Source organism: Canis lupus, chromosome 34, assembly GCF_048164855.1.
Source record: "Canis lupus baileyi chromosome 34, mCanLup2.hap1, whole genome shotgun sequence".
In the NCBI taxonomy this organism is placed as follows: domain Eukaryota; kingdom Metazoa; phylum Chordata; class Mammalia; order Carnivora; family Canidae; genus Canis; species Canis lupus.
Window position 1 is genome coordinate 3,103,201 of NC_132871.1, and position 144,179 is coordinate 3,247,379.

Consider the following 144,179-nt stretch of genomic DNA (forward strand, 5'->3'; position numbering starts at 1 on the left):
AATTGAATAACATATAATTAATATTCTTATGTAGCGTTAATATCTAGTCTACAGATGGGAACATTTGATTGCCTGTCACTAAAGACATTGAGTTGCTTTCTATGAGTTATTACTGCTAATATTCAAGTTTACTTTCTTTATATGTAAGATGTTTCAATGGAGAGGAAGTTAGTTTTTCCTGAAGCTATCTGCTGCAAAAAAAAAGTGTTTTTTTTTTTTGTATAATGATACTTCATTTTCTACTAGTTTCCTTGAAAACTTTAAATAAGTTTACTAATTTTATCTGAGTGATGATTAAAGATTCTCTAATTTTATGTGAGAAGAATTACAAAATGTTGCAATTTGAATATAAGAGCAGTTTAGGTTTTTTTTCTCCCCCCCTCAACTTTATTGAGAAATATAATTGTATGAATTCAAAGTCTATAATGTGATGAGTCAATATATATATACATTGTGAAATTATTACCAAGATCAAGATAATTAAAACATCGTTCACGTCACACAGTTAACTCTTTATGTATTTTTGTGTGTGTGGTGAGAACCTTTAGGATTTACTCTCAGCAACTTTCAAGTACATGATCCCATGTTATTAGCTCTATTCATCATGCTGTACACGAGATCTGTGGGATTTATTCATCTTATAAGTGAAAGCGTGGACTCTTCGACCTACATCTCTATTCCGTCCTCCCCACCTGCCCTTGGCAGCCACCATTGATTCTTTGATAGGCACTGGCACATATACCACAATCTTGTGGGTTTTTTATCTTTTATAGTTCTCTTGTTTCTGTCTTTTCCTTCTGGGTGTGTTACTTGGTGAATTGCTGATTTTTATAGGGGCATGCTTGGATTCTTTTCTCTTTCACACTTGTGTGTGTATCGTAGGTTTTTACTTTGTGATTATCATGAAGTTTTCACAATATTCCTTCTATTTGTAAATCTATTTTAAGTTAACAACAACTGAAAAAGCAATTTAACTGTCACATATTTTACTCCATTCTTTTCATGAGGTTTATTTTAAATACTTGAACTCCTATTTGTAAATAGGTATGCATGTTGATGATGGCTCAGGGATCCTTATTTCAGGTTTTAATGTTAACTCTATTTAATGATGAGAAGTATAGATGAATATGTTTGGTAACAGTCATGGTTTTATGTATTCCCCTAAAGGAAGCAGGGTCATATGCTCTTAAAACTTATTTTTGGGGACCCCTGGGTGGCTCAGTGGTTGACCGTCTGTCTTCAGCTAAGGTCGTGACCCCGGGATCCCAGGATCAAGTCCTGCGTCAGGCTCCCTGCATGGAGCCTGCTTCTCCCTCTGCCTGTGTCTCTGCCTCTCTCTGTGTGTCTCTCATGAATAAATAAATAAAATCTTTTTTCAAAAAAATAAAACAAACTTAGCTTTAAACTAAGATTAACAAGATGTGAACAAAGGCTCTGCCATTTGCTTTGGTGTGTGGATCCTGAAAAAAAATCACTTAATTCCCCTCTGGGTCAGTTTCCTCGCATATAACAAGATGCAATACCCCAAACCCAGGATTGTTGAGATGTTAAATGAGTTAAGAAAACTGTTATGGGTTATCAATACACAACATGTTAACAGACTTTCAAAAATAAAGACAAATGTAAGTTATATATGTGCCTGGCACGGATCGAGGGGTTAAATGTCAGCTATTATCATGATTATTACTTCTAAAAATACAGATTTTTTAAGTGTCCTATTGCAGGGACCATTTCGTGGTCTCCCCACCCTGATTCTCTTCATTGAATGTTTATTCCTCCTTCAAGGCCTAGTTCAAATACTCTGGCTAACCTCAGGCTGAATTAATTACCTTTTTTTTTTTTTTTGTATCTCTTATCAACTTGTATGTTTCTAATTTACTGTATTATAAATATTTATGTATGTTTTCTCCTCCAGAAATTATACCTTGAGGACTATGCTGCACTCAGAGCTCTTAGCTCAGCATTTTGAGCTTAGAAGAATCTGTGATAAATGTTTCTAAAGTCTGCTTGAGATTTTTTTTTTTTTTCATTTCAGTGATTATAGTTGTGGTTTACCAAACTCTAAACCCCAACCTAAGCCTGTGCGTGTGTGTGTGTGTGTGTGTGTCTTCCTGTTTCTTCCACCCTCCAGGCACCATCATTTGCTTGTTAATCTCTAGATCACTTGAAAGAGACAGATGGCTATTTTATTGGAAAAAGGAAAATAAAAAATAAAAGTCTAACCTGGGGTAAGGAACCCATTTGTGCATAAATGTGGTGCTTATGGGGCAAGCTGACTACTGTAAATATTCCATATAGATCTGCTGTTTCATACAGTGACAGCCGTGCCCCAACCCTCAGGTTGCATGCCTTATTAAGAGGTTTGGGAAATTCAGTCTTTGGACCATTTTCTTATTTCCCCCATGAAGGACCCTGATCGAATCCCGTTAGCACTGGGCACACAGTCAGAGAACCAGTGTTCAAGCCCTGGCTGTTTCGTGGACCACACGGCTTCGTGAAAAGCCACATGGAAGTGGCTTTCTGTGTACACAGGGTAACGTCAGTGCTGTCAAGCACGAGGATGAACAGAAACTTAGTCCATGGACTTGGGAGGGCCTCAGGGGGGCAGAGGCTGAAACAAGGGAAAGTAGAACGTGGCATCAGAAGCTCTTTTCAACTAGAAAGTTCTATTTGTGTTTATTTGTATATTTATGCACATTCTTAGAAATCCAGAATGATAAGAAAGGGTTGCAATGAGGAGACATTTAAATGCTTTCTCTCAAGGTTTCTAGCCGCTAGAATATATCCAAGCTTTCTGATGATATTTTTGTTCTGTACCTTATAGATGGATGTTGGAGAAACGCTGTAAGGAAACATTGGGTTGTTTATTTATCCTACACCACACAACTGCAGGAAGGCATTTTAAAATCAAGTTGTCTAGATACATAGTTCAAGGCAAATTCTCTTTTATTTGTTATTTTTGAGCACTCTGTGTGCATAAATTGATTATAGCAATGGCTATGGGGCAATTATAATTATTTTCAGTGAACAGAGAGCTGACAATTCATATTTTCAACAAGTTGTGTTTTCTATCCTTACGTTTTACATAATGTATCTATTCTACACAATTAATATATAAACAGAAATGGCAAAGTGAAAGTGTGGTGTTTTCTATTACGTCCTTTGAAAATTGCACGCCTCAGTATAGGAGATACAATTTTTCACGTTTAGATTTTGTGTGCTTTTCTTCATTTGACTTAATCCTTTGCTTTAAAAACACAAACTTCCTATCACTGCTACTGCACATTCAAAACATAATGGCATTTGACAGTAAATACGTAGCCTCATCAAATCACTTATCTCCCCATGCTTCTGCAGTAATAGTGAGGGAATCTGAATAAATCACTTCTCAAAGGGTACAGCTGCTCTCAAACAGCATAACTAATGAATTGCCTTGACTGGAAGAGAGCAAGTAATGTCTTGCATTCATAATCTAAGACAGCTGACGGCCCAGTGCTTGATCTGAATCAGTCACCATAACTAATTACAACTTGAAAAATTATAGCCATTTTCTATGCTAATAATTAGTAAACATCTAGTAGCAATTCTTAGAAAATATATTGCCATAGTGTTTACAGAGTGGTTGAAATAATACAATTTGTACTGAAATAGAGACCCGTGTTTTTGTTTTATTTTTACCTTTCTCTTTTCTTTACCAAAATTACAGTGGTCTGGTTATTATTTTAAAGCATAATTGGTAATATGAGTCATTAACATTATCATTAACTAATGATAGTAATACTGTAATAAACACTAGAAATATTCTAAGAAATAGATTTCAGGTGCATTCATCATACACAAAAAATGGGACCTCAGTAGATATGTTAATTAGCTTGACTGTAATCGTCACTTCGCTATACGTATATCAAATTATCATTTTGTACATCTCCTATACACACTTAATTTTAAAATATATAAATAAAAAGAACACAATGATATAATGATATAGAGATATTAAAAGCTACAATAAAGAAAAGGTAACTAGCCGTGAAATGAGCTCTTATTTCAGTTGTGTGGTTGTTTATATTTATACAAATTGCATGATATTTTGGTGTATTCACAATACAATTGTGTAGAATTTGTGGTTAATATCTATTAAAATAAATTCCTGTTTGACACATTTGAGAACCGTTTCAAAACGAGAAACAGACTTAACAACTTGGTATTTACTTAGTTCATCTGACTGATAATTAAATTTTATAACTATACGATTTATTCTATAGCTAGATTACTAAGTTCACAAGCAATGCTTCTATCTGTAGAATATAGTCAAAGAGAAAATAACATCCCTCTATAATCACATGAATCAAATTGAAAGTACATTGAATTTCTAAAAAAAGGAGATAAGGAAGGAGAGACATTTTTTTTTTTTAATTTTTATTTATTTGTGATAGTCACAGAGAGAAAGAGAGAATGAGGCAGAGACACAGGCAGAGGGAGAAGCAGGCTCCATGCACCGGGAGCCCGACGTGGGATTCGATCCCGGGTCTCCAGGATCGCATCCTGGGCCAAAGGCAGGCGCCAAACCGCTGCGCCACCCAGGGATCCCAGGAAGGAGAGACATTATTTAACCTTCATATTAATAAAAAATGTGAAATAAAATGACAATTAGGTGAGCTGCAACAAAATTTATCCTCTTTTTAGTGCTGGCAAAATTATAAGTTGCTGATAGATACTACAGTTTCCCTTTCTTGTCCTTATTAATAGATATTTCATGGGGAATACATACTTAAATTTTATAATTAAAGTATGCATGTATAATGTAATGACTCAATATGCTTGTATACAGCCCAACTTAAAAATATGGGAGGCCAGATATCAGCTTACCTCATTTCAAATGCAAAATATAAGCTGCATCACCATTCTACGTTATGAATCAATTATATAACAGACATTTCTGGAATTACAAAATCAGCCTTGTTTTATCTTACATAGTTGGAAATTTCCAAAAGATGTGAATATCATGTTGCCAATGCTTTACAATTGTTTTTAATGTATTTTGATAAAAATGCTAAAACTTTTATCATTGAATCTAACATTTTTTTTATTAGTTGAAGCCCTCATGCTTTTTAACTCTGAGTATTCCATTTGAGAGGCTAACATTTTCTGCTATGTATAAATTACAAAGAAAGGTAACATTCCATTTTGGTGTATGATATGTACACATGTAAGAAAACCTTATTTATTTCATTTCCAGAATTTAGGTCATCACTTTTTCCTAAGAACACCTCTGATTTCCCTTATTGAGATTTTCCTGCTAATACAGTATTTATTTTTCAGACACATGAAATTGATTTCTTTGCAGAAGATAATATATGTAGACAATTTACATGATCATAGATACCATTTTCACCTCTCATGTTAAAAAAACATGCATTTTGTATTCAATATACCTGAAGGTGCCACAATAAATATTTTCAAATGATGCCCAATTTTAAGCAGTAAGATAGAATGATTATAGTAAGAAGAATCCCTCTTCCACATGCAAATCAAATATATTGAACTAATAAGTATGCAGTCTTTAAATTTAAAAGCCATAGTTGAGAAGAATTAATGGACAAACAAATAAAATCCACAACACAGAGATTGGGTTCAAGTTGGAGAAGAGCAAAATGGATGCTGACTGTAAGATCTCAAGGAGTCAGGATAGAAGCTTTAGAAATTGGTGCAGATATCAAAGCTCGTAGATCAACAAAGGCTGGCTATCAATCAAGATAGGTGTCAAAAACATAAAGGTAAAAAAAGCTTTAGTTGATAAATAATTTAAGTTACATATAAAATTGTAAGCATTGAAAATAATATAGAAATATATATAGCTATTTCTTGGGTCTAGGAAAGTTCTAATGTGTTGGTAATTGAGTTGTTATATTTAAAAATACTGAAGAAGAAGAAAATAGGATTAAATATTTGCCATTAGCATTTATTCATGTATTTGAGTTTAGTATGTTTTTCTGTACTTTTCTCTATTTTTTTTTACTTTTTTTTTTACTTTTCTCCATTTTAAAATAAAATCTGAAGGGCACCTAGTAGCTCAGTTGGTTAAGCATCAACTCTTGATTTTTGGCTCAGGTCATGTCAGGGCAGTGAGATTGGGGCCCCCATGGGGTAATGGCAGTCTGCTCAAGATTCTTTCCCTCTCCCTCTGAATATCCCCACCATGCTCTCTTTCTCTCTCTCTCTAAAAATAAATAAATATTTTTAAAAAATAAAATAAAGTTGGGAAGCCTGGGTGGCTCAGTGGTTGATGCATCTGCCTTTGGCTCAGGTCATATCCTGCATCGGGCTCCCCACAGGGAGCCTGCTTCTCCCTCTGCCTGTGTCTCTGGTTCTCTCCCTGTCTCTCATGAATAAATAAAAAAATAAAATCTTTTTAAAAAATAAAGTCTCCACTGCTTCAACAAAGTTAAAATCCGGGATCCCTGGGTGGCGCAGCGGTTTAGCGCCTGCCTTTAGCCCAGGGCGCGATCCTGGAGACCCGGGATCGAATCCCACATCAGGCTCCCGGTGCATGGGGCCTGCTTCTCCCTCTGCCTATGTCTCTGCCTCTCTGTCTCTCTCTCTGTGTGTGACTATCATAAATAAATTAAAAAAAAGATTAAAAAAAAAAACAAAGTTAAAATCCATATGTTATGCACCCTTCCTTTTTCTTTCATCAAAAGTTTCTCCCCATAATCAACATGTTCCTCAGCTCTTGATGCATTGTGATTGTTCAGTGAACTTTTCTTAAATCAATAAATATATATTAAATGAGTGCTCAGAGTGATCTGATGCCATAGAGACAAAGTACTAAGGGCCAAAATAATTACTTGCATTTCTTATGGGGAGGCATACTTAGGAAATTCGTAAAGTGATACAGGAATGGGCATAGAAAGTAGCTCTTTCATAAACTAAAAACCGCCTACTTAATTTACATTGCAGGCGTTAGAGGGAGAGATCATAGCTTCTGAATCTTGGAAAGTAATAGGGCAAAGCCACACCTCTGGCAGTGGAAAGGACGCTGACAGTAGCTACAGAAGCAAGAAAAGTATAAAGGGTAGTGATATTCAGGACCAGTCATTTCACTCATTGCCGCCTTGAAAAACTAACTTTGACTTCCTAAGAATTGAGCTACCACTTAATTTTGAATGTTAACCAGCCCTTGTTCTTGATGCTGAACACTTTTACATAGTGTATCAAACATACTCAAGAGTCGAGAAAACGAGACGATGCAACCATACAATGGCATCTATTCAAGACTTCTGTAAATACTTGATATGGATTAAATTATTAATCATTCCCACAAACCTGCAAGTAGATACTATCATTATCCTAATTTGAAAGATAAACTGAGACACAGGATATTTTTATAGGAAATTTGCTCAAGTTTGGGCAACTATTGAGCTACCTATGAAATTTGAACTCATCCACTTAGGGTTTAGAATCCACACAATTAACCACCTGATGCCTTTCTGTCAAATGGAAGGAACACGAGCATTATGACTATTAGTTTTACTAATGATGATTGTTTTTTTCCTAATATGACACCAATTTTTTTTTTAATTCCAGTATAGTTCACATACAGTGTTACATTAGTTTGAGGTTACAATATAATGGTTCAAAATTCCATACATCACCCAGTTCTCATCAGGACAAGTGCACTCCTTCATCCGCATCACATATTTCATCCATTCCCCCCAACCAACCCGCGCCCCAGTAACCGTATGCGTTCCATATGATTAAGAGTCTGAGACACACCTGAGTATCTCAGTAGGTTATGTGCCTGCCTTTGGCTCAGGTCCTGGGATTGATCCCCAGGTCAGGCTCCCTACTCAGCAGGGAGTCTGCTTTTCCCTAACCCTCTACCCCTCCCCCTCCCCCTGCTCTCTTTTTCTCTCTCTCTCAAATAAATAAATAAGTAAATAAATAAATAAATAAATAAATAAGTATTTTTAGGAGTCTGTTCCTTGGCTTTTCTATAGTTTTTTCCCTTTGCTCCTTTAATTTTGTTTCTTAAATTCCATATATGAGTGAAATCCTTTGGTATTTGTCTTTCTCTGACTTATTTCACTTAATATACTCTCTAGCTCTATTGATATTGTTACAAATAGCAAGATTTCATCTTTTATGGCTGCATAATATTCCTCTGAGTGTGTGTGTGTGTGTGCGTGTGTGTGTGTGACATCTTTTGTAGACACTTGAGCTATTGTAAATAATACTGCTTTAAACATATGAGTGTATGTAGCCCTTTATTAGTATTTTTGCGTTTTGGGATAAATTCCCAGTATTGTGATTTTAGAGTTATAGTGTAGTTCTATTTTTAACTTTTTGAGGAAATTCCATACTGTTTTTCCAGAATGGCTGCATAAGTTTCCAGTGTGTATCCCTACCAACAATACAAGAGGGTTCCTTTTTCTCCATATCCTCACCAATACTTATTTCTTATGTTTTTGATTTTAGCCATTCTGACAGGTTTGAGGTGATATTTCATTGTGTTTTTGATTCACATTTCCCTGATGGTGAATGATGCTGAGCATCGTTTCTTGTGTCTGTTGGCCATCTGGATGTCTTCTTTGAAGAAATGTCTGTTAATTTTTCCTGCCCATATATTAATTGGATTATTTGTTTTTTGGATGTTCAGTTTTATAAGTTCTTTAGATATTTTGGATACTAACTTTTTATCAGAGATATCATTTGTGATTATGTTCTCCCACTCAGTAAGTTGCCTTTTAGTTTTGGTCATTGTTTCCTTTGTTGTGAAGAAGTTTTTTATTTTGATGTAGTCCCAATAGTTTATGTTTGCTTTTGTTTCAATTGCCTAGAAAGAAGTTGCTACAGCTGATGTCAAAGAGATTACTGTCTGTTCTCCTCTAGGATTTGTTTCATGTCTCATATTTAGGTCTTTAATTCATTTTGAGTTTATTTTTGTGTATGGTGTAGTCAGTTTCTTTTCTTTCTTTCTTTTTTTTTTTTTTCATTTGCTTCCATTTTTCCCAACATCATTTGTTGAAGAGACTATCTTTTTCCCTTTGGATATTCTTTCCTGCTTTGTCAAAGATTAATTGATCATAATAGTTGGGTTCCTTTCTGCCTTTACTATTCTGTTCCATTGATTTCTGTGTCTGTTTTTGTGCCAGTACTATGCTTTTTTGATCACTATAGCTTTGTAATATAACTTGAAGTCTGGAATTGTGGTGCCTTCAGGTTTATGTTTCTTTTTCAAAATTGCTTTGGCTATTAGGGATCTTTTGTGGTTCTGTATAAATCCTAGGATTGTTAGTTCTGGTTCTTTGAAATGTGCTATTGATATTTAGAAAAGGATCGCATTAAATGTGTAGATTGCTATGGGTAGTATGGGCATTTTAACAATATTTGTTCTTTCAATCCATGAATGTGGCATGTCTTTCCATTTCTTTTTGTTCCCTTCAATTTCTTTTATCAGTGTTTTAGTTTTCAGAGTGCAGGTCTTTCACTTCTTTGGTTAGGTTCGTTCCTAGGTATCTTATTATTTTTGGTGTAATTGTAAATGGTATTATTTTCTTAATTTCTCTTTCTGCTGCTTCATAATTAGTGTATAGAAATGCAATGAATTTCTCTACATTGATTTTGTATCCTGTAACCTTACTGACTCTTTTATCAGTTCTAGTAGTGTTTTGGTGGGGTATTTAGTTGTCTATATATATTACCATATCATTTGCAAATAGGGAAAGTTTACTTTTCTTACCAATTTCTTTTATTTCTTTCAAGGTCTGATTGCTGTGGCTAGGACTTCCAGTATTATGTTGAATAAAAGGGGTGAAAGTGGACATCCTTATCTTGTACCTGACTTTAGCAGGAAAGTGCTTAGTTTTTATTCATTGAGTATGATGTTCACTGTGGGCTTTTGATATATGGCCTTTATTATGTTGAGATATGTTCCCTCTAAACCTACTTTCTTGAGGGCTTCTATCATGAATGGATGATGTACTTTGTCAAATGCTTTTCCTGCATCTGTTGAAATGACCATATGGTTTTTTATCCTTTCTCTTACTGTTGTGATGTATCACATGATTTGATTTGTGAATATTGAGCCACCTTTGTATACCCAGCATAAATCCCACTTGATCATGGTGAATTATTTTCTTACATGTGTTGCTGGATTCTGTTTGCTAATATTTTGTTGAGGATTTTTGCACCTATGTTCATCAAAGATATTGGCCTGCAGTTCTCTTTTTTTGTGGTACCTTCATCCGGTTTTGGTATCAAGGTAATGCTGGCCTCATAGAATGAATTTGGAAGTTTTTCTTCCTCTTCTATTTTTTGGAATAGTTTGAGAAGAATAGGTGTTAACTCTTCTTTAAATGTTTGATAGAATTTGTCTGTGAAGCCATCTGGTCCTAGATTTTGTTCATTGAGAGTTTTTTGATTACTGACTCATCTCCTTGTCTGTAATCAATATATTCAAATTTTCTATCTCTGTTGGCTGCTGGAAATAATTATTAAACATTTAATTAAATTTATTTCCCATCACCTCATTGATACTAAATTCCTTTATATCTCCATGTTAAATTATGATATTTAAATAATGATATTGTAATATCATATGATATTTTAATAATAATTTAAATTATTAACTTAATTAAGTATGATAATTATAAATAAATGAGTATCGTAGTATAAAATAAAATTCTCCTGGGATTGTTTATGTATAATCAAGAACAATTGAAATTTTCCAACCTATTTGAAACACTGATGATTTATTTTAAGTATGGAAACATACTAAGTAAAATAAAAAATAAATAATCTTAATTTATTACATATTTTTATATGGTATCACATTTAATCTAATAAGAGCTTTAAGTAATTTGCCATCTCTCAATTATACTTCTAAAAAGGTCAATATGATAATTGCTACTTTAATAAATTACATGAATTTCAATAAAAAACAATCTAGCAGTAGATTATGGTTAATTTGTTGACATTTTCAAAATGAAATATAAATTGATTAAAAGTTTTCAAGATCAATAAAGTGTAATCCACAGAAGATATAAAATCCCTGTATAAAACACATTTTTCTAAGACAGAATATGTGAAATAAGCAAATGTGGGTAGCTGAAATATTTCCTTATTCATTATAATTATTAAAGCATATTATGTATTTTCTGATAAATGGAGACTTGCAGTCTATTGTACACAATACCCACTAAGGACAATAGATTGGGAATTGGGTTGAAAAGTTGTATATGTAATATGAGTGGAAAGTGGGTAACCCCTCAATCTAATGTAATTATTGATATAGGTTATCGAACAATTTTTATGGTCTTTTTATCACTTTAAAAACTTTTCTTTTTAAGGTGATCTCCAATTAGATATAATTATATTAGGAAATAGAACTCTCACAACATAAACACTTCATTTTAGCTTAAAGATGTAGATAACTAAAAAGAACATTGCTCTCACTCTCACAACCAGAAAAAAAGTTGGGCAAACACATTTAATAACATTTCTTGACCCAACCAGTGACCTGATATCATAAATCCAACATCTAATTCAAAATCAGGAGAGAGATGGCTTCTTGCAAGTAGAAACACTTCCCAAACATGTGCTTACCTGAAATAGATGTCACTTATGTCATATTAATCAGTAGAAAGAACTAGTCATTTTTACCAAATTCCCAAAGGTCAGATATAAGCCAGGGTGACAGTATGAATATTGCTGGAAGCCACAGACAGAGGATGGGGAATTTGCAACATCTCTCAGGCTTTTCCCATAGATATTTTACTAACCATTCAGTCTCAGGAAGAATCAAGGGAAAGCTTCCATCATGAGGATGACTGCATGAGGGGAGCAACAACCACTGCAAAACTAACTAGACCCATCTCACCTCTCCTCGCTAATGAGTTTGTTTGTTTGTTTGTTTGTTTATTTGGAAAAGAGAGAGCACGCACATGCCTGTGCTTGTGCATGGGTGAGTGGGGGGAGAAGGGCAGAGAGACTCCTCAAGCAGACTTCCAGATGAACTCAAGCTCCACATGGGGCTCAATCCCAGGATCCTGAGCTGAAATCAAGATTAGATGCTTAATCCACTGAGCCATCCAGGTCCTCTATAAATACAATTAACCTACAGAGGAAAAGGCAACAATCTTTATGGATTTATGACAAACAGAAAAACAGTATAGCTGAGAGAGGAGAACAGGTAAATAAAATAAACAAACAAAACATACAAACATAACACACACAACCAAATAAAAACCTCTGCTTTTGGATCAAGAATAGTAACATATGATAGGCCCAATATTGCCTCCAGATGAGGGGAGGAAATTTTTATGAGCCGTACCAGTGATACTTGGTTTTAGATTGCCTAATTAGAATTGGAGTTCTCACTAGAGACCACTCTGCTCACCCCTTACCCCACCCTCCTTGCACATACACCATTTCTCAAAAGAGCACTGAGTAAAAGTAACAGTACAATACAACTGGCAGAGCTGCAAGAGACAAGTTCTCCCTGGGGACAAAATTCAAGGGAATATCTAAAGTCAAGAGTGAAAATAACTAAACAAATGATATAGCAGAAATTTCAAATAGCCCATACTCTAATCATAAGAATCCCTTAGGAATTTGAATCTTTTGGAACATTGAGAATAACAATTATAATAAAAAGATCATACCACGTCAAATTCCTGACTAGGTGAATAGAAAATCTCACACAAAAGACTAGTAGAAGGAAAGATGTGCTCATTTTCTTTTTCTTTTTTTTTTTTTTAAGGTTTTATGTGTTTATTCATGAGAATAAACACAGAGAGAGGCCAAGAGAGAGGCAGAGACACAGGTAGAGAGAGGAGAAACAGGCTCCATGCAAAGAGCCCACTGTGGGACTCTATCCCAAGACTCTGGGATCATGTCCTGGGCTGAAGGGAGACGCTCAACCACTGAGCCACCCAGGTGTCCCAAGGTGTGCTCATTTAGAAGCTTAAACTTATTCATCGGTACATCATCTATCTTTTACACCATTTCTGGTTTGAATAAAAAATGTATGAGGTACATGAGAAGGTAAGAATAAATATTTCTGAAGACAAAATAATCATCATGGCCAGAAACAGATTTGACAGAGCTATTGAAACAATCAGACTTTTAAAGGAATTTTAGATAAGTATTACAAATTAAAGGCTCTAATGCAAAAGTTAGACAACCAAACAAATATTCAGCAGTGAGATATAAATGACAAGGAATAAGAAAACAGAATGCGAAAAATCAAAGCACAATGATGGAAATGAAGAATCCTTCAACAGACCCATTAATAGACTTGAAAGAGTTGAGGAAAATGAATCAAAAAATGTAAAGGTAGGTTTATGGACATAGTCCAAACTGAAATGAAAAAAAAGAAAGAAAGAAAGAAAGAAAGAAAGAAAGAAAGAAAGAAAGAAAGAAAGAAGAAAGAAAGAAAGAAAAGAACACAGCATACAAGAGATATAGGACAATGTCATATATATATATATATATATAAAACATATATGTATAGATATATGTATAATATCAGTATTACAGAAGAAGAAAGAGAAGATGGAACACAAGAAATATTTGGAGAAATAATGGCAATTTTTTCTTCAAAATTAATGACAGATATAGAACCACATATTCAAAAAACTTGGAAAGCAAAAGGCAAGATAAATAACAAAAACAAACATATCTATCATATTTAAACTTCTCAAAAACAGAGAAGCAGAGAAAATATTGAAAGCAACCAGAGATGGGGGTAAAGTAACCAGAGAAAAAGACTCCTTAAATACAAAAGAACAAAGAGAAGAGGTCATCAAATTTCTCTGGAGAAACCACATTAGCAAGAAAATAGGAAGGAATAAAATTGTTAAAATGTTGAAAAAGAAAAATATCAATCTGAATTTTGAAGAATATTCTATAAAAATATCCTTTAAAATTCCAACAGAAATATAAACTTGCTCAGATGAATATAAACTGAGGAAATTGTCAGCAGACATACCCTTTAAGAAATGTTGAAAGAAGTTCTTCAGGTGGAAGGAAGATAATGTAGGCCACACAAAACTAGGTCAAAACAAAGAGCTAGAGAACATTTGAAATGGGATAAATGATGATGAAATCATCACGGTGCTTAATTTCTTCAAAAGATAATTGAATGATTAAAACAAAACAAGAATAATTATTGTGTCTTTACAGTGAATGTATAGGTAAAATATATGCCAAGGTATAGGAGGAAGGAATTGAAAATTATTGTTATAAGGTCTTCATACTATATGTGAAGTGGTATAATATTCTTTGAAGGGAAACTCAGATTATTTAAGCTTATATATAATAAAACTAGAGAAACTTCGAAATTTTTTAAAAGATATGAATAACTGTGGAGATAAAACCGAACAACCAAACATACTCTTAAATCCAAGGAAGGTAGAAAAAAGGATAAAAGAAGGAAAGAGCAAATGAAACACATTGAAAATCAGAATGACATATTTTAATCCAAACATATCAGCAATCACGTTAAAAAAAAGCTCTGAATCAGTTAAAATATAAGGATTGTCAGATTTAGGACTTAGATTGTGTGGATATGTAAATGAGACCTAGCTGTATCCCATCAATAAGATAAAAGATATTCTTTGGGGTGGTCTTCAGTGAATTCTTATGTCGAATTTCCTGTGTATTTCCATAGTAACACTGTGCTTCGCTTTTTGTAATATTCAGCATGTTGCAAATTACATAGAGACTCTGTTCCATTCTATATCAGAAATAATGTTTTCTTCTTTCCTAAAATAAACCCACTGCCTATCATAGAGATAAACAAGTGTCCTATTAAAAGCTCTTAGTAACTTTATACAAATCATAGTTTTACAGAAAATTCATAAAAACAATAATATAAGGAATATTTTCTAAGAGTCCTCAGAAAAAAAAAAAAGAAGAAGAAGAAAGATACTAAAGGTGCATTTAACTCTTGATTGAATTCTTTTCCAAAAATAATTATTTAAATGTAGCATAAGATGAACTATAATTTTTCATTAACGGACAAATACATGAAAAGGAAAATTATCACTATATAGAAAGTCAGAGAAAATATAATAACATTTCAGTTTTACATGAGAAAGATAATACTGGCATATCTGGAAGTTAATGTGGAGAATGCACACAATGACATTCAAAATTGTGTTCAGAATGCTGCATAATATTTGTGGAAGCAAATATGATTTCAAATAATAAGTAGAAAGAATATGTGAATGGATTTTCAGTTACTTTGGTTGATGAACTCTAAATTACATATAAAAATGGAATCAGATCAAGAACAATTACTCAAGAACTGATTTGATATTTGGCAGATACAAAGTTTATGTAATAGAACTTCATTATCCCCTCAAAATAAGCTTATTATTCTGATCTATATTTTTGTTTTATGTATTTAATTTTTAAATCATTGGCTCAGTATCATAACCCTGAAATATTTTAAATTATTAAATCTTTGTTTAATATGAATTAATATAAATTTAGCTGTTTTATATGGCATGAGGTTTAATTTTAAACACCATGGTTTTACTTTGAAGGCTTTATTATTAAAGACAATTCACTAAAATAAAATAAAATAAAATAATAAAATAAAATAAAATAAAATAAAAAATAAAGACAATTTACATACCATACAGCATTCAAATGAAATCACATAATGTCCCAAAATCATTAACAAAAAAATATAAATGACATAGGATAATGGGCTAACATAATTTAAAAGCACACTAATGAAGGCAAAATATAATTACCCCCCAAACAACCTGTAAAGTAAAGGTAAACATATCAAAGAGAAAAACTGTTGATGCTGTGAAGAACAAAGAGTGAACCTATGCACACATTTTCTCTGCAAATAGAAAACATGTATATACATTTTATCTGTAAACACATTTTTTCGGATAAGTACATTGGTTTCTGCACAAGAAAAATATCTGTAGTGACAACAGCATTCATATATAATGTGCAAATTGCATTAAAAAAAACTACCAAAACTCCAAAGCAAAAATACAATTCCATGTGTGACATATAGGACAAAAATCTAATCACAATAATTATGTGCCGTATCCGAGATTTATTTCATTACATGTTTAGCTATAGCAGATTTAATGGTTATGTTTTACTGGAACATGAAAGCAGAACAATTTATTCTTCTTTCTTAGGTCTACTTTGAATGGATATCCAGTCATGTATAATAAAAAGTATATAGATTAATATTTACATGTATCAAAAATATGCATCGTTTCATTTCAGAGCAATGTGCGATCTTTAAAGTGCCAGTGTTTATCCCATTATATTAATGTTCAAGCCAGGGAATGCCTCCAAATTATGCACATACCATCATCCCATTTTCTTAATCAACATTGATTGCAAAATTCTTGCTAATTGACTCAATTGTGTTATGCCTGTCTTGACTCATCCAAATCAAATAGGGTTCATTAAAATTCAAGTTTCCTGTAATAACATCAGATTATACATTAATATGATCCATTTGTTTAGAGACAAAATGGATTGAATTGCAATATTTTTTACATGCACATAAACAAATTTGGTCAATGGGTATAGACTTTTTTAGTGTAGAATAAGAGATATTAGAAATGACATTTTTATTTTATCCAGAGTTCTTGTTATTCTTAGAATAATGTCAAAAGGGAAAATACATGTGATCAACAAAGAGGAGTTGAAATTACACATTCAATTATTTTAGTAGTTAAAAGGAAAAGTCTTTTTTTATCAAAAAATGTAATTGATTTTTATTTTGATTGATTTAATGTGATTGATTTTTATTTTGAAATGACTCAGCAAATGGTTGATTAAAAAGCTAATGTATTTTTGATAACTAAAATGGAAGATAAGGCAACTTGAAAAGTCAATAATCACCCACATCCTCAATATGCTTTTAGAAAGGTTTTGTTTTGGGGCCTAGGGTGGCTCAGTGGGTTAGCATCTGCCCTTGGTTCAGGTCATGATCTGAGTTGGGTTCCCTGCTCTGTGGAGAGTCTGCTTCTCCCTCTGCGCTTACTCCCCCATTCATGCTCTTTCTCTCTCTCAAATAAATAGGATCTTAAAAAATAAAATAAAAAAGGTTTTGTTTTGGTTCATTGTTGAAATTATGATGCAGCAAAATGGACTTCTTTTGTTGTCAAATGTTATGAATTTTAACACATGATTTCATGCAGTCAGGAACATAATACTGATAGAGAAAATTTGGTGACCTCAAAAACCTCCCTGAGGCTCTCTCTTTATGGTTACACTACCCTCTGACTTCTGGAAACCACTAATCTGTTATTCTGACTACAGTTTTTTGTTTTGTTTTGTTTTTGTCTTTGTTTTCCAGAATGCCATTGATACATATAGTATGTAAACTCCTGAAAATGGTTTATTTCACTCATCAGAGTACCTCGGAGATGCACCCACATCATGGCACCTATCCTATATCAACCTGCATCCAAATTGTTGCATGTACCGATGACTGGTATTCTAGTATACGGTCGTTCCCTGATTTATTTGTCTATTTACCTACTAAAGATTTTTTCCCTTTACTTTTCTTCCAGGGATGGCAAATACATTCATAACTTCGTACAGTTTGTTTAGAATCAGTACATTATCACTTCAACTGGAATATAGGAACCTGTCACCATACAGTTCCATTTACGGTCCTCCTTTGGCTGCCGTAGTCCATTTTGGCTCTAAATATATTGAAACTCCCATGAGGCTCTGTTGTATTTGTTTTTGACTTTACACAAATGTTAAAAACTTGAGAGAAGTAGTATCTGTTATATTTATTGTATATTTACAGTTTATATTCTACTTTATTCCATATATTTACAGTTTATATTCTACTTTATTCCTGACTTTCCAAGATTCCTTCCAGTATCATTTTTCTACTGCCTGAAGAATTTCTTTTAACAATCATTTCAGAGCATTTTGCAGGCTATTTTTAGCTTTCCGTTATCTGAAAATATCTTTATTCCACCATTACCCTGAAGAATATTTTTACTCAATATAGAATTCTGGCTTGACAAGTCTTTTCGTTCCCAATTTAAGAAAATGCGGTGCCCCTTCTTCTGGCCACCATGCTTTGCGTTGAGAAATCTGTAGTCATTCAAAGTATTGTTCCCTTGCAGTTAATGAGCCATTTTTCTCTGGCTGCTTTCTGTATTTTTATTTGCTTTTAGTTCTCAGCAATGTTGATTATGCTATATCTGAACATACATTCCTTTGTGTTTATTCTGTTTGGGATTCACTCAGCTTCATGAATCTGTATGAATACTTTTATCAAGCGTAAGATTCTCAATCCATTACTTCTTCAAATATATTTTTAGCTTCATGTCCTTTATTATTTTCTTATGGAACTCCAAAGTTTTGACCTTTTGTTGTTGTCCCATAGGACCCTGAAGCTCTAGTCATTATTTTCTTTCATTCCCACCCCACCCCCTTTGTCTCCCAGATGTTCAAAAGGAATAAATGCCATTGATCTATCTTGAAGTTCACCAACTTTTCTCATCTCCAATCTGGTACTGAATTTGTTCAGTGAGTTTTTCAGTTCCAGAGTTACTATTTGTTTCTTCTTTATATCATATAGATTCTCTGTACTTGACATTTTAACACTTGTTTCAAAAGTGTTTGACCACAATTTTTATTGCTGCTTCTTCCAACATCTCTCGGTCATCTTTTGCTTTTTTTTTTTTTCCAAGCTAGATGAAATAAACATCATGGTTGGTTGTACCCTGGGTAATTCTGGATTGATTGTAAGGAATTTTGATTTCTGAGGAATTTTTGGAGTAATTTTGAGTAAATTTGGACAATCTTGGAGATTTTGAATGTGATGTCTGAGGGTCTTGTTTAAATTCTATGAAAAAAAAATAATAAAATAAAAAAATAAAATAAATTCTATGAGAAATGCCAAAAGTTATGTTTTAAGTATGAAACCCACCAGATTCTGTTCCAAGCTGCAAGGATTAGCCTGCATTCTCTGCACTGGGCTCCCAACACCTGTCCGGTTTTCAAATCTTTGGAGGTGCTATCCAGTTCTGGGCCATGGATGCCCCACAGGGTTTGGCAAAGGACTTGGGCAGAGGTCTGTTCTTTCCATTCTTAAAGCCTTTTACATGCTAATTAGGATTAGATGCTTCCCTGTGGAAGCCACAGGTGGTAAGTAAGACCCTACTTTATGGGGTTGATTGTCCAGCCTTTCTCTCTAAAATCTCCCCAGCATTCATCTCTTTTTCCTTTGTGTCCCTTGTCCCCACTGCCTTGTAAAAGACAGAAAGCAACTACTTTTGCTATTGAACCATCCAGGACCAAGAGGTGGTAGGATACAGAAACAGAGAGAGTAGACAGTTGGGCTTCAACCCCACCCTGTGAATCTGTAGCTCCCAAGGGAGGAGAGAGAGGAGGGAGGGGGGCAGTCTCATGGCCTAGACTCAGGCTCCTGCAGGCCACCAGCATTGCACCTGCTGCCACCACCACCCCCCTGCCTCTCCAGGGCTACCTACCATCTGTAGTGTGTGCGAGAGAGAGAGAAAAGAGGGAAAAAAGTGTTATTTCCTCTCTGTGAACTTTATAATTCACTTTTTACTTCTCAGGCTAGAACTGAACAGCTTTACCTGAACTGCTTTGTTTGTCGTTGTTGCTGGTTCTGCCTTACTGTGCCCGGTCTGGGTTCCCAGCCGAGTTCAGCTCAGGCCAGGAGGCGCCAAGGGACACAAAGATGGCCAACTGGCCCCCAGTCTTCAAGCACCTGGATTAACGGTGCTGTAGTTCAATCTGCCTGTTGCTGTCCACATTTCGGAGTTCTCAAACAGCTGGGCCGAGCATTGTCAAGGTTACCGTCGTGTTCTGTGGGAGATAAAGGAGTGTGCTTAGTTCATCTTACCCCAAACTGGAAATTCCTCAGTTATATATATATTTTTTCATATATTGTTTTTCAAATAACAAATGTATCATTTTTTATAGCTGGAAACATGGGCACAAAAAGCCTTAGTTTTTAAAGACCAGCTAAATCTGTATACTGTAATGTAATGCTGGAGGCTCTGATACATGTGCAACTGGTAAGTGTTTTAGGTAATGTTATAGGATTTTGTTTTTTTACATTAAATCTTGGCAGAAAATGCAGCATTGATTTTCTCCGTATGTTAATACTATCTATATTGAAACATTTGTATTGTATTTTCACTGACACATGTGGAATATAAATAGATAGTAAGACACACTTTTATTCCAGCCTTAAAGATAAAGATTTTAAAGGTTTATACATATAGAAAATAGCTTACATAAGCCACAGCTTTCTCTAAACAACACATACCTTAAAGAAAGAACTATATACATTTATGTAAATAATACTTTGTTATACCTCCAGGCCATGTTAATTTGCCTAATACCAGGTCGGGTTAATAGCAATTAATGCCTCCTATCCCTTTTTCAAGATATTAACTTATAATTTTACCATAACAAAACACGTAATTCCATATTAGCTTGAAATATTGAAACTGAACTAAAAGTATGACTTCAAAGTGTCACGATTGAAACCAAATCTTATCTGTGGTAGTGACAAAGCATTTAAATCTAGTGTCTGTGTGTGCTACGTATGAGCCAAAGTACTCTATCTTGATATATATGTACTTCATCAGATGATGGTTTGCTGTTTGATATCATCAAATATTCAGTGATAAAACATGTTTGTTCTTCTATGAGTATCATGTATAATATTTTTGCAGGTAGTGCAATTGTCAGTTCTTTTAGAGATTCTAAATATTCATAAACACCATTATGCAAGAATATAAAAACCCTAAGGTAAAAGAAAAATAGAAGTATTTTAGGATGACAATGAGGATCACATCTTTTATATTTTCAGGCTGTACATAATCATTTTTAAAATCATTATGAGAAGGTTTCAAGTCTATAAATGATCTTGTACTTAACTGGTGCTATTTTTTTTAGCTAAGAAAAGACTGTTTGTAGCCTAGGAACTAAAGGAGCTTTCATAACTGATACTGAGCCTGTGCGGCTTTATCATTTTTGGCAAGGATTGGTGTTTCATCATTTAGACACATCAGGTACTTACATTGCCACTATCACATAATTTAAATTGGCATTGCTTAGAATGATGAAAAAAAGACAAAGTACCAATCAGAAACTGAATTTTAGTAGCGGAAACAATTCATCCATGTATTATTGGATTAATGGAAGCTGAGACAACAATTTAGGAATGTTATGTTCATCTTTTTCTTTCTTGGTTGACTAATGTTGACAATTGAATGTTTAGGTCTTTCATATCCACAGAATGTTCCCTGTGGTCTTTTCTCAAATATTCTAGTTGACTGCGTTTTTTAAATTCTGTGGATATAAAATTATTTCAAAACTAAATATTGAATTTGGATACATATTTTTCCTTGTGCAAATACAGCGCATGAGTATATTCTTGATTTTTTAATGAGAAAATGTGATATTTTGTATTTTACTGTGTTTTATGATCTTAGTATCCAGAAACATTCCTCTACAGTCAGATCAAATGTGGATGTATCAAGCAAGTCTGTTTTCTGTAATTACACAGCTCGGGATTAGAAATTGTAGTTTTCTTGTTTGTTTAAAGATTTTATTTTTATTTATTAATGAGAGACACACAGAGAAAGAGATAGAGGCAGAGACACAGGCAGAGGGAGAAGCAGGCTCCATGCAGGGAGCCCGAGTGGAACTCGATCCCAGGTCTCTAGGATCAGGCCCTGGGCTGAAGGCGGCACTAAACTGCTGAGCCACCCGGGCTGCCCTAGAAGTTGTAGTTTTTAAAGCTCACTTATGTCACCCTACTTTAGAAAATTGTTCTCAAGGATGGACTTCCTTTTAAGGCCCTGCTTCATCAGTCAGTGGCTCATTTTTTTTTCCTTAGTATCTTCCATAAATACATCCCTTTTAAACACACACACACACACATACACATACACATACACATACACATACATACACATTTTTGTTGCATTACTCTCTATATATAGGTAAATATTATTGAATGATATAAATGAAAAACAAGAATACTGACCTGCTGCCTCCCACCAGTCCTAACCTTCAATCCTGTAGTCCCAACAGCAGGCAAACACATGTTTTCTGCAATTAGGTCTCCTACCAGTTTTAGTATACTTCACAATATTTTCTCAATTTTAGATATCACCTATTCATTTCCTTTTGTGACAAATAGGATTGAATATCTTTACACCATCGCTGTACTCCTTAGTTTTGGGGAGAAGAAACCCACTCCCTCTTCTTGGATTGGAGGATACAAAACACAGCTGCACTTCTTCCTTGATGAATAATTCCAGAATATAGAATCTACTTTCCCCTGAGCCTTATGTTTTCAAAGATGAACAGCTGTGTTGAAGTTTCTTGTTATTGGATTAATTTATTCCGACTAAATCCTGGAGGTGGTAACTGGACCTATAACAATTGTTACTTGAAACTACTCTATTCTTAGTCTCAGCCTCAGTTTGAGTCTCAATTACCAAGCCAAGGACCAGAAGTTAAAGTCTATCACAATATCTTTATCAATAGCTTTACCACAAATTTCCAATTAATAATTATATCGTTTTGACTTTGAATTTATTAGTCAATGTCATGCCAAACATTGTCCAATGGTAAAAATTCCATATTGCTATTGTTTACCATCCCCCCCTTTTATTTTTTTTAAAATTTCACCTTGTTGTTTCTAAGAACACTTAGCATGAGGTCTACCCTCTTAAAAGATTTTTAAGTGTACAATACAGTATTATCTATCAGTACAGTGTTGTACACAGATTTCTATTAAATTTTCTTACTTGCATGTGTTGTTAACCACATAGCTTTATCTTTTTTTCAAAACCCCTTTCCTGTTTTATAACTGCTTTTCTTTGAAAACATTTTTGTTCCTCCAAGTCTAGTAGCTTTTTGAGGATGTTTAGGATGGCTGCAGAATTTCCTGGTTTCTGTTCTCTTCTTCTGCACTTTGGTTGTTGTTATTGGTGATGGTGCTCATGGGGATGTTGATGTTCTTGATGCAAGAGTACCTTTTGTATGGGCTTCCCAAAGAAAACATGGGAAACATAATTTCCGTTGCCTTTTTGTCTGGAAGTGTTTTTATTCTGTTATCAAAAATAATGGATAATCCAGTTGAGTACTGAATTCTGGAATAATTCTGGACTAATGTGTTCTCAGAAATTTAAAAAGAACATTGTCTTCTAGCATTCATAATTGATTTTGAAATATCTGTTGCTACTCTGATTCTTATTCGTCTTATATGAGAGCATGCCACCCAATACCCACACACAGAATATCGTTGGACTTTTTTATTTTTGACTTGAAATTCCAGGTTGTGTCATCTTGGTGAGAGATTTTGTCCAGTCACAATGCTGAGATCTTAGTGGGCTTCTTTAAATTTTAATATCTTTCAGTTCTTCAAAGTTTCATTTTATTATTTCTTTAATATTTTCCTTTGTTTTCAGTTTTCTTATCTAATGTCTCCAGAATTGATTCTGTAATTTTCTTATACTTTGTCTAAAAATTACTTTTGTTGCCATGATTTCTACTGACCAAAACTAATGAGTGTTTCTTGAGGGTTTCCTATCTACTTTTTTAGAGCCTTTAAATTAATTCTTTAAAACACCCACTTCTTTTATTTCATGAATGCAATACAGTCTCTTACTACCCTAAGTATTTTGCTATTTTTTTTAATTTTGGAAATATGGGCTGTTATTTTCTTTTTTTTAATTTCTTCATCTTTATTTTTAAAACTACTTGACTAGAGTATTACTGACATACAAAAGCTATCCATATTTGATTGGAGAAGTTTTCCTTTACTGTTTACAGTGTTTCTGGTTTTTTAAAAAATCTTCTTATCCCACTTTTTTCTTTGTTGGTTTATTTATTGTTTTTACGTTTGTTTCTATGTGTTTTGGAGTTGAGGTTATAGTTAATGCTATATAAGCTAATATCTAATGATGATTTGAGTATAGTTTCATACTTAGTAGTGAGAAATAAGAACATGTATGAATCTGAAAATAAAACATGAATGGGTTCTATTTTTCCAGTGAAACCTCTCATCCACTTTGTTAACAAAAAGAGTCTAATTTTTTAAGGTAGTCATCTGAAAGAATATCTTTTGAATGCCTAAAAGGGCCTTGAGATATTGGCATTTGAAGAGCTCTCCTCAAATGGATAAATCTCCATCTAACCACAAAACCACATGTTCTTCCATATAAGCCCTATCCATGGTTTCAGAGCCTCTTATTAGTAAAATAATAGCAACATTCTTGGATATATCTCAAGTGTCATGGGAGTACAGGAAATAGCTGACATTTTAGCTTATTAAAACTGGGATTACTTAAGAAGGAAGAGATACTTGCTATGCCCATGAAGAATTAACATTTCAGAAACAGTTCACTGGGAAAATATTTTCAAAGTAGAATGTTGTATGTACAAGAGTAAAAAAGTTCAAGAAATATTTAGAGTACGTGGATTTTTTTTGTGTATAGATGTAATTTCATTGGGCAAATGCCTATGACTTGAATAGTTCAGTCTTATCCACATGTTTGTGTTTAACTGTATAAGAAATTCAAATTATTTTCCAAATGGTAGTATCATTTTACATTTCCATCAGCAATGTCTGAGTGTTGTGGTTATTCCACACTGTGGCCAAAACTTAGCACTGTGGTTTTTTGTTTGTTTGTTTGTTTTTTGTTTTGTTTTGTTTTGTTTTGTTTTTTGCTAGTCAAGTAAGTGTGGAGAGATATTTCATGAGATATTTTTTTTAATTTGTACTTTCTGATGCTTTATTATGTTGAGTATGTTTTTACTTAGTAATTGGTCATTCACTTATCTTCTTTTGTAAAATACCATTTCAAATATTTTGCCAAATTTGACTGAAATTTTTTCTTATTGTGAATGCTTAAGTTTACTCTACTTTTGACATACATACATATCAAAATTTTATATATTAATATAACCAATATAACATAATATTTCCCTACAGTTTGAGATTTAATTTTAATTTTGCTAAATATGTTGTTCAATGAACAGGTGCATTTATTTTGATTGAGTTTAATTTATAACACATATTTCTCAATGTTTATGTCATGCCTATTCAAGATCTCAAAATGTTCTGCTATATTTGTCTTGTAAGTTTCATTCTAGAAATTTTATAGTTCTAATTTTTATGTCCCCAAAGTGCATGGGGCTAACACTGAATATAAAGAAGTAACCAATCAAGTTCTGGGTCAGGTCAGCAGTATGGTATGGAGACATGGGAGTGTTGTTGGGCTATAGAGTAAAGAAAACTTCTAAGTGGCATGAATACCTGGCTACTGAGCTTTAATGTATAGAATGGTTAAAAATTCTAAAAGATGGGTTATAAATGCTTGAAGAGTTCTTGAGAAAATAATTAGTTAGAACAGAAAGTCTTAAAAAAAAGAACAGAAAGTCTTAATCTTCCTCAATATATTTGGAGCTAGTGGTGAAATAATTGTAAGGAACTTTTCTATACCCAGTTCTACCAAGGCTCCATCCAGCTCAACTATAATAAGACTAACTCAGTACTCCATTCAAGCATAGATGGAGTGATGAAAGGAGTGGCTATACATTCCTCTGGTAGCAGATATTACTATCTTTAGTCCTTTCTTTTCCCCACCCCACACAATTGTAGAAATATAACTTCAAAAAATTAACAGGCATATGAAAAAGCAAAACAAATAAACAACAACAACAACAAAAAACATGTGACCCACAATCAAAAGAACATGCAGGTCAGTAGAAATAAATCTACAAAGGGATCAGCCTTTACAGAGGGTTTGGAAATAGCACATAAGTTCTTTAAAATAGCTTTGATAAGTGTTAGGAGTTCTAGAGAAAAATATGGACAAAATTTAAGAACATGAGGGAATCAGCAGTGAAATAAAAGCTTCAATTGTACTCAATTTAAATAAGAGAACTGAAAAAAATACAATAACCAAAATGAATTCACCTATGGGCTTAACCAAAACTTAAGCACAGCAAAAGAATAAAATAATGTATTTGAAGAGAGGTCAATATAAACAATCCAAGTCATAACACAAAGAGAAAAAAAAATCTTAGAAAAATACTTATAGCTTGAGAAACAATGGCAACAATCCTAACATGGATATGAGTTTATTCTGAGAAGAAAAGGAGAGAAAGAATGAGACAGAGAAAATATTTGAAAGGCACAGTCCAAGGTTTTTTTCAAAAGACATAAATCCAACGATGCAGAAAACTCACTAAGCTCAGAGAATGGGTAAATAAAAGAAAGAACCTCTTACACATAATATAGTCGAATTGCTGAAAAGGAAAATAAGTAGTAAATGCTGAAGCTGCCAGACAATAAAAGACACATTCCATAAAGGGGAAAACCCATCCAAAGGCCATGTAAACTTCAAATCATAGCTATTTTTATAAACTCATCAGAGAGTTTAGGACCCAATGTTATTTAAATATACTAATGAGAGGGAGGGAGGGAGATTGAAAAAGGTCTGGGAGGCAAAGTCTCTTCAAATACTGGGAGCAGGGGAATGCAGAGCTATAAAAGTCACTCTAAATTTCCACTTACTGAAGTTTGAGGCAGGAAATTTGATATCTCACCAACAAAATGCCTTAGTAGGCAAGAAAGCTAAGAGACAACCTTTCGAGACAATCTGGAAATTATTGAGCATATTACCACATAGAGAACTAAGATAAGAGTGAAAAATAAGAGAACTTCCCAAAGATTCAATCTGCCAAACAGATGAGCTATGATGGGGGAGGGCGGGAGGGAAGCCTCTCTTACCCTTAGAACCCATGAAAAAATCCTGACTTTGCTCTAAAAAAGTTTACAGCCAGTGATAAACTGAATCAAAATAAAGTTGTAATGAAGACCTGACCCAGATGAACCAAAGATCAGGCTGACATGATTTCCACTCTAATGACCTAACAGCAAAAGGGACTTGTGTAGAAAAATAACATTGCTTCATCTTTCATTGCTCTTCTGTATGAGATACCTGGTGTGGATTTATAGATAAAGAGACATATAAAAAAGCAAGGAAACAAAAACTGTGGTCAAGAGATGCAAAATATTAATAGAAGAAGACTCTGAAGTGGTTAAGACTTATTGGACAATGATCTGAACATAACTGATAAAATGCCTAGGGCAAAAAGTAGACAACATGCTTTGGCAAGTGATATTTTAGTAGATATATGGAAACCATAGAAAAGGAAAAGTGGAAAGTCTAGAAATGAAAAACATAGTATCAGAAATAAATAATTTAATAAGTGAGATTAAGAGCAAGGGAAATCATCAGTGATAGTTTCATGACAATTGCCACATTTCAGCCTCCTTTCTTTAAAGTTTTACATGATATTTCAGGAGCACAGTGGAGTCTACTCAATCTTTATTTGATTTGAGTATTCTATAGAATTAAAAAAAAGTTATTTAAGCACATTTTGCAATTTTATGGATGATTGGCTTTTTGCAGATTGTAATAATATAAATAAATGAATCCATGTATGAGTAGAAGTGTAGAAGTGAAGGGGATTCAGGGCAGTTTCTGAATTCATCTTTATGCTTCTGTAAAAAAAGAAAAATATCAAATTAATTTCAACTTTGAATGTTTTCATGAAATAGATTCCATGAAATGGCCTGGTTCATAAAGTAAAAGGAAATAACACACACACACACACACACACATGTTTGAGAAACCCAGAAAAGCTATAAATTTGTGAAACATTTGACAAAGCAGTCTGTTGAGCCAAGGTGGCAAGTCAAAGTATGTGGAACAAACTGCAAGTGAAATGATGAGATAGAAAGGTGGAAGACTGAAGACTCTGGATCTCAACCTTTAAAACCATGTATGATCATTCTTAGCTAAGAAGGAATGAGCATTTATTACTTAAGTCCACATGATTAAGTAGAATTAAATCTACCTTTAACCGGTTATAATTTGGTTAATTGATTTTAACTAATTTCCCATTACTTATAATCAAACCATATAGACTCAGATAGTCACTCCTTTCAAAATTTCCTTTCTTTTGTTTTCCTTGCCTCAAGAGATAGACCTAGAAAGAAATTTCTGCACCCAGTGTCAAAGAGGTTTCTGCCTGGGTTCTCTAGGATTTTTATGATTTCAAGTCTCACATTTAGGTCTTTAATCTATTTTGAATTTATATTTATGTTTGATGTAAGAAATTGGTCTAGTTTTATTCTCTTGCATGTTGCTATTCATCAAGATAAAGAGTTATTGCACAATGAAGGAAACAATCAACTAAACTACTAAAAGGCAACCTACTGAATGGGAAAAGATATTTGCAAATGACATATCTGATAAAATCAAAATCAATGAAGAACTTATGAAACTCAACACCCAAAAATGAATAATCTAATTTAAAAATGGGCAGAAGACATGAATAGACATTTTACCAAAGAAGACATACAAATGGCCAACAGACACATGAAAAGATGCTCAACATCACTGATCATCAGGCAAATACAAACCGAAACTCTAATGAGATAGCACCTCACACCTATCAGAATGGCTAAAATCAAAAACAGAGGAAACAACAAGTGTTGGTGAGGATGTAGAGAAAAAGGAACCCTCGAGTACTTTTGGTGGGAATGCAAACTGGTGCAGCCAGTGTGGAAAACAATATGGGGATTTCTCGAAAAGTTAAAAATAAAGCTACCCTGGAATCCAGCAATTGAACTACTAGGTATTTACTCAAAGATACAAAAATACTAATTTAAAGGGATCCACACACCTCGAAGTTTACAGCAGCATTATCTCTAATAGCCAAATTATGGAAAGAACCCAAGTGCCCATCGACTGATAAATGGATAAAGAAAATATGATACACACACACACACACACACACACACACACACAATGGAGTATTACTCAGCCATAAAAAGAAAATATAATCTTGCCATTTGCAATGACATGGATGGAGCTAGAGAGTATTACGCTAAGTGAGTTAAGTCAATCAGAGAAAAACAAATAGCATAAGATTTCACTCCTATGTAGAATTTAGGCAATAAAACAAATGAGCAAAGAGGGGAAAGAAAACCAACAGAGAGACAAACCAAGAAATGATAGAAAACCAACTGATGGTAACTAGTGTCAAGGGAGTAGGGGATGGGTAAAATACAAGATGAAGATTAAAGGAGGGCACTTGTGATGAGCATCAGGTTATATGGAAACATTAAATAAGTATATTGTACACCTGAAACTAACGTTATAGTGTATCAACTAACTGGTATTCTTTAAAAATTAAAAAGAAATAGATGATAGAGAGACAGAGAGATAGAGAGAAAAATAGATGGAATGGGGGAATCATAGCACCTGAGCTAGAGTGCTTTCAACAAAATGAGTAGATATTAGGTTGATACCTGATTGTATCTCGTGAGTCTTGCTTCTCCAGTATATCGGTTAGACTATGACAAAAAAATCATTTAACAATTGTACAAATAGAATTTCCTTTCAAATTATGGTGATGTATTATAGGCATGCTTTTTATATGTATTTCTTAAGTTTTTAGCCATTTGTTGTAGATAACTATTTTAGAAAATTTACATATTATGCTTTTTCTCCTATAATTTAGTTAGCTGCCAAATATTAATTTACAAATAATTAAATTAACTACCAAAGTGATAATACCCAGGTCTTACATAGCCTAGGGAAAGATTTCTGACTGTGCAATCCCTACAAAGAGCTGCATAAAATGCATTGTGTCAAATAACAGGGAGTAGTATGACACACTATATTTCCCCCTCTCTATAGTACAGTTAAAGCCTCTGAAGAGTCTACAGTAAAAAAAAAAAAAAAATTAACACATTTAAACCCAATATTGCTCACACATATCTAATGAAACACTATTATTAAACTGCTCAAAAAGTACAATGATCTTAGATTCAGATTAATAAGCAAACTTCATGAGACTTGATAGACTTTTCTCAACATTAAATTTACTTAGCCCCTCAAAGGGGTATATGGTAGGCATCAAAAAATGCATCACCAAAACCAAATATCCTTGAGTCCCTCCACACCTGGGATGTGGTGATCCCAGAAGACCATGAGGACGAATTGAAGAGAATTTGGATGTGAACATACAACCTCCATTTAGGCAAGATGTCAGCTCTGTAGTTCCTTCAGATCAAGGATAGGTAAAGAGATTCCATTTCCCAAGTTGTATTGTATCATACCATTACCCGTTAATCAGGACTTAAGAAATAATTTCAACAAAACTGTTTGATCGCCTCAGCTTGGTATTTGTCTCTAATACCATACATGCCTAGAAATTCTGTATTGGTGTTTTGAGGATGATTTGATCAAGGTGTCCCTGAGACTGAACGAAATTCCATGCAATATTTTGTTAACTATTTTCTTCCACCAAGAAAAAATTGTGATTTTTTAAGTATCCACAGGGCCCAATTTTGGGAAATGTTTTCACTAGTAATTAAACTGAATTACTTAGTCTTTACATAAGTTAACTAAACTAAGATGTTATATTAGAATCTTTCTAAAAACTTACTTATGCTTGGATGGATACATATTGCATTGAAATTGTCTGTTATGATCTTGAGGATAGAATAATGGGATTTTTTTGGTCTTTTTGAGATCATATGGGCAACTCCTTATATACCACATGGGTCAAACAAAATTATGACACAAAAGTACAAGGTGCGTGTCCCCTAAAAATTAATGGATATTACTAATTTTTAAAAATGCACCAAACAAAAACTCCTTATTCTAGGCAATACATATGTATATGTGTGTTGGCATATATATGTACATGTTAATATATGTGAAAAATGTTTTAGCGACTGTGACAAAAAAAGGTAGATACGATCATATTCCTACTTCATGAGCTTATGCAACATAGGGAATGAAAGAAATACTTGAAGAAAAAACACTAGATATTAAAATATGTAAGTAAAAGTCTGACTTCAGAGGAATGTCAAATCACTCAGAGTTGATTCATCAGGGCAAAGTTCATACAGCAAGTGACATTTAATTTGGCTTCTACCAGTGGGTGACTATATCAACAGAAATACGTCATCAGATTTTGAGAGAAAAATATCAAAAAATAAATAAACAGAAGTAGGAGTTTAACCAGTCATATCTATACTGTTTGGATAATAGAGTAGTGAAAAATTGAATCAGAGAGTTATGTTCTAAATTGTAGAACTTTGGGTAAAAATAAAATCTGTACATCTTTCAGCCACCAATGAGTAGCTATGGATAAAGAGAGTGATATTGCTAGAGAGTGATTAGGACCTTTTAACACCCATCTCTGCACAAATGATAGAAACAAATATAGAGCCAAGTGCACATACTAATGAAAGCCCGCCCCCAAAAAAAGTGTGTATGAGGAGAAACTTTTCTAGAAAGTCTTCATGTTTAAGATGTGAAATAAAGATTAAAAATATGTTGTTGTCTAATGTGGTACAAGCTTATTTAATTTTACCGATGTCAGACACAGTGTTCAGTTATTCATTATGCAGTAGAAAGTGTTTATGGCTCCTACACTGAGAAGGGAAAATACCTTATTAGATACGTAAACATTGAAGAAAGGTCTATACATTGTACTTCCATCTTCAGAAATTACTAAAAATGCTGGGCAAAGTATATTTATAAGTTCACCTTAAAAATGTCAAAGAGCTGACATCATAGTATAAAGCTGATGAAATTCTCTAAGGGAAAAAAAATGAACTCTGATTGCTACCTTGGGTACCAGGTGACTGAACCCACACATGTTCTGAGTGTTTGATGATCCAAATAAATTTGGTTTGGTCTTTGGTGGATTTATGTGGTGCTAAGAAAGAAATCAAGGGCCAACAGGGTCTGAATAAGCTGGGGAACTTAAGAGGAGATGCCCTTACATTCATCTGGGACACCAAAGTGCCACAGCCCTGGCATTATTGTAAAATAATATCTTCCAGGGGATTTTAAAGAAGATTGTCTTGATACTGAGTGGATAATGGGGGCAAAGAACAAGGATAAAGCATATTTGAGACTCAGATCATCTGGGGCTGTGAGAACCTAAAGCTATGAATTTAATGGTATATGGTACCATAGTAGTGCCCCAAGTAATGTTTAAGGCAAGAGGAAATATCCTCTAATAGGGAAATTGAAGAAAAAGAAAGAAAGAAAGAAAGAAAGAAAGAAAGAAAGAAAGAAAGAAAGAAAAGAAAGAAAGAAAGAAAGAGAAAGAAAGAAAGAAAGAAAGAAAGAAAGAAAGAAAGAAAGAAAAAAGAAAAGGAAGAAAGGAAGAAAAGGAAGAAAGGAAGGAAAGAGGAAAGAGAGAGGGAGAAAGGAAGAAAAACAACTTTCATCCTAGGCCAAGATTTTCAACAATAATGAATGGTATGCAGATGATACACACCTTAGCAGACAAGGTGTAAATGATGTGTAAAAAACAAGGTGTAAAAAAAAAAAAAAAAAAAAAAAAAAAAAAAAAGTGTCTATGTAGGAACAAACAGAATCAAAAGCTTACAATGAAAGAAATAATAAAATAAAAGCCTACAAAAATTCCAGATTTGAAGCTATAAGGCATATATCATAAAGCAATTTAAATTATTAAAAAAAATAAAGATAAACTTTAAGATCTTTTCAAGCATCAGAAACAACGAAATGTAACAAAACACACTTGAAAAAAAAGCAGCGAATAAAATTCCTAAACCATAAATGATACGCCACAGGCACACCTCAGAGATACTACAGGTTCGGTGCCAGATGAAGTGAATATTATAGTACAGAGAGTCAAACCTATTATTTTGGTTTCCCAGTGCCTATATGATGGGGCCTATGGAGTGGGCTAGAGCATCGTGTCTAAAATGTATGTGGTTTAAAAATTCCTTATTGCTAAAAAATGTTAACCATCGTCTGAGCTTTCAGTGAGTCACCAACACTGAGCAAAGATCACCCAAACAAATGTAATATTAGGGCAGCCTGGGTGGCTCGGCGGTTTGGCGCCTGCCTTCAGCTCAGGTCGTGACCCCGGGGTCCCGGGATCGAGTCCCACATTGGGCTCCCCACAGGGAGCCTGTTTGTCCTCCTGCCTGTGTCCTGCCTCTCTCTCTGTCTCTCATGAATAAATAAATAAGATCTTTAAAATAAATAAATATGTATATGTTTTATAAAAAATGAATGGACTAATGAAGGAAATGTTTGAAATAATGTGAGAATTACCAAGATGTGACACAAGGACGTGAAGCGAGCAAATGCTGTTGGAAAAATGGTGCCAATAGACTTACTTTTCATGCAGGGCTGCCGCAGACCTTTAATTTCTAAAAACGGTATCTGTGAAGTGCAGTAAAGCGAAGGGCCACAGAGCGAAGTGCGTCTGTACTTGACAGCAGGAACTGACCTGGAGGTTTCAGCAGAGTATTCCTCAGCTGCGTCTTTCTGGTACCCCAGGCCTCCTTATTTGGTATCTACCATAAAATTAAATTGTTCCAGAATATGTATTAACCTTGATATATTTATTTATAGTTAGTGCTTGTGCTTGTAAACTGAAGAAATATATTTTATGTATGAAAAATAACAATTTGGCTGGTACTTTGAGGTTTAATATTTACCTGCTAGCGAGTGCATTTGATCATTTCAATGGGCCAAAGGAGCTTTCTCATGCTCACATAATGAATAGTGAAAATATTTATTTCCCCCCTTTTCCTCCCCTGCGTTTTAAAAGTATTTCTTCTTCACCCGTCAATGAAAATACTTATTCATTATTTTTTTAGATACAATATTGGGTCATATGTTCACCAGCTTCAATATGACCATCTAGTCCAAGTCATAACTGAGTACTTGCTGACATTGAAGACAGCACCAATTAATGAGTCCACATGAAGTCGATGGATATGCCCGGTCTTCCTGAGTTTGGATGAGTTGCCTTAGGAATTATTCTTTCATGTCTGGGCACATCTACTGATTTAACAAAACCATTGATCTAGAGTTGTTTCACATTAAGCCCATGATCAGATAATTGGTCCGACCCAAGACTGTTTATAAAAAGCTCCCATGTATCTACCATGATGAGTCAAAGGAAGCCCCGACACACCTGTACAGTGGGAAGCAGCAGCTGCTTTGAAACTCAGTCTGCAGACTCTATAACAGTGTCTCAAAATCTTATATTAATACTTGAATTACCTACGGAAATCTTGTTGGGATCTTTTTAGGGGAGAACGGCAAAAGCACATTTTCCTAAGAAACTATAATCCATGTTTAAACAGTTTGAAAAAAAAAAACTACAAATGCATCTATATCTATGGCATTTATTTTTATATTTTTATTTGTTCATAAATGAAAAGATTGTCTCTCTCTTTTTTTTTTTTTTTTTGAGAGAGGGAGAGAGAGAGAGTTGAGGGGTGTGGGAGGGACAGAGAGGATCTTAGAAGCAGGCTCCACACCAAGCGCGGAGCCCAACTCGGGACTCAATCTCCCAACCCTGAGATCACGACCTGAGCTGAAATCAAGGGTCAGATACTTACCTGACTGAGCCACCCAGGCTCACCCTCCTCCTTTTCATATCTGTAGTATTAGCTCTTTATGTCAATTCTAATTTCCTAGTTTGCCAATTACAGTTGTATGCAGAACATATTTAATGAAGTCTATACTAAAATGAACAGTTTAATTCATTGGTTCTATGTCATGTCCCTCCTTAAGCTTGAAATCCTTACCATTAAGCAGCATTCTTTTCTAATGGCTCTTTTTTTTCCCTCTAAAATTTCTTTCTAGTCCTAATCAAATTTCCAGTTTTTCTGCTTTCAGTTTGTAAAATTTCTGCAAAATGAATTTTTTTTTTACACAGCTTTTTATTTTTTCTTTTAGTTTTCCCTTTTCTTACTTTTTTACTTCTTTCCCCTTCACTTACAACTCAAGACATTCCTTTTTAATAGCTTTTCATTCATCAGTGGGTTCACTTCGCCACTTCTAATTATTCTATATAATACCTTAAACACTCTAGGGTAAAAATCATACATATAGATGAAGACTAAAATTATATGAAACAGATAAATTCTCTGGTCTTCTTCTAATGTATGATTGTGAGAAATATGCTGTTTTGTCATTTTTCTGATACTTGTTTAGATGACAACCTGTCTCTTTTACTCTAAGGTTAAATAAACCAAATAGAAATTTAAAAAAATTACTGTTACGCTTTGTTTTTTAGCATATTTTCAGTCCATTTTCTATTAATACAATTAACAAAGTACATAGAATTTGAAAATACTGCTTTTTAATATTGTTTTAAACCAGAAAAATGATAAAGTCCCCCACGTTTTGCTTTATATTTCTTACACCATTTCTGCTTTTTTTGTCATTTCCAGTGCTCATCTTTGAATGTACTGAAACCAGGCCCACTGCTGCTTCAAGAAAGACAGGGTTTCAACAGCCTGAAACTTACTGCTACTTTACACGATGTTCTGGCAAATTGCCTGTTCATTCTTATTTATAGATCTTAGAAAAATAACAACTGTGCCTTGAATTTGAGCATATCAAGTGCCAAACTCTTATGTTATCGTCTCAAAGTAGTTAAATTTATTAGATCTGCATAAATACTCTCTGAGGTCAATGTCACCAATTTTGACATAAATTCAAGATGTTTCATACATGGACATATTTTAAACTTAAACATCTTGTCTTATTAAAAGTATCATTTGGATAAATATAATATTTTAAATAAATTGACAAAACATTGTTTTTATCTCATTTAAATGTATAAATGTTAGAGAGTGATGCCAACACGGGGTACCTCAAATAAATTAAAATTGATGAGATTTTTCTTCAGGATACAAAGAAAATGGATATGGAAGATGAACTATGGATGTTACATATCTAAGTAACCAATCATATGATAGACTAGGATCTTCATTTTTGTTTATTATTATTATTTTTTATTTTTATGATAGTCACAGAGAGAGAGAGAGAGAGAGAGAGAGAGGGCAGAGACACAGGCAGAGGGAGAAGCAGGCTCCATGCCCTGGGAGCCCGACGTGGGATTCGATCCCGGGTCTCCAGGATCGCGCCCTGGGGCAAAGGCAGGCGCTAAACCGCTGCGCCACCCAGGGATCCCTTGTTTAGTTTTTTAACGATTTTATTTATATATTTGAGAGAGATCAAGTGGGGGGGACATAGCAGAGAGAGAGAGAGAGGGAGAAGCAGACACCCCACTGGGCAGGGAGCCAAATGCAGGGCTCCATCCCAGGACCCAGAGTCACAGCTGAGCCAAAGGCAGACACTTAACCAACTGAGCAACTCAGGTGCTTCTTCATTTGTTTTTATTTACAAAAGGTAGAAAAGGGGTGGTCCTAGGAAACAAATTCAAATACCAGGCACTCAAAGATGTTCCTTTTATTTTTGCCACAAGTACTCTCCAAATCATACTCAGTCCTACTGACATTGGGATGCTATCATAATTGTTAGACCAGCTTAATATCAATTTTATTTGTAAGTTCATCTTTTTCCAGTTTATTGTAAATATTGAAAATGACCAATTAAATCTGTTGTTTTTAAAATAAAATTCAACAGAACAAGAAAGTTTTAGGGAGGCCTGGGTGGCTCAGCGGTTGAGCATCTGCCTTCAGCTCAGGGCATGATCCTGGAGTCGCGGGATCGAGTCCCACGTCGGGCTCCCTGCATGGAGCCTGCTTCTCCCTCTGCCTGTGTCTCTGCCTCTCTCTCTCTCTCTCTATGTGTCTCTCATGAATAAATAAATAAAATCTTAAAAAAAAAGAATAAGAAAGTTTTAAAGTTCAATATCTTAATGAAATGAGGATCTAGAGTTTGGAATCAATGAATTATTCAAAGAGAGTTATATTTTACTTATTCACATATTACTTCTTCATCATATACTACATAACATAAAAGAGTGAAGGTAGAAAAAGAAAATTGTAAATTAACTTGTTGTGATGTGGAAAATTTAGGATATTGGAGACTTCGTTTTTAATGAAGGGATATGGAAAAAGAATGGTCTTCTCTAAAGAGTTAACTCTTCTAAAACTCCCACCTTTTCAAAGGCACTTTGACTCTGAACTTCATTTGCTACCTCTTGTAAATAAAGCTTATGAAAACATGATAAATGTAGGTTTTAAATGTCAATTCCTAAGGCCTAAAAAATTTAGTTCCATTCATCAGTATGTGATATGTAAATAACACACCATTATAAGAGTTAAAATGAGTATGGTTCCTGATGAGGGTTCAACATACAATTTTTCGACTTTATAGGGTGTAAAGGCAGTATGCATTCAGTAGAAACTGTACTTTGTGTTTTGAATTTTTCTTTTTCCAGGCCGCTGATTTGGTAGGCTACCCTCTAGTGATTTTGGGCAGCATTAGCTCAGGGATTCCTAGTTAGCCATATGGTCAACCTGTGTAAACAATACACTAACAACCATTTCGCTCCCCTACAACCAGTCTATTTTTCACTCTCAGTAGAGTATTCCATATATTATGTGATATTACTCAACATTTTAAAATAAAGTAGGCTTTCTGTTAGAAGATTTTGTCCAACTGTAGTCTCAGGTAAGTTTCTGAGTACTTTTAAGGTAGGTGATGTTTGGCAGGTGAGGTGTATTAAAAGTATTTTGAATTTAGGATATTTTCAACTCATAATGGATTTGTTGGAACACAATCCCATCATAAGTCAAGGCAATCTGTACTTTCAAAGGGAAATTTAATTCTTTTGAAATGGCACTTCTGAAATAGTAATGAAAGTGATAAAATATTATTTCTCTATTATTAAATATAATTACTTAGAATAAATTATAATTATATAAAAAGTAAACACTTTCAATGGATGCATGTTTTCTTGAGTACTATTTACTATATTCAAGTAATGGGGATGGTGTATACATGCCCAGAAGTGCCAGGTTACAAGGTGAGAATGGAAAAGATGGGATAAGACAGTTTCCAGGTCTGTCCTGTTCAAGAAAATTAGAATTTGCACATATTGTGCTGAAAAAAAAACTCCACATTTCCATGGAATATAACTTTGACTTAGACGCATTAAAAGAATTTTAAAGAAGCATTTTAAGGTACATTTTCCTAGGTAAGAAGCCCTATAAGGTATATTAACATAAAGCATATTACTGTTTCTCAAGCAAAAAGAAAAAAAAATCTTATTTTTTGGCCATGATGAAGAAATTTTATAGCATTTTCCTAGAGAAACTTGTACTATAAAAATGAAAGGTCTTCCTGACAGACACAACCAATTAAAAAACACTTGTTGAACAAATAAATAAAAATTATGTGACATGATAGGGGTGCTGACTATGGCTATAATGGCAATCATAATATACAAATGCATCATATCAACAGATTGTATAACTTAAACTTGCACAATGTTATATGTCGAATATATTTCAATAAAAATAGAGCAAATAAAAAAGACTTTTTGAATAAATGAAATAAACGTCATCGTGTTTTACTTTGTCATTTTCTACCTAAGGAAACATTCACATGCACTGTTTCACAAAGAAGCCAAGGCTGGTCACTGGTGAAGCCTACTCCTAACTTGATCCCCTCACGTTCCTCTAATATTTTTGCTCAATATACTTGAAATAACCAATTTGTTAGCCTATCATTGTTTTTACTGGTCATTGTTCATCACACCTACAGTGCTCTTGGTAGTTAAGGACATTTTAATAACATTAAATGATAGAAATTTGTGTCCTCCATGGATGTTTGTGCTTGGGAAAAGTCTTATTTCTGGTGATCCAGCACTGTCCAAAGTGTGATCATCTAGATTCATCAGCATTTATCAATTCCTTATTAGAATGGAGCTTAAAAGTAAAGAAAACCATGGTGTCTTAAGTGGAGATTTAAGTGCTGAAATACATCTTTTTTATTCCTTAAGAAAAATCTCACCATGATTTATTATTATTCAGAAGGATAGAGCATTCTAAAAATGGGTCACTCCATTGTCAGCATGTTCCAGATTAGCTGACAGTAGAGAAAAAAAGATAATTTGGAATTTAGCCATGTTCATTTTAACTAATGGGTCATATTTGAACAAGTTTTTGACATACAAAGAAAAATAATCTAATTCCCAAGTCAAGTCACTGTGCATTTTTACATCTTGTTTAGCTAATGAAATTATCTGACTCTGGAATATATCTTTCTGATTTTTACATCCAAATAATAGTATTAAATTTTTTTTGTCTGTGTCACAGCACACTGCCTAGACACTAACACTGAGAATAAGCAGGGAGGATGTTGAAAAAATTTAATGGCTTATATTTAATAACTAGAGACTGTATGGGGCATTCCCTTATTAAATATTTACCATCTGCTAGAAAACCAGATGGCCAAATTGTTCTTTGATAATATAGTTCACAATAATGTATTAGTTTTGCTTTGGTATAAACAAATTTTTTTAAAAGTAGAGAGAAAGAAAAAAAACATTAAATAAACGATTTTTACATCAAGATCTTAACCATTGAATTTTAATCTTTTAAAAGCTAAATTTATTATGGTCTGTTACCAGTATTTATTTTCTTCAGAAAGCTACAGAATTTTCAATAGGAATAATTGAGATGAAATGCCAGTGGTTGCAACAGTTAGGTGCATTGGAATCATCTAAGGACTTTGCTAAATATTGAATACAGAAATGTTATATATTTGTCAAGAATATAGTAGACAAGGCAGCCCCGGTGGCACAGCAGTTTAGCACCACCTGGAGCCTGGGGTGTGATCCTGGGGACCCTGGATGGAGTCCCACGTCAGGCTCCTTGCATGGAGCCTGCTTCTCCCCCTGCCTGTGCTTCTGCGCAACCCCCCCACCGTTTCTATGAATAAATAAATCAAATCTTTAAAAGAACAGAATATAGTATACATGAGTCATAAGCTTTAAATAGATTACCATTCACTTTATCTTCCTAGAAAGAATTCTTTTTTTTTTAAATTTTGGGTAATAAAATATATATTAATCAATATTATGTTTAACTAATTTTGAATTGTCTACTCAATGCTGAACTTTTGTGGGTTTATGTAAATCAAATGTAAATGCAATGAAATTTAGCCAGGTCATAGTAACAGTTGTAATTTGTCACTAGCGTGGATCAATATAAACCTAGAGGGATACAAAAAACATTTATTTACAGACATAAAATACTTTATCAGCATTGTACACCCCCCAAAATGAAAAATAAATGGTACATGAGAAATCATAATTAATTTACAGAGTCTTGGAAGAAATTTGTTACCTTATGAAATCCTTCCCTTTGTTATACTTCTATAGTCCTTACTCTGCTACTGGTAATTATATCATAGTGAAGTAGTATAAAGGAAATCTATAAAATTTGATGTAGTGCATAACTAATTCCACATATTTAGCATACAAGTACAAATAAAATCAAAGTAAAATTGGCCTCAAAAATATATTTAAAAATCATTAGGGCTATAGCTCTTTCAGTTTTATTCTGGTCATTTTTTTCTGTTTTGTGATTGCATTATTATGATACTAGTATTTTAACTATCTCTTGGTAAGATGTAAATACTGTGTTGTACAAAAAAACAAGACAGAACCAAAATAATAGTTGGAGTAATTTATATGTATCTTTTTCTAGGCCCATACAGAGGAGGAATAAGCTCCTTACCAGTGTGGCTTAAAGACAAATCTTCCCAAAATATTTTTTTTTTCCTACAGGACAAAATTTTGCCTGAAATTCCAAAGATTTATCTAAGTCACTTTAAGTTAGGGTAAATATATGCCATTAATTTTGGACAGAATTTTATGAAACTAGCTATTTCTTGCTAAGATGTAGAAATAGAGCTACATAGTCTACTAATTTTATGAAAAGAACAAGGACTAACATGTCTGGAAGAGATGGAGGCTGTGATATTTGTGTTTGATATTATGGGTGCCCCATTAGATTTGTGGATTCCTTATGTTATGACTGAATATTTGTGTGTCCCCACAATTCATAGTTGAGGCCCTAATCCCCAGTGTGGCTATAATTGGAAATGAGGCCTCAAAAAATGTAATTAAGGTTAAAACAAGTCATAATGGTGATATCATCATCTTATAGGATTAGAGTACTTATTAAAAAAATATATATATATATATATATATTCCAGAGAGGCCTGTGTCTGCAAGCATGTAAGGACCAGGTGGGCATCCACATGCCATGAAGAGAGTCCTCATCAAAAACTAAATCATGGGGCACAGGTTCGCCAAAAGATTGAGTCTTAATCTTACCACTGGAGAATGAGTCCTTCACCCCACACTTTACAACTACATAACTAAAGGCCTATTTACAATTCCTCTTATTCAGTACATTGTGTCTACTTTTCAGCAAGCATATGCCAGGGCAGATGAAAAAGCAAGAAACACAGTATAAAGAGACTAAAGTACCAAAACCAATGAAATTGAATATCATAGGGATGTTGGAATGATCAGACCAAGAATTAAAACAAAACAAAAAAAAAACAATGAATAATATGTTAAGGGCTTTAATTGAAAAAAAGCATACAACATGCAAGCAGAGAGATAAAAATCCCAAGAAAAGACTTGAAAAATACTAGAGATCAAAAACACTGAAACATAATTGAAAAATGTCCTTGATGGATCATTAGTAAACTGAATGTGGCTGAGGAAGGAAACCCTGAATTGAGCATATAACAATAGAAACTTCCAAACCTGAACAGAAAAAAGAAAGAAAAAAAAAAAAAAGACTGAAAATACAGAATATTCAAGAACTATGAGACAACAACAAAAAGTGTCTGGTGTTAACTTTGAAGATTGTATAATGGCCTAATATAAATAAAAATATAAAATTAAAAAATAACTTTTTAAAAAGTGTGACATATATGTAGTGGGGATACTGAAAGGGGGAAAGAGAGAAAGGAACAGAAACAATATTTAAAACAGTAATGACATGGCGCATCCAGGTGGCTCAGTTGGTTAAGCATCTGCCTTTGGCTCAGGTCATGATCCTGGGGTCCTGTAATGGAGCCCCTTCTCTGGCCCCCTGCTCAGAAAGGAGTCTGCTTCTCCATCTCCCTATGCTCCTCTCCTCACTTATGTTCTCTCTCTCTCACTCGCTCTCTCTGTACTCTCTCTCAAATAAATAAAATCTTAAAAAATAAATAAATAAAACAATGACAGGGAATTCCTCCAAATTAATGTCAGACACCAAACCTCAAATCCAAGAACGCTCAAAGAACACTAAGCTAGATAAATAAATGCACGTGCACACACACACACAATTATACCTAGATATGTCATATTTGCACTTCATAAAATTAAAGACAAAGAAGAAAATCTTTAACATGGAAGAAAAACATCTACCACTGATGACCAAAGATAGGAATTATTTTTGACTTCTCTTTAGAAATCATGTAAGCAAGAGAATGAAATGAAGGTTTTAAAGAACCGAGAGAGGAAAAAAAATACTCACCACCTGAAATTCTGCATCTCTGTAGATTTACCCTTCATAAGTGAGGAAAAAATGAAGACTTTCTCAGAAAATAGAAATTGAAGGAATTTGATACCAGTAATTCTGCCTTTTGTAAGGAATCCCTAGAAAGAAGACAGATGCTATAGGTCAGAAAGTTGAATCTATGTAAAGAAAGGAAGAGTATCAGAAAAGGATTACGTGAGGGTGAAAGGAAAACTTACTTTTCTTTTTTTAGCTGATCTAACAGATAAATAATGTGTTTATGATATGATAATATCAATGTATTCAAATACGTATGTACACTTAGGTAAGTAAAATGAATGACAGCAATGATCTTGGTGACAGGAAGGAAGAATTAGGAGTATTTTGTCATTATAAGATCTTGCATCACCCATATAACTGTAGGTTATAAATGCTAAGGCAAACACTAAAAAGGTTTAATAAATAAATATGAGAGATATTCTAAAAAAGGAGACAAACTAGAATCATAAAATAGTCCATTAAGACAATAAAAAGTAGAAAAAGTATGGAAGAAAAATTGGAACAATGAACAAGGGCAACAAATAAAGAGTGGTTTTATGTATATATCTTCATTTAATACAGTAAAAAATGGAGATTTAGGACCCGTTGGTGGCTCAATTGGTTAAGTCTTGGGCTCAGGTCATGACCCCAGAACCAAGGATGGAGGCCCTACAGGGAGCTTGCTTCTCTCTCTCTCTCGCTGCCCCTCCTCCTGCTCTCTCTCTCTCTTTCACTCACAATCTATCTCTGTCTCAAATAAATATATAAATAAAATCTTTTAAAAAAATAAAATTAGGGGGATCCCTGGGTGGCTCAGTGGTTTATCACCTGCCTTCGGCCCAGGGCATGATGCTGAAGTCCGGGGATTGAGTCCCACGTCAGACTCCCTACATGGAGCCTGCTTCTCCCTCTGCCTGTGTCTCTGTCTTTCTCTCTCTCTGTGTCTATCATGAATAAATAAATAAATAAAATCATAAAAAAATTAAAATTTATGTGTACATTTTATTCATAGAGTAAGTCACTCTCAGACGCTGTATTTTGTTAAAATCCATATTAGGCAGTTAGGAAGAGAGGGAGTTTTTACCTTTTATTTATCTCTATATTTTAAATTTTTATTTATTTATGTTATTATTTTAAGATTAAGATATGAGGAACAGGATGATAATATAGATAATGAAGGGCAGACCTAAGACTTCTAATTCTTTATCTGGATAAAAGGACAAAAGATAGATGTTAAATTTTATCGGAAATATTTTCAGATTTTGCATATTATTTTAGCTATTTTTAAAACAGAATTTTCTATGATTTATAGCATTTTTATTAACCTAAAATAATTTTTAAAAATTGTTATATATATATCAATTGTTTTCTTCAACATATTACTACAAATCATTGAGGAATCTATGGTGAATTTATATGTACAAAACACATGGAATGTATTATTTTGCTAAATTTAAAAATGTCTAATGGCATCATTTTATTTATTAAATATCAATTAAACATATCAACAATAAAAATGACTGAAGGAAAAAAGTATGCCTATTTTGTCTGTTGGTTTTATTATTATTTTTTTTTATTTGGCAGTGAAAACCTAAGAGAAGAAAATCACACTATTACCTAATAAACAAAAATATTAAATATTTATTTAAATATTAAAAATATATAAATTTATCAGATTTATTATTTAAAGTAAATTTATAATTCAATAACTTATTAAATTATATTAAATGCATTATACTGAATATATTTTATAAGTATATAAATACCTTGAAATATATATATTATTTTAAATGTATGCATTTAAAATAATATAAATATATATATTCATTCTCCCTATCCCCAAACTTGTATTACATATGTTTTGAAAGTCTTGCCTGTCTCACTTTTCATGTTCTAAAATCATGTTTTTTTGTGATCTACTTTGTAGCTACTGTGAGTGATTTATTTTGAATACTGGCTTCATGGAAAAGTTCCATAAACTCTTTCTGACCTATTTTCTAAGGAAATCATATCTATATATAATTTAGAGCTGTAACATATATCTTACCTCAATGCTGAATGATATTCAATGACTTTCATTCAGAATTTTTAGACCCTGTGCATAATTTTTATACCAATATACATAAAATACATTCATATCAAGCAGTGTCTACTAGAAGATGCAGCTATGTGCATAAGTAACTGTATAGAAAGATGTAATCATTTTTCATTAAAAAAAATAGTCAAAACAGTGAGTGGCTTGGCATCACAGAAGGAAAACAACTTTTAACTGAAAGTTTTGAAAATAGATTGCTGACTTTTGTGCCATTCTTACAACTTCAAGGATAAATATGATTGCAACGTTTTGGCTGCTAGGTAAGAGAAATCCAGGTCATAGTAATAGTGACGATTGTTTAGTGTTCTCTTGAATGGACCAATGTTATAATATAAACAGGGTAAACATATTTATTTTATTACCAAATATTTAACTTACATATTCATGACTTTAATATGGATTGAATTTTAAAACTATATCAATATACCTTTGCAAATAAACGTGATATTAATTAATACATAAACATGCAATATTACTAATTGTTTTTTTTTGAAGCTTAAAAAATGTGAGGAGGGTTCTATCTAATGATTTGAGAATGATTTTGGAAAAATAATAAAAATTAATACAGTAATTATTTAGGTAGGTATTGGAAAAGATAGCATATTTCAGGTTCCTACTGAAATGGGGTATAATGTAGAATGAGTAGGGAAAAGGAAGAATACTCTATTAAGGTAAAATTTAAGTATTTGGGGAAAATAGAAGATGGTTATACACTAGATAGCTATAACACCAACTGAAGTCACCAATGGATTCTTTTCATGTTTTTTTTTCTTTCCATAAAATTGAGAGTGGGAGAGAAATATACTCAGTTGTGCTTGTTTATTCAGCTTTATTTGGTAACAACTTGTATCATAAGGCCCATAATTTCTTATATGTGTGTGATTTTATTGTATTTTCTACCTTTATGAATACTTTTCCCCTAGTAAAAAATTAGACACTGGGTTAGCAAACTGTAGTAAACTTTTTTTTTTTAATTAACAATTTTGAATGAGACATACAGTGGTTTAAAAAAATATTTCCCAGATTCATTTTCCTCATCTTCTACCTAAATGACAAATATTTCATATTCTGGTGTTAAACACAGAATAAACACTACTATAACTCCATAGCTACTTATATCCTCAAGAATAGGTCTATATAAGATGGCATGACAACAGTAAACCAACATCAAGCACTTCTAAATACTTAGGAGTGGTCATGTGTTAAAAAATTAATGCAGAAAAAGAAAGTAGATAAAAGTGTTTCCTGGATCATACTGCCTGGTTTCACATCCTAGTTTCACTTCTCATTACCTCTGTGTCCTTGGCAGGTTAATTAATATCTTCCTATCTCAGTTACTTTATATACATGTGAGAGCTCAGAAGATGAAATTACAGAATATATATAAAGAAAATTCTTAGAAAAGTTCTCTTAGAACATCATAATTCATCAGTAAATGTAACCTAATGTATATGTATAATTAATAGTCTTTACTGTTCTTGTCATGGTAAAGTGTGAAAAAGGAAAAATGGGTAAAATCTGAATGTGTACTAGATGACATAAAATAAACTAGATGATGATGATAGTGTGATGATGATGATAAACAAAAAATACTTAATTTCTTATTCTATTTATCTATCATTTGTATTCTACTTTCTATGAAAGAAGATTGAGATTGGGGAAGATTAACCTCCTATGGGAGCAAGGTAGCAAAAGGAAATGTAGGTGAAATGGTAGCAGGATAAATGGAACTCCATTTTATCTTCTTTTCTAAGATTAATGGGATGGAAGAAATTTGAAGCATAGTAGAATATATTCCCCAAAAGTCTCATCTGCTTTACAGAAATTTCAATTTATAATATATGTGAAAATAACTAATATTTATTAAGAAAATTACTTATGAATCAACCCCAAACCTTCAAAAAACAAAAATTCTCACATATTCCCTGAAGGCAATTGTCCATAAATATACCTAAACCCTTTGTGACAGAAAGCAAGTGGAAGATGTGAAATCAATCTAGTCAAGGCAAATAATGTAAAAATACTACTATATTATCTAATATTGTGCTAAGCATGAAGGAAAATAAATAAAAGATTGACCATATTTTAACTTAAAATAGTATTTAAAATTATATACTAGTATCATGTACTTTCATAATTCTCTCCATAAATATCTGTTCAATTATTGTCTTTCTTTTGATGAAATATAAGCTATACAAGGAAAAAGAATATCGATTTTTTTTTATTGAATTCCTGGTATATGATACAATTTATGTACACAGGGCACCTGGGTGGCTCAGTGGTTGAGCATCTGCCTCCAGCTCAGGGTGTGACCTGGAGTCCTGGATTAAGTCCCACACTGGGCTCCCTGCGGGGAGCCTGCTTCTCCCTCTGCCTCTGTGTCTGCCTCTCTCTCTGTGTCTCTCATGAATAAATAAAATAAAATCTTAAAAAAAAACAATTTATGCACACAGTATATTCCAAAAAACATTTATTGTATGATTGAAATGTATATATTAATTAATGCATAAAATCCAAGATGTATTAAAGGCTGGAGAGAGAGTTAGCTATCACACTTTTAATAACTCAAAATTACAAATCCTTCTGCTTTACAGTCAAAAAGCCCAGGATCTAAAAAGATACTCATTTCACAGATTAAACGTATAGTTACAGCTATACTTACAACAGAAATTGGAAATGAGGAATTTCGCTTTAGTCTTGAGATATTTTAAAATTGTAATTCTCAAGGAAGTCTTTTATCTTAAAGTTATAAATGGTATTTCTCTCTTTGGGGCACAAAAAAATGTTATATATTGGAATTATCCAATTATCCTCATTATAAACAATTGAGAAGTTGACAAATTATGTAAAGCAATCATTTTTTTGAAGTTAGACAATTGGCAAAATAGAGCTGTGATCCCTGAAGAAAGATGTGCACATGAAGTAGGTTCCATATTCACGCACATGTTCTTTGTAAAGGCATTCTCCAAACTATAGCACAGAGTATTTGAACTCAAATATAAAGAAGTGGCCTTGATAGGTGGTGGGGAAGACATAACAGCCTAAAAGGAGTTTAACTCGTGAGGCAAGTCAACAGTGGGCAGGTTGCCAGGTAGAGAAGAAGCCAGAGAAATATGCAAGAAGTCAAGGAGAATCTTTGATCAAATACTAAACTGTGTATGTGCATGAAAGAATCTGCAGGGCCAGGCAGAAAAAATCTGTATGTAAACAAAGATTCTGCTGGTTTTATAAGACTGAGAGAATTTGGAGTTATAAATCACCAGAATAGAGCACTGTCATTGATACCATAGGACTTCTGCTGAGAGGCAGGTCGTGCCTTAAAAATAAAGAACATATTCTAAGGTAAAGGCTACTCTAGCCCCACAATAAAGAAGCCTAAAGGCAAGTAAGGAGTAGATCGATTGTGTGTCTCTCATAAATAAATAAATAAATAAATAAATAAATAAATAAATAAATAAAATCTTTAAAAAAAATAACAAAATGAAAGTTTGAACAGTGGAAAGATCAAGATGTCATCGAGGGGTTTCTTTCGAGGGCTTTGAGGGAAAGACATGTTGCCTCTCTTTCTCCTTTTCATAGCATCAGCTATTCCTTGGCCTAAAGATGGAATTCTCACTGTGTCTTCATGTCTTCCCTCTGTACATGTCTGTCTAGGCCCAAATATCTTCTTTTAATATGGATCCCGGTCATATTGGATTAGGATCGCTCTCAATGACCTCATCTTAACTTAATCATTTGCAGTGACACTATTGTCAAATAAGGTCACATTCACAGGTCCTAGGGGTTAGGACTCCCACATCTTTCTTTGGGGGGGGGGGCAGACACCATTCACTCCATAACAGACAACTAAGGAAAGTAATCCTGAAGGACCAGAAGCAAACACGAAAGTTATGTGAACGCTACAGTTGTTTGAGCATACAGCTTTGACGTCATTTCTAGGAAAGTACAGGAGAGGGTAACTCTGATGGAGTCCAGCGAACTCCTGAGTTAAGCTGATGAAACAGAAGGACCAAGATGAGTAGATTCACAGGACGGAGTTTCAGAGTAGAGAGAAGAGCACCAGAGCAATTTGAAGGTTCTTGGAGTTTTCAGCTGAGTTCTTATAAGCACACATATGACCGGAAATTAATTGAAGCTGGAGAATAAAGGCCCCACAGAAGAATTAGTTGTAATAGTACCAAATACTCACACAGGGCCAGAGATAGTTCCTGTCCCAACAAACCAGAGATATTCAGGATTCTTGGATCACTGGGTTGAGTATGGTAGCCAGAGGTTCTTACTGGAGGAGTGGGGAAGGATTGGCCTTAGACTTAGGCCGCACTAAGAGGAAAAGAAAGGAAGAAATACTACCCGATGTGATTAAACTATTTATAAGTAACAAGTTAACTGTGGGCAAGAACAGAGATAAAGATATTTATAGGAATACAAAAATATCTGGGCCAAATGAGGTAAACCTCACAATGTCTGGCATCCAATAAAAAAATTATCCAGCACACGAAGAAGCGGGAAAATGTGACTCATAATTAGGATAAATATCAATCAATCTTGAACCACCCCCCAAACTGACACAGATGTTAGAATTTACAGAGAAAACCATGAACGCAGTTATTATAACTCTATTCCATATGTTCAAAAAGTAAGTGGAAACATAGATGATATAGAAAAGATCTAAATCAAAGATTTAGGAAGGAAGATTGAACTGTAGGAGATGAAAAATTTACTTCATAGGATTAGTGGCAGATTTGTTATTGCAAAAGAAAGATTACTGAATTTGGAAACACGCCATAGAAACTGCCCAACATAAAAAAGAGAATAAAGAGTAAAAATGAAATAAACATGGTGTTAGTGAGATGAGTGACAATTTCAAACAGAACTTTTACAAATCAGTGAGAAAAAAAAAAGACAACCCAACCCAACAGAAAAATAGGAAAACACTTTAGCAGGTGCTAGATAAAAGAAGATATTCAAATACCATTAAGCATATGAATGATGTTTACCAAACATCAGGAAAATGCAGTTTAAAACCATAACGCAAAAGAAAGATGAGTGAGTTGGCAAGGATTTGAAGAACTCCCACTGTTGGGATATTGTTTAGGAATATTTAGGGCAGCCCGGGTGGCTCAGCGGTTTAGCGCCACCTTCAGCCAGGGCGTGATCCTGGAAACCCAGGATCGAGTCCCACGTCCGGCTCCCTGCATGGAGCCTCCTTCTCCCTCTGCCTGTGTCCCTGCCTCTCTCTGTGTCTCTCATGGATAAATAAATGAATTTTTTTTAAAAAAGGAACATTTAATAAAGCTGAACATATGCACACCTTATAACCCAGCATTACTAATGTGAGGAGGACACGCAACAGAAAAAAAACACATGCACTCATCTACACACAAACTTCCCAAAGATATGTGCAAGGATGTTCATAGGTACATTATTCTGAATTGCCCCCAATTTAAAACTAGATAAATGTCTTTCAACATTAGAATGGATTATGTGTCATATACTCACACGGTGTAATATGATAGAAGGGATAATAAGTGAACTACTACTACTTACAACACTGTCAATACAATTCACATAATAGACACAAAGTGTTCGTACTATATGATTCAATTTATATCAAGTTTATTAAAAACATGGCTTATGGGAGCATCTGGATGGCTCAGGTGGTTAAGGGTCAGACTCTTAATTTCAACTCAGGACATGACCTTAAGGTGGTGAGATTGAGCTCTGGGGCTCAATGCATAGAGCTCTATGGGCTCTATAGGCTCTATGGGCTCTATGCATGGAGCCTGCTTAAGATTCTCTCTCTCTCCCTCTCCCTCTGCCCCTCTGCATGCACTTTCTTTCAAAAGAAAACACACACACACACACACACACACACATACACATACACACACCTATGGTTTATGATGTTAGAAGTGAATCCTGCTGACACATTTTTTTCCCTTTTACTTTGAGGAAGGTTCAACTCAGTCAGTTCCCGAGATGGGAACATGGCCCCTCCTAAGTCAGTCAGTTGCTCTTGCTTTCTAGCTTTGACCAGAAATGGGCACGTGATCCTATTTGGGCCAATAAGCCTGAACCTCAGATACCTACTGGAACCTTTAGAAAGAGGGAGTAGCTCTTAGAAACCACTAAGTAGCATCATCTGAGAAAGAAGGTGAAATAGGGTAAAGCAGACGTGAGAGATGCAGGAAGATCAAGAGTTAATGTTTTTAATAGAGTCTTTGAATCCAGCTGTGCATAAAAGCTTGATCAACTCAGATTTCTTGGCTGTTGAGTTAATTAATTTGTTTTCTTTAAAAAAATACAAATAAAAATAGATGCACCCATCAACATCAAGAGGGATTTTAACATTTTAATAATATACAGTAATTGATAGAATAAAAACTAAGAACATAAAAATCGGATCAAACTTGTTGCTTTAGACTTTAGTAATCAACAAGCAAAAGAAAGGGAACTAGACTCCCTTATAGAAACATAACAAAATTAATTTCATGTAAATTAAATACCTAACTTTCACATTTTAAAAGTAAAATACTTAAATATGTAATATGGGACAATATCTTCATGAGCTAGAGATGGAAAAACATATCTTAAGAAAGAAACTGATCACAAAAGGAAAGATTTATAATTTTAATTCAATAAAATTAAGAAGTTATATTAAAAAAATCTGTGTAAGGTTTGAAAAGTCAAATCACAGATGGGAAGGAGTTATTGACAATAAGTATAAACTCTATATGACTGAAAATGGATTGCTATATGTATATATTAAAATTTTTAAACAAATACGAAAAAAGGCAAAACAAAAAAAAGAACACAGGAAGATGAACTGAGAAATACAAAGTTAATGGGGCATGAGCAGACGTGGAACCTGAAAACTCGCATGAGCTTAGAGGATACCACCGTGTGGCAACAGAAGTTACGGAACCATAGAAACCAAGAGTGAAATAATCAGCACCTATGAGAAATGAGAAGAAATAGAAGAGGAGAGAATAAATTACCTGCTTGGAAGATCAAAAGAGAAGGACACCGGTAGAGCAAATAAATCATGGACACAAGGGATGGAAAACTAACACTTAGATCTGTGGCCTCATTCTGCCAAAACCTCTAAAATGCTTTATGCTCAGGTCACCTCTTCTGTTCTTGACGCTCTGAGGTCCATCGACCTTTCCCGGCTTCTTGTACCTTGGTGGGTTTTTTTGTTTTGTTTTTGTTTTGTTTTGTTTTGTCTTTGTTTTTGTTTTTAATATACATTGCTTTTCCTGTGTTAATGTTCATTAAGTCCAGCAGTGCTGGGGGCTTATGGTAAAACCACTGAGAATCGTGTTTGTGACATTTCTACCCAAACCCTTACCTCAACTGTGAAGCCAAAGGTGTCCCTCATGTAAATATGTGTGGATGTGCACGCGTGTATGTATGCGCACGCAGGCACCCTCGTACATACACACGTGCATCCATAAAACCCACTTTAATCTGAAATGTGCATATTAAGTACCTTCCCCTACTATTTGGCCTTGTTGCCAAATCAATTAAAAGATACCTGCAATGTGATATACGCCGATGATGGTACCTACCCATATCTGGACTTTTTTTTTTGAAATTTTTTTAATAAATTTATTTTTTATGCACCGTAATGCAAAGGGTAGTTCATTTTACACTATTCATCAAAGAGCTGTTGTCTAGAATGTAAGCCCTGACCCCCCTCTTCCTTCAACGAAAAATCTACCTGCGCCAAGTCTCGCATTAAGAATATGAATTATGTGACAGCAGCTGTAGTTATGTTCAAGAGGATGCTTATTCGGGCAAGCGCTTTACATCAACCTGGATCTGGCTGACATATGAGTAGGCATATTTATATTATCTTTGCTGAATACTGATAATGTAATATTTATAGTGTGAGAGGCAAGGCTTTATTCTGGCGCACGTTACATTTATTAATTACATTTGCATGCATGCAAGGGTGGAAAGATTGATGAACATGGTGGGTCCCTGTCTGAACACACTGCTCCACATACTTGTCTTATTGCTTTATACAGTAAAGACTCATCTGCATTTACTAACGTCCTAAATCCTATCCAAGGCGTCTTGAATTATTGAAGAAAAAACCCTCATCTTCACCCTGTTTATAATAAATTCTTCCCAGATTTAACCTTTATAATACTAATACAAGGTGTATGTATCTTCTCTATTCTTTTGGGGTTTTTTAGGGTTTATTTATTTATTTGGGAGAGAGAGAGAGCGAGCACAAGTGGGAAGGGCAGAGGGAGAGAGAAAGGGAATCTCAAGCAGACTCCATGCTGAGATGGAGCCCAACTCAGGGCTGGACCTCAAGACCCTAAGATCATGACCGAGCCCAAACCAAGAGTCCAGTGCTTAGTTGACTGTTCCACCCAGGTGCCCCTCTCTATTTTTACCACTATTTTTACCTTTTTTTGGGGTGACTTTACCATTTTACCATTTTTTTCTTTCCTTTCCTTTTTATTCTAGTTTTTATTTAAATTCCAAATAATGAACATACAGTGTAACACTAGTTCCAGGTGTACAATACAGTGACGCAACACTTCCATACAGTGCCCAGTGCTCATCACAAGGGCCCTCCTTAATCCCCATCACCTGTTGCATCGCCTCACACACCTCCCCTCTGGTAACCATCCATTTGTTCTCTACATTTGAGTCTGATTCTTGGTTTGCCTCTCTCTCTCTCTTTTCCCCTTGCTCGTTTTGCTTTGCTTCTTAAATTCCATGTGGGAGTGAGATCACATGATATTAAACCAAAAAACTGAGGAGTAGAAGAGCCGCTACTTTAAATTAGGCTTTAAGAAAATATGTTCTCCAGGCTCTACTTGTTCAGTGTGTGGACTTACTCAAAGAACTCTTGGATGTTTTGAGATTCTCATTTTGTAAAGAGGGTTCTGAAGAGTGTATGGCCCTTTTCAAATCATCACTTCAATAACATATTCTCATTTACAGGCTGCGTGTGTGATCCATGGTGAGGTGCATGAACCCTGCGATGCATACAAAAGACATTTGTGGTTCAGCATTTCTAGAGCTGTAGTTCACAGTGGTTAGTTCTCGGGGTATTTGTTTCTAGGTAAAATCAAAAACTGTGGTCAAAGGTTATGAGGAATGCTGAGATATAAATAAAATTAAACATGAAAAAGGACACATTTCCTTCTTGGATTTTTTTTTGTCATGATATATCATAAATCATATTTTTTCCATAGGAAAAAATAACAGGTTTTTTTTTTGCCTTTATATTCTCAAGTACATTTTACCCTATTATGTAATTTTGACACAAAATGCAATAGGTATAAACAGGCTGTGAATCAAAATGGATCGTGATTTTTGGTAAACATACATTTCAATTTGTAGATGTGCTTGCTGCTGTTGCTGCTGCTGCTGCTGCTGCCGCCGCCAATGGTATCTATCCATTTCCGGACCTTTAAATGATGCACCATAATGCAAAGGGTAGTTCATTTTTTTCTATTCATCCAAAGCTGTTGTCTAGAATGTGAGCCCTGACCACCCCCCCCCCCACTCTTTCTTCAACGAAAAATCTACCTGCACCAAGTCCTGCATTAAGAATACGAATTATAGACACGGTCTACAATGAGAATTTCCCTAACTTTCTATTCTCACCTGGTTTTAAATAGATCGTTTCGACTGTACTTCTCCACGTCTTTTAACATTCAGTAACGATAAAGCAAACTGAGGACCACACTTAGGTGAAGCAGCAGAATCAGAAGGTGAAGTGGTTGCCTAGCAACATCACCTGTGAGTAATTAAGCATCTCTCGAGAATTGCTGAAGTTGGCTTTGAATTCTTGGCCTTGTTACAAATAGCTACTTAGGCTAGTTGGACCCTGCCTAACGGTTGCGTTGCACATTATAATGCCCAACATGGGCCGGGAAGTAAGAAGGCGTTATCACCAACATGTGTTTTTCAACAAGGCTCGCAGTCACCTGTGGCACAGGCAGGTTAACTGCAGGTGACTGTGACCGTCACAGATGGAAACTGAGCATCCCCTCCACGTCATCCACAGTACAGCACTGTTTTCTGATTCACAGCCCCTCTTGTCTTATTCTGCCTTAGGTCACCGCTAAAAATATGTGGACGTATCCAGTTCAGGGGCTCTGACACCAAGGCAAGGCATTTACACGCGAATGAGGTATGTTGGAACACCTGAAGAATATTGGAAGCTAAATCAGTTTTCATCCAAATCTGAAGACTTACAAATCACTTCAAGCCTTTGATATGGAAGGCCAACACATCTTAGGACCCTTGAATCTACATGGTCTTGGGTAACTTCTTCAGAACACCCCCAAAAAGAATACTTTTATTAAAGGGCATCTGCTGAAACACATAATGAGAACAAAGGCTTTAGAATGCTCTCGATTTTAATCAAGATACCCAAAATATCTTTACAAAATTATATATGACTTGTGAGACTTCATACATGTTAAAACACTCAGGACTGTGATATTTAAATGAGGTCAATGTAAAAAGTGATAATAATAACAAACTATGGTTCATTTATAATGTCAGTGACTTTAGAGTTAATAATGACAGAAAGGTTAAAGTGATCCAACAGCTTAATGAAGTAAAAAGCAAGAAAAGATAAGGTAATGGTTGAGCTGCAAATCTAATAAAAGTAGCCTGTAAGGTAGGAGGTTTAAATGTCTTTATTTTTTAATAGAAAAAAAGATACCGTAGCATCAATGATAAGGACGTATCAAGCTACAAGGAACAACTGCTCCATTATTAGCATTTTAGAAAAGATAAACAAAATGCTTTAAAAAGAAACTTCCAATTTTAATGTTTGAAACTACACTCGTTTATAAAGAGAAGCATAGAGATCTCCTAAAGGGAAAAAGACGGATAGGTTGGAGTGTATATTTTAGAAAGACGCAATAGGATGGATGTCAGGATCTAGCAGCTCTCGGTAAGCTTTGGCACCAAGGGAGCCGAAACAGTTCCGAAAGCAATGAAATACATCATTTTTAGAAGCCTGTCCTTAGGTTGGCAGTGTCAGCGATAGGTGTGTACCTGTGGCCATCAACATAGCTTGATGATAACTTGATTATTTACAGGAGATTCTGGGTGGTTTGGTGACACGCATCTTTTGGCAGATCCAGAGAACTCACACATTTTAAATTTTGAACACAGTTAAGAAGCCAGTGCCTCAACATAGAATCAAGCGCCGACAATATTGTGAGATACTATTTTGGATATGGATGCTCAATTTTCTACTAATTTTGGCATAAATACAGCCCCATGCATTTCCTTGAAAAGGAAAGAATTTAGGTTTTAGAGGATAACAGAAAGAGGAGAGAAAAGATACAGGATTCAGAGTTCTTGGTTTCAATCTATACCTAACCCTTTTTAATTTCATGATTTGGGGGTCATTTTCAAGAGGTTAATCTGAATTTTACAATCTTACAGATGCCGCCAAAACATATAATTCATAGAATTGTGATCTGTATCTATATCCATCTGGATATTAGACTGATGGTGTATTTCTTATTAGGTAGTCAGGAAATTAAGATTATTAGCAATGTGTTATTTAATACTCCTTGAACACATCTTTATCGAGCATTTACTCAATGATGATTACCATGTTAGGTGCTGGGATAAAATGGGTAAGGAAAACAGATCCATCCTCGAGACGCATATATTTTAGTGTAGAGTTACTGGGCTGAACTAAGCATGGAGTCACCAGATTTTTTTTTTTTTTTAATCAGTGAAAGACTAAACTAATGTCAATGATTTATGAATTTTATTACCACGGAGGCTGGATGCTCGTCATTTGCAGCGCTTTCATATCCACCTGTCTATCTATATCCTGAGGGAAGAAATTGAGAGGTGGATTCAAGTGCAGTTATCAACTAGGAAGCGAATACAGCGTTTTTGGAGCTAAGTCATTTCATCAGCTGCACATTTCAGTAAGTGGCTGGGTTAACTGTGTCTTAAAGGTATAGGTCCATGCTCTAGCCTTTCATGCTACTTTCTATGTGTCTGGAATATGCTTGATTGTACTTCCTCCTGCGACAGACACTTGCAAGACCTGCCACACTCTGAGGAAGGTTCAGACAGCCTATCACTCTCTCCTAGCAACTCTAAGTGAGAATTTGTGGTTTCTTCAAGTCACAGCCTGTTCTACAGAGTTGGCCAATTTAATCGCAAACCTCTGGTTCCGGTTATGCATTTTGGACTGAGCTATGAATTCCATCAAAATCTATTAGAGGGCTACCCAGCCATTAATAAAGCAGCACTTCTTTCCTTTTTTTGTGTGTGTGTCCCCTATGTTTACACTGTATTTCTAAACTTCAGAAGTGAAGAGAGCAGAGCAGTAAGATATTAGTACCCAATCCACCCTCAAACCCAACTTTCATGATTGCAAATTATTTATGAGGGAACATGTTTCCTCTTTAGACTCAAGAAATTTTCACTAATACTATAATAAAAAAGGGAATAGAATAAAATCACTTCTATGCTTAAAAAAAGAAAATAAGTATGAAGTGTTTTCATCTTCAACAAATTAAGCCAGGGGTGCATTGCAATCATCATCATCATCATCATCATCACCATCATCATCATCATCAACTTATCATGAAATAAATAACTGAGAAGTAATTCTAAGGGATAAGAAATGATTTTGAGAGAGTTTTCCTATGATAACAACATCAGAATACACATTAAATATTTCAAATTTTAATATACCATGTATGAGTTACAACAGAAAGAAAAAATTTAAACAAAAATATTTCAAATGTGTTTGTTTTAATAAAAATCTTTTTTTTAAGTATGTGTTTTATGACCTTCCATAAGTCTATTTGCCTAGGGTTGCTAATAGAATAACTTCAGTTTTAGGTGTTTTGGAGATTGTGTTTCTTTTTATAGTGGGTGGTAATTGGTTAGCAGTTACACATTTTTTTAAGATTTTTAAATTTATGTATTTTAGAGAAAGAGAGGAAGAAAGAGAGAGAGAGAGAGAGCACACTTGATGGGGGAGGGACAGAGGGGAAGAGATAGAAGGGGAGGGAGAGGGATAAGCACACTCCACGTGGAGCCTGATACAGGGCTCTCTGGGGAGTTTATTGAGGGTTTTGACCCCAGGACCCTGAGATCATGACTTGAGCAGAAACCGAGTGGGTGCCTAACTGACTGAGCCACCCAGGTGCCCAATAGCTGTACCTGCTAACAGATTTTCCTATTGCTGGAAAACTCAGCAGTCCATATAGATGACTCTCACACATCTAAAAAGGTTTTTTTATATGTTTATATTTAAGGGGTAAATCTAAGGATTTTCTGTGTTCATTACCATAAATATTCTTCTTTCAAATGGAATAGCATGTGCATGTATTTTTATTCTGTTATGGAAATTTTCAAAAATACACCAAAGTAAAAAGAATGGCACAATGAATGCCCAGATATCTATTACCCAACCTCAAAATATCAGTATTTTTGTCAATTTTCTTTCATGTATCTTTTCCCTATATATTTGTTTTTGTGCTTGCCATTCACTGGAGTATTGCAAAGCAACACCCCAAAACAACCATTTGACCATAAATACTTCAGAATGCATCTCTAACACATAAAGCTTTATTTAAAATAAAATAATCAACATACCATCATCATACTTTACACCATTCATGAAATGTTTACATCTGTGCTAAAATTTGCCCAATGTCCCCCAAAGTTTTTCTTAAGGAGGATTTATTTAATTTGAATTCAAGTATTTTATTGTGTGATCCCACATGGGAACCACAGCACAGAGGACGACACTAGATTTTCAAGTACTAACTCCAATCTTTAAAAATTAATGAGACTCGCATCTCGCTTCTTGGGGAAGAAGTAAGATTATCTTCTTCTTATATCTTCTTCATTATCAGGTACAGCATCCCTGAGACTCTACTAGAGATTTGTTTAGGTATCGCTCCACATTTCACGCCCAAGTCTGCGATGACTTGACCTGCTTCCTGGCCTGTAGCTTCATCAAGAGTCCACACGGTTCTGATGGTTCCAAAACTGGGTTGTTCCAACTGCCACCATCTTCTCTACAAATCTAGAAGCCCCTCTAGAAGCCGAAGAGGCTCCAGCCTGTCAGGATCTCCCTAAAAGCATTGGTACAAAATGCAGAAAAGCAAAGGAGGAAATATCCAAAGGAACATTTTAAAATAAACTTGGAGGATATATGCTACCAGATATAAAGATGAACTGAAAGTGCTTTGCTATAAACCTGTGTAGATTCGTTCAAAGATAGACAAGGAAATCCATAAAACATAACGGAAATCTGGAAATAGTTCTACACATATAAGGTCACTTAATGTGCCAGAAAAATGACAGTGAAACATAATAGGGACAAAAGCTTTGGTCAAACTATTGGTTATCTACAACTGTCCCTAACCTTGTGGCATACACAAAATTAAGTAAAATAAATGAATGATGATGGTGAATTGAAAAGATAAAATAGTAAAGCTTTCAGGAGAAAAAAAATAAGAATATGTCTCCATAACCTCAGGGTAGGAACATATTTTTTCTTTTTGCAAGCAAGGCACAAAACTCACAAACAAGAAAGGAAAAGATTGTTGGATTAAATTATACCAAGATTAGGAAATATTGCATACCATTTAGAGAGTGAAAAATAAAGTCATAAATTGGGGGAAGATATTTAACAAAGTACTGATAAAAAACTTACATCTAGAATTTATTAAGAACTTCTGAACATTAATAGTAAAAAATGCAGCATATGAAAGACAAATGTGTAAACCGATTTTAATAGGCACATCAAAAAAGAGTGTATCATAATGTCCAGAAATAAGGAAATATGTTCAAACACTATTCACCATAGAGTTGCAAATTAAAACCACAATATGATCCTTTTATTTCCACATAAATGGGTAAATGTTTTAAAATCAATAATACAAAGTGTTAGCAAAGATTCGAAGTAGCTCAAATTCTCAGCCACTGCAAGTGGAATATAAATTAGTATATCCATTTTGGAAAACATTTTGGTGGTATCTATTAAAAGGAAATATATATAACCTATGATCCAGAGATTTCAGTCTTAGGCATGTATCCAAAATATTCCTAAATCTCTACCTCTATCATCTATCTATCATCTATCTATCTATCTATCTATCTATCTATCTATCTATCTATCATCTATCTACCTACCTACCTATTACATACCTACCTAATAGCAAAAAAAAAAAAAAAAATGAAACTTACAAGCAACCAAAATTTTCAAGAAAACTAGATCCACCAACAGTAGAATGATGTGGGTTATTTCCACAATGGAACTTTACAGTATAATTAAAAAAAAAAAAAAAAAAAAAAAAAAAGGACTGCTACCTAGTGGATAAAAACTCAAAATGTTGATTGTGGAATGATAGGCACAAAATTATACGTAGTTCTTCAATCTATATATAGAAAGCTTTAAAGCAGGCAAAACTAAGCATTGATTTTATAAGTAGGAATATCAGTTGCCTTTGGGAAGGAAGGTTGGGATAGAGGAATAAAGTGGTTTTCTGATATTATTCTATTTATGAAGTCTATTAGTGATATACTGTTGTGTTTACTTTGTGGTCGTAAAGAAAATTTATGCTGAAACCGTTTCAACCGTTTTATGTTTATGTTATAAAGCAATTAAAAGTCTATAAAATATTTTAAATAAGTTACTGGTTAGATTGTTTTAAATCATGCTTACATAATAATCTTGGAGTTGAATTGGCAGTGCAGGAAAACGAGTGGTCTTTCTCCTTTGGCTTCACCGTCATCCCAAGTCATAGGCATGTATTCTTTGGGAAGTGAGAACTTCTGAAAATATTTTTAAATGACTGAAGAATTTTGAAAGATAGCCTTTAAAGAAAAGACTACAGATATTCCCAGAAGCATTCCTTTGAAATAAATGCAGGTGACTTGAAAATTCATAAATATGTTTTGTTTCTAGCCAGAGACTTAGTTTGGTCAGGTATAAACAGGCTTCTCGGCCTATGTCTGCCATTTTGGTCATCTCCTTCGATGCCGTCCCCACCTTGTCGTGCCCTCTATGGTTAGCACAGTAACACTATTCCTTTCCTCTGGACCCATAACTGCCTCATCCCGTGACAAACCTGTGAGTGACACTGGGAACTATGTATATCTTTTTCACAGAATTTGGCCTGATACATTTCCTTCCCCAGGACTTTTTTAAGACAAATCTACTTAGGAAAATTCTCTTTTGTTTCAACATGTGTCTATCAACTCAATTATTCCCACTCAGGTAAAGAAACCAATGACAGCTCCAGTTCCTCAAGTTAAGTGTCCACTCGGTAACTATTAGATGATAGAACTGAGTGGGGAAATTGATTGGTAATTCCGAACCAGATTGACATACTTAAAAGCAAAGTTTGCATAAAAATCTAATTTATAGTTGTCTAAGGAGGTTTAAGGCAAAAGATGCCTATGAAAAACAGATGCATATTGTCAATTAAATAGGTAACTCAAGTGCTTATAGTGTCTTTACTAGGTTTTTGGAAAAGGATTCTTAAATGATTTCTCAAATTTATCTCTCCCATATTTTAAAACTTCAAATTTAGATTTAACGTGATAAATTCTATCCTCATTTAAAATATTATTCTTTAAATGTGAAAAACATGTAATAAATGTAAGATAGCAAACTCCTAAATCTATTACCCATTTCTCTAACATGAAAGGTACTGCTAAAAAAAACGACTTTGTGTTAAGTGTCAAATATGCTAGGCATGCTAACTGAAGCGTATAACATGTTTTAAATTACATTAAATATGCTACGTCCAAAAATATATATTCAAAGTATATAAAAATATATGAGCTCAAATAAATAGTAGTCACTGAAACCAGAACATTTTTGGTTGTGAATATAAAGACTGCGTATCTTTAAGATGCTAAATCTCCCCAAAGTACACTTTTTAGCAGGATTCCAATTAAAAGGCATAATTCCAATTAAATGAGTGGCTTGGCCCACATAGTTTGATTTACGATGACTCTGGAGATAAGCGATCCCTATTCTCTTGGGTTAGCTCTAGATTCTTTAGGATTCATTGGGGAGCTCCTTGGGAATTATTGATTGCAACATAAACCACCATCATAGGGTTATTTTTTATCATTTCTTTCTCTAACAATGTAGCATTTGCTCTATCAACCAAATTATAGATGAATGGCTTGTGAAGAGAAGTTAAAACCTGTAACAGAGACCCGTGGCATTACAATCATTAGTAGTTCAAGTCTCTGTCCTTAGTATTTTAGAATATCCTATTTAGTTTGGCCTTTTTAAACAAAATCAGTTTGGTTATATATAATTCATAGGCCACAACTCTCTGGCCTTTGTCTTATTTATGTTTTTTCTTTTTTCTTTCCCTTCCTCCAATATCATTCCTGAATTATATTTGATGACATTTCCTGATTCTTACTTATGGTATAAGGTCTTTATAGAATGCTTGGAAATGCACTCAACCAAATTCACACCCAAATTCCCCTTTATAGTAAAGCTCAGATTTGTGGAACTAATATAGTTTCAAGAAGAGTACAGAAGTTTCTAAAAGGTGCCTATTGATATCAATCTATATCATATCTATATCTATAAAATCAATGACAGCAATAACTGTCCTCACATTTAGGTAAACTTGACTTCATGGAAGTTACCGGGCAAGGCACTTAGAGCAGCAGAGTGGAGAAAAGACATGCATTTGCTTGTATTTATCTTAGAGTCTCACTGATGCCTTGAGAATGAAGCAAAGCAGTTTCTCTTAGTTGTGAGAGAAACTCATTTTACCCACCATATGTTTTTTTTTTTTAACATATATTTTGCGTAATTTTAACTTGAAATACATGAGAGAAGAATTTATAATTTGGAGCACTTTTTTTTTTCCCCAGAAACAACTTGGAAGGCTTTCAAGGTATCTTGTGAAAATCTTATATATACTTTCCATGTTGAAAATATGGCAATCTTTGCAAATGAGGCCTTCTGGGTCATATATATAAATATGGAAATGGAATAGTTCAAGAAACTATCGTGACCACAGTTTTATAGATGCACTTTTTCCATTGCACATTAGAAAAAATGCTATTTTGAGTCTCTGCTGACAGCTGCCTGTAGGCAAACTATTAGTGCGATCAGTTAAGCCGAAACAGTAATCGTGACTGCTTCTTAAGATAATCATTTTGGAGCTTTTACAAATAGATTATGGTGATCTACTATTTAGGGATTCTCTAACTTTATTGGGCCCCAATTCCATATTCAGTGATAGAAAACCAATGTTGTTCATCTTTAGGAACTAGATATGGTGAATGCTTCTCACAAACTTTATCTCCTATGCATACCCTGGGAATGAGTATTCCACTAACTTGAAGTTCTCTGTCTTTAGCCCAAACATGTATGTAAAATATACAGCCTCTACAACGTCCACCATCACCCATCACAGCCAAAAGAAAATCAAATCAAATCTAGGAACGCTCGGGTGAACTCAGGCTCCCATGTAAAAATGTATTTTCTATTGAGCATTTCTGCTGCTTCCCTCTAACTCCAATGCACTACTGAGGGCTTCTGCTCTTTCGTTGTGTCCCACCCAGCACGTGGCTCTCCCCATAGGTGCTGTTCCACAGGACAGGTGCAACATCCCCTTTATAATAACACCACTAGTCTTTTTATTTATTAATTAATTTATTTTATTAAATTCAATTTGCCAACATATTATAAGACCCAGGGCTACTCTTTTCTAGAAGATTATGCTTGCCTTCCTCCTCTCTCTCTTCTTCCTCCCTTCCTCCACCCTCTTCCTCTTTTCCCTCTCTCTTGCCCTCTTGTTATTATATTCTTCCCTCAGGAATAGAAACTCCACTGCTATCTCTTGATAAATAATTAAGGCTCCCATTGGTCTGTCTCTATAGCACTATCACTGCTCATTGATGACAGTAGCATCGTGGCATCCAGCTTGTGCAGTGTCAGGGAAATAAGAGAAGGCATCTTTCCTTTTCGTTCTTCATCTTTGGCAGTCCCAATATGATGTTCTTTGTGGCTAAGGGTTTATAATTTTGTGTTCTTTAAAAATATTTTTAAAAGATTTACATGCTCTTTCCACAACTGTATTGCTAAATGACTGATTTACTCATAGGACCTAAGTCCTTATTTTCTGGCATGAGTCCTCTCCTGGGAGATATCACATTTGCAGTCACATCAATTTTCTTGGACCAATAAATCAGTTTGGCAATCAAAACTGTACTGTTGGATATACTGACTCAACTTTTATTCTCTATCTACATATATATTTGAAGGGGAAAATATTAGAGTATGTCAACGTCAAATAGAGCCGAAGCATAGATAGATTTCTTTATCAATGAGTTGTAATGCACCAAACTGGTAATTATTGTTTCTGAATAGTTTTCAATGCTTGTGTTATTTACTGCAGCTTTTCTTGATAGCGTTATAAAACATCATCGGTTTATAATACAATCGGCATCAAATTTGTTTTAACAACCTCATTATCATCATGATATAATATTCTGCTCAAATTTGAATTATAACTAGTGAAAAGGGAGGTTAGTGATATTTACAAAAAAGGAGGTTTTGCTATTGTCTCAGTTATAAGAATTCTGGTAGAAATAGCATAGCATGTAATTCACCAGAAAATGATAAAGAAGATTCTGAAGGTAAAGAAAAAAACTTCAAATTCCTTAAACATAAATCATAAAAATTGCTGGCGATGGTGTATGTGAAATACATTAGTTTGAACAATGACATTTCAATATTTATTTTCCACACTTAACATTTGTTAGCCTGCTTACATCTCAGTACGGAAAGAACTCATTCTAAGCTGCTTATTTTTCTCCACGATGGGATACCATATTACAAAGTGCTTTATTTTTTTTTCAAAGTATTTCAGTTTTTTAATTGAACACCATACCACTGAGTTTTATAAAGCAATCCTTTTATTTGAAGTTTTCTTACTGGTGAATATTGTAGCTATCTCAAATGCTTTCTTCAGTCTCTCCTTGAATCTTTAACAGCAAAAGAAACCAAAAAAGGCAAATGCAACAACAAGGAAAAATTTCAGTTAGAACAGTGTAATTCTCACAAACTCGCAAGGAAAATAGTAATAAAAACTCTACACTATAAAAATCATTGGTTTTGTAAATGCTTATGGTACTTGTTACTGAAGAGTCTGTAAATAACAGCCATGGGCCTCAATATAAAAGAATATGGTTGTTTATGTTGATGTTTTTATCATTTCTCTCTTTTTAGTTGTTTTAAATTGATTGTCATATACAGAATGGCCCAGGGCAACAGCTAGAAACAAATGTAAATCAAAAGAAAAATATAAATGTAAAAAAACCTAGATATATAAGTGCAGGGATAAAGGGAACATTTATCGTCAGTAGAGAAGCCACAGCTTTGCACATTTATGCTTTGCTACACTGAATGGGAAGTTTTGTGTTGAAAAGGCTTTTGGAAAAAAAAAGTCTTACATCAACTTGGAATTAATATTTATATTCTTATTTTTCACAGGATACTTGGAAAATGAATTTTTCACTAGCATTAATCCAGACTGTTTAGAATAGTGGCTAACTTGACCGGTACTATATTTTGTCTTTTAAGAAGTCTTTTCTAGAACACTTATTTTGTTTAGTGCATTTACACTATCCTATTCTTTCTATTTGCCATTCACCGACCTGATTTAATAAACTTAGTTTGTCTTAATCCTAGTTGTGTTTGAATGTTTCAAGACTATGTAACTTTCCTTTAAAGTTTTTTTTTTATTTATTTGACAGAGAGAGAGTGCAAGCAGGGGGAGCAGCAGAGGGAAAGGGAGAAGCCGACTCCCCACTGAGCAGGGACTCGACCCCAGGACCTTGGGACCATGACCTGGGCTGAAGGCAGACGCTTAACCCACTGAGCCACCCAGGCCTCCCTATCACTGTCCTTTAAAACAGCATACGCTTATACCAAGGAACTCTTGCCGTTTAGGTTCCAAAGACAAAAACCATTTACTGTACCAGACCTTGGTGTAAGAATGAATACTTGTCAAATTGTTTGGGTGTAAAACGTGAGTTTTTAAGATCTTTTTTTTAAAAATAATGAATATTAAATGTCTCAATTCCATAATAGGTAGGTGGTTGTTCTTGAGTTTTCTCTTTATAGTCGCTTAAAAGAGCAGTTGAGCAAAGATCTAGATACAATCAGTCTAAATGTGATTGCTTGAAATTATTTCATTCTTTCTTCACATCTCTGGTTACACAGATGAGGCTGATCCTGCTGTGTCATTGTGAAGATATGGCTTGATACTTTAAGAAATACAATGTGGTAAAAATTTTTAAAAAAGAATCATTTAAATAATATGCTTCCATCAAGGCAAGCATGCTTTGTGTGTGTGTGCACATGCATATGAGTTTATAATGTATTAATAAATGATCATTTAAATTAATTTGTGCAAATAAATAAATAAATAAAAATAAAATAAATAATAAATTAATTTGTGCATGTCCTCCTTGCACAGGGGCCAGGCTAATCTCCTCTACACCGTTCCAATTCTAGTATATGTGTTGCCGAAGCTATTCAAATCAATTTTTAAATTATGAAGGATACTTAGATAAAAGTCGGAAAAATAAATGAATGTAAAATTCACTGAAAACATCATAGAAATAGAACAGAAACCTAAGACCTGAATTAACATCTATCTGTCAGTTATTTAAAGCTCAGTAACTTCACTGCAGAGCTTTCTTCTGAGTTCCAACAATGTATCTCCCCTGCCACTGGATATACCATGTAAGGCTCAAAATAAATTTGTAAGAAGCTACCGTATGCAGTGACATCTTTCATATTTTATCACACTTAGCCCCTGCTTACTCTTCATAATAATCTTTAAGAACTTTAACTAGTTCTCGAGGGAACGTCTGTCTCATTATCTTGCACACCTCAAGTCATAGACCTAGTCAGTCATTGCTCAGACCGTGGTAATTAGTCCTGGAGACAGACACCTGGCCCAAAGAGACCCAATAACATCCTTTTCGATAGGCTTTTTTTTTTTTTTTTTTTTTTTAATTTGGCTTTTCTTCCTCTGTGATCACTGCCTCCAAATTATAGGCAGCCGTATTGTCACCCGTTATGGGAAGTGTTTGGGAATTAAGCTATGCAAATAAATCAGATCCAAGATATGTAGAAGGAGAAACAGCGACAGAGATACTGGTTCTGGCAGTGACTGTCATCTGATTAAGTCTTTGAAAATATCAGAGACACGGATCAATTGATTATGTTTATGGTGAGGTCTGCCTCTCACAACTGAGAAATTCCTATCTTCATCACTCATAGTGATCCACAAACTTCTTCCTCCTTCCCCATTAATAATGGAGCATGAGGTTACCATCCTGGTTTCCCTACTAACCTCTGATCTGATCTGGGACAGACTTTGAGGGTATAAGTTACTTTATCTGTCAAAGGGAAAACAAGGGTCACTTGCTAGCATTGGTTTTGAGGATAAAAGGAGCCCAATGCCTGCATTTTGATAGTGACCAGTTATCCACTCAGGAAAATCACCTTTGATTTTTCTTGGCCATTCCTTACTTTCATCATCCTGCTCATGAGTCTACCCTTTCTTCACTCTTACCTATTCGGTTCTAAGTATAACTTAGTATACTATGGACCTAACAAGAAACTCAAAATCCCCGTGGCCTTCAGCAGGAAACATTCCCTTTCCTCTCATGGTAGAGGACAGCCATTGCTGGTAGCCCGCCACAGGTCAGCGCATGCATGCTCACCATCTGCCCCCCGGGCTGAAGGAGCACCCCTTCTCTGGGACATGCTGTAATTACTGCAGAAGGAAATGAGTCAGTGAAATGAAGACATGACTGTGGACTCTTAGAGCATTTCCCTGGACCTGTCATTCTGGTTCTTCACTCACAGCTCTTGGGTGCGAATCACTTGGCCAGGCCAGCCAGCGGGCCAGGGAACTAGAGCTTACCTCCAGGGAGTCACTGAAAGTCACAGGAGGACTAGGGCTGGAGCACAGAATAAGACGACCTACCACGGTCGGGCTCCATTCAGGTCTCAGCGGGTTTATGGTACAAATGATGAGCTTTTTCAGGCCTTCATTCTATTCTGACAAAATATACTTATGTATATATAATGTCATAATATATATGTTATATATATACATTTATATTATATATAGATTTATATTATATATAACATATATATAATACATTACATTTATATATTATATATATAATGACGTTATATATATTTTGTTAAAATATATATCTATATATTATATGTATTATATATATTATATATATTATGACATTATATATATTTTTTTGTTAAAATATATATATCTATATACTTCTAAAGAACGTATCCTTTCATACTACTCCCTTACTCCCTTATTTAACATTTTTTGGCTGGTTTCCATCATCTTAAAAATAAGATTCAAACTTTCTGTGGACAATAAATCCCCAGCTTGTTTGCTTATTTTTACCTGTTGACACAGCCACATAGGTTAGATTCTATTTCCTAAATACTTTTCACTTATCTCCATATCTTTGCATGATTTTCCCCTTGCCTGAAATACTATCTTCTCATCTCAACTTCTGTTTTTTGTTTTGTTTTGTTTTGATTTTTTTTTTTTTTTTAAGAGATGTAGGAGTAGAAGACAGACCTCAAAACCAAAACAATTTCACTTCATGTAGGTTTGGTGATCACCCTCTCACGATCCAAGGCATTATCGTAATTAAATCTTTATCCCTTAGCAAACAAATCAATAATGTCTATCAATAATACTGTTGGATGAATGTTTACATTGGTGAATATTTAGCACTAAACTTAAAAAAGTGACACAATAGAATCGAATTTGGATTCCAGCAGACAATCTTGTCGTTTTCATGGTATCAAGTTGTCAATTTGGATTGAACATCTACTTACAGTCCTTCCCCGTTTAACTTGTCACTTTCCCAGTAAATGGCTTGGGAAATGAAGTAGACAATAGCTTTTGATTTTCAACATACCATTTCAAGAATTTTCTCTCAGTTGACCTAAGAATCCCATATACTAATGGAGATTTTCTAAATATGTACTCTCTTCCTCTTTCTAAATATACTCCTTTCTTCTTTTTCCAATCATTTCCTGATTTCCTGTGCTATTGTTTGTCTACCCTTGATCTTTGGTTTCACTCAGTTAACTACTATTATTGATATAGACATATTGAAACAAAGAGTTCACATTGTAAAGCATGACTAACCTGCAAGCATACTTTTAATCATTATCGTAAATGTTCAAAACTACCCCACGAGATCAGCTCTCTTATTATCCATATTTAATTGATGTGGAAATTGATTTAAAGATATATTAATTATGTGCCCAATTTTACACAACCAGTAATCTCTAGGAAGATAGCAGTAGTCTCTAATGAGACCAGTTAAATACCTCCTTTGTTCCTTGCTTTTGTTCTAGACCAAGTGACCAAAAGACAAGGGGGTCATAGATAGAAAATACATTATCATTTTTGTTAACGAAGAAGTCTAAATTGAAAGACATGGCTTACTTATGTTTATAGGTAAGTAGATCTACTCATAATAAACTCCACTGTAGAGAAGCAATGGACCAGGTCAGATCTCAGCTTTGAACATTTCACCCAAATACATTAATGTCATGGCAAGGAGGAGCAAAGGCATTTGTTCACCTCAAAGAGGTTACTGCCAGGAGGAAACTTCAATGAGACCACACTATACATTTTCAGTGTTATTATTTCAAGATCTATCAATAACATATGGTTTTCTACTTATTTGGGGCAGAATGAGTAAAGTACCAAGAAAGGCCAAGGTCACCTAATAAGATCCTTTATACATGGGGCGGGGGGATATTAGTAGCTAACACTCATACTTACTCGGGACCAGACACTATTCTACGAGCTTTAATATATTAAGTCTTTTAATGAAATGGAAGCCATCATGTAGACACTCCCTCTGTTACATCAGGCCAAATCAACAAAACTTCTTCCCTACTTACTAGTATAATCTTTCTCTGATGCCACCGTGGATGAACTTTTCTGCTTCTATAATGGGCCAAACATACAACTCCAAACCCACACTCATGCTTTGGCTCAAATCTGCCCTTACTTCCTCAAGAACTTCACTCTTGAAATTATTTTATTTTTATGACTGAATCTTTAATAATTTCCTTCTCCTGCAAGTACAACTATCACTTCTCCATTTATAAAAATAATTTTCCACAAGTTACATGTTTTGAAGGGCTGATGAAACTCCTGTTGCCTATTCCTCAACTCTTCTTTGGTATTAATCTGGCCTCAATAGACTTCCCCATCAACCGCTTCAATGGCACTGACCTTATCAGATTCAACAGCTTCCATAATGTGAAATCCTGTATTTTTCTCTTGGCATAGTTCCTATTCTTAGCATCATTTTCCTTTTTTTTTTTTTTTTTAGAACTTTATCTTTCTAAAAATACATTTCTTTTTTGACATAATATGCTGACATGAGAGTATTTTTTTCTTTTTTAATTTTTTACTCACTTCATCCATCCTGTATTTTTCTCTTGGCATAGTTCTTATTCTTAGCATCATTTTCCTTTTTTTAGAACTTTATCTTTCTAAAAATACATTTCTTTTTTGACATAATATGCTGACATGAGAGTATTTTTTTCTTTTTTAATTTTTTACTCACTTCATCCTTTTTGCTGGACCCTCTATCTTCTAACTAAATCTAAATGTTGGGATTTCCCAAAACATATTTTGAGCCCTGCCTTCCCCTAAAGTTTTTAGATTCATCTAGATTCGTGTGTCCTCAAGATATGTACCTGCATATAGGCCTTTCACTATATGTCACAAAATAGCTTTTCTAACCACTTTCTTAAGATCTCCTATGGTATTTTTTTTTTATATTAACATGCATTGTATCTAAAACTTGATTGCCTTCCCTCAGACCTGCTTCTCCCAAATTCTTTTTATCTCAACAAATGACTCTACCATTGATACAGATGCTGAAGCAAAAACTTATGAGGTCTTGATTCCTCTCTTTCACTACACTGTCACATCCACTCCAAACACAAATCCTTTCAGTTCTATCGAAAAATAAAACCTATCTTTTTTTCCATTCCCACTGCCACTTTCTTGGTCCTTGTCACATGGATTACTGCAATAGCCACCTAACTGGATTCTCTGCTGTTCTTTTTTTTTTTTTTTTTCTGCTGTTCTTTCTGTACTTCTGCAATTAGATCTTCACATGGTTTTAAGAATGACTATATAAAAATTTATTTTGTTACTTCTCTGGGGAAAAAAAAAGGTAGCAAGTAGAGAAAAATATGAACAACTTTTTATGAGCTGCACGATTTCAATTAGTTAGCCACTGAGTAAGTTTGAGCTTTCTTATGACCTTGTATTTTTGGGCTTACATATAATATATTTGGAGAGGCCTTCTCTGGCCACATTCCATAGAATTTCACCCACCAAGTCACTCTGTTACATTATTAAATTCCTTCATAGCACTTATTTACTCTGAAGTTAGTGTGTTGATGTATTTGATTTTATTTACATATTTTGTTGAATCCTTCTGCTAGAAGATAAGATCTAAAATGGCAAGGACATTATCTGCTTTCTACATTACCATATCTCCAGTGATAAAATAGAGCTTGGCATATGGTAGGCAATAAATAATATTTGATTAGGCAAATGGCTGAATATGCATGTATAGTAATTGGAAGAGCACATGCAGAAATTGCTTCACTTTTGCTAGCGTCATAGGAAAAGAATTATTCATCTTTTGGCAATGCCTTAATGTTATTAGAATGAAGATGTTACCATTGTAGTCATGTGCAGTCAGAAGACATATATGGGTTTGTAACATTAGTTTCAAAGAGTCTTTAACTAAGATGAGAGATTGTGTAAAAGAATATATTAAAAATAATTTAAAAATCCAAACAAGATCAATAAAGATTATTATGTGCTTGAAGGAAATACTTAAAACACTGAATCAGGGGCACCTGGGTGGTTCAATGGTTGAACATCTGCCTTCAGCTCAGGTCGTGATCCCAGGGTCCTGGCATCAAGTCCCTCATCTGGCTCCCTGTGAGGAGCCTGCTTCTCCCTCTGCCTGTGACTTTGCCTCTCTCTCTCTCTGTGTCTCATGAATAAATAAATAAAATCTTTAAAAAAACTCACTGAATCATAAACTATTAACCTATTGGATATATGTTTTGAGACTTCTGAGAAGATTTTATGAGTTATTCATTATAAATGTAACAATGGCAATAAGTAATGTGAGGATTACATCCACAAATTATTGGTGTTCTTAGTGCTGACGATTCTTAAAGACAATGTAAACAATAACTAATATATTTATATTTATAATATACAATCTGATTTCTAATTGAAATTACATATACAAGCCAATATGTGATTCTTTGAAACATATTTCAACAAAACTGAACATAACTAATATTTTAAGAATAAAAATTCAAATTTGAAATTTTTCCATTAATTCTCTCCACTTTGATTTCTTACACATATAAGGAAACAATGATTGCATCATTAGATCTTATTTATACACATTTCTGTGGTACACCTCTAAGTGTCTATCAACTATTATCATCTATCTATCATCTATCTACCTATCATCTATCTATCTATCTATCTATCTATCTATCTATCTATCTATTATCTATCTTATTTCTCATCCACATTCCTGTTTTTTTTTTTTATGAAATGTAATGTTATATTAACAAATAATATTGCCAAAGGGAAAAACTAGTGATTTATGATTGATAGTATTTCTCAATTTTTATTTATTCTCTTTCTTAAGAAACAAATTGGCAATTTCTCCTGGGGAACTACCTCCCCCATGCACACTCATGCCATGTACTTTTAAGTGGAGACAACTCTGAAATAGAATCAATTGGCTTATTTCATCAGTACTTCCTAACATCAAAGTAAAATGATTAGGGAAAAATTAAAATCTGATCAGAAGCAAATGGATCCTCTATTAAGAAAAAAAAGTCTTTCCTTGGAAAGGGGGCATAAAAATAGGAAATATATGAAAGTTTCAGTTCCTTTTTTTCCAGGACTTCAGGGGAAAAAAAAAAAAAAGTCGAAGAGAGCAGAGCTTCCAAGGAGTCTGAAGATAAATCATCAAGGAGATAATGGATAGAAACTTGCTGTAAAAATAATTCTCACTGACAAACTAAAAAAAAAAAAAAAGAAAGAAAGAAAACTTGAGGAAGTAACAGTAATACAAGCATATAGAAAATGAAATAAAATTCCCCTATAGAATCATCTTTAAGGTTCCATATTGTAATGAAGTGCAATACAGCATGTATCTATCTGCTGCATACTCTATAACATTTTCACTAATATTTCCTCTACTCAATTAATAGTGCAAAAATAAGTGGGATTAGGCAAATCCAACCCACTGCTGTGTGATGTGAAGTTCCATCCCAATGACATTGGATCTATCCATGCCTGAGAGCAGATATAACATAGACCACCTCTGAAGAGATGTTTGAGGAGTCATTGTGTGTTTCCACCAGTTCTCTTACTATTTTTATTTATTTATTTATTTATTTATTTATTTATTTATTTATTTTAAATTAATTAATTAATTTATTTTTTTTACTATTTTTCTTCAGGACTAAAAATAAAACATGGAAATTAGGAGTTCCTAGATTTTAGATAAAAGACACAAGAAGACCCACAGTTGATCCATGGTAACCTTTAGTTGATATGTGACATTGGTCAGTCTATGTTGCTGGTATTTTAATGTTATGTGTCATGATAGTAGAGTTTACTAAGTCTAGACTATTTTTGAGAATTTGATATGTGTTTTTGGATTTTGCCATTGTTTTGCAGGATAGTAGCTGAGGTAGATGATGATGATGATAGATAGATAGATAGATAGATAGATAGATAGATGGATAGATAGATAGACAGGTAGATGGGCAGGGATAATAATGCTAAATATATTTGTGAGTGAAATGAATTTTAACACATGTCAATTTAAGTTTTTTTTTTTCATCAGAAATGCTTAATTTATTCTAGATGACCATCACCTATATTTTCATAAATACCCCAATGAGTTTCTTACATTTGTCTTCTTGAAAATTAAATTAAATGCAAGTTGTCTTCCTGCTCTTAGGGGGAAAGTTCTCAATTTTTCCCCATTGAGAAGGGTATTCAGTGTGGCCTCTTCATATATGGCTTTTAATGATATTAAGGTATGTTCCCTCTATCCCTACACTGAGGAAACTTTTAACCAAGAAAGAATGATGTGTTTTGTCAATCGCTTTTTCTGCATCAGTTGAGAAGATCATATGGTTCTTGTCCTTTCTTTTATTAATGTCGTTTATCACATTGATTGATTTGCATTGATTGATGTTGAACCAGCCTTGCAGCCCAAGAATAAGTTCTTCTTAGTAATGGAGAATAATCCTTTTAATGTACTGTTGGATCCTGTTGGCTAGTATGTTGGTGAGAATTTTGGCATCCATGTTCATCACGGATATTGGTCTCTAATTCTTCCTTTTGGTGTGGTCTTTGTTTGTTTTGGGGACAAAGGTATGCTGGCCTCATTGAATGAGTTTGGAAGTTTTCCTTCCATTTCTATTTTTTGAAAAACCTTCAGAGGAATTGGATATTAACTCTTTTACTGTTTTGTTAGAATTCCCCTGGGAAGCCATCTAGTCTTGGATTCTTGTTTGTTGGGAGATTTTTGATTACTACTTCAATTTCTTTTCTGGTTATGGGTCTGTTCAGGTTTTCTATTTCTTCCTATTTCAGTTTTGGTAGTTTACACGTGTCTAGGAATGCATCCATTTCTTCTAGATTGCCTAATTTGTTGGCATATAATTGCTTGTAATACAGTTTTAAAATCGTTTGTATTTCCTTGGTATTGGTTGTGATTTCTCCTCTTTTGTTCATGATTTTATTTATTTGGGTCCTTTCTCTTCCTTTTTGATAAATCTCACTCTTTGTAGATGACATGATACTCTACATGGAAAACCCAAAGGACTCCACCCCAAATTGCTAGAACTCATAAAGGAATTTAGCAAAGTGGCAGAACATAAAATCAATGCACAGAAAACAGTTGCATTTCTATACATTGACAATGAGACAGAAGAAAGAGAAATATAGGAATCAATCTCATTTACAATTGCACCAAAAATTGTAAGAGGCCTAGGAATAAACCCAAGCAAAGAAATAAAGGATATGTGCCCTGAAAACTACAGAACACTTGTGAAAGCAATTATGACAGAGAAATGGAAAACGTCCCATGCTCATGGATTGGAAGAACACATGTTCACTGACAGATGAATGGATGAAGTGTGGTAGATATATATAAAATGGAATATTACTCCACCATCAAAAAAAATGAAATTTTACCATTTGAAATGATGTGGATTGAACTGCAAGGTATTATGTTTAGAGAAATAAGTCAATTAGAGAAAGATCATTATCATATGATCTCATGCATATGTGGAATTTAAGAAACAAAACAGAGGGTCGTAGGGAAAGGGAAGGAAAAATAAAATAAGACCAAATCAGAGAGGGAGGCAAACCATAAGAGACTCGTAACTATAGGAAACAAACTGAGGGTTGCAAAGGGGAAGTGGATGAGGGTAAGGGGTAACTGGATGACGGTCATTAAGGAGGACACCAGATATAATAAGCAATGGGTGTTTATATGCAACTGATGAATCCCTGACCTCTACCTCTGAAACTAATAATATTATACTACATGTTAATTACTTGAGTTTAAATAAAATAAGATTTTTTAAAGGGAAAAAATTAAATGCAAGTCGTAATTTAGCTCTGTGGATGGATCCTATTTTGTACATACCTGTATTATAGTGAGCCAGTATATTTAAAGTAAGGAGACTTTAGATTAATACATTGGGCTTAAAACCTATCTCTGATTTTTTGCTTTACAATGTTATTAACCTGCTCTGGGGCAATCTTCTCATTTCAGAAATGAGAATAATGTTTGCACAGCATAGTCCTGTAACACTTCAAGGCTGTAGGGGGAACACTGCTCTAGAATTTAGGGATCTAGGAGTTCCTCCTGGATGAAGTGAGGATTAGATTAAGGGCAGAGAGTAAGTACAAGTTGGCCAAATGAATTTGGAGTAGGGAAAAGAGAGGCATATTTCAGGGAACAAGAAATAGATGGACGAATGCTTGGGATAAGTAAGAGTGATTAAAGTCCTGTCATGGACTATAGAATGAAGTTCAGAGGCAGTGGGAAGAAGTCAACAGAAGAGGCAGCAGGAGTAGAGACTTGTAAACTAAGTTCAAGAGTTTAGATACTAATCTAAGTAAATGTTACTAAAAGATTTTAAGCTTCTGATAAGGTCAAAATTTTGCAAAATGTTTTCTCTATTCACACACACACACACACACACACACACACACACACACACACATTCCAGGGAAGAAAGACTAGAGGCTGTTAAGCTAATTAGAAGCTGCTGCAATGTAAAATTTCCCCCAGTGGCTTCACTGTAGCACCAATGTCAGTGTAGGAGAGAGGTAGGTGAATTTGAAAAATATTTAAAAGGTAAACACTGTGGGGCTTGACGATGGATTAGATTTGTGGGACCACCCATGAAGGAGAAGAGGACTGTGTGCACAGCACCCTGGTTTCTGGCTGGTGCAGTGGATTATCTCATTGATACTATACACTAGGAGAATGATCAAGATTGGAAGGGAAGTTAAAAGTCAATCGTTTTCCATTTAAATATGAGGTTCCAAAAAAATAAAATAAAATAAATTTGAGGTTCCTGTGAAACACGCTGGTGGAATTGACTGTGTAGAGAGTCAGGACGGAAGTTCAGAAGAGAAACCTGGTGAGGACATCATTGAAGCCAACGGAATGGATGGTATCATCTCTGAAAAGCAGGAAAGCTAGAGCAGAAGGAAAAAACAGTTTATAATAAAATGGCTAAGAACAATTCTATAATCACTAAAAAGAGGAAAATAATACTGCAAAGATTGTGGAAAAAATTCAAGAGAATTAGAAGAAAAATCACTCCTCTTTGGTTGGAAACTTCAGCATGACTTGTAATCATTGAAGTACTTGTGATTTTATTTAATATCTACCTACCTATCTACTTACCAGTCGTCTATCATCTCTAATGTAATTATATATATAAAATTCAAGGTACTAAATTATTTTTAAAAGTCAACATGAAAAATCCCCTAAGTCCTTTTAGTCACAAATAAATAAGAAGTGTTTTGATAGCTTTGGCCTAATATTTTCATTATGTTTTTGAGTATCCTGTGATTTATTGTTATCACTGTGTTTTACTGCAATTTTCAAATGACACCAAGAGTTCAAAGCTCGACCAGTACAAATAAAATGTTAACAGATAATGTGGATTTAAGCAATATGTACAATACACGAACATATATAAATAGTTTTAAGCCAGTCACTATATTGGTTAATATGAAATAAAAATGTGTAAGGGTCATCTCAGCTCAGGTGCCGTGCCCAATAATGAAAGGAAAATCAGCCCCATCATTTAAATTGACCTATTCTTTAAAATCCTCTTAATGTTGTAGCAGAGGCAAAGCTCTACCTCTGCCCTCTTAGGGTCCGTGACTGGGCCTGAGACAAAAGATCCATTAAATGAACAAAAGATCCATTAAAAGGGGAAAAAAAAGCATACAGATTTTTACATGTATATGGACACCCCCCCACCCCCCCACCCTCCCGTAAAAACACAATGACCCATAGAAGTGGCTTTGCCTAACCTTTCCACTTGGTTGAACAAAGACTGGCAACTGTTAAAGTTACTAACACGTATGGAGAGAATAAAGGAAAATGAAAGCAATTTTAACAAGACCTGTTAGTATGGCTCTCTTGGTCTCTACTCCCCCTCTCTGGTGGTAAGAACAACTCTTCCCTCCTGAAATAGGGAGTTTTATCTCCTACTTTCCAGAAGAAAAGGGGCGGTCAGCATGCCATTCTTGTACCTGCTGTTCTTCAAATGCCTTTAGCTCAAAATAATCCTTATACCAAAGTGCCCTAGATTGGAGGCCCATCCTTTAATATTTTAGGCATTAATTTCAGAGAAGAAATAGTTTGTAAGTTAAATGTTGCTGTTTATTTTTTTATTTTCCACCTTGGAGGGAATAATATTTCCCCCAGGATTTTTTTTTTTCCCTTAATGTAACCATGTTAAATCTCCTACCCTGTCTCTCATTCAGTCCAACTCTCTTAGGAGGAATCTCATTAAGAAAATGAAATTGCCCCTAATTCTATCACTATAGATAGCTCTGGATGACATAAAATTAATGCCGTCCCAGTACACTTCTGAAACGCAAACCAATCAAGATCTTATGCTGGTGAGGCACATTTAATTGATAACATTCAGCTAAAGATAGAATGAATGGTCTTTGACAATTCTAATGTGATAGCTGACATCTTTACAGCAAAAGAAGTAATTCTGATGGTTTCTTTTCAGTGTGAACCATATTTCAGTTATCAACATATGAAACTATGATAGTGACCTCTACATTCTTCATAAGTGTGTTTTACAGATTGTTATTTCATGATTCTTTTTGCTACATGCCCACAGATTTAACTGCTAATAAGGATTCTCTTTCTGTTTCAGAAAAATTCTAAAATGTTATGCTTTGCTAATTACACAGGATATGGCAGTGGGAAGGTGTCTTGGATTACCCATTTTTTCAATTCTCCAAAGATTTAGAGAAGAAGTGAAAAGTTTTGCCAAGATTTCACAGGTTATATTTGGAAAATATAGATTTGAAAAAACATATATGATATATATGTACATACAATATCTGAATATATGTGGGGGTGTGAAATATGTAGTTTTAGTTTAGATAATTATACAAAAAATTCACATGAACGTTTTTCTGAATCGTTCATATGAGCAATTTATTTTTTTCTTTTTCTTTTTTCATATGAACAATTTAAATCAAGTGCTACAAAGCAATGTGTGTCAGTGTGTTCTTTTTTATTTAGAGTCAAAAAGAAGACATGCTTTCCTAAACCAACATTTTGATTCTGAAATGCTTTGAGTAAAGAAAAGTAGTGGAAAACTGAAATCATCATTCAGTAGCAAGTAGTATACATAGAGAAAATTCAAAAGAATTTGGACTGTAGGCCTCAGTGCCTTATATACTGTACAAAGAAATGTAATTATAGCTGCAAAACATCCTCAGTCATATTTGTATTAATCTGATTTTTTGGTTTATTATTTCATGTGTTAATACTAAGTAGAGTCATCATAGTTATAGATTTCTATATAATTAAGAAATATTAGAATGAAAATAATTTAAAGCAATCCTTGATAAGTAATAAAATACTTCTCTCCCTTTAGAGTCTGTTGTGCACATTCTTCAGAGAAGGTAGCTTACCTAAATGTCAGCACGGAACGGTTTAGTGAGCGACCTATAAACTTGATTTTTTTCCATTGAGCATTTTACAGGAAAAAAATAAAATAAAATAGACTAACAGATGCCAGAAAAGAGGATGTTTTTTGACCTGATTCTCCCCCTTGATATTACAAATATGCATATTTGTTGAAATCATCATGAGTGGGCATTCCTACCTCATTTTTACCCAAAAGTTTTCAGCTTTGTGAAAAGTTTCTCTGCATATTCAAACTTTGCTAGATCACAAGTAACTGGAGAAAGGTAACCCAACTGTCTCAAGAAATAAAACAGCACCATGGCCTTCATACTTGCATTTCATTGAGATACATTTACTGATGGCATTATTCTTCTAGTCACATAATTTCAAGTTGTAATGCTGAGGTCAAGATAAAAATATTTGCTTTTCTTTTGTTTTGTTTTGTTGCAAGCTCTACCAATCTGTTCTAGAAACAGATTCCATTTCTCAGGACATCAGATTGCCAGAACTCATTCTAAATCAAAGTTACTGAAACTTTGTATAGAGATTACATCATGATAGACAGAAGGAAATGGTCTTTCAAGCCGTTTCACAAGTGACTCTCATGGAGATTTCTTATTTGAAACTTGCCCAGAACTATCATGTATACCTGACTTCCCTCTAAGAATTCTATTTGAATGGAGACAGAAAATTAAAAAAAATAATAATAATACGACAGTACCAAAAAATAAAATAAGAAAATATGCCACTGATAGAAGAAAACATCTAAGGAAACTCTGGAAAACAGCAAACAGATAACACATGATTGGAAATCAAAAAAGGATAAAAAAAACAAAAGAAAAAAAAGCTGTACACAAAATCAGCCAGGACTTAAGGAGGAATGCTTCTTGCCAGGACAGCCCCAAAGAAACTCATTGTCAAGAATCTCATAAACAGCCAGCTTTAAGATTATCATTAAAAGATAATAAACAGCCTGCTTGCCTCTGCCCATCCTTTAAACCCACATCTCCAACTACAGCAACCAAAGTACAGGAAAAAAAGAAAAAAAAGTAGGTGTTGGTGGTGAGAAGTAGAATTTATAAGGCTGTGAAAAAGAACTATAACCAAACCTGAGGTAAATTCTGATTTTCAAAATTGGTATGGGATCAAAAAAAAAAAAAAAAAAAGCACTCTGTCCATAAATAAAATAATAAAGTTTATCTCTTTATGAAATTAAAGTTTTTTGGATCACTCATTTCCCTGCTATCTGCCCTTGCTTTCTAAAGAAAAGTGTGCTCATTAGAATACTCTGCTCACTCCTCTGCAGATCCTACATCTGATTTTCCATTTTGGAGGGATCGGGGTCGTGGAATGAGACTTGTACAGTTGCTAAGAAACTCTTTCCGCCGTCCCCATGTTGTGGCACCTTATGTGATGTACACAACGGAGCATACCAGCAGCAAGAGCCAGAATTTTGAGACAAATAAGAATAGTACAAACTGATTACAGAATAATAACAGAACCACCAGCCACACGATAGTGTTTGGAAAGCAGTTATAATATGGAAACTTAAACGTTTTAAACTTTAGGATCATTCTGGATGTGTAGAATAAAGATTTTCCGTACGGTCCAGACTCAGTTTCCCGATTATCAATAACTTACATAAATAAGGTACATTTTCCACAATTAATGAGTCATTATTATTAACAACAGCTCATACTTTATTGTAATTTCCTCAGTTCTTTCTTCGAATTTATTTTTTTTCTGTTCTCAGATCCCATTTAAAGCACCACAGTACGTTCAGCAGTCTTGCCTTCTCACTCTTTTATATTGTGAGAGTTTTTCAGACTTTCCTTGCTTTTGATGACCTTGACAGTTTTGAGCTTTCCTAGTCAGATGTTTTATGGAACGTCTCTCAATTGGGATTTCTATGATGTTTTTCTCATGATTAGACCTGGGTATTTGGGGAGAAAGACTATAGTTGTACAGCGCATTTTATCACATCCTATTTAGGTCTATATTCTATCGATCTGACTTATCACTGTGATGTTAACTTAAATCACCTGGTTTAAGACAGTCTTTGTCAGGTTTCTTTACTATGAAGTTACTCTTCTTATTTCTCCTTCCCATCCTGTACTTTGGGGAAGAAAGCCCCTATCTGCAGCCCCACACTTAAAAAGCAGGGAGTTATGATTTAACTTCTCCAAGTGCAGAGTATCAAAAAAATATTTGGGATTCTTCTGCACAGGAGACTCATTTTCCTCCCTCATTTGTTTATTATGCTATCGTTGATTTATATCAGTACAGAGTCATGGACATTTATCTTGTGCATTGAGATAAAACCCGATCCTACAGAAGTGTTGTGGTTCAAATTGTTCCCCCTATTTGGTCATTGGGGAGATTTTCAGGGTTCCTACATCACTTTGATATGATCTTTCTTTCTCCCTTTCTTTCCTTATTTACTGACTTATTTTTGTGAACACTGTCTTATTTTCTGGCATTTCAAGTTTTCCAGGCTCATCTTGTGTGTTTCCTGTTCTAGTCCCAGGCGTAGCCATTTTTTTTCCCAAAGAGAGTATGATTGTAAACTTACTCTAACCTGAAAATGTCTATAAATATCTCTATTTGTAACCACCTGTATCTATATTAAATTACACACGAGTGCATACTGATGACTCCAACTCTGATCCATTTTCACATGAATTGTTGTAGGTTCTCCTTGCTTATTCATAAGCTCCCTGTTCCAGCAGTGACAGACTTGTCTGCTAACACTTGCTCCCGTTTAGTTAATAGTTTAATTCCATTGTACAGACACAGTGATTTCAGAATTTTAGCCTCTACTCTTCTGGGAAGATGGGTTAAGGGGACACATTGTCAGTTAGGGTGCAGGGTTTATGTTCAGTTGCTTTTGCCTTTATTGCCACTTATCTCCAAAGTTTCTCAGGCTAATACTTTACACCCTCACTATCTTCGGTAAAGTTGCTTCATATACTTGAAATATGTTTTAATTCTATTGCCACAACTTGCATTCCATCCTGAGATACTCTGACCTTCTGAGATATATATATAATTTTTTTTTACACAGGTTAGGCTTTACAGTTTGCACTATGCATCCCACCGTGTGTTGATAAATGCAGTGTTATGTATCCATAATTTCAGTGTTGTACGGAGTAGTCTTACGCCCCCTCCAAAAAAATCTCTTTCTTCACCTCTTCTCTATCGCTGAGCACTTGGGAACCACTGATTTGGTTATTGTCTTTTTTTTGTTTGTTTGTTTTTTGTTTTTTGTTTTTTTTTGTTTTTTTTTTTTGTTTGTTTGTTTTTTTGGTTATTGTCTTTAAAGGGATGAGCACTGAATGTTATACTCTATGTTGGCAAATCGAACTTAAATAAAAACAAATGTAAAAGAAAAAAAAAAGTGTTGCCTTTTCCAGAATGTCATATAATTGAAATCACAGGCTATGTAGCTTTTTCAGACTGGCTTCTTTCACCAACAATATGAATTTAAGGTTTGTCCATGTCTTTCCATGGCTTGAGACCTTGTTTCTTCTTAATCCTGAAGAGTATTCCAATGTACAAATGTAACACGGTGCTTACCCATTGACCTATTAAAGGACATAGTGGATGCTTCCATTTTGGGGGGGGATTGTACATAAAGATTTCTCTGCAAATGTAAGTTTTGACCTGAGTTGAGTAAATACCAAGCATGTGTAACTGCTGGAGGATATGGTAAGAGTATGTTGGGTTTCAAACTATCTTCTGTGTTTAGAAGTCAAACTATCCTGTGTCATTTTTCAATCCCACCGGCGATCAATGAGAGTATCCTTGCTGGCAGCTGATATTATCGGTTTTTGTTTTTGTTTTGTTCGTTTTGCTTTAATTTGCATCCATTCTAATCGGTGTATAGTGGTATCTTGTTGTTTTAATTTGTAATTCTTTAATGACACATGATGTTGAGCAAAATTTCATATTTTTTTTACCATCTATGTAACCTCTTTGATGAAGGATCTTCTCACACCTTTGCCCATTTTTAATTGGATTTTGTGCTTTTTGTGAATTTTAAGTTTTCTTTGTATATTATGTACACACACACATATGATAAAGAAAACAGTTCAACTTCTAATCTTTTTTTTTAAACTTAAGAATTCACTAGATATTAATACATCTTAAAGAAGACAAATCTGAAATGTGCTTGTTCTTTGGGTTCACTTGTTTAAATTTCCTTTGGCTAAATTAAATTTAAAATTGCTTATTAAAAACAGATTGCTTATAGAAACCTGAGGAGCAAAACACACAAAATATTAACTTCTGTTATAAGATAAAAACTGAATAGTTTGTTCTTATTGGATAATGTAAGAAAAGCTCTTTGTCTTGAATTCACTAGTTATTTATTACCAAAGACCAATAACTTCACAAAATAAACAAAAGTTGCTTTCCAAACACTCAATTCAATCCACTTGAACATATAGACAAGACTGATATTTATGTTTTTCATTGGTTATTTGTTTAACATCTAACAAGATCATTTGCTCTATAAACATTATCTTGGCATAGTTTGTTATGCCAACCATCATTATTTATTCAGAATAGAGAAAAAAATGTGAAGATGTTTCGATTGTTTGATATATTTAACTATTGATGCTAAGCCTAGGCTTATGTTCAGAAAACAAAAAGTACTTCTTATGCTATCTGGATAATTTCTGCTTTACATTAAAAAAATGAAAATTCTAGATATAAACTAGGATTAAATTGATATTCAAACAAGTTATATCTACAAAGTTTATAAAACATTTCAGATTACATGTGGCTTTAATGATCAGCACTCATCACTTTTGGATAGTGAGGCATCCCTGACGTGATATAATAAAAATGGTTCATGATGTAGTTTCTTTCTGTTCGCCTTGCCAAAATTATCAGGAAATTGATGTATTTATAGGAAAAAAAGATATAAAATATATATTTAACTGATCTGTTCCCAATTCTAGTTATCTTTCACAGTCACCTTGAAGGAGACTTTCTCTACCATCTTGTGTATAATCATATAATAAGGGCCAGTTTAAAACAAAACTGTTATTACAAAAATAATAATTAAGAATCATAAGTCAATGATATTTTGATATATTTTGTATTATACTAGAAAATAAAATATTCTACATTTCATGCATTTCATTCTTTTTTACCGAAATGTCTCTAAATTAATAAATGTTGATATTCATTATGGAAGAAAATTTGTTTATTTAGATTTTAGCACACAGTGAACTTAATATAAATGGTATATTTAAATAGTGTACAGTTATTTGATGAATACTTTCAAATTAATTAAAAACAAAGATAAAAACAAAAGTAAAAATGAAAAACATCATTAAAAACTTGATTCAATAAACAGAAAAGAATTATACCTCAATTTAAATCAAATCTTGTTCAAGGCATAAAAATTTCAAATTTTGGTTTTTGGCTGAATTTCTTTTTTTGTATTTCAGTAGTACTCATAAATAACAATTATGTCGGAACACAGATGTTAAAAGCTATGACTCATACCTTTTATTAACTACTGAAAATGTTGATTTGTATGTAGAATAATGTCTAGATTGAATTCTGACATGCAAATAATTTTTGGTGCTGTAAAAGCACAGCTTTAGAAAAAAAAAAAAACTGAAGGGGTTTTAGAAACAGCAAAAACAAAGTCTTATCATGATTAGCATTTAACTTTAACTACAAGCTACATTTTCACTAACCATTGTCAAACCTTGTCCCTACCATCATTATTACTTTAAATCTGCATTGGAAATCGGTTGCTGACTAGTGTCTTGTTCTAATCCTTTTCTTTTTACCATAAAAATAGTTTTAAATCAATTCTTTACATTACTTAATCCTTCAGACTTAATTAAATTCTGAAGCACCATTATCTGACTTGTATTGTGTTATAACAGGGTGATCCCATGGGTTATGTTGCTGCTGGCTATTTTTCCAAAAGCTGTTTTTATGGATGCTTTGAGCTCACTTGCATTGTCAGAAATTGGTTATAACTTATTTTAACAAAAGTTTGACAAGTGTGATTTTTCTTCACCATTAATGCAACAAAGTGAAGAGCTGGAAATACCCTTCACAGCCACAGCAACATTGTCCAGGGGGTATATAACAGTGGAATTTCAAAGACACAGATATGCAAAGTGTGAATCGGGGATTGTTTCATCCTCAACTAAATAACTGGCATACAGAATTAAAATTTATTGTTCTAATTATATTGTTTACACTGGAGATTTTTCGTATTTTGCATGATCCATATTTAGTATCAAGGACACTTTATGCTCTTCTCTTTCTTCCAAAGCTGTTTTATTTCCAATTTACAAAGCTGTTATATATCTAATTTGGCAGGAGTAAACTGTCTAATTCTCTTCTATTCACAGCCATGGTGAAACAATTTAAATTTACATTTCTATGAAGTCTTGAAATTTTTTACTAAATATGCGTATAGTCTTTCATTTAAGTAGTCCTCCTATCTACTATTTACATTATATCCTCCTGAAGTTAGCTCTGGCTCTATTGAAGAGGTTTATAAATTTGTGTAATCCACATAAAAATATACTTAAATGTTCTTGAGTCATTTGCCATGGAAGAAAGCTGAAATGAAGAAATTGCACAAAAATCTAAATAAGAAATACAGTATACATGCATTAGAAAGAGACTATAACCTCTAAAATGATTAATATAGCACACAAACACGTTTAAAGTATAAATATTAGAATGCATTTACAAAATCTATGCATTGATACACATCTTCCAGCCTTGTCTTAAATTGGCCTGGTTACAAACATTTAGTTTCCTTCTTAAGTGAATATGGTGAAGTACTATTTTTTATTTAATTTCAAAAGTAATCAGATTTCTTATTCAAATGTGCTCTGGGAGGTTTTTTAGATAACATCATTTTTTTTTTTTTTTTTGATGGATGTGTTTGGAGTTCAGTGGTATTGAACACAATACCAACAAAAATTCCAAATTGAAGATGTGGAAAATAAAAATTTAGTGCCAGAAGTAGGCTTAGTAATTATGTAGTTAATCCCCCTCGTTTTATAGCCTGATGGACTGCAGGAGAGCAAGAGCACTTGCTGTTGACGGACTCAGGAGAGTAAATGAATTGCAGAGCTAGGATTTGAACCCAGATCTCCCAGGGACCTAACTGCCAGAAAAAGTACTCCTTGTGCTACACTCGTCGACAACATTAGTATTTGTAGCTGTGTGCCATTAAACCAAGTCTACAGATTCTTCTCACTGTCTTGGAATTAAGTTTTTAATTAGATTCCTTATCCACATTATTCTGACTCAAATCTGTGGTCTAAGTTTAACTTGAAAAAAGCACAAAAGGTAGGTTGTGTGTCAAGGTAAAGACCTATGAATTTCCCAGAAATTCATAACAATTTTGCAAATATGATCTGGAGTTAGTCAAAGGTAAACAATGTCAGGTATATCACGTGCTAAAGTTGTAAAATTCCCCAGAAGATCTCCTGAGTTACTATCTGTGAAATGGAGAGTGGGAAATTTGGGGAACTGACCCAGTCATTCTATCTGTCATTCCCCACTGAGTTAATCAAAGATTCCCACAGACAAAATAATTTCTATTAATTATAAGTAAAATTGATGTTTTATTAATTGTATATAACATTTTTCATTGTGATACACTTAAGATAACATCATATTAAATTTATTGACATGATTTCCCTGTATTTACACTCCAAAGGATTCTAATCTAGCACCACAACTTTTTAAATAACTTTTCAATGTGTAAATTCTAATTGTCCTTTTTTCTTCTTTCAAAAAATAACAGCTTTATTAAATTTAATCTGCATGCTATACAATTTGTCCTATTAAAGTGTACATTAGTCACTTTAAGATATTCACATAGTTAAGGAACTCTTGCCACTATCTAATTTTAGAATATTTTATTCATTCCCTAAAGAAACCCCTTAGGCCCTTTCCCTCAGTTCCTGTCAACCATTAATCCACTTTCTGTCTCTAAAGATTTTCCTATTCTGGAAATTTCATATAATGAAATCATATAATATGTGCTAAATTGGGACTCACTTATTTTACTTAGCATAATATTTTGAAGGTTCACTCATGGTGTAGCCACGTATGAACCCTCCATTCCTTTTTATTACCAAATACTGTTCCATTGTCTGACCCTATCATAGTTTGTTGATCTACTCATCTGTTTCTTAGATGCCTTTCATCAGGTCGAAAAGTTACCTCCTATTTCTAGTATTTGAGTATTTTTATCCTGATTGGGTATCACTTTTTCTGCCTCTATTAAAAAGATTTTATTCTTGGGCACCTGAGTGGCTGAGATAGTTAAGCATCTGTCTTCAGCTCAGGTCATGATCTCTGGGTCCTGGGATGGGGCCCCGTGTCTGGCTTCCTGTTCAGTGGGGAGTCTGCTTCTCCCTCTGCCTCTGCCTCTACCCCACGCATCCTCATTCATGTTTGTACTCCTCTCTAAGAGAATACATGAAATCTTTAAAAAAATGATTATGTTTTCCTTAATCTATTAATATCTTGCATCAAAATGAATTATTTTTAGCTATTGAACAAACCTTCTAGACCTGGGGTAAAGGCCACTCAATCAGGGTGCATAGTGCTTTTTACATTCAATTTGTTATTATTTTTTAAAGGATTTTATTTATTTAGAGAGAGAGAGTAGGGGGAGGTGCAGAGGAAGAGACTCTCAAGCAGGGCTCTGTCCCACGACCTCAATATCATGAACTGAACCAAAACTGAGAGTCAGACACTTCAGCACTTAACTGACTGAGCCACCAAGGAGCCCCTTCTATTATTTTGATAAAGATTTTTATGTCTATTTATAAGGGATATTAGCCTATGATATTATCTGATTGAGATGACCTCGATTTTGGCATCGGGATAATACTGGCTGCATGGAATGAGTTAGGAGGTATTCTCTGCTTTTTGGAAGATTTTCTAAGGAATTAGATTAATTTTTCTTTACATGTTTGGTATAATTTACAGTGTAGTTACCTGGGCTTGGGCTTTTCCTTATGAGAAGATTTAAATGTACTGAGGCCATTCCCGTAGAGGTCTATACATAGATTGTTTCTTCTTCAGTCATTTTCAGTAGTTTATGTCTTTCTAAGAATGTGTCCTTTTCATCTGAGTTGTCTGATTGGTTGGCCTATGGTTGTTCATAATAGTCAACTTTTAATTCTCTTGGGGCAGGGCTGGTGTGGAACCCCAAACTCACCCTGTCTCCTCCAGGTTCCGTGTGGCCACAGGTTTCCACAGCCACCAAAGTTGTGAAGCTGCTCGTTGAAGGCTTACAGGGAGCCAGGAAGGAGCTGGCAATAAGTCAAGTTAAAACTTCCTGAAATTGAAAAGTTTCCCTTGGTGTAGTTTTCATTAAAATGTCCTCTTGGTATTCCATTAAGATAATAGAAAACTCTTCAAAAACGGTAGGTGTCAGTAAACTTAATATACAAGTGTGAAACACACCATATTAAACATCAGGGGTGGCTTTGTAGAATCTGCCTTTATGGATCACCTGATATAATTACCTTTTAAATCTGTTGATTTCCTTTTTTTGATATTTAAGTGATGAAAATTACCTTGCTGGCTGACATTACTTTATTCTTATACTTATGGCCGCAATGAAATAAGACTTCAGTTTAAAAGAGAAGAAAAATACTTTGAAGATCTCACATTTAAAATTATTCTACTTTAAATTTTTTTCCCCTGATGTGCTCAGCCTTGTGTGTCAATGAGTTTGCAGTCAGAAGAGGCTGATTTGCTGTTGAATTTCTGATGCTAAACTTGTAGTTAATCTCCTCAGGAGTATTGTTAAAATCCTGTAACCTGCACTGGAGCCAGTTGGCTTTGGAAAAAGTACTATTTTGGTCTTTTAGGTTATGTGTGGTTTTTTTTTCTGTGTTTCAAGTTTTTATTTAAATTCTAATTAGCATATAGCATCATATTAGTTTCAGGAGTAGAATTTAGTGATTCATCACTTACCCTCAACACCCAGTGCTCACCACAAGTGCCCTCCTTAATCCTCACCACCATTTAACCCATTCCCTTCTCACCTCCCTCCACCAACCCTCAGTTTGTTCTCTATAGTTAAGAGTCTCTTTCATGGTTTGCCTCTCTTTTTTTTCTTTCCCCTGTGTTCATCTGTTTTGTTTCTTATATTTCACATATTAGTGAAGTCATATGGCATTTATCTTTCTCTGACTGGCTTATTTCTCTTAGCATAACACTTAGCATAATACTCTAGCTCCCTCTTATTTTTAAGAAGATCCAGATTGCTGGAAATTTTTATGTTGCCTTAATTCTCCTTTTTGCATAATAATTTTATAGTCATTGACGCTGCACTGGATTGGATAATGGCTGTGGAGCAAAATCCACTGGTTTTAAGTGCTATGCACTGTGCATTTCAGGTGACTGGCTGACTGCAGTCATTTCTTCCACTGACCAGTGGAATTTCATACTATGTGCAAACGACTGATTCTTCCATAACAGCTGGCTTCTCTGAACATTCATGATCACCCACAGCCTTAGCACCCAGAGTTCTTTATGTTCAATCTACTAAAAATCTATGACCCAAAGCAACCTTGCTACTTTGAAGTATTTCGGGACAAGAGCAGATACAACTATGCATGTGCTCCTCTCTACATGTTTTTGAAAGTTTTGTGTACAACAAAATACTTTATTTTAAATTAAAGCTTCAGAAGATAAATGAAATCTATGGTGTGTGATATTTAGCAAACTCAAAGTGAAAGGAGTCTGTTTAAAATGATATCACCTAACCAAGTCTATATACCTAGATTTGCTACATATGATCATTAATCTTATATATTGATTGCTGATTTAAACAAAAAAGACAAATGTACCAATTAGAAAAAAATGCAGAGAAGAAAACATAAAATTACAACCACTTATAATCTTACCACACGGAGACTGGTAGTATGTATGTTTTAATGTTTTCCTTTATGGCAGTTAATGGATGAAATCCAACACACAAATTAATAGATGAGCACGGAAATGGAAATCTATATGCTTCTACACATAAGGCGACACTGTATAATTTACACCTTGCTTTATTTTCTCCATATATAAGGATCTTTCTGCCATTAGATTTTCAATATTCACAATGGCTGCATGTTGTTCCATTATATGCACCTGTTGGTTCACAATCTCTCTGGGAACTTCCCAGGTATTATTGAAACTGCCCTCACACACATGGAGGGAAGATGGGTGGTGGCAGGTTTGATATGCAAGGGAACTGCCTTGAGAAGCTTGTCTTGGGCAGCAGGAAAATGAGTAGATTTCTGTACCCACCTCCTGGAATCTTAGAAGTTTCTATCTAGAGGCCTTACCTGGCTTTTGTCATATACCCGGTCCAGATAGCTTCCACACCATATCTGTGTCTCAAGGCTGTGTCCTTGGAGCAGCTTCTGTTGAAACCAACATTCCGAGAACTGGCAAGGGGGGTAGGGATTATCCAATTCTAGCTTGCAGATCAGAGGGTGGTCACGTCTTCTTTACCACCTCCAGTATTTCACCAGTTATGGGCTCTACAATCACGTATGCCCCTCTTCCTTAATGCGCACTCAGCAGACAGCAAGGTGCTTCATTAGCATGGAGGTAGCTCGTTTGGCAGCAATCTGGTAGCGTTGGAGGCAGAACCCACAGTAACAACATGGGCACATGCAAAAGAAAACACAGGTTAGATGACAATTCCCAGGGTCAGTGACAACTCTTTCCACCAACAGCCCCATGAACCCAATTATTGATTTATTAAATTCCTCTAGGCTTGGGGTCAGATCACTCAGGACATCCACTTGTGCCCTCGTGTAATTTACTACAGATGATGCATCACCAGACTCATCAGGTATGAACACACAACATTCCGTTTGGATACTAGCACGAGTGCATCGTTGTAAGGCAGTAATAATAGTTTGGACTCAGGGAAGAAAAAAAGGATTATTATTTATTAGTCCTTGCCAATCACAGCATCTGATGTACTGGCTATGAATACTTTAAAAATAGTGAATGGAATTACAGAAATAAAACGTGGAGGATGGATTGCGACTCAGGCTTAGGAAGCTTATGCTGCATGGAATTGTGACATTGCTCAGGTCACTGTAAATTACAGAAGTTTTATGCAAAATCAAGTGACTATTTTGGTACAAGAATATCAGCTTTGTGGGTTGTTAGTATGTTGGATGCTGCAGTTGATACTAAATTTGATAAGCACATTTCTTCCCTAAGCACACATGGATATGGAAAAAAAAATGAGGCTCTCAGCAAAAATTAGTTTTCAATTTTTAGTGCAGGTATACAATAGATAAAATTCAATAGCAAAGATTTTCTGTTGACTGTATTTTCACATTCAAGTATGCAAAATAAAGTTTGTGAATTAAGTATTTTTAAAATTTAAATTTTAATTTTAAAAATATACTATGTTCTCAGCCACTATTTTATTAATCTAACTTATATAACCCCTTTAGCCCCATCATACATGAGAGACTACCTTAAGTTTTTAGGTTCTGAAGTAACCACAACCAAAGAAATGATGCCAGGATCCTCTTTTAGGGCCCTCACCTATGTCAGTCATCAGCCTGACTTCTCTCTGGCTGTGGCTAAGCAGAATAAAAAACTGGGGAGAAAGAATTTGAACTGGTTATGCCATGGGTGATTAACACATAAGATAATTACTTTTGACAAGAATCCCCTAGGTCTTTATTTTGGAATTTAACTTTCAAAGGAATTATTTCATCTTTATTATTTCCTTAGGAGCTTCCTAATGGGAGACAGCGCTTTTAAAACTTGGTGTATTCTAATGCCCTTCAATCTCATCCCAACCCTTATGATGAATTTTATTCTACTTATATGCTTGAACCAAACTTGGGACAAGAAATGAAACAGACTTCAGTATAAAATAACTTTGGAGTTAATTTATGTCTTCACTGATTGGTGGTGATATCATTTGAATGCAAAATTCATATTGCCAAATAGCAGTTCCAGAAGTAGCCACGGAAGAGAAGAGGAGAGCTTTTATTTTATTTTTCCCACAAATGGAGATCAAGTTTATTTTAATTCAGGTGGAAATACTGTTAAACAATGCATTCACTTGATTAGGATTTTCCCTAAAAGTAATTTTTCATAAATAATAAAATTGATATCTTGTTTCTCTCAATTAGGTTTCCTTTCTCTTTCTCAGAAATTAGATTAGGAAAATGGAAGCCATGTAATTTTTTGTCTCTGTCTGAGGCATGAACATTTGCCTCCTCCTAACTTTAAGGAGTCATTGAATCACAAATTACACATTTCAACATAGGCTAAAAATTCCCAGACAAAATGTAGTTAATGAGGAGATCATGAAAAAGACTTAGAATGGCACTCACGTTTTTGATGTCTGGAACTTGGAAATAGTGGGCTTTTCTAACCCTGCATATCTCCAAAGTACTGGGCCCCTAGTCAATTATTTTCTAAAGATTTTATTTATTTATTCATGAGAGAGAGAGAGAGAGAGAGAGAGGTAGAGACACAGGCAGAGGGAGAAGCAGGCTCCATGCAGGGAGCCCGATGCGGGACTTGATCCCAGGTCCCCAGGATCATGCCCTGGACCCAAGGCAGGTGCTAAACCACTGAGCCACCCAGGCTGCCCATCCCCTCCAACCCCCCCAGTCAATTTTGATTGCAGGCCATACCCAGAGAATGCCCCTGTTAGCACCGCCGCATTCCACCTCTCTAATCTCAAATTGATTAATTCCTTCTTAAGATTCTTCTTTGTTCTCTGTCTCCTTTGTGATAAACAAACATGTGCTCTGACTTGTCCTAGTCTCTTTTGTTAGATGTCCAGGTTCTTGTAAGCATATGATCTGCCTTCCAATCTACTGAAAATAAGAAATTTATCACGTTTGCCATCGCATAAAAGGTGTCATCAGATTTCCAACTTCGATATTTACATCACAGTGTAAGAAGTCTGATTTATAAGATGCAGATTTTACCTCCAATGTCAGTACCTCCAATACTAGATTTAGTGTTACATGAAGGCAACACAATTGTAACAAAGAGATCTTAAATGTGACTTAAATAAAGATTTTTTGCTTGCATAAAATCCAGAGGAGAGAAATTCAGACATGGCCCTACCGCCTTTAGCATGTAGTGCTCCTCACTGTGTTTTAAGCAGTTCTAGGACACCTCACAATATGTAGGAAATGAGGGGAAAAAAAAAGTATGTAATAGCTTTCTTCCAGAGATTGTAAAGAAATGTGGGGTCATTTCCTGTCATAGGCCTTTGGCCAGAACTCGGTCACATGGGCAAAGCTTGCCATGAGCAAGGCTTAGGCATGCTATTGATAGGTAAACTGCCATCTTCCCAGAAAAAAACCTGGGAAAAGATAGGCAACAGATGTCCATTGGGCAATTGGCTGTTCTCTTCACATGCTGAAATAATTTATTTTGAGTCTTCCTTTACGGTTCCTTCCTTACAAAGCTGATTTTATGGCATCTTAAAATCATAAAGGAGGGTATAAATATGAATTCGAACTATCATTATAAACAGCAATTCAGAGAAAACCACTTAAAGTTGATGATTTTTAAGTATGTTTTAGAGCTCGGTGATAATGTTAGCCTTTCCATAACTAACACAAGTTCATATTACACATTCTAATGTTTAAAAAATCTCAGCTAACAAAGTTATTTAAAATCTTTCCCCTAGGTCAAGATTCTGGTCTCTTCATAGAACTTAAGTATTTTGTTTCCCTGGACAAACAGCCTCACGTTTTTTTTTTTATTCTTCTCAATATCTTAGTTGACAAATATTTTGACCACTTTTATCATTAGGATCCCTTTCCAACAGACTTTTTTGAAGTGAGCTGGCTCTCGGCTAGAAGGTATACCTTCTACTCTAACAATTTTCAGTGTGATACTGCTTATCTGGGTCTTCTTCAAGGGTCTCTCAGAAGCTGTAATCAAGATGTCAGCCAAAGTGTCAGTCATCTCAAGGTCTTTACAAAGAAGGATTCACTTCCCAGCTACCTCACATGGTTGTCGGTAGAATTCAATGCCTTGTGAGTTATTAACTAAAGTTCTCAGCTCCCTTCTGACTGATGGCTACAGACTTCCTTGTTTTGTTTTGTTTTTTTGCCATAATAGCTTCTCCAATATGGCAGTCTGCTTCATCAAAGCATTCAAGTCCACAAGGTAGTGAAAACAGTCTCCAAACATAATGGAAACCAATGGCTTCTGTGACCTAATCACAGGAGTGACATCCTACCACTTTTGCTGTTTTCTATTTAAAAGGGAGTTGCTTGGGACACTTTGGTGGCTTAGACGGTTAAGCTCAGATCTTGATCTCAGGGTCTTGAGTTCAAGTTCTGCATTAGGCTCCTAGCTGGGTATGGAACCTACTTAAAAATAAAATAAAAAATAGAAGTGCAACTTTAATAGGTGCAACTCACACTCAAGCAGAAGGAATTACACAGGGTGTGAATATTACTGTGGCCCACCTTAAAAGTCTGTCTACCATACAAACCATGCTTAAATTATGTGGACTGAAGAAATGTGGCCCAGGACATCAAGCCATTTGCTACTGTAAAATCTTTAAAATGCCTTAATATAGTAGATTCATAGGAAGTTATATCATTCCACATGAACATGTAAGTGAAAAATATGAGCATAATGCATGTTAAAGTAGCCCTTATATACATTCATACTTTCCTCAAAAATAAAATAGGATAAAGGAAGTAATTATTAATCTATATATTTACAGTAAGAGAAACTGAACATCCAAGGATTGCTATGGTTTTAAAGTTGAATGGTTAACACAACAACATAGACAAGCTCATTCAAATCGCCAAACTTAAAAAATAATAAACCAATTTTTCAATATCATTACATGATTATAACCAAATTAATCATGACTAGCAAAAACACTAATCAAGCCATGTAAAACAAATTATATGCTTGAAAGATTTACAAATGAGTCAAGCTTAACCTAGCTTTTCTGAATTGAAATCCTCATTAAAAGATCTTTATCCCACTGGATTTAAGTAAAAACCAAGCAGGACAATAAGTGCCTCCTTTCTCTTAGAGAGAGTAGAGGGGTAATGGAGGTTGGGAGCTATAATTTATTCATTTTAACAATGTAGGCAAAATAAAGTGACTCTTCCCTTTTGGTAGTAAACTGGTTTTTTAATGATAATTATAAATTATTTTAACAAGTGATATATTATTTTTTTAAACTTTTCTAAAAATTTGAACTTTTAAAGAGAAAAAGTAGGAAGAACTTACCCAAATATATTTAGGTTACTGTTTAAGAGATTATAAATCATGGTAAGAACACAGTGTCTATTTATTTACGTGACTAAGTGTGCAATATTGATATATATATATAAATCTATATGTCTACACATACACACTCCACATTTACAGGGACAGATATGTATTTTTAGGACAGATATGTGAAAAAGTTATAACTCGATTATGACAATAAATATATTTGAATTCCATATCTTTGCATTTTTCAAGTATAGATTTTCATGCTTAGGTAAATCAAAAGTAATTTTGTAAACAATGATATAAAAACAAATTCATGGATTTGTTATGTGCTTTTTTATTCATAAACAATAGTGAAACACAAAAACGCCCACACTCTTGCCCCCAAACTGAAAATTTACTACAAACATAACAGTGGTTAACCATTTGATGATTTCTAACAAATTTTAAGAAAAGTATGAAGTCAGGGATTTCAAGTCGATATTAAATAAAATTTTATGTGAACTTTATGCACTTCTTTCAATTTGGGGTGAACTAAAGCTAAAACTTTATTTGTGTGTGTATATGTGTGTATTTCTTTTTTGTCATGATTGTAACTTTGACTCAATTCAGACTCCTAGTCAATATTTAATTTTGATAGTATTAAACTTAGGAAAAATATTAAGAAACACAAAGAGTGCAAAAAATATTCTATTACACTTAACTGAGTATTAAAAAAGCCTAACTTATTATTACCACATAACTGAAGCTATTTTTTAATGCTATTCTTACTTTATGAAGAGATTTTGTTTTATGAACTTAAATTAATTAAATGAAATGACTTTTGATATTTATTTAAATAATCACATTTTATCTTTCATTTATTGTAATACATTAAATTACATTAACAGAGTTCATTTTATGGCACCAAAAAAATAACACCTACACGATTTCAGGGTATAACTAAAATAAAATATTTCTAGATTTAGTACTCTTAAATTTTATTAAATAATATGAAAAGCTATTATAAGACTAATCTTCAATGTCTTCCTACCACCTCATGCTCTATACTCCCTGCTGTACTCCAGGTTCTTTTTTATTTTATTAATTTTTAAGATCTTATTTTTGAGTAATCTCTGCATTGAGATGGGGCTCAAACTCACAACCCTGGGATCCAGTCAGGTGCTCCACTGAATGAGCCAACCAGGCGCCCCCAGGGTCTTTATCATAGTTTGCTTTCAGTACTTTGATCTGTCATTGTCTCTATAGGAAACAGATGGCACTCTCAAACTAGAATAATTCAAGGAAACTTTAAAAAAGAAGCTATTTAGAAAATGGTGGAGAGGGTCTATGAGAACCACAAGTTAACATTTGAAAACTGAGGATATTAGAGGGAAAGGGGTTACCAGAAACCAAAGAGGATCACCCATTTATAAATTACATGGCCAGTCATTAACAGCCAGGAAGAAATTCATGGGATTAGGTATCCTGATTTTATTCTGATCTCTCCTTTCAATCTCATTCTGGGGCTACTATGTATTGAAGAAATCAACCACAAATGGCACCCGGGTGGCCCAGTCAGTTAAACAACTCCTTTCAGTTCAGGTCATGATCCCAGGGTCCTGGGATGGAGCCCCACCGTGGGCTCCCTGCTAGCAAGGAGTCTACTTCTCTCTCAGACTCCCCCCACCACCATTTCCTCTGAATCTCTGCCATAAATAAATAAATAAATAAATAAATAAATAAATAAATAAATAAAAAATTCTTTTTAAAAAAGAAATCAACCATAAGCCAAAGGAGGAGGAACCAGATGATGCAGTCCCTACAGAGCAGTAGCTAAGGAGAGAGGAGGAGTAAATAGGAGATAGCTGGCCGACCAGCAGATAAGATTTACAGAAATTATTGGAAGATTTACCACCTGTGAGCTCAAGATATTTAAGGCTTGAGTGGGTGGGATCACAGGCTGTGTTCATTAATTGGCCTGATCCAGAAGAGGAGTAAGCTTTCTCCAATCTTCAGGACTGGCTGAGAGAGAGGTGGGGGGCCAGTGGGAGGAGAGACCCTGTCTAGTGTTCAGTCATGCTGAGGGAAATTTAGGGCCTTTTAGTTAACGGTCTCTATTTCTCCAATGGTTACTTTTATTTAAGTTTAAGGAATTTGCCATTCGGCCCTGTTTTTTACTTTCTGTGTTCAACCAGGTATGAATAATTCACCGGGGGTGTTTCTGATGTTTCCGGAGCAAGCTTAGCCTTATGCCTGTGCATAGTCTTCCACACCACCAGAGATAAGTAGGGTTTCAGCAAGGCCTCTGGCGGTCTCTGCCCTGCCGCTGGATCTGTTAATTCCTGGTTGGTCTGCCTTTGTGATGCTTGCCCCAACTGGTACCATGACCTCAAGCTAGCCCATATTAGCCTTCTCTAATTATTTGCCACTGAGATCTCTATTGTTTTTGACAGTGCCCTGGGCATATATTTTTCCCCACTCCACTCCAAGTAAAATTTGCCCATCTGGCAGTGCAGCAAGACCTCTGCTGTTTAAGGCTTGCCCTATACATTGGGGGAATGGAATACAGTCCCTAGCTGAAATGCTACAGACTCCTAATTCTCACCAAGATTTAGTGGGTTTTCTTGAATAAATAGTGCTTCCCCACTTGTTAAATCTTCAAGTGGTTGTTCTGACAACTTTATTCAGTCCCATCACTGCTTTGGGGAAATAGGATTATGATTAAACAAACTCCTCATTCTACCATTCTGGAAGCCTTACCCCCCTCCACATTCTATACTTTTTTTATCCAGAATTTTCTTGTCTCTAGATTATATAGGATATTCCCTATCTGTGAGGTTAGAAAGGTCATTCCCGGAAGTGCTTAAATAGAAGATATATTTTTCCCTTTTTCACACCATTTATTGACATTATTGACATGATTTATGACAATCAAAAATTGTCAGTAGCCTGATTGCTGAACATCCCTTAATTAGGATTATATTATTGTGGTTTATAATAAACATGTATTTGGTTTTCATACACGTTTCTAGCACAAACCTACAAAAATCTTTGGAATTTCCTAAGTGATGAGAGCTATAAATGTATTTTTTGTTATGTTAAAGTGGTGACTTTTGTGTTAATGAGCCCCCTAAGGTTGGGGGGCTACCACCCTCTGACCCCAGGATAGGGAGGGGACACAGGGGCTGCAGATTGAATCAATCATCAATGGTCAATGACTTAATTGGCCCATGTAATAAAGCCATCATAAAATCCCAAAAGGTGGGATTCAGAGAGATATTTTCTCTCTTCATCCGGCCATTGATTTGTATCCTTTACTATCCTTTGTAATAAATTGGTAACCTAGTGAGTTCTGTGAGCCATTCTAGAAAATTAATCCAATCCAGGTAAGGAGGTTGGTCATTGGGAACCTCTGATTTACAGCTAGTTAGTCAGAAGCACAGGTCACAACCTGGCTTGAGGTTGGCATCTGAAGTGGAGATCTGTCTTGTGGTTGAGCCCTCAGTCTGTGGAATATGTGCTATCTCCTGGTAAATAGTGTCAGAATTGAATTATAGGATACCTAGCTGACATCCAGGGCATTGCTTGCTTGGTGGTACAGAAGAAACTCCCCTCCACACTTCAAAACAGGGTGCAGAATCCAAAACGAGGGCTTTCCATTCATGCCATGCTATGCCATTCCATTCCACTCTATACTTCAGAAAAAAATAATAACCTCTCCTAACTGGTCTCCCTCCTTGACCACCTTAAAACCAATGCTCCACTATACTACCATCAAAAGATCTAACTATAATTCTGACCATGGCACACAGGTAATTGCTTAAATATTTGGTAGGGATACTAACGCTTCTCCAAAATTATAATTTTCTGCCTTAGCTAAACCATTCCTACCTCTGTGCGTCATCTTTATTTACCCTGTAGTTGTGCTTTATCTTTTAGCAAATGCATATGACTGTAGTTCCTTAGTACATGCCATATTCGTATGGCATTTCGTATCTCAGCAACTTAGAATGTGTAAATTACCATGTATGGATTATCTTTCCCTAATATTTGATTACCATTTATCTATCCTTCAAGAATAAACAAGTACACATGATCAGAACCCTCACCCTTGAGGCAGTTGGTTAGCTCTTTAGCCTCTTTCACAGCTCTTTGTACATACCTGTAATATTTTGCCAGTCTTGGAGCTATCATCTGTTTCTGAGACTTCCTCAACCACTTAGATGTTTGCTACTCAAAGATACATAATCTTTCTTATTTGCAGTATTTAGCATAGTGCCTGGCAAAGGGAATGGGTTTTATAAATATTTGTGAACAAAATCCAACTGATTCTGGCTGACAAAAAAATGCAAATTATAGCTTGTTTTTCTCTATATAAATTTGCATATATTCTTTTACATCAATCCAATATTTTCACATCAAATTCTATGAACATAAGCCCAAGGACCATGAACTTCATTTGTAAAATGGCAAGGATGGACAGATGTACAACTCCATGAGCCCAATTATCTTTTGCCTTTGAGGGGGAAGCAAGCTGTCAAAAAAGGGGCATTGGATGCACCACTGTTGTTTACAATGGGTTAGAGAAAATTACTAATTTCTTCATATGCAAAATCAAAACTGCACTATGTCACTGTGTCACCATGTCACTGTACTCATGTGCTTCTCTTGGCTTTCATCATTTCCCCCAAAACTCATTGCCTGGAGGCACTAAGACAATGCACAGATGGTGCCTACTATACACACTGCAGCCTGACCTATGTTCCTTTTGAGGCTTATTGTTATGGTCATTTTGAAGAGAATTGATGACATTTTTATGAAGAGAGAGCCGTTATTTTTAAGAGATATTTAGAATACAGAAAATAGCACTTTATTTTATTATATTACTATATTTTATTATATTAGCAAATTAAAACTAAAAAGTTTCAGGAGATAAAGGTCAACTTTATTAGTGACATCATAGTGATACCAACTCTTCAGTTTATGGATCACTTTGCATTAAATGATAAAAGAAGAAAAGAGTACCATGCAAGATATACTTTAAGTCAACCCTGTATCACTTAGATTTGGTATCCATGTTTCTGACTTCTTAAAGATCAAGTACCTGGATGAATCATAACGGAGTGGATAAAATTATCAATCTATAAAAATCTTTAAGATCAGAAAACTAGATAAACTAATTCCACACGGAGAACTTCACAGACAACATTCCTCTTAAATAAATTCGTCATTAAGAATATTTAGTTCGCACTTCCCTTGATTTATTTAATCATCAATACACATACATTTGAGTACTTAAATATGGAACTATTTTTCAAAATAAAAAACTTCATAGATTTGTATTCTAAGTGAAAGAAAAAGAAATCTGAATTAACAGTGAAAGCATACCATTAAACTTAAAGTTAAGGGTATACACTAATTGTAAAGATTTTATTAGATATTCTAGATAATGTGATAAGATAAGAAAAGAAATAAAGCATTAATCAAGTAAAAATAAGGGTGAAAGCTCATTATTTGTAAATAGTATGTTTGTTTACATAGAAAGCCAATAGAATTAATCCTCAATCAAAAAACACTTCTAATAAAAGAGTTTAACAAATTTGACCGAATACAAGCTCCACATACTCAAAGCAATAGTTTTAGCTTTCCATTCACGGAAAAATATATTTTTGTTTGTGAAATATTCCAGATAATTTTACAACAAGAAAGGTAAAGGATAATATGTGTGTGGAGTTTGTGTGTGTGTGTGTGTGTGTGTGTGTGTGTATTAATGGCTACACTATCTATGCTAATTTTAAAGCAAAATGTGTGCACATGTAAAAGATGACATATTCTGAGCAGGACAAAGCAATTCTTTCATTATGCAGTAGGAGAATAAATAATCACTCGTGTGTTTGGTCACCTACTCTGAAAATCAGTCAGGGGGTCTATCAAAAACAAGCATACTTGTAAAATGGCTATCAACATTTTCTTATTCTTAATGTGTTTCAAAGTACATTTGAAAGATGGTAATCTGTTATAAATAGCTTTTCAATTTGTAGCATGACAACTTACACTGTTTTTACATTATGATAATTTTTTTTTTTTACCGGCAAGTCTCATTTGTTACACCAATCCATTTAACTTTTAAATAACAATATTTTTTTTACAATCTCATAAATGTGTACATTCCTAAGAATAGTCCTGGCACTTTTCACTGGTTCTTTGGATTTCAATCTCTTGATGTTCTTTCCTTTGATGTCCATCTGTTAGTGCAGAGTTCAGGTTTACTGCTACACTACCCACATACTGAGACAACACAATACTTGAACAGTTTTCTCATATTGTTGATTATCTGTGTTTTATTACACTCCAAGGAATATGGATGGGAATGAAAATCTAAAAGTTTGTATGACATAAGATATTAATAAAAAGAAGTCTTGTTGGACATATTTCTTATATGATTCCTTTTTCCTTTTTCTCTCTTAGATGTTCATGAAATTGTCCATTTAAAGGAGTTGTGATTTCAGAAGTTGAACTGTCATTGGAAAAAATGTTCCTATCTAGGAAAGAGTATAGGAGCTTGACATATTCATTTATTTCAAACTTGAAAACTATTTGTACTTGCACAAGACTAAAAAAGATAAAAATTATTTTGAATAAGGCTTTCATGTTTTAGAACGATCCACACATACTAACAATGAAGAGCAAAAACAAATAGAGTCTGATCTATGACATTATGTCCAATAACTTATCAATATATTCATATTTAAGAAGCAAAATACATTCTTTCTTCAATGCACTAAATTTTAGTTGTTGTTAATACATGCCTGTCATTTTGTTAAGATCTATGGGAACATGAAAGTCTCTGCCCATAGGGTATATGTTTCTAGTTTTTTTGAGGGAACAAGGGAGGGTAAAGAAGTAAAACAAAATGTGCTATTTAAAAAATTATTATAGTAGTGCAAGACAGGAAAGTATAACAGAGTTAAGAGATGCCTCTTAGATCATAGAGGGGTCTGAGAAGTATGCTATGAGAGGAGGAGCCTATTTTATGAAAGGAGAACTCACATGAAAAGGCAGTGCCACAATATTAATAAAAAAAGAACTCTTAGGAGAGTTTTTGATATTCCTAAGTATCACAAATTTTATGATTACATGCTTTTCAGATGAGTGTGAAATTTGCTATACTCCCTGATCATATTATGCCCACTTTATTCCAGGGTACATGATAATACAATTAATTGATTTTTGAATAATAGTTTATTATAAGAATCACTAGGTTCTTTTTTCTCTTGTTATTGAAAATAAATCTTAAATATAGGAAAGCCAAATGTCTTTCCGAACCATGGAACATCTCCAGTCTGCTATTACAGTTGTTTTGTTTTTGTTTTTTGCACAATGTATTATATATGCTTTCATAGTTTAAACAAACACGTAGCCTATGGAGGATATGCTTTGTGGGGATATGGTACTGACACAATAGATTAAACTGAAACATTAAAGAAAAAAGATTTTCTCATATGTTGATATTGGATTGAGAAGGTGAAAAAGCAAGATGAAGAATTAAGAAATATTCCACATATAAGTGAAATCATAAGGTATTTATTTGTCTCTATCTGATTATTTTACTTAGCATAAAACAGTAACAAAACAAGAGAAAAAGAGACTCCTCTAAGTATAGGGAGTATAGGTATAAAAGTATACCCTAAGTATAGGGTATAAACTAGTAGTTACAAGGAGAGGGGGATGGGAAATAGGCAAAATAGATGAAGAGGATTAATAAGCACAAACCTCCATTTATAAAATAAATAAGTCATGACAATGAAACATACAGCATAGGTAATATAGTCAACAACATTGTAATCACTTTTATGGTGACAGATGGCAACTACATTTCCCATGGTGAGCATTTGGTAATGTAAACAATTGTTGAATCTGAATCATTAAGCTGTATACCTGAAACTAACAGAATATTGTCTAATGTTAATATTATATCAAATATACCTGAATTAAAAATACAAATACAAAAAAATACAAAACGGGTAGGGTAGGCAACATAAAAAAAAAATACAAATAATACAAATACAAAAAATACAAAAATACAAATAAAAATACAAAATACAAAAATACAAAAATACAAATAATACAAATACAAAAAATACAAATACAAAAAAAAACAAAACGGGTAGGGTAGGCAACATAAAAAAAAAAAGATGTTTCTGATTGAATGAATATAAGACAATTTTTTATTTTATTTAATAACTAGAGCACTGTCCTGGTCAAGTACAGATCTGGGAAAGTGAACAAGAAAAGCACGCCAAACAGAACACATTACATTTATATGTTTCAGAGACAACCAGCTTACCCAGTGGAAAGCTAAGGCATCTGAGACAATAAAGTGAAAATCTGAAACAGAATTGTCAGTAAATAGGAGTAAAAAAAAAAAAAAAAAAAAGGAAGAATGGGAAAATTAGAGATATATTACGTGTTTCAGTTTTCAGTTGCAATTGATACATTTTCAATGATTTTAGAGTATGTGTATTCAATTAAATATATTTATAGTATTTTATATTAGCATGCAAGAAATGGTGTGGATATTTTCCCAGTACAAGAACTCTAGCTGACACCAGAGTTAGAAGGAACCAGTGTAAGAGAAAAAGGTTTATCAGAATCCTCTTACTTATCTAGCCCATATTTCTTAATCAGCTGATTAATTCTAAACACTAGATTCTAGACACTTATTTTTTTTTAAAGACCTACTACATTGTTGCATGCAGTAGGAAAAGTTCTGAGTAATAATAAAATAATAAAAAAATGCCATTTTCCCTAAACTATCACATTTTGTCTCAGGGCAGGTGATTTTCTTGGTTTAGGTGTTCAACCTAATGATGGAGATGCCTCTGATGGCTGGTAATATGGGAGTCCTCTTAGTTCATAAAGTGATCATTACTTGAGAATTCTCTTCATTTGCTTTTTCAAGGAAGGAAAAAACAGTGTTGAGTCTGAATAGGACATGTCATTTTAACAAGCAAGATGTTCAGACTGACAGACCTTGTGAACGATGAAGAAAATCAGCTAAAACACTAATGGAATTAATGTGGGAGCCCAGCAACAGCATGCTATACAATCAATATGCAAAATCAATAGTTCTCCATTTATCAGAAATAATGGGAAAACATGTCTCATGGGTAAACACTTTGTTCATAGACAGCAAAAAACAATGCCAGTCCTAGGAAAAAGGTTACCAAGATATGTGTGAAATCTGTATGAAGGAAGTGGTGACAGTTTATTTAAGAAAAAAAGTAAGCTCTAAAAATATGCACAGAAATGCCATGCTAATGAATTAAAGACTCAATATTTTAAAGATTTCAGTTCTCTAAATCTGATAATAGAAGTGTAAGTAACCAGAACAATATTATTGGTAGAGTACAGAAAATAATAATATAGTATCATAAAAAAGATTCATATATATGGTATCTTACTTAATATGTAATGAAGTTATTTTAAATTAGTGGATATAAGGTACATTTTAATGATGTTATGAAGAGTAAATATCCAGAAAAGCATATATGTTTATCCATATCTATCTATCCATATACTTAAGGAAGAAATAAGAGAGGAAACTATCAAAACATTTTGCCTTAGACTTTTAAATTTTCATACATAAGATTACAATGAAGGGTGCCTGCCTGGCTCATTCTGTAGGACACACAACTCTTGATTTCAGGTCTGGGAATTCAAGCTCCACACTGGGTGCAGAGATTACTTAAAAATAAAATATTAAAAAAAAAAGATTAAAGCAAGAAAAGGAAAGGAGCATGCTGGGAAACAATTGCCATAGGTTTACTTATATATGTCTTTAAATATGCTACATATATGTATATTCATATATACATACATATATGTGTGTGTGTATATATGTGTGTGTGTGATGTGTATGTGTGTGTATATATGTATAAAACTCCATGAAAAAAAAAAAAAAAAACTCCATGAGCTAAATACCAATATGAAAATTTAAGAAAAGAAGGGCCATCATATAAGGTTGCTTAGGTTGTACTTTGTACAAGGGTGCTTATTGAATGGGAAAGAAGACTGAATTCCAGTCTGCACTGTGCTCACCAAACAGCCTGGGGTGTCTGCTTGGAGGAAGACTAGCTCCTGTCTTCAGCAAAAGTGCCCAGTGGCTTATGGTGGCCCTTTTGAAGGCAAAGAGTATAAACAGGCAATTCACACACAATAAATACAAAAGAATAGAATAATTTAAGATTTAAAATATCATGTTGGTATGGGTAAAAAGAAATGAGTACCCTCCTTATAATGTTAAAGTATGAATAAGTATGGGATTTTTGGAAGATAACTATCAAAATACTATATATATATTTATACATATTTAATATAAATATAAATATTTATACTTAATATGATATGTAAATATAAATATTATAAATATTTATACTTGATATAAATATTATAAATATATATAATAAATATATAGAGACATCTATCTATCTGTATTAAGAGATTCCACTTCTAAATATTTATCAAACTGATGCAGATATACACAAAGATTCATGAACAAAGATTATAGTTGCAATCTGGTTTCTAAAATTAAAATAGTAATACAGCCAAGTTTCCATCAATGTAATATGGGATAATCAATTATTTTAGGTACATTTCATACAGTAGTATGCACATAAAATCATAACAAAGTAAATATATTATGTATAGAAATGTCCATAAGTCTTTGTTTATGGATATTAAAAAATCCCCATGCATTTTGGTATGTAAAAACAAAAACAGGTTTCACCTAGGAATGAAATTGCTGAATTACCAAAATAAATAAAACCTGTGAAGCAGGGACGCCTGGGGGGCTCAGTGGTGGAGCGCCTGCCAGGTAGTGATCCCGGGATCCTGGGATCAAGTCCTGCATTGGGCTTTCTGCACGGAGCCTGCTTCTCCCTCTGCCTGTGTCTCTGCCTCTTTCTGTGTTTCTCAGAAATAAATAAAATCTTAAAAAAAAAAAATGTGAAGTGTAAAGAGGTGAGAGGTGAGTATACTGGTGCATTTGGTTGCAATTTAAATAGGGAGCCCAAGGTAGACATCATTGAGAAGTTGGCATTTGAACAAATACTTGAAGAACAATGGAATTGGCCATACAGATAATCTGGTAAAAGATTTAACTGCTGCTGGAAAGATGAAGCACATAAACAATGAAAGCATGCATATGCCTGGCTGCACAGAGGATGGAAGAGGATGTAGCTAGAGAAGAGTGAGTAAAAGAAAGAGGTTTAGTAAGAGATAAGATCAGAATGGAAACAGAAATAAGAATGTCTACAGCCTTACCAGAGTAGGGTGAAAACATAATTTATTGTCCAAAACTAGGCATTTGTGAAATGAAAGGTGACCGCAAAAAATGAAAATGAAATATTTATATATTGATAAATTGGTCAGATGATTATAGAATGGTTTATTTAAAAAATGAAAAGGATGCATTACTATCTTTAAATAACAGACATTTTTAAATTATAGGTATTTTACATTAAAATGAAAATATACATTAAATGGGCAGCAGTAATTGGAGGGTTTTGGTAAGAGGAATGTCATGATCTAATTAACTTTGACACACTCGATGGCTGGTGTATTGACAATAGACACTAGAATCAAGAGCAGGAAGTAGGACGTCACATAGAAGGCCATGGCAATTTTCCAGGAGAGAGAAGATGGGGGACTGTACCAAGATTTAAAATGATTTTACTTGGTAATTTTTTTTACAAATGAAAATAAATTAAGATAAATCAAATGTAAGTGGTGATAATATACAGAGGTAGGGCTGAAAATTCTTAAAGGTCCAAACGTAGACATGCCAAACTATTAACAGACTTTGCCTCCTGAGGAAAGAATAGCATCAACTCAATACTTAGAATTCAAAAGTTTATTTGGATTTTATATTGAGGTTATTTTTAAAGATTTTATTTTTTTTTAGAGTGGTTTTAGGTTCATGGTAAGATGGAGAGGAAGGTAAAAAGATTGCTTCTATGCCCTCGGTGCTCATACAAGCATGGTCTACCCCATTATCAATGTCTCTCACTAAAATGGTAGATTTGTTACAATTCTTGAACCTGAGTCGACACATCATAATTCCCCCAAAATCCATGGTTTAACCTCGGGGTTCACTGTTGATATTGCGCTTTCTTTGTTTGAGATAAATGTATGATGACGTGTATCCATCATTATAATACCATCCAGAGTATTTTCACTTCCTTAAAAATCCTCTGTGCTCCAACTATTCATGCCTTACCCCCAACTTCTGACAACCACTGATCTTTTTAGTCTCCATAGTTTGCCTTTTCCAGAATACCATATCGTTAAAATCATACAGTATGTAGCCTTTTCAGATGACTTCTTTGACTTAGTAATATTCATTTAAGTTTCCTTTATGTCTTTCCATGGCTCGATGGCTCATTCCTTTTCAGTGCAGAGTAATATTTCATTGTCTGGGTGTACCACAGTGTATCCAGACCCCTACCAAAGGACACCGTGATTGTGTCCAAGTTCTAGCAATTATAAATGAACATACCTATGAAGAGTCCTCTGTGGATGTAAGTTTTCAACCCCTTTGGTTAAATTCCAAAGAAGTATGATAGCAGGATAGTATGAATATTTAATTTCTTAAGAAACTCCCAAATTACTTCCAAAGTGGCTGTACTATTTTGCATTCCCACCAGCAACGCATGAGAGTTCCTGTTGCCCCGCATCCTTTTCAGCATTTGGTGTTAGTGTTCTGGATTTTGTCCATTCTAATAAGTGCAAAGTGGCACCTCGTTGTTGTTTTGATCTGCCCTACACTGAAAACGTATGATGTGGAGGATCATTTAATATACTTATTTGTCCTCTGTATATCTTCTTTGGTGAGGTGTCTCTTAAGGTCTTTGGACCATTTTTAAATTGAATTGTTTGTTTTCCGAAATTGTTGAGTTTTAAAAGTTCTTTGTCTATTTTGCATAATAGTCTTTTATCAGATGTGTCTTTCACAAATATTTTCTCCCAGTCTGTGGCTTGTCTTGTTATCCTCTTGATATTATCTTTTGTAGAGCAGAAGTTTTTAATTTTAATGAAGTTCAGATTATCAATTATTTTTACATGGATCATGTCTTTATATTAGATCTAAAAAGTCATCTCCATACTGAAGGTCATCTAGGTTTTTTCCTGTAATCTTCTAGAAGTTTTATGCTTCTTTGTTTCACACCGAGTTCCACAATCTATTTTGGGTAAATTTTTGTGAAGAGTGTAAGTTCTGTTGCTAGAATCTTTTTTTTTTTTTTTTTTTTTTTTGGCATGTGGATGCTCTGTTCTTCTAGCACTAGTTGTTGAGGAAGTTTTCTTTGTGTTGCATTATATTGCCTTTGCTCCTCTGTCAAAGATCAACCGATTTTATTTATGAGAGTCTGTCTCTGGACTCTACATTCTGTTCCATTAATCAATATATTTATTCTGTCTCCAACACTATGCTGCCTTGCTTACTATAACATTATAGTGAGTCTTGAACAGGGTAGTGTCGGTCCTCCAACTTTTTTCTTCTCCAACATTGTGTTGGTCATTTTAGGCTTTTTGCCTCTACATATAAATTTTATAATCAGTTTGTCATTATCCACAAAATAAAATACTAGGTACGATTTTGGAATGCATGGATTAGATTTTGGCTGAGATTGCACTGAATCTATAGATCAAGATGGGAAGAACTGACATTTGACAGTATTGAGTCTTCCTTTTCATGAACAACGTATCTATCCATTTATTCAGTTTTCCTTTGGCTTTGTTTATCTGAGTTTTGTAGTTTACTTCATATAGATCTTGTACAGACTTTATTAGATTTCTAGCTATGTATTTCCTTTTATTGAATGCTAATGAAAATGATATTATATTTTTATTTTTAAATTCCATTCATTCATTGTTGGTATATAGGAAAGTAATCAACTTTGTATATTACCCTTTTTATTTTATAATATTGCTGTGGTTGCTTATTAGTTCCAGGAGATTTTTTTTTTGTTAATTCTTTTGAATTTTCCATGTAGATAATGATGTTATCTATGAACAAAGACAGTTTTCTTTATTTCTTTCCAATTTTGTATACTTATTACTTCCTTTTCTTGCCTTATTACTTTATAAGGAATTCCAATCAAGTGTTGAAAACGGATATCCTTGCCTTGTATTCGATCTCAGGGTAAAAGCTTCAAGTTTCTCTATTAAGTATGATGTTAGCTTTGTAGGTGGTCTTTATCAAGTTGAGAAAGTTCTCTTTTATTCACAGTTTACTGAGAGTTTTTACCATGAATGGATATTACAGTGAGTTTTATGAAGGAGAAACCAATATATGTGACGAAGATAGAAATCTGTGGTGATTTTGATCCCACTGTTTGCTCCTCCACCCTTTGCTATGTCTTTTATAGGATGAATGTACTGTCCCATCCTATTTTGGACTGGACCAATTGTCTAATGGAATGTGAGTGGGCATTATATATGCCATAAGCAAGCACAGGTTTTAAAAGTGAATGATTTGGCTCCTCCTCTTGTTCCTTACATTCCTATCATGTCCTAGAAATGGAAGCCACTCCTCTACCCTCAGTTGTGGTTAAGAACTTTATTTGGTGAAAGCACCACCTAAAACCTGAATCAAAGTCTTATCCTAGAGGAGAATCTGCTGAGTTTATTGCTATTGTTCCTGAACCTCTTGACAAAGAGCTGAGAGCATATCCAAGACTTCTTGAATTGAGAAAAGAAAAATGAGTTTAGGCAAGCAGGGATTACTGATGATTCTGATGACCTGTCTATATCAGGGGGTATTAGAATCATCTCCCTTCTTATGGTGATAATCTGACATATAAAATTTATCCTGGTTGCATCTGTAGAAAATCCAGGAACATGGAAACATTCCTTTCAATTTTATAAAAAATAAAAATAGTTTTTACAGGAACATGAAAAGACAATTAGCTTTGTTATGCCTTAGGACATTTCATAGATCTATTTCTCAAATATGGAAGATTAAAAAGCAAATAAAGGATATGAAAATGTTAGCTTTTAGATTACTTTCAAAATGTACATATTTTGCTAAAATCAATTCATTTTTAAAAGGTCATCTATCCCAGTTCTTAAATAAATTGACTTTCTTTCTTTGCTTTTGTCTATTTTAGATAATAAAAATACCTAGCTATTAATTAGGGTATGTCAGCTACTATTAAGGGAGAAAGACATAGATTAATTTCCTTTACCTTAGAAAGCAAATAGAAGACAGTATTTCTCTTATGAAAACTGCATAAATATATAAATTATTTTATTGATTTATTGATTTGCTTTAGTTATTATTTTCAGAGAATATTATTAAATGAATCTGCTTTTGGAAACAAAAGAGGGATTTTTTCAGAACTTAAATTTCAGAAAAGCAAAGATCAATAGGAGAAATAAATTCAATTTAAAAATCATACATGAATGTGAGATATAAGCTCTAAAGCAAATTAAATTCCCTAGAGCTTCCCATCAGCCAGCCACGACAGGTTTGAAGGTCATTGTTGCCTGCTATTTGGCCAAATTTCAACTCAATTTGGGCTCTGATCAGTGATTCAAAACTGACCCACACAGATGGGCAACCATGTGGTGCCCTAGTGCATATTAATCAGAAGATTCCCCTACTCCAAAAAGGAAGAGATCAGATGTTTAAAAATAAACTGTGTGAGGACAAAATGTAGAAGGCTTGAATGATGTGCCAAACAATTCTCAGACACTTTGCATATTGACTCCTCACTCTGTGGTGCCTTTTTGCCCATAGGGAATCTAGATCCTAGGAAGCAAACAAGGAATAAACATTTAGATCAAATGATTTACGGACATTTAGCTTTATAGGATACAAGACATCCTAAATTTCTATTTTATTGGTTCCCTATAGTAAAATATAGTTAGTTTTTAGTTACCCATTTATTTAATGCCTGATCTTGGTTCTTGATGCCTTGGGGTATGATGAACTGGAAGTGCAAAGTATTCAAAGTAAGAATGTACATGGCTTTGAGAATTCTATTTCATTTGGAATTCTAATGTAGATAATGTCTGCATTGGTTTAAAGAACTAATGCTTTTTCTATTATCTAATTGCAGATATGTGAAAATGGTTTCTATTTTCTTCATATGCGTTGGTAAAAATAACTATATGTAGGTCAAAGAAATGATAGAGATGACAAAATATACAATACAGTAAATGTTATTTGAATATTTTCTATTCTAATACATTATTTCCTTAATAGATGCATTTTTTAAAAAAGATATAACTGGAATAATTTTATGACAAGCCAAAATTACCCAATGAAACAAAAATATGATTGTCATGCTTTCATAGTAAGAATAGCAAATATAAAATAATAAATATTGAATTATTGATGTGAACTTAACAATGATTACCTGATCCTTAGATTCTGACAATGCTTTGTATTTAAACAAAACTTCCTAGAAGTGTTTTATTTTGATAATTTAATTAAACTCTACAGAACTTCACTCTGCATTATGTAACCAAACGAATCTTATCAATTATTTGCCTCCTTTGTAACCATTGCTTTGCAACAACAAAAAAGCGATAATAGCATTCTTTCATGGCTATTTTTAATTTTTCTACTATTGATACATAATAGACTGTGGTTTATATCTCTGTTAAAATCATAATTTTCTATCTCTCTAGTTTTGTGATACTCATTTTGTAAAGTGAGGTTTAAAAAATTATATTCTCAAATTCAATATGGTAAACAGATCTTGTTTTATCCTTAGAGAACTTTCCCCCCGTGGATCATTTGAATTGATATCCTGTGGTTTCAACCAACTAGGAATTGTTCAAACATTTTCAGACACAATCCTGCCATATTTATCTCCAAAACACAAACAATAACAGTAACCACTGACAGTTCTGAATGGGCCTGGAATTGTACTGCAGACTTTACTTACGTTGCCTTTTATGGTAATACTCCCAAGGATACTGTTGTAAGCTATGAGGGCATTCTCTGTTTCCCTTTTCTTATCTTCATTATCCTTGAAAGTATTATCTTCGGGTTTCTTTCCACTTACTTTGTAAACTCCATGTTAAAACCCACTTTACACGTATCTGCCTTTTTTTAATGGGAAAATCCGTAATAATATGCCTGTCATATACCATAAGGTCAGTAAGAGTTTGTCAGACAAAAAAATTAATGGTTGGGAGAGGAAGACATTGTTATTGTTAAAAATGCAGAATCTGAGGCTAAGTTTAGTAACTTGCCTGCTGTCACATAGCTAGCAAGAAGCAGGGCTGGGAATCTATTAAATTCCATGTATATCTCTAGTCTACTTGAATCTCAATAAAAAGCCCTCAGTCTTACCATCGTAGTAGCACATGCAGATACAGACCTTCTTTTTTTTTAATTTTTATTTATTTATGATAGTCACAGAGAGAGAGAGAGAGAGAGAGAGAGAGAGAGGCAGAGACACAGGCAGAGGGAGAAGCAGGCTCCATGCACCGGGAGCCCGACATGGGACTCGATCCCGGGTCTCCAGGATGGCGCCCTGGGCCAAAGGCAGGCGCCAAACCACTGTGCCACCCAGGGATCCCCAGACCTTCTTTTTTAATTAACAATTTGTCTTTGTCATAACTATCTACTCAATTATCAAGCTTCTTTCTTTTTTTGTTTTTGCAATTATTTTTCATTTAATTTCTCCTTTTTTATGTCCATTTATCCAATAGTTACTTCATTTCAAAAGCCAGGTAACTGTTTTTGCATTATATTTCTCTCTGGCAATAGAGCCAATCACAAGCACTGGGTTTAATTTCCTAAAATATTTAATTTTCTTTTATAAAACAATCCTGGCATAAAGTATCATCATATAGAAGTTCCAAGTTGAACTCCATCTATGCCTAATAGGTTTTTTTTGGGTTTGGTGAGGAGTAAGGCCTGGGGAGGCACAGTTACGGCACCTGCACCCTCCAATTTGAACAGAATAGATCTGCTTTTGTCAGTTTTATATATTGATTTTTCCTCCATATGTTAATTTGAAGAAAGGATTCTGTTATTGTCAGTAGCACCAATAGTAGTAGTCATAGTAAAAATATTTTATCTTACCCCAATACTTAATAATTCAAACTTTGAACCAAATACTACAAATTAACATCCTTAATTTCAATTATACTCCTATTTCAAAATAACTTAATTTTTGTCCTAAGTGCCTGTCGTCTAGCCTGTTGTATTAACCATATTATTATTGAGTTCCAATACATTAAAAAATGAATAGCTATTTCAGGAATATTCAGGAGCTTGAAATGTCAGAGAAGGTCAGCATTTAAATCATATACATATTTGGGATTTTAGGGTCACTAAATCCGAGCAGACATCATAAAAAACTATCACTTAGCATAGGAAAGGATCCCAGGCTATTCAATCTCTCTCTATTCATCAAACTTGTGTTCTTCCTGAACTGAGAGTTTGGATTGTGTTATTTTGGTGGTAGATGATATTAAAATGGATTCTCCAAGGTTTCAGTGCTCTTTCATGCTCATTTGTAAAACTTTAATAAAGTTGAAGCATTATTTTGATTATCCCCATTTTTGATTAGCCACTTCTTCCTTCTTTGCCCTTTGAAAAGCAATATATGGAGAGGGTAATATTTAGATTTTCTATAGGTGATGATCGTTGTTTATGTTGTTTGTTAATTAAAAAGTCTTAAGAGACTAAGGTTTGCATTTATTTCTTTTAATGGACATTAATTGTTTAGGTTGTCTGCCATTAAAGTGTGATTTTTTTTTTCAATTTAATAGTCAATATCTAATTTAAGTGAAGAAAGTAATTGCCAGTAACATATCTTTTTTCATATAAGATAAGCCGGTCTGGTCTTATGTTTCCATTTTGTTATCAAATCATTTTATAATATCAAGGTAGAACAGATTATTTTTTTAAAAAGATTTTATTTATTCACAAGAGATACAGAGAGAGAGGCAGAGACACAGGCAGAGGGAGAAGTGGACCCCGGGGTCATGACCTGAGCCGAAGGCAGATGTTCAACCACTGAGCCACCCAGGAGCCCAGAACAGAAGACTATTACCTGAAGTGTTAGTCAATTAAACTAATACTGGGAGAATTATACCACCCTGAGTTTCCCACCATTTTGGAATGAAATGCTCAAAATTACAAGCTTTCCACTTGTGACCAGATCAAGGTGCATAAAATCATTATTCTTAAGTTCATTTACCAGCCTCAAGACCTTTCCACAAATACACATTAGAAACTTCCAAGAAAAATGTTTTATTTTACCTTTCCTCACTTCTTTAGGAATCTTCTCAAAGATAAAGTGGTTGAGAATCCATTATGACAGGAGTAAGCACACAGATTATTTTTGTTAATAAATTAATTTGTGGGGATCCCTGGGTGGCTTAGTGGCTTCAGCCCAGAGCGTGATACTGGGGTCCAGGGATTGAGTCCCACATTGGGCTCCCTGCAGGGAGTCTGCTTCTCCCTCTGCCTGTGTCTTGGCTTCTCTCTCTGTGTCTCCCATGAATAAATTAAAAAAAAATATTTAAAAAAATTAATTAATTTGTCTCCATTTTCTTTGTTATTGTGAAAATAATGTGAATCCTTGTCAGTCTTCTAACAAATAATATGAAGAAAACAAAAAAATTGATCTTGGAATTCTGTGACCATCTCAGTGAATCTCTGGAAAATTCCCATTACATTGAACACCTTTCCCTGGTTTTTGAGTAGAATTTAAATAGTGCATCAATTTAAGTCTATGTCAGAGCCACATAGGTGTAGTACAAATCAAGCCCCTTGGATTTAGTGATTCTATAGATTATAATGTATATAATATATCGATTTAAGGCTAATTTGTTATCTTTTTGTTATTTCACAAGTGTTAGATAGATGAAATCATACAATACATAACTTTCCCAGATTGCTTTTAGCATAATTTCTTAAGATTCACTGAGGTTTTGTGTGTATATATAGTTCATTTCTTTTAATAGCTGAGTGATATTTTATGTTATGGATGCACCATGGTTTATTTAAGCAGACCATTGAAGAATATTTGGGATATTTATAGTTTGAGGTTGTTAGTTACAAATAAAGGGATTATAAATATTATTATACAATTTTTTTGTGAGAAGTAGATCTTTATTTCTTTGACATACATGCCCAAGAATGTAATTCTTGGCTGAGTCATTTGGTAAATCTGTTTTTAGTTTTAGTCCATTTCCTAGAAATCTGCACTTATATGAAAGTTCTAGAAATATAGAAAATTTTAGGAATCTACAGCTATATGAAGACTCAATACCAAAAGAAAGATCAAATCAAAAGTATATATACAAATTATACTTCATCACAATTAAAAATCTGAGAGAAGATGTTTGCTAATAAAATGTCTAATAAATAAATTATACATAAAATATGTAAAAATATTAAAACTCAGCAATAAAAATATTTTAACTCATTGAATACACAGAAACTTTACTTTTAGAAGGAATGAGAGAAGCCTAGAGGTCCCCCAGAGAGTACAAAATATGAAGAGCACATGATACCATAATACCATAGCACTGACTACTCTCTATTGAGTTTATCAGTGAACTTATCCATTTCTTTTTCTTTTAAGATTTTATTTATTTATTCATGAGAGACACAGAGAGAGACAAGAGACAGAGGCAGAGGGAGAAGCAGGTCTCTGCAGGGAGCCCGATGTGGAACTTGATCCCAGGACTCCAGGATCATGCTATGAGATGAAGGTTCAACCACTGAGCCACCCAGGTGTCCCTATCCATTTCCTTTTTAAGCTGTCATCTAATCAAAGGCAAAAAATAGAAAATAAAACAAAACACAGTGAAAACAGAATAGATGCAGAACTCCTTATTTTGTGCAAGTCACTTCAAGAAATTTAGAGAAATTTTCATAAAAATCAAGAGGAAGAAAAGTTAGTCATCAAGACTAAAAAGAATAACATGGAAAGGTGCAAACCATTGTGTATAGGGACAACTAAATAATATTCTTCCATATAAGGCCAGAATCACAAAGAAATAAGTGATTTTTAAGCCATTATGTCAAATTATCTTACTAAAAGAAAATTACTAACACAAATCACTAACAGAAAATGGAACAGCATGAACTAGTCTCTTTATAAAACTTATAAATGGTATGTTTTATTCATCTATGTATATACTCCCACAAATTGATCTTTCCAAAGTAACTTTCTGCTTTCAATATTTTATTATCCAGGTATGCTTACTGTGTAAGGAAGTTTTCTACCTCCCTTTGACTAATTCCTTGGATTCTAAAAAAAAAAAAAAAAAAAGCCACAAGAACCATATGATTTTTCACCATATTAAAATAATCCTAAGCAAATATTCCAATCATATTTTCACTCTTAGCTTTTTATGTGAATTTGTAGGAGACTAAAAAAATATCACACAGTGATACAGATATCAGTTTTCTCCCACTCAATGACTTTTTGTGTATTCATCTATAATTTATTTAAAGAATTTCATTCTGGCATAAAAATGACTCATCTGTTCTCTTCTTAGCAGTGGTTAAAGATACTCAATAAAAGTAACAAATTGAGATTATTTCCCAAATAATGAATTTAAAATGCTGTAAAGAAATCTATAACAGAGATAATACTATTCATATGGTGGTAATTCATCCAATTCTTCATAAATGTGCGTATACTTCACAATTATTTCACATTTGATATTGACTTACTCAAATAACCAAATGATTAAATCCTTCCAAAATATTACTGAGGACATTGAAAAGGATACATCAATGTATAGGTTTAGTAGGTGTGAAATAAACAAAACCCTTATGGTTAATAAAATACTTTTTAATATTCAGAAAATAATAGATTACTTTCGAATGTGTATTGAAAGAAAACATCACAGTTGCCCCTGAAAGAAGGGTTGAATCTGTATCCACAATTGCTACATATATAAAATGTTCAGTTCTGATCAAAAAACTTCTGAGATATGAAAAGAAATAATGTGAAGCACATTCAGGAAAAAAAGCATTCAACAGAACCACAGATGTTGGACTTTGTAAACAAAGACTCTAAAATAGCTATTATAACAATGGTCAAAGAACAAAAGAACATCAGGCTTAAAGAACTCAAGGAAAATATGCTGGCACTGACTCATCAAATATAGAATATCAATACAGAGACGGAAATCATAAAAAGGACAAAACTGAAGTGTACATAAACCAAGATGGAAATTTATGATAGAGGCTTAATAGTAGATTTGAGATAGTAGAAGAAAGAATCGATGACAGTCAATAGTGATCATTCAGCCTGAAAAGCAGAGGGGAAATAAATGAAAAAAAGAGCACAGCTTCTGAGAAATGTGTGACACAATGAAGCAAAGTGACCTGTGAAATCAACCTTCACATATAAAATGAACTAAACATATTCCCAGATCAACAAAAATCTCAGAATTCATGATGAGCAGACCCAACTTACTTTGTAGGCAGCTTGTCTGTTGGCTGGTGCCTGGGTGACTTAACGTGTACGTTTGGTGTTTGGCTGGATGACCATTTGATGGAGGATCGCAGTTCTCTTCTGGCATTTTTTCAGCCATCAGACTAGGTCTGAGTGTTTTACCTGGTGATTTCTGGTTTCTGAGAGCAGCAAAAAAAACACCAAAGTTTCATGGACAAGCATTTGTCAAGCTTCTCCTGGCATCACATTTGGTAATGTCTCATTAATCACACTGCTTTGGAAATTGGAGTTTGCTCACCATTTGTCTTGATGTTGTTTTGCCGCTCAAACCATGGCTTGTAGACAATAGCAAAGACACTGCCTCTGTGTGTGTCGGAATTGCACTATCTCAGATTCCACATAGTTATAATGTCAGAATCTGCATTTTAATAAGATTCTGTACATTAGAGTTTGAGAGGAACTATTTAAACTTATTTGACAGAAAAGTGCTTTTCTACTTAAAACTCGTTGATTTGCGGTTAATATAAGGATTGACTGTTACGGCCTTTATTTTATAAGGAGAGATATAAATGTGTTAAGACACACGTGGGAAAAACTTAGTAGCATAAAATTTTATTAAAACTTAAATCATTAAAAATTAAAAATTGTAATATATAATATGTTTATTTTTAAAAGTATAGTTAACATTTAATATATATTGATATTAATTAACTTCGTATTCAAAATATATTATCAGAAAAACACTCTGGAAAGCTATTTCATTATATTATAAACTTTAGAAGTGTTAATTGATTTATCAATTAAGCACATTTAATTGCTAACGTATTATTTTCTTAATTCCATAGCTGTCTTCCCAGAGCAAGTTTTTGTTACTGCTCACATAAGCCAATTTGATTATGCCAGTCAGTTTTTCCCTATCTGGACTCAACTTCAAGATCCTAATTCCAGTGCCCTTCTCAATCTCCTTTATGAATGATGGCATGTTTGGTTTTTGTTTTTTTGTTTTTGTTTTTTCATTCCTGTAAATGTCTACTCCTATTCAGACTACTTCCTTGAGCATCAACATCTCATCCCATTCTATTTTGCACATTTTTATTCAAAGCCAAATAATTCATTACCAAATCTATTTCCCCCCACTGATATGCAATACATTTTCTCAGTTTTCATTTGGTTAACAGTCTTTTCTTCTTTCATTTTTCCAAGGTATTTTTGTACAGTGTAGAATTCCAGATTGATAATTATTTTTTCTCAGTATTTTTGAAGATGTCTCATCCATGGTGACTCTGAACCTGAATTTTGATGTCTTTTTTATTATTTTTGGAAAATTTTCAATCATTATCTCTTTAAGTATTTCTTCCCTATTTCCTCTGTCTTTTCTTCTGACATTTCAATCATGTATATTTTTTGAATGTTCACTACTATTTTTTCATTTTAATTATTCTTCTCTATGTAGTGTGGTTAATATCTTTTTTAAAAAATGATTTTATGGGACACCTGGGTGGTTCAGTGGCTGAGCATCTGCCTTGGCTCAGGTCATGATCCCGGGGTCTTGGGATCAAGTCCTACTTTGGGCTCCCTGCAGAGAGCCTGCTTCTCTCTCTGCTTATACCTCTGCCTCTCTCTGTGTGTCTCTTATGAATAAATAAATTTTTAAAAAATGATTTTTTTTTATTTGACAGAGAGAGAGGGAGAGAGAGAACATGAAAGGGGAGTGGCTAAGGGAGAAAGAGAAGCAGGCTCATTGCTGAGTAGGGAGCTCCATGTCCATCCCAGGACACTGGGATCATGACCTGAGCCAAAGGCAGATGCTTAACTGAGCCACACAGGCACCCTGTATGGTTAATTAATGACCTATTTTCAAATTTCTTTATTCTTTACTCAACTATGATGAATCCAACTTATGTGCCTTTCAAAAAATTCATCTTTGTTACCATAGCTTTAATTTCTAGCATTTTTATTTGACTTTTACTATTTCCATTACCTTTTAAAATTCTCCACCTTTATGCATATTTTCTATCTTTCCCACTAAAATCTTAAATGTCTATGTCACAAATTATATGTTATACAATGTAATAGTTATTTAAAATTTTCTGTATTATAGTTCCAACATATGGGTTCATCTCTGTGTCTCGTTTTACTGGTTACTTTGTCTCTTGAAAGTGGGTTGACATTTTATTTATTTTATTTTATTTTATTTTATTTTATTTTATTTTGTCTGTTTCTTATCTTATTTGAATGTTGGTCACTGAATTCTGGACAAAGAAAAGCAGAGACTGAGGATAATAGCATTCATTCCTAGAAAAGCGCATACATTCTTTCTGCTTGATGGATTTTGTGGGGATTTAGTCAATCTACTCCAGGGTTGACATTTTGACTGTTTTGTTTTACTTTTTTGCTATGTTTACTTTCAATGCATCACTGGCATAAAATTCCTCCAGAGTGATCTTGTGCAATTAGGATTATAAAAGAATTTTTTTAACTTAATATTCCTTTTTCACCCTCAATCCTTAGTATACCGTTTACACCTTTACCCCAGAGTGGGTCTCTTTATGTTCATGATCCTCACTCTGTGTGAGAGTGCTATTGCTTGTGATTTTTCTTGATAACTTATTGATGAGATATAACTAGATTTTCTGTTGTTCATTTTTATCCTCCATTTTAGGCAGACTTTGTTTCCTTGTCCAAATGATTATATCCAAGGTCAAATTTAAGTACAAAATATCCCCAGAAGATTTTATTTTTCTGTCTTCAGTGGAGTATCTGTTTTCCCTTTTCTGAATCCCATAGAACATGACTTACTCCTTTTGTTTGATTTCCACATCTTATTTTGTGATACATAAATTGTATCTATGAGGTGTTGAGACTTTAAGTTTTTACAATGTTCTTTAAAAAGTTTTAAATTCCTAAAGTGGGTAGAACAGAGTTTGTAATAATTACTCAAAGAATAAAACCACTTTTTAATATAACACAATGTGTAACGAATATTTGGAGGTTAGGCATGTCGAGCTTAGTATCAATAGTTAGAGCTTAAAATAATCATTCAAAAATGAACATTTTCATGTATAACAATAAGTGCTAGATGGAAGAGGTTTGAAGATTGAATCATGGACTCACTTCCCTCCTAAGTTATTGGCTTTAATGTTGTAGGCCAATGATTTCATTAAATTAAAACTTCTGGGTCAATCAAGGTAGGAAAAGGATCTAATTTTTTAAAAGGTATAGCCTCACAAAGTTTTGCTGATTCTGCAAAGCTAACATATTTTATTTCTTTACAACATCCTATTCAGTGGGAAAGAAAGATGATATAGTGGGCTATTGGATTGATATTGAAGGAGCACTGGAACTCCATAACAGTACAAGTTGAGCACTTTCATTATGGCCTAATGCCAGGATTCCACATAATATATTAGAAATTGTGTCTACTCTCTCAGCTCCTTCCCATTAGCATTCATATGCTATTCCATTATTCATCTTATAAAAAAAAAACTTCATTTTTAATTGACAGTGAAGGAATCTTTGGAAAATGCAAAAACTGCTTAGACTTCTTTCACAATTGACTTTACCAGTCTGCATTATTATACTAGGTATCTTCCCTAAGCTTTAAGATACTATGATGGTTTGAAAAATGCTAAATATACTTTCTGTGTGTGGAAATTGATAGAGAAGTTACTAAGCTTAGAATATTTTCACAATAAAAACATAGATGGTTATAAAATAATACAAGAACCAAAATATTTAAAGTAGTCAATTTATAAAACAGTTTCCACGTATTTTTTTGTGAAAGTAAGTGTATTCCTGGGACAGAAGATAAATAACTCTAAAAGAAGCTTGGTATATGTACTATTTGTAATAAAAGATGAACTAATTCCTGTTTCCTATGAAGACAAATGAGAGACCAACAATCTTTTGAGTGAATTCATTAAAAAGATCATTAGAAGAATTACAAAATAAATAGTAAATTATACATAAATTAGATTAATTTATATAACTTTGTATCTAACTGAAAACAAATATAGTGATTTATTTCCAGTAAGTTATGGGTATGAAAGCCCAAGCACTCTTATTTTCCTGAAGAAATGCACATATACTTGCACACATTTTCTTTTCCTTTTCTCATTATTAAAATATTTATTATGATTATTATAGTTGTCTCATGTGGAAAGTATCACCGTAGTATAACAATGACAATCATCACTTTAATCTTATTACATATATATAAACTTACCTTTAATGTCTCCTAGACTTGTTCATCTGGATGTATCCTTCACAAATTATTTTTGCTTGTTCCTTTCAGTTGAAGATTGATATGTAAATTATATTAACAATTTAGATAACCTAAAATGTCTACATCATGCCTCTTTCTGGGGCCCCACTTCAGGAAGATTAGATGGCAGCAGTACTGGTGACAATAACACAGTAGTGAATGTGAGTTTTCTATAGATGCAGCAGCAGGTGGTGAAATATATAATCTGCTCTTTTGTAGTTATTATTCTTTGGCATTTTTGCCCTGATGAAATGGTCCAACTAATTTATGAATAGGCAGTTTGCCACTCAGACAGATGGCCCTGACTGCAGCCCAGAGACCATGTATAGTCCAAAAATACCGATGTTGACAGGATTTTCAGACATAAAAAATCAAATGTCTGTCAGTCTCTTCTAAAGATGTGTCATCACTAATCCACTATTTATTGGATTATGTTCTAATACAAAATGTTTTCATTTCCATAAGGAGTGATTATAAAAAGAAGTATTTTGGTGGGAAGTTCAGAGTTGGGTTTCCCATTCCAAACAAAAAGGTGACTTTTACCTCCAAAGGATAATAAACTCAAACATAAAGTATAATTCCATTCCATGACTTATACACCACTGGGTCAAATCTGACTATGCCAACCAAATGAATAGACTTACTGTTTTAAAGATAAAAATTATGGGATGCCTGGGTGGCTCAGTGGTAAGTGTCTGCCTTTGGCTCAGGTCCTGATCGCAGGGTTGTGGGATCGAGTCCCTCATTGGGCTCCCTTCAGGGAGCCTGCTTCTCCCTCTGCTTGTGTCTTTCATGAATAAATAAATAAAATCTTTAAAAATAAATAGAAACATAAAATAAAGATAAAAATTTTGTCATAACCTCAACAGTCATTTGTTCTGTTTTTATCTATATTTTATAAATATAAAATTTGGTTAACTAAATTTGTTTGCTATATAGTAATATTACTTTTGATATGTAATAAATCCTAAATGTAAAATACTTAAAAATGAGTATTTTTTCTTAGTTATTTGCAACATATATTATAGTAACCAGGAAAAGTTGACATCAACAGAACTACTAATTTTATTTTCTGATAGATCTTTAGTCAAAACTAAAGCATACATATCACACATTGATACTATTGTTAAATAGTCTTTGTAGTAAGTCACACTGATTTAAATGTATAACTATTTTACTGTTGCATGTTGACACTGACCTTATCGACTATGTTGTCTTGATATGAGAGGGGACGGTTTTGCTAAAAAAAATATCTGTTTGGAATATGTGACATGGGTAATAGCAGTGGACAAAAAACTATTTTGTCAAAAGGTTTAAATTTTTTTTTCATGTGATATTCTACTGAATTTAGGGAAAATAGCTGTTTTATGGTACAGAGAATAAGTTACTCCATCTAAATACTATCCCATTTAAATCCCAAACTTGCCTGCAAAGTCATTTGGGCTGTTTTAAGCAGTCGCTTCTTCTTGGGCTAGAAAAGACACTCTTTTAAAACCTTTTTGGAAAACTAAGAAGGGTTAAGTGAAAAAAGATAACATTTATTTAATGTATATGCATTCATGTGGTTATTCACAATTTTACTATTAGGTAATCAAAATAATGAGAATCGAATCCTAGCAAATTTTGAAATCACATGGTAGTGTTATCAATATTTAAAGACTTGCATCTTTAGAACAATCACACCAACAGGCAGCAGTTATAAATCAAAACTCTATTTAAGTAATCACAATTTTCAGTCTTCTCTAGGAAGCCAAATTGCCAATATGGGCAAGAGTAGGGCTTTAGCCAGAGCTGCTAACCTAAAGATAGATGGCTAGCTGGTTAATGGTCTACAGATACTTTTACATCATCTCTGTGTGCAGAACCATGTGTGAGCAGAAAATGATAAAAGTGATCTTATTCTTTAGAAGTTCAATATATGATCTGTGAGGCAGAACACATATCCAAATAAAGATATACCTGAAATCAAACAAGTAAAGTAGATATAATATGAAGAGTTTTATTAGTATGGTATCAAAATAATAGATTGATTAGTAGTAGGTATAAAAGAGGAAATTCAAATATCCGACCAAAATAAAAGGGCGTTAAAAGATAATTTTTTTTAGACTTGGCAATTTCCAGTCAGTTATTTAATGTAGGATTGATAAAATTCTTAGTTACATAAACAAAATTTCTGAAAATGTCCTTGACACTTCCTTTTCATTCCTCAAGATATCATGATACCATTACTTTTTATTATAAAATGTTTCAATCATACAGCAGAATATGGTTATGTAACTTAGATCTACAGATTAACTAAGATTGCAAAAAGCTTACAAATCCCACCAAAAATGCAAGATCACGAAGAAACTATGCAATAGTAGGTGAAGAAAGAGTAGCCTTAGGGAGCAATTTTCTGAATGAAAATGCCATGAAGCAGTGGATCTCAGAAAACTACCAGCCATCAGGAAATACACTTACTAAAGAAAATGTGCATTATTTAAAGTAGAAAGATACATACCTTATTTGCATCAGTTGATTTTGGAAGTAGGATGATTAAGGCTGTGCCACTACTATACAGACTTGATAGGTCTCAAATTAGTACAGAAAACAAGACTATGTGAGAATGTAGAAACCCATATTTGCAGAAAGTAATAAAAATTGCAGCTTCAGATAATTGATGCTTTGCTTTGTAAAGCCAATCATAATGTTGTATGATGCTCTTTTCCCAAACTGGGATAATTTGGTAAATAACTGATTCAGAAAAATGGAAGGGATTCAGTAAAAGGTAATGATAAAATGAACTCACATAGCATAATGGCAAGATTCAATTTTAAAAAGTGAGCTAAACACAGCAAAGGATACAGTCAACAAAACTAAAAGACAACCTACAGAATGGGAGAAGATATTTGCAAATGATAAATGATATTTATCAGATAAAGGGCTAATTTCCAAGATCTATAAAGAACTTATTAAACTCAACACCAAAGAAACAAACAATCCAATCATGAAATGGGCAGAAGACATGAACAGAAATCTCACAGAGGAAGACATAGACATGGCCAAGAAGCACGTGAGAAAATGCTCTGCATCACTGGCCATCAGGGAAATACTAATCAAAACCACAGTGAGATACCACCTCACACCATTGAGAATGGGGAAAATTGACAAGGCAGGAAACCACAAATGTTGGAGAGGATGTGGAGAAAGGGGAACCCTCCTGCACTGTTGGTGGGAATGTGAACTGGTGCAGCCACTCTGGAAAACTGTGTGGAGGTTCCTCAAAGAGTTAAAAATAGATCTGCCCTACGACCCAGCAATTGCACTGCTGGGGATTTACCGCAAAGATGCAGATACAGTGAAACGCTGGGACACCTGCACCCCGATGTTTCTAGCAGCAATGTCCACAATAGCCACACTGTGGAAGGAGCCTCGGTGTCCATCGAAAGATGATGGATAAGGAAGCTGTGGTCTATGGATACAGTGGGATGTTCCTCAGCCATTAGAAACGACAAATACCCACCATTTGCTTCAATGTGGATGGAACTGGAGGGTATTATGCTGAGTGAAATAAGTCAATCGGAGAAGGACAAACATTATATGGTCTCATTCATTTGGGGAATACAAAAAAATAGTGAAAGGAAATAGAAGGGAAGGGAGAAGAAATGGGTAGGAAATATCAGAAAGGGAGACAGAACATGAGAGACTCCTAACTCTGGGAAACGAACTAGTGGTGGTGGAAGGGGAGGAGGGCGGGGGGTGGGGGTGACTGGGTGACAGGCACTGAGGGGGGCACTTGACGAGATGAGCACTGGGTGTTATTCTGTATGTTGGCAAATTGAACACCAATAAAAAATAAATTTATTATTAAAAAAAAGTGAGCTAAAAAGTATCAAAGACTATTAATAGATAAAGAACATTTACCAAAGGAAATATGTTTATCTAACAGATGATATATTATGATCAAAGGTTTCTTTTAAATTCAAAATAATCAGTGGGGGCACACAGGTGACTTAGTAGATTAAGTGTCCAACTCTTGATTTTGGCTGAGGTCATGACCTCAAGGTCTTGAGTTTGAACCATGCATTGGGCTCTGCACTGGGCATGGAGCCTGTTTAATTCTCTCCCTCACTCTCCTTCTGCCCCTTCCCTCCAAAAGTGCTTTCTCTCTCTCTTTCTCTCTGTCTCTCTGTCTCTGTAAAAAAAAAATCATTATTATCATCATCAATGGAATCATATACTTCCAAATGTGGTGGTGGATACTAGATACACCATATTGCATAACTAACTTTTTTCTGTTAATCTTTATGCCTCATAAAGGGGAAAGGAGAGGAAGGCTGTGAAAAGATCCAGGATATTTCAATGTGACTCTTTTTTGTTAATTAATTTGACTTCTCAACTCTTGACTTTCTTGGTTGTTCCCTAATGCCTTCAAATAGGTGGGGAGTTTGTTTCAAATCGTGCTTGCTTTTGGACTGGAAAGTAATGACGTACACCTTGTTACCATCTCTACTCTCCCCTCCCTATGGTGAGTTCTGTAGTTCTGTGATTCCTTTTGCCATTTCAGGCTAAGACTTTTGTTTGCTTGTTTTTCTTTCTTTCTTTCTTTCTTTCTTTCTTTCTTTCTTTCTTTCTTTCTTTCTTTCTTTCTTTCTTTCTTTCTTCAATCTCCCATTGATCAAAACCATCAATTCCTGTCTCCTTTTCTTAGGTTTTTGTTCTATTTTCCTTTTAAACTTACTTTATAATAATTTTCTCACGATTCACTTTCCAATTTGCATATTAGAATGGCATTTGATGCTTTAACCCTGAAGACTAAAAAAGCAATGAAATGGGTCAGAAAACCAAGATTGGGACATGTGCCTAGGAGGATTTATCTTCAGGAATCCTCAATTTATATCACTTCAGTCACTTGGGACTGGTACTGTGGTCTCCACTGAAATTTATCTTTATTCTCAAAAGAATGCCCCAGAAGGAGTGAGGGGAAAAGTAAGACTTTTTATGTCCAAGTAGATTAAAAGAGTAGGAAGAGGAATCCCAGGAGGCCTTAACAACTTTCCCATGGCAAAGGCTGCTATATTTTCCCAAATCTACACTGTCATTAAGGCCTTCTCCAGCCTCAGACCGTCTCTAATACCTCATGTGAGAGCCTAGTACATCTGGTGAAATAACTGCAAGAGGATGATATTGCCCCAGAATATATAAGTGCATTCTTCAAGTCAACTTAAAATAAATAACACAGTAGCAAAATCAGCAAATAGATGAAAAAATATACCCCAAAAAATAGATATCTAAATATATATCTGAGCAGGTGTTCAATATCATTAGTCAGAGTGAAAATACAAGTTTGAGGTAGCACTACATTTATCTGAATGAGAAGATAAGTGCATTCAACAAAAGACACGTACATAATACTCATAGCAGTCATTGGAAATCAAGTGACTTTCACAATAGAATGCCTAAATAAGATGTAGTATAATCATATAATTCATTATTAAATAGAAATTACATAATACTTGGTAAAATTAATAGTGGTTACTTTTGGTTTCAGAGGGAATGAAGGTATAAAGCAGACTTCTTTGGTGCTAGTAATATGTGTGTAAATCAAGAGTGTTCTTCTATACAACTTATAAACAGTCCTCAAGCTATAAGCTTCAGTTTAGTTCACTTTACAGAATGTATGTTATACTTCAGTAAAATTTTGTAGAAAATGTTTAATAAATTGCCCTCTTACATATAAAAAGATCACAAACACAAGTATAAAAACTCAGAGACTAATTGGTAAAGAAATAGGCAAAGATAATAGAAACTTCAGAAATAAGCTTACACATATGCAGTTAATTGCTCTTTGACAAGGGCACCAAGAAAACCCATCGAGAAAGGATAGTCTCTTCAACAAATGATGTTGGAAAAACTGGATATTCACATGCAAAGCAATGAAATTAGACTCCTACTTTGTACTATACATAAAACTAATTCAAAGTAGATTAAGTGTATGACTTGAAACTATAACATTCCTCAAACAAAACATAGGAGACCATCTGTTGACATTGGTCTTGACAATGATTTCTCGACTATGACACCAAGAGCACAAGAAACAAAAGCAAACATAAACAAGTGGAAATACACCAAACTAAAAAGCTTCCACACAGCAAAGGAAACAATCAATAGAATGAAGAGGTAGCCTGTGGAATGGGAGAAAATATTTGTAAACCATGCATCTAATGGGGGGGGTGGTTAATTTCCAAACTATATAGGGAAATCTTAAAATTCAGTAGCCAAAAAACCCAAATAACCCAACTAAAAGATAACCAAAGGACCTGTCTCCAAAGAAGACATACAAATGGCCAACAGGTAGATGAAAAGATACTCAATATCACTATTCTTCAGGAAAATACAAACCCAAACTACAATAAGATATCACTTTGTAACTATTAGACTATGGAAACCACCTAAGTGTTCACCGAAGTTGGCACATGATGAAGATGTGGTGTATGTACATGTACATACAGAATGAAGGAAATCTTGCCATTTGCAATATGGCCAGCCATGAGAAAAACAATGTTATATGATACCAATTATAGGTAGAGCCTGAAAAAGTCAAACATAAAAACAAAAAAATAGAACTGTAGGGCTCGGGGGTGAAAAAATTGAGGAGATTTTGTTTAAGAGTACAGACTAGTAACTGGTAGATAAGTAAGTCCTGTATACCTAAAGCATCTCATCCAGAGTATATTCAACGATACTGTATTAAAAACTTCAAAATGACTAAGAGACTAGATCTTAACTGCTCTCCAGTACAAAAAGAAGTGATGAGAACGTGACATGGAAGAGGTGTTAGCTAACACTACATTGCTAACTATATTGAAATATATAAATATATCAACACCTTGAATTTACACGTTACATGGCAATTACATCTCAATAAAACAAAAGGATGACTATTACAAAAACAATACAAAAACCAAAACATAACAAATATTGGCAAGGATGCAGAGAAAAGGAAACCTTTGTACATTGAGGTGGGAGTGTCAGATGGTGCAGCAGCAATTTAAAAAGTATGGAGATTCCTGGGGGCACCTGGGTGGCTCAGTTGGTTGAGTGTCTGCCTTGGACTCAGGTCATGATCCTGGGGTCCTGGGATGGAGCCTTGAATCGAGGTCCTCACTCAGCAGGAAGTCAGCTTCCTTCCCTCTCCCTCTCCCTCTACCCTGGCTTGTGAGTGTTCTCTCTTTTGCTCACTCGCTCACTCACTCTCTCTGATAAATAAATAAAATCTTTAAAAAATGGTATGGGAATTTCTCATAAAGTTAAAAATAGAACCACCATATGATCCAGCAACCCTACTCCTATCTGCACTCCTATGTTCCTTATAGTAGTATTCATTATAACCAAGATATGGAAGCAACATAAATGTCTATCAATGGGTGAATAAAGAAAATATAGTATTTACATATAATAGAATAACATTCAGCCTTTAAAAGAGGGAAATCCTGCCTTTTGTGATAACATGAATAAGCCTGGAAGACATTATGTCAAGAGAAATCAATTGTATTTCGGTGTTTTTTATTAAGAAAAAAATGCGTGCTGTTATAAAAAAAAAAAAAACAAATTATCTTTAACCTACATTTTAATTAATAAAAATGAAGTAAAGAGCAGTGTGTATATCATACCACTATTTATATATCAAATCATGAGAAATTGGGATCCCTGGGTGGCGGAGCGGTTTGGCGCCTGCCTTTGGCCCAGGGCGTGATCCCGGAGATCCGGGATCGAATCCCACATTGGGTTCCCGGTGCATGGAGCCTGCTTCTCCCTCTGCCTGTGTCTCTTCCTCTCTCTCTCTCTCTCTCTGTGTGACTATCATAAATAAATAAAAATTAAAAAAAAATAAAAACAAATCATGAGAAATTACATGGATAGTTAAATCCTTTGACAAAAAGACAAAAGAAAGTTAATGGGTGTTATGGACACTGACAGAGTAAGAGTATTTTTTTTATGGCAAACTAGTTTCATAATAATCTTAAACCATGAAAATATATTACTGCCAAGAACCAAATAAATATTTAAAAAATAAAATTAGTTCAAATGTTAAGATTAATCATCTCTCGATGATGGGGCTTTGAAATTTTAGCTTTGAGATTTTTCTTGCGGTCCTGTTTTCACAAGTCCTTCAGTATACTCCACTTAAAAGAAAGAAAATCAGTATTTGGTAGGGCTGAACTCCTAAAGGACTCTCAAATTTGAAATCCCAAACTTATTAGACCAGGACTTTTTATTTATTATATAGTATGCATGCTCAGGTTGCATAATCCTAAACTGGCAACTGTATGCAATATCTTTCTATGTATGAATTCTTACCCTCTTCACTCCCTTGGTGACCATATGATAAGTCCTCCATCCTTTTTTGCATTATTTCAAGCCAGAGACATTTTTTAAAAAAAATTCTCACTTTAATTCAAACCATCAACTCCTTTGTCTATCTCCCAGGTTCCACCGCCCTGCCTTCATCCCCGGTCTAATCTTTGAAACATGGTTTTTAAGAGTTCTTTCATAATTCTAAAATAGTAGGAATCAAGAAACTCAGAAAATCAAGGTTGGGACATGTTTCTGAGTCCATGTATCACTTAATTTAAATTACCCTATTTAGCTGGTAATGCTACCTGCATTACAGTTATATTAATTCCCAGAAGAACGCTCAAATAGTTGTGAGGAAGAAATAGGCAAGTAGCTTGTAGCTGTTTTTCTCTTTGTTTAAAATCTTTTTAAAAATCCTACCTAATCAGGGAAAGCCAACTTTCTCAATGTGAGGTCCAGTTTTGCATTAAGGAATTTAGGCAATTCAATCAATGGTTTAATTCAAACTGTGACATAAAAATGTTGAAGGACAACCAAGCACATAATAGTACATTAACTTAGATGTGTTGATAGACAGCAGAAGATATTTTTATACTTTAGCACTTAATTTTACTGTAATTAATGATGACTTCTTTTGTGTTGCTTTTAAATGTTTCAATTTCTTCAATTATGCCACTCAAATTCTTGTATTCAGAACTGTGTCAAAAACACAAAAAGATTGATTACCACCAGTGGATAATCAGTGTCTTCCTGTTTCTATGTGAATTTTGAGAACATGATTTGGAATGTGTTTGAAACCTCCGCCAACAAAGTGCCCCCATCATAAAAAGTAATAAAAAGTAAATCTGTCTGCTTGCATCATTGTTTTAATGACTTTGAAAACAAAAATGTCATTGGATGGTAAAGAAGTTAATTGACCGAAGTTCATGTAGTTCTGAATACGGTTAGATACATTGCACGACTCCAATAGCAAAACATATCCCTGGGTTATTTACATATACTCTTAGATATTCATCAATTTGTTTATTATACCCCCTTATGCCTTGGTTGAAATTTATATAAATCTCTGGTGCTTTGGTGGACGTGACCTCACTCACATTTTCAGCAGTGCAGAAAGGATACCCACTGAGGTTTCTCTACCCTGAGACATCCTTAGCAAAAGTCACACACACCTCAGACACGTCTCTTGGTCCTGTTGCATTCTGCGTGTGGTGCCCATATCCTGCTGTAGTGCAGTCGTGGTGTGATTCTATTGCCTTTGTCCTTGATCTTTTATTTGGGCCATTCCCATAATCGATATTCTCTTCCTCTTTTTCATTCTCACAAAGATAAAGATGGTGAGAAAAATCGTTTCCTATCTGAGCTATTAACGCCACAGTCATCTAAAAAGAGAGGGCTTTTGATTTTGAGACTAAAATGGTCATACCTTTTTTTTTTTTTGAGTTTTTGTTTAAACTCCACTGAGTTAACATACAGTGTAATTCTTGTTTCAGGTGCACAATACGGTGATTTGGCAGTTCCGTACAAAATCTGCTCCTCATCACAAGTGCCTCCTTTATCCCCGTCACCTGCTTATCCCATCCCTCCACACACCTCCCCTCTAGTAATCATCAGTTTTAAAACTGTCTTATCTTAACTTTCAATAAACCCTTTGTAGATTTTAAAGTAAACTCTACTTAAATTGGTTTTTTGAATATGGTTTCATATTTTCTCTGAAAAATGAAAATAAAAATAATGCATTTCAAGTATTTAGCAAAGGCAGGCATTTTATCAAGATTCTTTGATATGGTCAATAGTACTATGTTTGACCTAATGTAACATCATGTTAAAACTAACACTAAATGTGAGAATATATTCAGATTAACTGTCTGTTTACATCGATTATGTTTTCAGGATTCTGAAAAGGTTACATAATATTTTAGGTACTGAACTATTACTCAGATTTAAACAATAAATCTACAACATATATGATAATATCCCAATACATTAGGTGAAAGCAAAACCCTTCAAACTTATCTAGAGAAGTTACGGAAGTTTTAGAATATATGGAAACACCAATTTATTACATTTCAGTAGTCAAGGATTTCACTGTAACATATTTACCAATATTATGAGGACTAGTGTTATTTTACTATTATCCTTAAGCATATGCCATTGTGTTATTTTAAAATACAGCTAAGTGTATGCAAACAGATACATATATGCATAGCTCATTAAATTCATACATATAACCCCAAAGTATCATTAGTTTTGTTGAACAAAAAGCTCATTCATTTATTTTCATGTGTTAATACAACTTTGTTTAAGAATACTTTCACCATAACATATCATAGCCCAAAAATACATTTTAGGAAGTCTAAGAACAACCTGAGATATGAGATATTATGTTGGAAAATAAAAAGTTATTAAGCCTAACTAATTGGTTAGAATTATTTAAAAAGAAATAATTTGGAAATAAAATTCTAGATGACCTCAAAACGAAAATGAATAGCGCAAAGGGAGAAATAAATATATTTCTAAAAAGGTTGGTTAGCATTGCACACAAACATATACATACTATTAAAAACCCACTAGAAACATGAAAAATAACTTAGTAAAAAAAAATAACTTAGTCAACATAAACAATTAGTTAATAGAAAGCCTACAATTTCAATTGTAAAATATAGCCGTTGATACCCGCTGATTGCAAAATAATCATGATGAGTTAACAGGTTAAGCCCTAGAATGTTCCACTATGTGGTATACTTATCAGTAGTCAGTAGATTTTAATTCTTTTTTTTTTTTTAAGATTTCTTTATTTATTAGAGAAAAAGCATGAGCTGGACGGGCAAAGGGAGAGGGAGAGAGAATCTCAAGCAGACTCTGCTGAGCAGTGCTGCCAGGTGGCTCAGTCCCACGACCCTGAGATCATGACCTAAGCTGAAACCATGAGTCCACACTTAACTAACGGAGCCACCCAGGCGCCTCTTATTTCAAATATACATGCAAATTACATACATTGATTAACTGTTATGTCAACCATGGTCTATGGCTGATGCAGACAGCTTTGTTTCTATAGAAACCACGCTGAATGTTTGGAAAGACTCGATTTCTCATTCATTTTTTTTTTTATAAGATGTTGAATAATGTTTGGTCAAAAGTATTACAGAAATTTTACAGTAAAACTGTAAATATTCAATTTATTCTAAAACCAGGATCGCTTCTAATACATATTCAAGTTTTAACTGAACTGGGAAAGAATATAACTAAAACTTGTAGATAATATATTTATGAAATTTCTGTGGAAGGTAAAAGAAGCAAGTTATGATTAAGCTCAGGTAAGTGTCTGGACCAAAATTAAAATATTGGTGAATAATAATACATGGTTACCCAATTTCTGTAAAAATAGATACTGTAAGTTATGTATATATTGTATTTCTATGATTCTCTATTTTAAGTTACTTTTAAATTAACAAACCATATCATGTATAATAAGGGTGTTCTTGTTGTAATAATAGTCATTGCAGAAGATGATGTAAATGGTTCCTGAATATTTGTATGATTGCTGATGGGAAACACACAGGTGGAATATATATGGAAATCAATTTACTAATATATACTCAGGAGGCTTATGTGGTTGTGCCCTTTGTTTTAATGTCTATCCTTCTCAGAATATATTCCTAGGAGAATATTATTGAGACCAAATCTCATGAGTAAAGAGGTAGATAGAATATTAAAATTAAAAACAACTTCCATAACTGGGGAAATAACAAAATAAATTATATTTGGTAAACTATGATGCAGCTAAATTAAATATATTTATTCATATACATGTAACATATTCCATTTAATTTAAAGAAAAAACAAGAAGGAATGGAATGTATAGCAGGATTTGGCAAAGTTTTTCTGTAAAGGGTGAGAAAGTAAATGTTTTATACTTTGCAGGTCATAAAGTGTCTTATTTTATAGTGACTCAACTCTGTTGCTCTGTGGCAAAAGTAGCCAAAAACAATACACAAACAAATGGTATGGCTCTGTTCCAATAAAACTTATATTAACAGAAAAAAAAAATCAGTGACTGGATTTGCCTCCAGTCCATAGTTAAGCTAGCCTCTGTTAAGATGACTATTTAGATCATAAAATATTCATTAAAAATACCAAATATGAATTATGGTATATGTGACTGCTCTGAGCTGGGAAGTTAGCATTGAATATTTAAAAATTCTATTAACATGTAATACACATTTTAAAATGTGCACTTAGATAAGCACACAGCTTAGTAAATTCACAAACTGATTACATCCATAAAACTATCACTCAAATTAAAAAAACAGGATGAATTGGTATTTTCTCTTTATATCTGCAGAACTTTCCTAAATTCATATTTGTGCATATATTGCACATGCGTGGTGCAAAATAAAATACGAAAAATAAATATGCCTTAAAATATCCCTACTGAGTTACACAATATTCCTATTATTCATTCCCTCAACCTTTTTTTCAAGATTGGAAAGTATTCCGGGGAGAATTAACAGCAAATTTGTTCAGAAGATCTATTAGCAAAATAGTTTTAGTCTTTTAAGATGGATTTGGGCAACCACAAAATCAAATATTTTCTCTATTATTTGGCTACCTGTTAACCTGCCTGTAGTAAACCCATCCTGCCATCTCCTGTAACGGTAATAACTTCATGTCTGTTTCCTGTAATTTTTTTTCATGGCTTCTCAGAAACGTAAATTAACACTATCTCTTATTCATCTTGGATATTCAATATTTCTTTCAATTGGATCTTTCGCATAGGCTCATAAACATGATTATCTCCTGAATTAAATAAAATATTTATCTCGATCCATTCCCTAATCCCAAATTACCTTATGGATATCACATCTCATTTCTTGTTTCCTGTTAAAAAACTTTGCCTGCAGTTGTCTCAAAGAGGCATAACTTGTTCATTCACTAATTCAGCTTTAGAAAATGGGCTATTCTTTATTTTTGGAGCTGACTTTTAATGTTTGACTCTGAGTTCCCAGTCTGCCTAATGACAGATAACTGCTTTCAGTTAAATTTAGTCCAATCCAGTGATTAATGAATCAATTTGTGATGTACAAATTAGTCACAGTCTAGTTGAAATTTTCCGTTTTTATTCTCTGCCTCAGGTTCCAGGTTTTATATTCAGAAGTGCGGGAGGGGGGTCGGAAGGGAATCAGGGCACACGGCAGACAGCAGCACAGTATCTGGGAAGCGCGGCTCTTGTTATATGCTGAGACCTGCCATCCGTGTCACCCTCTTCCAGAAATAGCAAAGCCTCTGAGGCAGTCTGGAGAGTGTCAGGTAAGAGTTCCCTGCAGTCTTCTGACCAAGGCTATCTCACAGATGTGTCATTCCCTGTCCCCACCAGCTAACCTTGTTCTAAAGCTTTGGCCTGGAAGACCTCCTGGGCCCCTGAACACCTACAAATCTCCTCAGTTGCTCTCCTGGCACTGGAGCCCTTTTATGACTAAATACATCAAGCCAATATGCCTCTTGCAGTCCCTACACCCATGTGTTATGTACATAATAGTACCGTGTTCTAACTGCCACCTAAGAGGTGGTGGGGGTCACAGGGTTCCTTATTTTTTAGGTGTCTTATATATTGGAACACAGGTGTGTGAAAAAAATCAAATTGCCCCTCTATTTATCTTTTCCTATAATTGTGTTCTGCTGCCCCAGCCGGAAAGTAGGAACTAGGGATAAAAATGAAATCCATTCTTCTGGCTAAACAGAAGATATCCAGTCTCCCTATCTGTCTCTTAGTTTGTTAACAACTGACCCCGCCTCTCGAAAGTCAACATTGTTTTCTTTACCCCTCACATCTTATTAACTTTAATGCAGCCATTGCTCTATTTTGTAATTCCAATAAAATGACATGAAATATAAGGCACACATGTCAGTGTCCCTAAATATATTTCAGTTGAATGTTCATCACTGTCTCCTCCATATTTTTCACCTTTTATAATGGAAAATTCCCAACACATACAAAGATATAGCAGTATAATAAATCTTCATGCCTTTATTACCCAGCCTCGACAATTACCAACTCATGGTCAACCTGTTTTCATATATATCTACACATGCTGTCTCCTTCCACTGTCTTATTTTAAAACAAATTGCAGACATCCTACATTATCAGTAAATATGTCCAATGAATCTCTAAGACAAAAAAAATCCTTTTATATACATAATTACAAAATTATCTTATTATCCTTATACATTTTAAAGATTTCTTTTGAATCATAATCCAAAAAGGGATATAATATTTTTGGTGATCCATCTCTTAGGGCGTTATTAATCTATGGGTTCTCTCATCTTATCTTTTTTTTATTTCCCGGCAATTTATTTATTTGAAGAAACTGATCACCTTCCTTCCATCTTTAAGTAATATTTTTCCTTAGATTCTTGATGCATTACTCTTTTGGGTTTCCTGTTTTCTGGCCACTCCTCCTTTTTAAAATCTTAATATATTTCCACTTTGACTGATAGCGAATTACTCTGCATAGGTAAAAGGGTTGCTATCATACCCAGAATCCAAATAACAAAAAGTTGGGACACCTGGATGGCTCAGTGGTTAAGCATCTGCCTTTGGTTCAGGTCGTGATCCTGGGGTCCTGGGATCAAGTCCTGCACTGGGCTCCATGCAGGGAGCCTGCTTCTCCCTCTGCCTATGTCTCTGCCTCTCTGTGTGTCTCTCATGAATAAATAAATAAATCTTAAAAAAAATAAAAAGTTAAATGTAGATAGGAGGCAAAAAAAATATAGGGTAGTCAGCAATCATGAACCCAGGAATAAAAAAATTAATTGTTTTAAAGGACCAATCAGCAGCACTTACTGTCAGACAAGAATATATATATACATATCTTTCTTCTCACACGCAGACGACAAAATAGAGAAATATGTGCATGCCTCTTAACATTTATGTTTCCAGGCTAAAAAGGAAACCACCAGAGGAAAGGAAAACTTCCTAAACATTTTTTTAATGATATTTTTTAAAAGGGCTTTTTAGCTTGGACACATTGAAAAATACTACAGAAAATAAATCTAATTCATGCTAAATGACTCTAAAAAAATTTTTATGTTTCCTTCTTCATGAAAAATCTTTTTAAAAAAGTAAAAATGTGAAGCATGTTGATAAATGCTATAAAGAAAAGAATCAGGAAAAATAAAGGAATGTTTAGGGAAGAGGTTTCACTGAGAAGTTGGCATTTGAGTAGAGACACAGGTGTAATAGCAAGACAGTGTTAATCTACATAAAATGTATTCCAGCCAGAAGGTAAGAATATGCTGGGATGTTTAAAGAATAGTAACCTGGCCAACCTGATAGAAAAACAATAAATGATAAGGATTAGAGATAAGAGAACCAAGAGATAATGAACAGATCAGATTTTAGGGAGGAAAAGCAGGTGCTGACTTTGATATTAAGTTAAAGGTGCCTATTGAAAACCCAAGTGAAGAAATAAATCATAGGCAGCTGGATTGTTCTTGGGTGAGGATGTAAATGTGGAAGTTGTCAGCATATTGATGTTATTTAGAGTCAAGAAATTGGATAAGTTCACAAAGTGGGGGAGAGAAAGGAGAAGAGGTCTAACAACTTATTCCCAGAGTAGTGCAGAGCTTAAAGGCCTAAGAGATAAAGAAGCAGCAGCAAAGAAGACTGAGGAAAGTTAAATAAGAAGAAAAATTAAATATTGCATTGTTCTGGAGGCAGACAGAGAAAGAGAGAGAAAGAGAGAAACTGATCAATTATGTCAAATGCTATTGTGAGTTTCACTAACTAGAGTATTGAGAATTGATTGCTGGGCTTCGCAAAAGGGATATATATATATATTTTTTTATGACATTAAGAACAATTTCAGCAGCTTCATGACTGTTAATGGTTATTTGGAGTGGGTTCAGGTGACAATAGAAAAGGAATTGAAAAGTGTGAACATAGAAAGCTTGTTTGAAGAGTCTTTTCTACAAACAATTGAGAAATAGAATAGTAAGTATAGAAGCTGGTGGGGTCAAATGGATTTTCATTTTAAAGGAAAATTTATAGGAATTATTCGTATGATGACAGGAAAGTTCTGGAGGAGAAGGAAAGGCTTACAATTCAAGAGAGAGATCATAGAAATTTTGTTCAAGTCCTTGAGTAAATGATAAGGAATGATCTCTAGTAAGTGAAAGCATTGACATTTGTGTTAAGCATAGAGATTTCATCCATCACAGTAGAAGACAAAGCAGACCTTAGATGCAGGTGGATTGGTTGGTGGACCTGGTGGAGGAAGCTGTTCAACGTTCTCTTCTGATTGGTTTTGTTTTCAGAGTGAAATAAGTCAAGATGTAAACAGAGGTTTGAGGAAACTTGGAGAACATATGTAATGATTATCCAAGAGAATGGGGAAGTAAGCGGACCAGGGGAATAGAGTGTGACTGGGGTTATCTTGAAAAGGTCACCCGTAATCAGTGATCACAGAACAACGTGTGAGCAGTTTGCATGATTGTGTGGTTTTCAGCGTGGTCAGCTTATGTAGCTCAAGTGTAGGTACAGGAAGAGCCGGATAATTACAATGGGGGTTTTCGCAAGCACATGTGGAAAGTGAAGAAGCGGTACATGGACACAAGGAAGTTGAGGCCACACTCAATATGTGAGAATAATTGACCATAATGCTTAAACTGGGAAAGAAAGAAAATGATGTCATGGGGGGTGTGGGAGATTGTATAAAAGAAAGAAGACCAATGAATTGTCGGTCCCAAAAAATGGAAGGATTGCTGGATACTACAGCAAGAGCTCATTGGGAAAGCTGATTGGTATTGAAAATATAGAGAGATTAAAATGTTAAATTTTAGGCTAACGTTGTTGAACAGAACTTTCTGTGGTGATGGAAATGCTCTACACCTATGCTCTCTAATAATACACTAACCGTTAGCCACATGTGACTATTGAAAACTGAAATACGCAATATTGATTGCTGAAATTAAATCTAGGAACTGTATTTGGTCCCCTCTTCCATGGCTTTGCACACGGTGCCCCCTGTTTCTAGAACACCTTTCCTTCTTTTCCTTCTTTTTTCCGCATACGTCCAGAGTGAGCCTCAAGCTTTAGAAGAGACACACTGTCTGTTTCTCCTGTCCCCCTTTCTTGTCGCTGAGTTAACTGCCTTTCTGGTGTGCTCACGGGGCATCTGTAAAAGGCACTGTATTTTACTGATCATGTGTCTCTTTCCACAATTGGCCCGTAGTTTTTGAAAAGGTTCTATTCTAATCGTCATATTCATAGAGCCTATCATGATGCCTGGTACCTAGGAAGATTTTGGTTTATATTTGTGGAAGGAAGACAAAGAAGATAGAATCAAGGAAGAAAAGAGGAAAGGAAGGAAACAGAAAGGAAAGGAAACAGGGAGGGAGGGAGGGGAGAGGGAAGGAGAATGTTCGTGCTAAGGAAAGATAGAAAAAATAAGAGAAGGAAACTACAGAAAGCTCATTATATAAAAAATAAAATAAAATAATAAAATAAAATAAAATAAAATAAAATAAAATAAAATAATAAAATAAAATAAAATAAATAAAATAAAATAAAATAATAAAATAAAGTAAAATAAAATATAAAATAAAATAAAATAAAATAAAATAAAATAAAATAAAATAAAAATCTTCCTAAAATCAAAATGTGTCAATACATGGACTAGACTGACCTGTAAAGGGGTGAGTTTGTCACTGATTCAGATATTTAAAGAGAAAGTGTATGAGTGACTATGATAGCTTTATACCAGGTGACAGGCTTCACTGAATAAATTCCAAAGTCCTGGAAGATGTGATATTTCATAACTGTTTCTTGAAAACTGCCCCATTTGAATGAGAGGCTATTATACAAGTTAAGAAATTCTTTAAAAATCTTACTTTTCTCTCTTTTACTTTCCCACACATGAAGGTAGCCATGTGATGTATATTCTTGTTTCCAATAACCAAGGATTTTTGGTTATTATAACTGCTAATTGGCTAATCAGAATTCAGAATTTAAGCTTTACTGGAATGCATTTTAAAAATGACATGAAGTATTAGAAAAATTAGAATTAGTATTAGAAAAATAACTGCATATAAGTTTTCTGAGTATGAAATACCAAAAATATTTTCTTAAATATATCTCTAAGAGAAATTTTCTACCATTTGGATTTTACTAATTTCTGACATTAAGTTTCTTATGACTCACAAATAAGTAGCTCTACAGAGCTACTGTCAGTCAAACGTTAAAGTCATTGGAAATTATTGAATAGAATGCCAAGGAAAAGAAATTTTTTGTAAAGGTTGATGATTACACTAATTTTAACATCAGAATGACAGGCATTGGAACATTTGCACTCATAAAATAACTGAAATATCAGAAAAACATATGTTCAGGGAAACAACAGAGGGATCAAGTAGGAACAGCCCTAGATGAAACCAAGAACTTCTAAGGAACAGGCTAACTTCTATTATAATCTTTCAAACTTCATACATTTTTAGCAAAAGTAGTCTCTTTCTCGCAGTGAGAAGCTGGAAAAGGGACTTAAAACAATTTTAATATGATAGTTTTCCATTCATTGTTTAATTTGGTGCTGTTGACCTGTTCTTAATGAGGACCATGCTTCCTTGTTGAATGGTAGGAATAGAATTGTCTAGAATACTCTACTCTTGCTTATTCATTCTTATGATTATTGGGGTAAGTGGGTGATAGATCTGGAAAAAGTAGAAGTGCCACCCAGTGCAAGAGAAAGGGAAGGTCAGTGGAAGCCATTACTGTGGCATTAGCCATGACATGTTTTCCCCAGCGTGTGTGTTCTTCTTTTTAGGGAGTAAGGAGTGAGGAGGACAACCGCCTGTCATCTTGTGATTAAACAATAGTTTTAAAATGGGACTATTCCTTGGTGGTGACCTTCCCGAGTGTTTCTTAGATTTTTTCCCCTTCCCCTCATAGAGGGCAACATGCTGGCAGGACTGCAGTCAGGAAAATGCTCTTCCTTCAGGTGAGATAAGACCCTGATAAGGTTTTTTTGTTTTGATTTTTCATTTTTTCCTCCGTGGAGAATTAGCTATTTATGGAAAATACTCTGGCTGTATTTCAATGACATTTCTTCATCGAACATCAAAGCTACAAGGGGATTTTTTGGCCCTTTACTGTGAGAACCTGATGTGTTTCCTGAATATAAAACCCATCAAAATGTGCCCCATGACCTATTTCCTCTCTACGTTACCAGACCATAGTGTTGCAATCTCCACAGTTTCTCACTTCCATGCCAGTCCACACTCAGCCTCCATCAATTTGTTATAACTAACATGCAATGTGTTTTTAATTTTTTTTAAATTTATTTATTTATCCATTTTGTAGAGGAGGGGAAGGGCAGAGGGCAAGGGAGAGAATCTCAAGCAGAATCCCCACTGAGTGCAGAGACATTGAGGGGGTCAGGCTTGGGCTCGATCCCACAACCCTGAGATTATGACCTACATCAAAACCAATATTTGGATGCTTAACCAACTGAGCACCCAGCTGCCCAGGATTCCCCCCCCCCCCCGGATTTTTTTTTTTATTAAGATTTTAAATTTTTTAAAAATAATCTCCAAACCCAGTGTGGGGCTCATACTTACAACCCTGAGATCAAGAGCCACATGCTCTACTGACCGAGTCAGACAGGGACTCCTAACATGCAGTGTTTTAATCAGGCTATGGCTCTAGCAGCTTCTCTACAGATAAGCATACGTCAACTATGATTCTAGAGTTACAGGTACCTACCGATGTCAGAGTGGTGCTCTTTGCAACCTCACTTCTCTGAGGTATCAGGAAGAGTTCATTTTCAGTTTGATCATTGTTCTGAGATTGGAAGTGATGACTTCCAAGATCTTTATACATCAGGGCTGAATTCAGAAATCTGAAAACGATTTTATCCAGCATTTCCAAATCCAAGAATTTATCTTTAGAACATCAATGTAGATATATACAAAGAAGCAGGTAAACAATTTTTATTGTAGCATTATTTAAAATAGAAATAGAAATAAATGGGAAATTATCTGAAAACCAAGAAATGGTTGTGAAATAAGTATAGTACAGCCAAATACAGAAATATTATATATCTGTTAGCATCAAAACTGTAAGTTTTATTATATATTGTTATTGTTTTTTAAAAAGCACTTAAAAACATTATGTTTAGTATCATATCATTTTCCTTAAAAATGTGTGAGTGTTGGGGATCCCTGGGTGGCTCAGCAGTTTAGTGCCTGCCTTTGGTCCAGGGCGTGCACTTGGAGTCCCGGGATCGAGTCCCATGTGGGGGTCCCTGCACGGAGCCTGCTTCTCCCTCTGCCTGTGTCTCTGCCTCTCTCTCTGTGTTTCTCATGAATAAATAAATAAAAATCTTAAAAAAAAAATGTGTGAGTGATCAAAAAGTACTCAGGAAATACATTTAAGAGTAGTTATCACTGAAGAGGAGAGTTTTTTATCTTCTACTCTTTTCTATTCCATTAATTTGTTTATTGTTAAATCTGATTTTTTTAAATTAAGAAACTAGCATGATAAAATTGCATTATTGTGAAACTCTGGTAAATTACCTTACATTTAATTTAGGCTATACATTTATCACTCTTCTTTCCAAAATCATGCTTCTATAACAACTTAGAGCTTCCAATGTAGGTGTCCTTTTAGCTTATTGGATATATGTCATAAGACAAGTGATTGGTACAAAAATAAGCAGAATTGTAATCACTATTTATTATTTCCAAAGATATGATGAGTTGAAATTTTAAATGTGAATGGTAAAAAATTTTTCAGTTAAGCTGTTTTTGAAACCAAATATCATTAAATTTTCTAACCAATCTTTCTCCATTAGAATGGAGAATTAATTAAGTATTAGAATGTTTAATTTAAGGATTTACAGATATTTTCAATCTGTATATCACTATAATTTTCATAGCCATGAAATGGTATAAGAATACTTCAAAGTCTAAGGGAAATCATTCATGATCTCAATTGTTATTCCTCATATTATCATCATGTCCATCATCATAAACATTTGTATTTTGATTTTTTAAATCAAGACATTTAATGAAATAGAATCATTTTCATCAAATAGTGCATATATAGTTTATATCAACACAATATTAGTAAAAACATCATTCACCATGGTAACCACTTAATGTGTTACAAAAGATATTATTTTTAAAACAATCACAATAATTAAAATCATCAAATTTCTTTTTTTAAATGGTAAATATTGAATACCTCGACTTTTTAAATTTTATTTGTTTCTGGTCTTTTTGTATTTACACATAACACAGATAAAATAGGGTACTAAAACACTTCAAAGATTGAATTTTATTTAAGTTTTCCTTAAATATTTTCAATTCAAAAGGCAAAAACCTTCTAGCTAAAAACCAGTGTTGATATATTCTATGGACATATTTATGCAAACATTTGCAAAGCATAAGCATTAGAAAATAATTTATTGTTGGTGAAATTTTGGTGAGGCATATTACAAATCACTGTTTTTCCTTTTTAGAGCATTACTACGAGAGTGATTTAACTAAGTAATTTTTTTCTAGTAGCCTGAAGGAGTAGGTTAATGGCATAATGAAGTCTTACAAAATAAGCAGTAAGATTTTTACCAGCTTTCAACAAGTTGGTGGTAAATTAACAGGTACTAATGTTTGCATATAATGTATTCAAATATCAATAAGCTATATGAAAACTTTCTTTAACTGACAGCATGCATTAATTAAACTAAATATCTTCTGTGCAACCATCCAAGCAAGGAATATTGAACATGCAAGAATTGATGGAACTATACAACAACTCTCTACATAACTATTTCATGACTCAGGCATGTATTTCATGTCATGTGAGGCGATATTGAAACTATGTAATGAAGTCATGGAAGGAGAGGGAACCTGAGGTTCAGAAGAAGAGATCCAGAGATCAATAGGGTGTTAATTCAAGACCTATGC

General features: G+C 34.1%; 3 long non-coding RNA genes and 1 other non-coding gene across 9 annotated transcripts; 1 reads left to right on the plus strand and 3 right to left on the minus strand.

The window, feature by feature from the left end:
* Nucleotides 1–16,781: 16,781 nt before the first annotated feature.
* Nucleotides 16,782–54,497, minus strand: LOC140624305 (uncharacterized). 2 transcript variants are annotated; one of them, XR_012023798.1, is made up of 5 exons: nucleotides 54,165–54,497; nucleotides 42,413–42,534; nucleotides 33,269–33,448; nucleotides 19,620–19,851; nucleotides 16,782–18,862 (listed from the first exon to the last, which is right to left on the minus strand). It is a non-coding gene; the product is annotated as an uncharacterized lncRNA (long non-coding RNA). The 2 variants fall into 2 exon arrangements; XR_012023797.1 differs by lacking the exon at nucleotides 42,413–42,534.
* Nucleotides 54,303–57,254, plus strand: LOC140624304 (uncharacterized). 3 transcript variants are annotated; one of them, XR_012023795.1, is made up of 4 exons: nucleotides 54,303–54,513; nucleotides 54,618–54,693; nucleotides 56,267–56,467; nucleotides 56,577–57,254. It is a non-coding gene; the product is annotated as an uncharacterized lncRNA (long non-coding RNA). The 3 variants fall into 3 exon arrangements; XR_012023794.1 differs by having other exon boundaries at nucleotides 54,303–54,498; XR_012023796.1 differs by having other exon boundaries at nucleotides 54,303–54,498; nucleotides 56,316–56,467.
* A 7,215-nt stretch (nucleotides 57,255–64,469) lies between these two features.
* Nucleotides 64,470–97,868, minus strand: LOC140624369 (uncharacterized). Of its 3 annotated transcripts, none has more exons than XR_012023851.1 (3): nucleotides 97,771–97,868; nucleotides 90,275–90,562; nucleotides 64,470–64,541 (listed from the first exon to the last, which is right to left on the minus strand). It is a non-coding gene; the product is annotated as an uncharacterized lncRNA (long non-coding RNA). The 3 variants fall into 3 exon arrangements; XR_012023849.1 differs by lacking the exon at nucleotides 64,470–64,541 and adding an exon at nucleotides 76,314–76,441; XR_012023850.1 differs by lacking the exon at nucleotides 64,470–64,541 and adding an exon at nucleotides 87,930–88,266.
* Nucleotides 65,992–66,098, minus strand: LOC140624636 (U6 spliceosomal RNA). Its single transcript, XR_012024094.1, has one exon. It is a non-coding gene; the product is annotated as a U6 spliceosomal RNA (small nuclear RNA).
* Nucleotides 97,869–144,179: the final 46,311 nt, after the last annotated feature.